The sequence below is a fragment of the Thermobia domestica genome, chromosome 3 (assembly GCF_964235325.1).
Source record: "Thermobia domestica chromosome 3, izTheDome1.hap1.1, whole genome shotgun sequence".
In the NCBI taxonomy this organism is placed as follows: domain Eukaryota; kingdom Metazoa; phylum Arthropoda; class Insecta; order Zygentoma; family Lepismatidae; genus Thermobia; species Thermobia domestica.
The window spans coordinates 39,496,489-39,640,667 of record NC_137456.1 but is presented as its reverse complement, the minus strand read 5'-3'; the positions used below and the strand labels follow the sequence as shown (position 1 = coordinate 39,640,667).

Here is a 144,179-nt window from a genome sequence, read left to right as displayed (position 1 = left end):
GATAGATTCAAGTGTGAATTTGCTTTTCCATGATTTATATATGTATAAAGTCCCTGCCAATATATAACAGAACGAACTTGGACGAGAACTTGAACCCATCACCATCCGTATGGTCAATCCATCTCTCCAATGATATTTGAGATTCTTCCTACGAAGAAAGCATATATTAGGATTCGCGCCTACGACATATGAGGATGTAAGAAATATTGGAATCTAGTTTCGCCATTAAAAAGACATAGAACTACTACAAAAATAACACTGACAATTTCAACAGCGGTATCAAAATTAACAAGTTGAGTTTAACGTCTCTCTCAGCAGCGAGGCTATATGAGACGTGGACCTACTGATTAACGTGGAATCCGAACCACATGAGCTCCCGCGGGGAGTCGAACCCGGATCTCCCATGTCAAAGGCGCGTACGCTAACCGCTTAGCCACGAAGGAGCTCTCAAAATTAACAAATCTTTAAATACAGTATTACTTAATTACTCGTTATGAGAATTCACCGTTCATATATATATAAACTACTGTGTAGTCGCTAAGGTCTAGCTACCAAACCGGATGGCCTGACTTAAATTTATCATATAGGCTGGATTCATTCTCTCGTTTTCGATCCCAGGTCGCGCCGTGTGGACGTTGTGGTGGACAAACACCGTGCTCGTGGGTTTTCTCGGGGTTCTCACGTTTCCTCCCACTTTCTTCATTCCACCATTTCACTCATCTCTCATCATCACCGTCTCCTTTAGCCTAACCGGCGTATTCGTGGGACGTAAAACTTAAAGATTTCATTTCATTTTTATTTTCATTCTCTCGTTTTACACTCGTACAAATATATTTACATAGATTCACAAAGCCTCTGCCAAGTAGGACCTGAAGGGTGAAGACGGCCGAAGCCAGGTGGACATCACATCACATAATCCATGTGTCGTAGTGATAATTTCATATTTCCCCTGAGGAAACTTCCAATGCTTGTGGGATGAAGTACTACTGCGAAAATACTGGCAACTCGTGTTATGCCTCCATGTGCCACTGGAAATAAGATACTAGAGAGATTTCTTTCCCTCCTGAAGTCATCACTGACGTGCCGACGTCATGGAAGTGTCCAGCCTCACTTCCATACCATCCATCCAGCATCACCCATTGGTATGTCCGTACCTTTCAGCTTCTCACAATTATGGGAGCTAGATATTTTATAAAGTTCTTAAGTACTACTTTCTATCTATCTAGACCTTCATCTAGAACAGAAAATCAGATTAAGTAGAATATTTCATTTAGATTAAGTACCAAACTCATATTATTTCTTCATTTTATGAATTCTTTATCTAAAAATCAGATTAAGTAGAATATTTCATTTAGATTAAGTACCAAACCCATATTATTTCTTCATTTTATGAATTCTTTATCTAAAAATAATACATTCTGTCGAACGAGCATTAATTCCAATACTCTTTTGATACTTCTTTCAGAAACATTGTCTCTGGATTGTAGTGTAAATAATCCATGAAATTCAGAATAATACAAAATATGTAGACAAACTACAAAGTATAAAAACATTTCAATCAAAATGGATGTTAAAAACAAAATGACGATTTTTTAACAGATTTAGTGGGTTTTCTAGTGGTATCCCGTGTGCAATTTAAAGGTAGTGTATTGTGGATTTGTTCCTTATAAGGTAGGGAATGAGAAAAGTGGTGGTGGACATGTCAGACCCGCGAATGGGAGGGGGTGGGGGAAAATGATGAGTTATCGTTCGTTTAGCCCCTTATAACTTTGCTCCGATTTTAAATTTCTTTTTTTAAGAAGAAAGGTCTAAGTACGTTTTACACATTATATTATTAGCACCTTTTACGTAAATGTGGCCGCTTTAGTTAAAATTAAAAAAAAAAAAAAAATATATATCCTAAGAAAATCTTTCATTTGACAAAATATTCATTTTTGTATTATCTATTTATGCCAAATAGCTAAATTTATAAAATGAACATGAAATACGAATACATTTTTATTTTCAAAATCGTTGGAAGTAGTTCAAATGATCAACAGAAGAATGTGCATGGCGTATGTGCCACCAGTTCTGAAGTAAAATCTTGGCTTTTTACTCAGCATTTTCATTTCGGCACTTAGCACGGACTTTCTAGTCAGTCTACATATAGTATTTATTTCTTCATAAAATAGTTAATGGGAACTTAAGATTGGAAGTACTATTCAGGAAATATCCGTCCTAGGTTGGCAGTTATACAGAGTGTTTTTTTTTTTTTTTTTTAATATACAGAATACCGAACTATTATTATAATCTAACAACTGATGTGGACATTTTTTCGAGCTACCGAGTGTTTGACGGATTAATTAAACGAGTTTTGACCAAATATCACCACTTTTGCACACTGTTGACTTTTTTTTTTTCTGTCAACATTTCCCTGTGTAAAATGGCAAAGTTATGCTATAGATGGGAATTTGTTTGTTCACTAAATAAATAAATGTATGTTTAATGACTCACGATTATCCGCCGAAACTAAGGAAAAACGAAATTGTGGAATGAAGACAGTACGAGGAAACGGGAGAACCCCTAAAAACCCACGCACCAAATGTTTGTCCACCACAAAGCCCACTTATCAATTCAAATTATTATGTGCAAAATTTTCTGCTCTATTTCTTAGTATACTTTAAAAAATATGTACTGAAAAATTGTATAGATGGCTTCTGAGAACTCATTACTTGGAATTCAATTATTTTAACCCTTTGTTTCCTAATGGTTACGCCATGAAACCACCTCTACAATAAGATTTGAAGCTTTCCTGGCGGCGTATATGATAAAGTTCTTCTCGGGCAATCAGCCAGGTGAAAACTGGTGGATAGGCCAACGTTTCGAGAGCTGTCATCGTTCTCATCATCAGGGCAATTATGTAGAGATCAGCGGATATAAGTAATATATACTCTGGACTGGCGAAAATGCTGGTTCCTGATTGGCTGAAAATGTTGGTTCCTGATTGGCTGATTCAATCTGAAAACTGGAGCTGTGATTGGCTGGTTATGTTCCGTAGTCCGTGGTACTGATTGGCTGAGGGTTATCTGGATGTTTGTGTCTCATTTTCTTTGCTGTGGTACTGATGACCGGATTCCACAGAGGGCTGAGTTGAAATCCAGTGTCTCTTTAACGTTGTTCGGTTCATGAACTATGGGAAGAGATTCGGCTACTATCCTGGTCCAGTAATTGGTGCTCTTGTTAATGATGGATGTGTCCTTAAATAAAATTTTATAGACAGAAGAGGTGACGTAATATACTTATGAATTTCTCAGGTGAGAATACCTTTAAGAAATCTTTCTATTCTGTCTTACAATACTTCCTATGCTCTCAGCCGCAGTAATCCTCGAATTTTGTTCCTTAAGTTTAGTTACTTAAAAAAAAAAAAATTCAGTATTTCAATGAAAGGCACAAAATTGTCTGTAAACATAAACAATCGAACAAGAAAAAAAAAAAAAAAACTGGAAGTTTAAATCCTAAATTTATTTTCTCGATATATTCTTTGTTTTTACAAATGTTAACAGTAATAATAATAATAGAAAGTATACAAATGAGCAATCCTTGTATTTCTAGGAAGTAAAACTTGGCTGTAACTAAAACAAACAATTTACAAAGAAGATAAAAACTAATAATAATAAAAAAAACCTCTCAATTGCACTCAAGAATCATCTCACTATAAAGAACTAAATTACCTATCAAACTTTGGTATTTCGTGCAATTTACATACAAAAATAGACTTCACATACTTTTTCTCTTCTTACCAATTAAGGATCAGTGTGTAAAGATGGAGATAATACTATTATAATAAACATGAACTTAAAATTCCATAGCAGCAGAAAAAATTACATGCTGATTCTGAAGTCTAAAACGAAACTATGACGATTTAGCTAGTTTGCATCACACATGGGAATGTATGATACGTACAAACGAATCCTGGAAGTCGGAAAAGCAAGATGCGTGACTACTCTTACCTCGGAACCTAACAAATACAAAAGGTAGTAATAAACTACTATATTCGAAAACTAAGCCGTGCTCATTTCAAAAAAATTCATGCTTAAAATCATCACGAAGATACACAAGACGTTTTCCTTTGATTATTTCATATTTAGGTCTTTTGTAAACAGTGAGACTATACAGAAGACCTACAGTTGAACAACTCTAGTGTATCCCAAGCTCTTCCACCGGGAGCTGAACCAGACCTCATCTACCAAGGACACGCCAACAGATCTATAAAGAGCGTTTTCTTAATAAAGTTATTACGCGAATTCCGTCTACAGAATCCCTTCCTAACGCTTCTGAAATATTTTTGAGTAAGCAGGGTATAATTTCGAGTGTTAACTTGTTAAACCGCCTTGCACAATGCTCTTCCATTCCGAAATAATAAGTAATAAATCCCCCTGTATTTATTATGGTTTCTATTTTTGTATTATGATTATTATTATTATTAGACATACACTATTCACCATTTAATTCAGACTGTATTTCGTAAACATACTGTACGTTAAACTAGCTTACGAACAACTTAGACTACAAGGTACGATAATTATTATTATTTCAATGTATTTACCTATAGGAAGACTTGTTCAAGGACTCGAAATATGCCTAAGATTTCAGTAGAAAATATCGACTTATGGCTGAAAGATATACCAGCATAAATATATGTTTAATTGACCTCTTAAACGGAAATTTCTCTACTGTTCCTTCTACGCAAACCATGTGTGTGCTCCCGAGTTCATTTTTTTTTCCTTCAGTAAGAATGAGTCACAATTTTACGACTGATTTCTTCACCACTTTATACACATTACAGCCCTTCTTATCATGTATATTAATACATATGTATCGGATATACACATTCATTGTCACAAAATCAAAATAGTACGAATTTAGTAATAATAAATTATATACAAAGAAAATAATGTTTACAAAGTAATAGACATCAAAATAGCCAAAACAAGAAAACAAACAAAATCGGAAATTTTATGGTGTCTGTACGATAGCTTTCAACACAGTTAATTTTTAGTGTTTTTAAGATTCAAAGATCCATAGTGTAGACCGCCAAACGTGCTAGAGGACGTTGGTGGATGGGATCATCTCCCCCCAACTAGCAGCACGTAAACCTGTCAGTAATAGTCAGAAAGGCATGTAAAGAAACAGTTGCACATTCATTTTTCAAAATACTGTCATCTAAAACTTTAATCCCTCCATTTACATTTCACTTCGTTTTTTAACGCAAGTTCTCTGAAAATGGTCAAGTTCTGGTTCCACTCCTTAATAATCTTTATCATATTTTGCTTAGACATCAGATTTACATTTCACAAATAATATCAATATTACTTCTTTATTTTAAAAACGAAACTTAATCATTAACATAAAACAACCATTATGTCTTACCTATAACAACTATTTTTTTCCTCCTAATTGATTTTACCGAGTGTCCCAGAAGTAGTGACTCATTTGTTGTTAGATGCGGTAGGTTAGGCTGTACGATTGATTTTTTTTTTTTTTTTTTTTTGTATAATGGTGTTTTTTCTTTTTGAGCTGTACTCATTTAATAAGGACGATCCCGATCACCGTATCGAGTTTGCTGAGTGTTACCTGCGAACGGTGGAAGGAACTCCTGACTTCGAGAACCACATAGCTTGGACGGACGAGGCAAAGTTCCATGTGTTAGGGTCAGTGAACCATCACAACTGTGTGTACTGGCCTCTTGAAAATCCAATGTGGTGACTGAACATGATCACCAGAGTCCTAGTTTGATTGTTTGGGGTGCAGAGATGCGTGCAGAAATATGCGTCTCCGGATGCAGGCATGCATCAATGTTAGGTGGACCTCCAAATGGAGAATAGGGATTAGATAGTGTAAATCACTTGATTTTTACATAATTTCTGTGTACCTATAATACAATTTTATTTCATATTATTCTTGTTTATAATAAAAATGTACTGATCACTCAAATGGTGAGTCACTACTTCTGTACACCCTGTACATACAAAATACATATTGATAGTGTATTATTTTTCTTTAAAGCCACTCACTTTGTGTATTCAAAGGCATTCTTTATTGACCTATTGCCAACCGCTATTTCATGCAAGTGCTATCATCTTAACACAGCGGCGTGAATAGCAAAATAGAAAAATAAAAACAAAATACAAAAAATTCACAATTAATTTATCTTTTGTTCAGAATAATCCAAGTTTGATATACATATATAATTGATTTTGAACTGGTTTAATAATTCAGTATTATTTGCTTCATTCATTAGTTCACACAGGAGTACTTTATTACTTTAAAATAAAATAAAATAATAATAATAATAAACTTTCTCCTCCTTGAAAGCCTGGTGGTATTATCCAGTGGCAATTACATATTTAGAGCAACGCTTTACATATCTTATTATCATTAACCAATCCACATTTACCGAGATTCACAGTACTTTTTTCACATTTATGAAAATATTACAACTGAAAAGAAAAACAAAAGAACTTTATCTATTAGAGGGGTTAGAAATAATCAGTGATACTGAGGAAATCTTCATTGCTCAGTTTGGAGGTTGTAATGTCATGGCCTTGGTAACTATAATTCAGTACTTGAGAATATGCTGAAAAGGGTGACCACCATAATACTTTATATATATAACAATGACTTAGCAGAAAATAAAATCAGATAACTAAAATGCACATTATAAGAACTTTCGCTAAATCTTTAAGAAAGAAAGAAAATGCACATCTTACTAGCATTATTATTGAAAATGCATATCTTATTTATTTTCAGCGTAGATTTTCAATGTTAGTTTTTAGCACCATGACTACGTAAGACAAGATCTACAATTTAATTGTAGAACCATCCAGACGTGCTTTTAAAATACTGAAAATACTAGGCGATATTGAAGTTATTTATTCAAGATCTGTACATGATCTAAATATAACAAAAAATTGTTGTAGATGTATTATCAATGATAAATATTATCTCCAAGCAAAAACGAACACAAAAACTTAGATTTCGTTAAAGTAATATTCGTGTTCTTGTAGCTTAATTGGTTCAACAAGCGAGAGAACAGATTTCGTGTATCCGCTGACTTTTTTTCCTGTTATTTCACTGTTGTTCTGAGATTACTAATATTTTGAATGCATATGAAATATTTAAGCAACAGCAAATTAATCCAGAATTGAAATTTTAACATTAAAAGTGAACGGTACTGGGAAGAACCGATTTGGAGGACAATATCCACTGTATTAAACTTTTTTAAGACACAAAAATTTTATCATCTAAATAACTGTCACAGAACAAACAGATAGTTCTTTTACATATAAAATGCACACACACACACACACACACACACTCAGACACACAGAAGTTGAAACTACCAGCCTAGCCAACCCTCTTCTTCATCGCCACTATAATCATCTGGCAACTTCACTTTTACATCTGACAAAAGAACACTTTTCCATCCTAGCCACGGTTCACTCGCATCTTCAGCTTCATCAGTCCACTTCTTCCACGTTCCCTTCTTAATATTTCTTTTTCTATTATTTCGTACCAGGGGTGGTGGTGGGATTGGTTTCGAGGGCCACAGTCGATCATCCATGTCTGACACGTCACTTTCATCACTAGCAGATCCTGAGCCTGCGCTGTCCAAGTTTAGACCAGTTAACGTGGAATCAATTTCCTCCATTTCATTAGCAGCCGAAATGTCCTTTTTACTTGATTCAGACGCATTATCACATACTTCTGTTCCATTTACGTCTACTTTCGACCCAACTGTTCCGTTAACACCATTCTGATTAACTTCTGCGTCAGCCAATATGGCGTTTTTGTTTGACTTACGACGCCCAGTTTTCTTCTGAAATTCAAAACAATAAAGTTAAACAAAATCTTTATCCCGACTCCTACATAAAATCACAAATAGTTCAGAAACTGATAAAATAGTTTTAGCCTTACCTCATTCACCCTCTGAAGTAGATAAATGTGGTTTCTAAGTGTCGAATAAAAATTATTGATCATAATCACAGACAGAATGAAGTTCTTTGGGAAATACTCAGAAAAAAGAATTCTAGGAAAACCAAAAATGGATCAAATTATTGCGATCACGGCCAATAATTAGGTTTTGGAAGCCACAAAATTTTTGAACGGCCTCTAAATCGAGGAGTTGTATTTTCTATGGAATAAGCACATTATTGAGTTAACTGATAGTTTGGGTTTGGCTACAATATATGTAGTTCTCCAGATATGGAGCTTACAAGAAAATTTTCGATTGAAATATATTGGATCTTTTGATCCAAAAAAGTGGACAACTTCCAGTTCAGAACCTTCGGAATAATACTGGATGTAATGCAAGACTTCAGAAAAATGTTCTGTCTATATAACCAGAATGGATTTTTTTTCTCATAAGTACAAGGTAACCAAAAGAGTTCTTGCCGTCCTGGAGCAGTAATAACAACGAGTAATACAATGAACGGTATGTACTGTAATGAGTTACATTAATTTAGGATTAAAAAAAAAAAAAAAAAAAAAAAAAAAAAAAAAAAAAAAAAAAAAAAACTTTTGTCAGCTACGCACTAGTTACTAGTAGCGCCATTAGCGGCGACCAGTACAATTATTTTGTACTTATAGCGCTTTACAGGCGATAGCGTCATAATCATTCTGAAAGCCAAACTAGGAAAAAGTCTACTGAAACTATAGGAATAGTTCATCTAATACGTCAATTTTTCAAGTTGCTTATCGAATGTACGTCGCTATAATTCCGATTGATACCAATGGTTTAGTCTGGAATATTAAAATATTAACGAAAGTTGGAAAAGATAAGTGTATTTTTCAAATAGTTTTGTTTTTTAAAAAAGTGAAGTGGTTTAAAATTTTCCGAGATATATAGTTAAAGTAGTCTGAAAAGTCTAATTGATAGTGGCATATATAGGGAAAAAGTGAGTTGTTAATATGCTATCAATATATTGGTGAGATATATTATATATTGTCGTATCCAACTATATTTGATGCTTATAGTTCGGAATCTTCAAACTGGTGAGTAGGAATTAATTCTTTATTTTGGTTATTGGACCATTTGCTTATGATTAATCAATGTAGTCTAAAGCCCTTATGGCAGTTTGTAAGGTCCAATCAGATATTCAGTTGGTTAATTGTTTCTTGTTCATAATTTTGATGCAGTTAAGATTTTTCATAAATCGTTATTTTATTATAATCATTGAGTTTCACTTCTGTATCCTAGAATATACCTATATTTTACAGATAGATGAATGCGAAGATAAGAGCCATCATAATTGCTTATTGTAGAAAATTGGGTTCGATCCCACTACTAAGGTAATATCGGAATTTTTATGCGCTACCTTCCCAATAAAACATGCCTTTATTATACTAAATAAAATGGAGGGAGAATTTTATAGCCCCTCTCCCAGTGACGACACCGAAGACTAAGTAGTTAGGTAGTAGGTTTGTTACAGTACCTTTAAGTTTCGAAGTAATCTCCAACAGCACCAGACATCTTTTCCCAAAGTTCCTGCAGCTGCACAACCCCTGGCGATAAAACTCGGCGGTCGTGAATGCAAAGAAATCCGTGAGTGCGATCTGCACGTCTCCCTAATTTGCGAAGGATTTTCCACGGAGGAGGTTGTCGAGAGAATGAAATAGGTGTGAATCTGTTGATGCAAGGTCCAGTGAATATGGTGTATGGCAATGTCTCCCAGTCAAGTTGCTGAGGGGTCTGCAGCGTCTTCTCTGCTACATGACTTGGCATTATCGTGCAGGAACAACATACCCTTGTGATTTGCCAATGTCGGCTCTTGCTGCAATGCACGGTGCACCCTTTTGCAACTGCTGAGAGTAGAGATCAGGAATGATGGTCTGACCAGGTGGAAGGAGCTAGTAATGCACCACTTGCCGACAATTCCACCTATAACCTTTCGTGGGTGCAGAAGTGGTCTTGAAGTGTAAGGAGCAGGTGGTGACAACCAATGTCTGGTGCGCTTGAGAGTATCATAGAGGACCCACTTTTCGTCACCAGTGAGCAAGCGATCAAAGATGAGTGTGTTCAGGTGCGAATGAGCAAGGATAAACAAGCTGTCACTGTAGGCTGTAGACTATGTATGGCGCACCTACTTACTTAACTTGTATGACTTCCCATTCCCACGCAGGTACAGTCTGACTGTTTCAGCGGAAACATGGAACCTTTCTGCAAGCTCATCACACGTCAGACCACTGTCCTTGATAGCTGCTTTCAGGGCTAGTCATCCAACACATGTGGTCGTCCACTGTGAGGTTCATCCAAAACGCTATCTCCCGAACGGAATTTCTGGAACCAATGCCTGGCAGCGCGTTCATTCACGACACTCTCCCTACATACTGGCATATGTGGAAACTTGATACAGCAGCTAAAACCACAGACCCATTTTGAAGTTATACAACAAATACACGCGAATCAGTTGCGTCATTTGGTTTCCTCTCTGTGAGAGCATGATTAATGGGACGTCAAAAACGACAAGATTTTTTTTTGGTTACCTTGTAAATAAAATTTAATTAGTCATATTTTCTTTCATAATACAAGTCATATACTGTTAAAAAAATGGATTAACTGGGAAGTAGAATTAGATGTAAATGACTCTCGTTTAATAGGTAAACTTCCAAACTGAACTTGAATTTACCTCTTTACCCTTGCCTAGTTTACTATTTATTTATTTAACTTTAAAAAGAAAAACTTAAATAAAAGTTTAAAAAAACTTTTGGTTGATTTAAGGTTTATCATGTCATTCAGTACCTAGGCAATATGAGACGCGGAGACAGCTTAAGAGCTCCCACCGAAATTGAACTCGAGTCTCTAGCATCAAAGGCACGTACGCTAACCATATAGCCACGAGGGAGTTCATTGGATTGGTCGGCGCGGAATTCAAATTTGAAGACAACGCTACTAACTGAACGGTAGCGCCTCTGCAGTCTTACAAGAGGGAAGCCACATCGATAATGGTGGTGACACCGACTTTGCATCCCCGCCGCTCTCAAAATCATCCCCCAGCTTTGGACCCTCAAATAATGTATTACTTTGAACTTTCTTACACTGCTGTTGCGAACACTGTTTAATCTATTTCTCCAACTGAATATCCTAGATTGATTTTGTAAAAATCATTCAGTTACACACTCATTAACATACATACATACATCAAAAGTGTAATTTGAAACGGATACACAAAACTAACTAATACTTAAAAGCTAACTAGCTTCGTTTCTCGTATATCTATATTACAAAATTGAAAGTGACTATGTTTGTGACTCAATCTCTTGAACCACTAACCAATCGCGATCAAATTTTCAACATAGATGAGGTTCAGGCCTGGGATGGTTTGCATCATTTCACTTCATTTCACTTTGATGATGCAACTTAGGGGAGGAGGAAGATATGCAAAAATCAATATATATAAAAATGAAAGTGACAATGTTCGTGACTTAATAACTCTTGAACTACTCGATCGATTTCAATCAAATTATTCACATTGATGAGGTTCGGGCCTGGGAAGTTTCTTTTATCATTTACTTTGAGGAGGGGAGGATATATATATATATAACAACTCTTGAATCACCCAACCAATCTCGATTAAACTTTCAACATAAATGCGGTTTGGGTCTGGGATGGTTTTCATCATTTCACTTTGACGATGCAATTTAGGAGAGAGAAAGAGGAGAGATATTTAAAAATAGTAAAAAATGACCGGTATTAGTGTCGACTCTATAGTTTTCGGGGTCACGGAGAAGAACAGTGACATTTCCGATGCTATTTAGATCCAAATTCAGCCCCGTAGCTTGGGGAGGGGAAAATATCTAAAAATGATCGAAAATGACCGATATTAGTGCCGAAACCATAGTTTTTGGTGTAGCTGAGATGAACGGTAACAATTCCGATGCTGATTAAATCCAAATTCAGCCCCATAACCCGCGGAAGGGGGAAGGGAATATATATAATCTGGTCGAAAATGACCGATATCAGAGAGTGTTTCAGCAATACAGCAATAGTAAAAACTGACTGACTACCGGAACATATTAATATTTTTTTCTTGTTTTAACCTAGTAAAATGGGTAATTGACGCTAGTTTATAATATTTATTAAGTTCTTATGATGAATTGAAACAAATATGCATTCAATTTCGATCGTTTCTAAAGTAAATAAGCAATTAATTCGACCATTCACTTTCAACACCAAAATATAGACCAACTGTTTAACGTTGAATCTAAATCACACATGGTCCTATCGAGAATTAAAACCCGGCATCACGGATTTCTTTTCTCCAGTCATGAAAAATGTGTAATTACATTACACTTTAAGGGCAGGCGATTGGTTGAAAGAGCAACGACAGAACACGTAATTAGACTAAAATTAAGGATTTTAACTTAAACTATGTTCCCAAATTTCGTGGGACGGCCGCAGTAGTAACTAACGCAAGAACGGGCATCTTGTCCTTTCACAATATATTTATAACGATAGTTTAATACGTATTGTAATGGTTTATCTTTGGCATTAACTTGTTATTTGGCATATATAATTATTTTTTCTTTTTCTTGCGTTCTGTTTTTACATTAAATAAAATTAACAAAAGATAGAAGATATATAGATGGATGGTAACAAACGCCAGAACAAACGCGTTGTGCCTTTTACAACAAAGGAATTTCCATAACTGATAAATTATTAGTATGTCTGATCTAGGCTACTATCTTCTCGTATCATATCGTATATTTAGACACTTGCATGCTTCGTGTGTGTACTAATGTTTGCGCTACATTGAGTTCGCCATTATAGTAAATAAACAAATTTCAACACAAACAAATATTTCGAGAGAACGGGCACGTTGCACAACACATCGTGATGCGGTCAATGTCACAATTTATTACACTTAACTTAACGGAGGAATCTGACGCTACTGTAGTAATGGATCGACGAAGGTTGCCTTGTAGAATAGGTTAAGAGGAACAACCAGCTTCCTGCTACCACTTATAAATTACAGCATAGGAAGTGTCATTGTTGTACTTTTTACAGTGCTCGAACACTAAAAGATCATACTAAACGTTGCTGTCATCATTGTGAAGACATAGTTAAAAAAATAAAAAGTTTTAGTGGAGATACGATAGGATGGAAACTAATTACATAAATCATAACTAAAATGAACTATTTAGCAGTTCTTGAGGCTTCACAGTTCACAATTCTTCAGATGCTTTTTATAACAAATTCATAACAAGATACTTTTAAGATTTTTTTTTTTATAAGAGTGCCCTTCAAGCGAATCACATTAACAATATATATATTAATAAAAACTTACGGGCGAAGATCTTAATTTCCATGGCGGTGGCGGTTGATCGTCACAACGTTTAAACGCAAATTTATGAAGGAAAATCCCTCCTTCGTCTCTAGCTCTCCAGTACCTCTCAACTGTGTACAGACCTAAGGAGGGAAAGAAGACATACAATGAAGTATTCGGATCTCTTTTTGTACAATAAATGCGACTCATCACGAAAAAAACTCATCAAAGTGAATTTAACATGCTGCCATATTTCTACATTAAGTACATAAAGTATGTTAACTTATAATTACAATATTCAAATGCTACTAATCTGTAGCCCCTCCTGGGTTAAAACAAAAGTATACATATATATACTAAACAATTAAACGAAGTGCTAATAATAAACAGAAATAGTACACGTGCATGTGTGAACGTGTTTAATTTGTGCTACAAGGTGGGTATACGATAGTATGTTCCACAACACACAAACAATTTACATACGTTCCTTGCGTGAAAGGCAGCTATGAGACTCACCTCCAGTGCACGTGAACCCTGGTTTCAGTTCCAAGGTTGATACATTACAACAGTGGTTTCTAACCTTTTCTGACTGACGATACACTTTATTGAATAGCGACATCCCGACACACTTACTTGACTTTTTATTAATAATATAAATTATAAAGCATAAGTCTATAAGTTTAGACCTTCACGTGTATCGTGATGTCCTTTATAATTCTATACTCCATAATGTCTATATTATTGCTTACACACCAAATATTGCCTATTTGTTGCAGTTTCTTCAAAATCAGGACTGTGTTAGCACAACTGCATTGATCTCTTGTTAGGCGCAGCGGTAGCTGTGGTAGAGCGCTCACTATTGTTGCGTGGAATCCCTAGTTCAATCCCAGCTCGACCCAAGTGGGCTTTGTGGTGGACAAACACTGTATGCTTGGGTTTTCTTTGTTTCCTCCCACTCTCTGCTCGACCCAAGTGGACTTTGTGGTGGACAAACACTGTATGCTTGGGTTTTCCCCGTTTCCTCCCACTCTCTGCTCGACCCAAGTGGACTTTGTGGTGGACAAACATTGTATGCTTGGGTTTTCCCCGTTTCTTCCCACTCTCCACTTCACCATTTTTTCATATGATGACCGTCTCCTTTAGACTTGATACAAAATTGTAGGATGTTCATTTTGTTTCAAATTTTGTCAGTTCCATGAAATTTAAGTATTAGAAAATCTAACTTACTGGTCAAGCTCACGGAAAATAAGCACTTGGATAAATTAATGACAATTGGACAAATATTTAGAGATGAAAATATATCAAGTGAATTTGTATTCTTGCGTGCTTTAAATTCGCTCCGAGATTATATTCTTGGAAATAGAAATATTGCTGGACGACAACCTAACAACTAAAGATTTAAAGAAATATCTTGTTAATAACCTTGTGACGGATTGCCAAAACCTATTAAATTAAAATGCACTTAACAATTCATTACTAAGTGATCATTAATTTTTTGTTGTGTGTGAAATTCTGTAAAAACTTTGGACTGCCGAGGAGTGGTAATATGCCGTAATTGTTACTTGCATGAAAAGAATTCCATAATTTATTACATGGACATTAAAAGAATTTCATACTTTTTTTCTTAAGACGATGTTCTGTACAAATGCTAAGGATATTTCCAGATTATTTAAACAGTATTCATTATCTAGATCAGTGATCGCCAAACCGTCGATCGTGAGGTTGGCTAACCTTGATTTCTCCACAAACAAATGTTAAGATTTTTTTAAAGTTGATAGTTCTTGTGGTTGGTAGCTCACAATAGGATTTAAAAACTGTACGGTAGCTCAGAAGCTTCATAAGTTTGGCGACCACTGATCCAGATTATTTAAACAGTATTCATTATTTAATTTCAGTTCTTGGATGTCATTAAACGTTACGTTCTATATTTCGAGTTTTTTTAATTATTATTTTCCACTTTTTTATTGCCTACAAAATTCGGTCTCTAATAATGAACTATGCTATTATATGAGAACACTACAGCAAGTTAAAACAATTTCAGTTTATTTATTTACCATTTTTATTTTGGTTGCTTATGTATACAAACCTCATGTCTAGCGGGCTGTCTAATGCCATCAATTCTCTGAACTTATTCGTTAAGTTATAACGTTACGTTTACTTCATAAATTAGATGGCAAATATTATTATTATTACCGTCATATCTGTAGCCAACCTCTGGAGTATATTTGTTTTTCATCTCATGTCCTCTCACAACTCGAACAGGATTTTTGGTTTTCCAACTCTCACAAAGTGCCATATTAAGTTTAGATAATGACTGGTCTTTGGATTGTAAAGTGGTGCGGAGATTCTGAAATGATACAGTAAGAATAATAAATCAGTTGGTTCCTAATACATTGTTAGGAACAGCAATAAACCTTGTTACATATATAAAGGGTACACAGATTTTTTTGAAGTATTTCATGGCCAGTCCATTATAATGAAGTGTTTGTGTATTTTATAGACTTAGTCATCCAGTCAACGAGATGAAGGGATAAAGAGAGAATATCTACTTCGCAGAAGCTGTATACATTGAGAAATGTTTTATCCCTTCCCCCTGTTCCTATCTCTGAGGAAAATTTATTCAAGTTAACGATATCTTTCTTCGTGCTTTGGAAAGGAAATTGAATCCTCAGTCGACTGAAAAATCTGTTGTTCAAGTTTAAGATTCTTTTCTGCGGCTATGTGAGGCTTGGCTATGCCTAGCATGGGATCAGAAACACATGAGCTTCCACCAGGAATAGAATCCCGATCTCCCACATCGAAGGAGCGTACACACTCTAAATGATTATGAAGATACTCATATAATAATACAGAAGTTTAATCGGATTATGTTCAACTTATTTGACAACGCTAATGTAGCACCAGAAACATGATTCTGGCGTCATTATTAGTAGTGCCTCAGCTTACAAGAGCCGGAATGTTGTGATGGTACTGTGAATGCCATCAAAAGTGGACCGTTATTTCAAATGGTACATCAATATTCATTTCCACCACAATTTTTGCCCAACTGAAAGGACGCGAGAGTGTTGGAAAAATGGTTTAACCATCTCTGGGACCACAGCTAAAAAGATATCGTGGTCAACAAACACAAATGGGGCCCATGCACAAATATTCAACTGTTCGAGGTTATCAGCGAAAGTGTGCCCTGAGATACTCCGTGGACTAGTATGCTAGAAAAACCCACAAAAGCTTATTGTGACGACCCAGAGAATAAATCTAGCCCAGTCGCACTCAGCCACGTCAGTTGCCACCACCTTGGTCTGCAGTTCGTACATATGGACCGGATTCATAACTTCTTTCTGCGTCACGTTGCTAAGCGTAAGACAAACTGTACGAAAGACATTTGGCAGGGTCAAAATGGAAGATGGCTGGCTAAAACTAAGAGGTCTGGACGAGCCTTACATTTATCTCACGCATTAACGTAATTTTCGGGCTGTTACATCTAGTTACACCTCTGGCAAGGGATTGACAGAATTTTACCCGCATACACCGTAGAATCATGATTGTCGTCAGATACACTTACGAGGGAAAAAATGAAATTAAATCTTTTAAGTTTTACGTCACACGATTATGCCGGCTAGGCTAAAGGAGACGGTGATGATGAGAAATGAATGAAATGGTGGAATGAAGAAAGTAGAGGAAACAGGAGAACCCCGAGAAAACCCACGCATACGATGTTTGTCCACCAAAAAGGCGCGAGCTGGGATCCACAATTACGAGGGGGAGTGAGGGAAACGTGAGGAATAAGACTGTGATGGTGAACGCTGCTAACTTCCAGGAATCACGATTCTAATCATTTGTACGAAGTCACCAAGAACCATGCGCATGTTCAGATGGATAAAGCTTTCTGCAATTTATGACAATGGAGCAGGAAACGATTATCTGAGTTATTCCCTTGCTGTGTTATTTCCTTGTAAAAGAAAGACCCTAATGGCAGCCCAAACGATGTCTACAACAACCTTCACTGGTTTATGGAAAATCTCCACGTAGGATGAAATTCCTTATAACTTTACTCTAACTTAGCTTATTGCAGTGAATTTTGCGATAGTCAATAATGCTGGTGATACAATGGAACACAACTATTGGCGCGACACTGCTCTTCTTCAAAAAAGTGGACTTCAAGAATCAATATGATATGTATCCCGATCAACCTTCTATAATAATGGAGAAAACACTCTCTCGTAGACAGTTAAAGAAAAAAAATCTCGCACTAGAAATTTCAATTTCTCCCCGTAGATGTCAACCGGAGATGAATGGCACGATATGTAACTTCCACTATTTTTGTTTCAATAGTAGAAAAAAGTCCCTTAAATTCATGGTTACTTGTGAAGATATTAACCGATGACTCCATTCACGAACTCGGCCGAAATAATCAATCTAGCTATCTATTATGAGAAAAGAATTCGTTTCTGTTCAAGATAGGGTGACCAGATTCTGACATGCAAAAAGTAGGATATATATATATATATATATATATATCCTACTGCGTTGGCAATACGCACGTTCTTATTTCATTTAGCAATTTGAAGGAATTCAACACAGCAAATACCTTCATGAAAGACAAATACAAGATTGATGAAAAAATTTAAAACAATTTGATGGAGTAACATGCAGGAGTCACTTTAAGTATGTTAAAGCATAAAATTTTAATGAAACATAGAAATGTGGTTTTTCTTAACGGTTATTTATCCATTACCTTATAAACTTTCCCCAAAAATGTTATTTTTTTTTCATTAATATGTGGTATCTGTTTACCAATTAAACATCAGTGCAATACTTGGTGACATATTTTTCATTTGTATGTACAGTGCGTAGTAACTTGCTGTTTTGCAAACTTATGCCCTGGAATTCACTGCAGGTACAATTATAGTTACATTCGGTTATTATTAGGAGTTTAAAAGCTTCGAACTGAGATTTCTGATTCCACAAATTATAGAAAAAATACTCCCTCAGTCGGAGCATTTGTGGCAGGGAGGCATATACTGAACTCCACAAATCACATACTTGGTAATGTACTTCAAGCTTCTTTGGACATTATCCCATTCAGTTACTGAGTTAAGTCTTGTCCAATTCAAAATGTTAAAGTCTGCGAAAACAGACCACTGTTCAATATACAATACAAGTTGAATAAAATGGACACACACATCTCTCAAAATTCGATACACATAGTACCAAGGGCGCCGACCCTGGGGGACCGAGCCCCCCCCCCCCCAAAGCTGATGTGAGCCCCCTTATTGTATTTAAAAATATACAATATTTGGGCTAATTTGAATGTAATTTGTCTTAAAATCCTCATATATGCCTTCTGCGTCTGAATGGGCCCCCCAAATTTACAGAGAAATCGGCACCCTTGCATAGTACCCCATTTTCTTCAAGATATTTTTTAGTTTTGACTTCACTACGAGAGAGAAAAAAAACACGTAGTTATATCTATCAATCAACTTTGCTTTCAGTTCAGCAACCAATGCTGAACTTTAAATAATACTGATGTTCAAGAAAATGAACAAAATCACTAAAAACTGAATAAAATAAGAGCCCTATTTCAGACATTTCAATGATTGTGGGTACTTATCCTGTGATAGAAAATACGATTTTAAGACTGGATAAAGTTTAAGTATACGTGCTATAGCTGGCAACAAAGAAAAGTGGAACTCGTGACTTATTTTGTTTACCAATTTTCGGAGCATGGGGTTATTTTAAGGAAGAAAGAAAAATTTAGACTGACGCGAGGGAACTTCTACTTAACTTGGTTTAGCATTACTGTCGTATCTTGAAATAAGAAACCTTTCTTGCCTTACCGACATCTCGACAAGGCATTCTCAGTAAAAACAATGGTTTATCATTCAGCAAAAGAGTGCATGTGATTCGAAATGTTATGAATAAAGAATGAAACATTAAAGTATTGCAAATAAGTCAGGATATTTCTCCATTTTCTAGATGTCTTTGCAACACGCAGGACAGCTCTTTGAAAAACAGTACTGTACTGCGAAAATCAGTACGTCTGGTCACCCTAGTTTAAGAGTTATCGTAACGGACAGACGGTGTAACGGACAGACGGAGACAGACTAAATTATAACTTCCCTTTGCGTGTTTTTTTATAAATCAATTTAAACAAATACGTAATTACAACAAACAAAAATGTCTACGATGAAATAAAACACGTTAATTGTCAGCAAATGCTTGTTACTATCCCTGTAGAACTTTTTATCAGAGCGATCACTGTCGAAGGACTTCAAAATCGAAATGCATAAAAAGCATAATTTTGCCTCACGCAGACAGCATGAATATGAAATTTGGGGGAGGGGCTGTACACAGACAAAGGAGAGGTGAAAACAGTCTGAATGTATAAAGTGGCAGCAAAATTCGATAAACAAATGCGGGAATGAAGAACTCAGAATATGTACTAGCCATCAGAGTGCGAATAATTAGCTCGAGATATCGAAAACTGGCGAGATTCACATAAAAGTACTTGTACAATCTATTGCCTTTATCGGAGCAGTTAGCATAGATAGGTTAGGAAATCTGAAAACAGAACAATAATTACGTTAGCTAAAATGTAAATGGTAAAAACAATACAATGAAAAAATAAAAGACCAGACCATGAATCAAACTCTGGTCTCTCGTTTACTATTAAGTGTTGGTGCGATAACTACTAAGTTATCAAATCCGTTGTCTGATTAGAATCAGCCATACAATTTCTCACTCTTGAGTCAGATGCTCGGCCGTTTAGACTAACTTAAACCACTTGAACTATACCACAACTCCTATTGTACTAGGGTAACCCAGTAGAGCAGGAGACCCGGATTCAATTGTCGAGCTAACCCTGCATTTTTAATTCTGAAAATTAGAGGCAAGTTTGAGAGGGGAAAAAAAGGTTATTTCTACATTTATATACATGTGTAACTCAACCATACAGTATAGCATGTATAACTAGTATAGAACACCGGGTTATCCTAGCACAATAGAAAGTGGCTGATCTGAGTGATTGAACACCGAAGAATAAGAAAAGGGCACTGCTGTTCGCGAAGCGAATCGGGTAGCGTTGTGGATTGCGCACCGTCACAGTAACCAGGATACCAAGTTCATTTCTTGAGCTAGTATTAAATTTTCTCACTATCAGTCTTTGAATATCACTCAACACATCAAGTGACTTCAACTTATTATACCTCATATTCCCTAACTTATTCTTTCTAAAGCATTGATGGAGACAGAATTTAAGTCACCGAAATTACCAGCTACTAATATTGGGAACGAAATACAACTTGGATGAGTTCATGAACACATGTGTTTAATTAATCATATGTTCTTTGTAAATTGAATTTATTAGTAAGAATTACTGATTTTATGTTAAGGTTATCTAGTTTATTACCAACAAAGATGACTGTTTTGTTTAAAAAAAATGATGAAATATGTATGTGCCAAGTTTTTTTTTTTTTTTTTTTTTCTCCGAACACTCACTTCTTCGCCCTCTTATCATTCACTGTAACCCGAAGAATTTTAAAAACAAGTAACAACTCAACTGTGTAATGTTCCTCTTTTCTTCCGGAGCTCGAGTTAAGATTTTCTTCTATTCAGGTCTTCGTAAGTTTTAGTAATTACTAACTAGTGGTGTGTACTAGTAGTAGTTACAAAAACTATGTGAAGACCTGCATAGAAAAAAAGTCTTAAGCCTAAGCCGTGAAGAAAAGTCCCCACTGGAAGCACTTGAAATATAGGCTAAACAACAAATGAAAGGATCATCATTCAGGTAAGTTGTTAATTATTATAATTATAATGTGTTCCATATGCTCAATAACCAATAACATTTTTAAAAAGGCCAATGTTTTAATTTCTTCTTGCAAGAAAGAAAGAACGAACGAATGAATGAATGAATCTATCTTTCTCTCTCTCTCTGTGTGTGTGTGTGTGTGTGTGTAATGTATGAGAAATATCAAAACAGGCCTATTTAGGTTACGTAAAATCGATGATATAGACTCAACCATACATAAAGACCATTTTATTTATATCAATACAATACTACTACAATTTCCTTTTGATTTCGCTGTTTTGTCCTTACTTTTACGTGATGGTCAACTCCTTTGGAATTCTTTCCTGATTCTCCAGTGTAAGTAAAGCACTCCCCTAAATCCACATCTTTTTCATTATCATCCAATAATACAATGGAATAAACGCCGTCTTTCCCAAAATGAACTGGAGCAACTGTCGATTTGTGCACGGAAGCATTTGCACATTCAATTCTGGTCTTCCAAACTGTTCCAATTTCTACATCTACAAATAATGTTTCATATAAATAGTATTTATTAGTACTTACAAGAACAAATATACGTATAAAATTAAAGCAATAAGAAATTAACTAACTGATTCCACAAGTAGTGTCAAGTAGATTAAGACTGAGGTTCGATCACTGATCGTACCATGTTCGCTATGTGGTAGAGCCTATATTGTGCACGTAATTCAGGGAATTCAATTAATTATTTAACCTAAGACACGAAATTTAGATCTAAGTCCAGTACCCAGATTAGAGAAATTGATCATTTTTTTTTTTAATTCAAAGGAAAACGAAGTAAAGACCAAATGCCTATCGCCAAACTAAAAAAGTAAATTTCGCGCCCTGATTTAATCATTTGTTTTTGTCATGATTCTGATACAACGCACGCGAGAAAAGTTAAACCAAATTGCTACAACCAAACTGAAGAAAGATTATGAACATTTACACTAAGTTACATTATTGTCAAAACACACATTTTCATGTCATTACATGAGACAAAAAGTATTTAACCTTTGATCGCCCCATAAATATCTTGTTTCTTCTTCAGCGAGGAAGAATTCATTTCTTCTAATTGAAGCTCCTGATCAATAGCAGCTTCCAAAACATCTGCAGAAGCTACGTTTGAATCCTGTGAAAGAAAATACATGTGAATATTCATTATTATCATCATCACTATCAAAATAGCTTACTCTATGGCTGAAGGACGTTAAAAGGTCCATAGTCAAACAGACAAATCTCTAAGTGAATCCTGTCATATGCATCCAAACCAATTACGATTTTTAAATTCAATTCCCTATGATCCAACTTTATATTTTCTTAAATTACCTACAAAGTCTCTTTTTCCAACTAATATTCTACGAACCTCATGCATGTTTCTCACTTTAGTGGTATATGTACCCATTTTATACGACCTGCTATAATTATCGTAGGTATCAGAAAAAACGATTTTCTTTATTTAGGCTAACAAATAATTTACGTCGTAGATAGGGAAAGTCAGGGAGTGCTCAGTCCTCAGAAACTTTGAGTCATTTGTTTCAATAAATACACAATACTCGAATAATCACGGGCGCCAAGTCGCTATGGCGACTGGAAAGACGAGACTAACTTTTTTTTTTCCTGTTATTATTTCCAATTTTTACCTGCCAGTAATTATGTTTTTGGATGGATTACACATGAAACCACGTTATAGTAAATTCATTATTAAGTTCAAATTTCCAATTCACCTTGAACTTCAACTACATTTAATTCCATTTAATAGTGGGTATTGTCTACTGTATCTCTTTACTCTATGGTGCTTGTCTGTGAATCTGCTTTATAGTTAGCAAAATTTTGCTCCTTCCAGATTTACCTTGAAACGTGTGGAATCAAATACTTTGAAGCATTTGAAGTAATCTCGATTGACGAATTATTTTAGCATGCCGGTGTGAAAGAAAGACTCGTGTTTAAGTATTGAGTAGGAACTATGCAAGCATACCGGTGAAATTTCAGAATCGGACAATGTTACTGTTCCAAATATACTATTTATACCAATAACTATAATTTAAGGGCAAAGCATGTAGGATAATGTATCGAATTGGATTTGTATTATTGAGGCACTTGAATTTCAGAACTGGTGCTTAGTTTAGGAAATTTTTTTTTCGAATTCCGTAAATTTATGTTCAAAGAATAAGCAGTCAAGAAATCCTTGTAACTTATTTCGCTGCAAGAAAACCAATAATTATGCGGTAAAATAGATAACGTAGTTTAAAATTTTAGTACTTCTGGTCTGTTTCTCCTAAAGGAGGAAAGATTTCTCTCCTTAATGGCTTGACAATGATTCCTCACAGCGCTGCGTGTAGGATGGATTTAGTAATTTCTTGTGCTAATGTGACTGATTTCTGCATACTCTGGATATTTCCATGACTTTCTTCCATGAAAGTTCCAGATTATTTTGTGTTCTGCAGGCAGGTAGCGATGTACCGATACCACTTTTTCACCGATACCGATACTTTTGGACACATTCCTTACATATTATCAGGAATTTTCAGAATAATGAAATGATCAACATTATAATAAGGTATATTAGATATAAGGCCAATTTTGATACACACGGACGTAAAGCAAAACTTTATCTTAGGTTCCACACAAAAAATATATTTCCCCTAAATTTAATCTTAAACAACGAAGATCTAAGAGATTTGATTCCCTGCTCATGAACACCTTAAAATTCTGTCTGCAAAATTGTGTAATTTGGCCAATGGCCAGTTAGTTAGTGGCCACCGGTCACTATTTGGTACCAAAATATTCAACGTTCTCGTAGGTACTGATCAACACCAATATCATCTCTATGACTTCCAATTCCCAAGATATTGGCCAAAAAAGTTCCGATTTCGGAAGATTTAAGGAACCATATCTTGGTGATCGTAAGTCATAAAGAGATGATATTGGTGTCCACAATACCTAAGAAGATGGTGAACATTTTGTTAACAAATAGTAACCGGTTTCCACTGGTTATATATTCATTTTCAATGTATATACGGTGATAAAAAGCAGTGTTGCCAACAACCTCTGAAGAAAATAGGCTAGATGGTCTTCAGAAATAAGCTTTTTACACAAAAAATCGCTAGATTTTGAACTGCTAACCTATAACACATTGTAGATTTTAGACCCCCTTTTGTGTGTAGGATTATAAGTGAGATAGTAAAATATGAAATATGGAATTTTATTCACAGAAGACTAACAAGCAACATACATGACTAAATCACAATAAAATCTCATCAACTCATCTGATTTGTGAAAATCAACATCCATATTATCAGTTTAATTGAAATAAGTCATCATCGATGACATCGCAGCTATCCGAGGCGCTGGAACTGAATGCACCATCGTTGGAATGGGGATTGGTTGTGTTTATGTGGCCTGCTATTGTCCGAATTTTCAGTAGCACTTCTTTCGGCAGGTCATAGTTCTTATAAACACTTCTTGTTTCTCCGTACATCCACATGAATCATCGTGATTGCATTGAGTTTTGAAGCTAATTAGATATCCTATTTGTTTCCTTAATAAACAAAAACAATCTTTGTAGCTTGAAGAAACGAACAGCTTACTAACTTTGTATTAGAAAACTTTCATTCTTGTAATGAAATGTGAAAATTTTTTAATCTGGGGGTGGGGAGAGAGAAGAATAAAAAAAAAATGTTTGTTGCGTAATAAAATATCCTCTGTCTAGAGAAATCAATTAATACGATGATATATAATGACAAATAGGCTATTTTGTTTTTTAAAAAAAGTTTATTTTGAAAGAAAAACAATTTCTACAATTAATTTAACGGCTAATAAAGAAGCCAAAAAGTGGCAAAAGAGTTTAAAAAAGTAACTTACATTTGAGGCTAGATTTGGTCAAAAATAGGTTAAATTGACATCATTGATAAAAAGTGACTGCTCAATATACCTAATTCAACAGATCTCCTATTACGCAGGTTCCAAATATGTAAGTGTATTATCTATTGAATTTAATCAAATACATTTAATATAAAATTTCATATAAATTTCGAAAAAATTAATTCTTTTTCAGTTCGTTCTGGCAATGCTCTTCGAGCATTCTCACTTGTCTTTTGCTATTTTCTGTTCAAAGAAAAAAGTCAGAGAAAAGAACTTTGTTGTGTCTGCTAGTGAAAAAAAAAGAGACCTTTTTCTTTCACCACCAATTTGTAACTGCGGAATATCATAAATGCTGTAGGCAAAACAAGAAAAAGGTAGAAGTTGATTCTTCTTCTTATTATTATTTTTTAAAATCAATATTCCTTACTATTAGAAAGAAGAAAAGACATTTTTAGGAACTGTCGATTTTTGTGCAATTAAAGAATAACTTGTGAACTTTTTCTCTTCTTTTGCGAAATGTTCTCTCAATTAATTTCAAAGCGGCTGACTAACATATCGAATCCTTGTAAGAAGAAATGAAATTACGCTGGAATTATTGCGCTCCAAAAGGTTAATTTTTGGACCATTTTCGTGGCAATTCATGTAGCTTTCTTAACTCCACGGGAAGGCAAATAACCAATACGCACTCACGCCACAGTAAATATCATACGGCACTATTTTTTTCTATGAATCAGTAATACGTACAAAAACTTTAAATTTCTAAATGAAACTATATACATTAAGGGGCACTTCAAAAAAGTGGGGGCAACTGCCCACCTCATCGCCACCACTCCATACATATAATGCTAATGGATACTACCGCTACCAATTCTTATTGTTTAAAAAATTATGCGTGGTGAACCAGGTGTTGCTTGCTGTGTATACCATAATAAATAATAATAATAATAATAATAATAATAAGAGGATTATTCAAGCGAAGTCGAAAACGATATTTATTACTTTAGAACTAATTGTTTTTAACCAGTAAGTAGGAAAAATAATGACAATGACAAAAAATAATGACAAAGTGAGCGTCTTCTGGGTTTCTACCATAGCATTTTCTTCTGAACTGAAACCTCTGCCTCGTTTGGGATTCAAATGATGGGTCTGCTATCCTGACCATGGGGCGCAGGAAGGAGGAGGGCAGGGTGAGGTCCGTCTCCCTGGCTCACGAAAATGTATACGTACTATAGCAAACCACGTATATTAAAAACCAGACGTAATATAGCAACCATGGAATAGGCCCTCCCCAGAAAACTTTCTTCGGGCGCCCATGATCGTGACTGAGGACCTTTGGCTTTTCTTTGCCAGTACTTTGGCATGGAGATAGTAAAAATATCAGTTGAGTACGAGTAGTGCAAATCAAAGGCGTACACATGCATAAAGAAATCTATTGTACAAATGATAATAATTTAGATCAACTTTAAGTCTAAAACAAATCGAAAATAGTTCGGCAAAAAAGTTCGATAAATATCGGTGCCCATTTGCCGATACCGATATATCGGTACATCCCTACAGGCAGGCAAACATGCCTTATATCCACTTCAAACAAAAAATATGCATTTTTTTCGTAATCAGTTTTGGGTTACACATCACATTAAACTATGCTAATTGTTAAATGCATTTCAAATTTTTCTGTTTCTATGCAGCTCATTAACTCTTCTACAAGCTTTCTATTATATATAGTTTATCTAGAGCTAAAAAAATGTTTTTCTTGTCTTAGTGTTCTGGCTACGGTCTTACCGCTTCTACTTTCATTCAATGTTGAGTTGATTTTGAGTTTAACGTCCCTTTCAGCAGCGAGGCTATATGAGACGTGGACCTACTGATTAACTTGAAATCCGAACCATATGAGCTTCCGCCGGGAATCGGATTCGGATCTCCCACGCCAAAGGCGCGTACGCTAACCGCTTAGCCAGAAACAAGCTCCACTTTCATTTAAGTAACTTCCGACTATAAATACGACGCTAAGTGAACGCCGCACTGCCACTACCATCTGGCTTTGGTAGTCATTCATTCAAATATTCGCCACAAACTGTATTCCAAAGAACAACGGAAAGATTATAATCAAAAACTATATGTAATACACACGAGGTGGTTATTGAAAAAATAAAACTTAAGTGTAATATGGCAATAAGAAACAAAACTCTCTAGGCAGTACATAATAATAATGAAAATGTATGGTACTACTTCACACAATAATCTTTCATTGTCGCGATCATTATCGAAAAAGTCCCAAAACAAAACACATACAAACATAATCTAGCCCGTTGGGAAAGTTGTATAAATGTGAAAATTCTACGTCATCTCACAGAGTGAAGATCTTAGAAAATATGGATTTGGGGAAATTATACGAGGCAAGCACCATCCTGGAGGATCGCCGTCAGGGTTTTGATGTAAAAAAGGTTTATACAATAAAATTTAAAAAATTAAAAAAAAGGCATGGTTTCTTTGGTGCCACAACTCAGATCATTTGGTTTCAAAATGGGTATTTTGTTACGAACTATTTCTTCATTTTAACGCAATAAGTACTAACCTATGTGTTGCAGCAGTGATAAGTATTATCTACTCTCAAACATTTTATCAATATTTCAGGAGTAAATCTCGATCGCCCATCCGAATGTTTGCGCTAAATTCTAACGACGTTGGTTGTGTGAACAGACAACGTCGTTAGAATTTAGCCCAAAACATTCCTATGAAAGGCGTACGAGATTTGTCTGAAATGTTGATAAGAACAGTTGATATTGTTCATCACTGCTGGAAAGTTGGTGCATGTTGTTTCATGAATAATTATTTCTATGGGATATGAATTTGCAGGTTCTGACGTTTGTATGTAATAATTTAGGGGGGCATACATCAAGAAATTAACACCCAAGAACGTACTCAGTTATTACTTAAAGTAGGAAAAGTGAAGTAAAACAACTTTATAAAGTGACACATACTTAATATGCACGAAAACTACGCTTCGTACTAAAGGAAAAACTAATTTGTGAATAATCATTTCAGGTGGTGCCCAACAACTTTACCTGTTATAAGTACACTCGTGTCCTACTAGTACGAACAAGACTAGTATAGAAAGCATTAGAATACTATTTCCACCAAGAAATGTGACTCGCACAGTCATAAGGGACTTTCCCTATACATAATCTGTACGGTACTGAATATGTGTAAAGCTACCTTGTAGAGATTAACATTCACAAGTTAGTGCGTGCTTCTTTTACCCATTAATAAAATAAGTTTTAAAAAATGTTTACGCGTATATCCACCGTTGCTATTGCGCCTGCTTTCTACAGGCACATCCTCGTGGCGACAATAACCTTCGCCTTCTCTTGAAGTGGAATGCATTCTAATCAACACTACAATACATAGTAGCGTATTGCCCATCTAGGTCATGTTGATACGGTTTTGGCAATCATAATTACTTTTATAATCTCAACTTACTAGTACATGCTATTTCTTCGCACAAATAATTGCTTTTACACAGCTTAAGTTCTTCCGTATATTATCCATCTGGGCAAGGTTCTAGAACACAGGTCCCCCTTACCATTTAGCTGTGATACACAGAAAACAACGTGCCCTGCGGAGCTCTAACACTCCTTCACTCGCTGACGCTCGCTCGGAAATACTATATGAATTAAATATTAAACTTTGGTACAAAGGATCCAACCTAGCTACTAATTTACATAGGGGGACCTGTGTTCTAGAACCTTCCCATCAATCTGTACATAATTAGTGGGCGTATGAGAAAAAAACTGGCTATGGCTACTAAACCGCCTATATTCGGCTTTGATAAAGAAACCAATCTAGCTACAAACCCACCTTCATCTATCTATCTATCTATCTATCTATCTATCTATCTATCTATCTATCTATCTATCTATCTATATATATATATATATATATATATATATATATATATATATATATATATATATATATATATATATATATATATATAAAAGTAACCGAAACCTCATGCTATTGAACACGTACTAGCCTATGTTAAGTCAAGAACTATAACGATAAAGTTGTCCAACACGTACGGGATTAAGTAACATGACGATCACAGTCCTCGATTACGGTCATAAAATCCCGTCGTCGACGGCCCTGCTCCACACAGATATGCCCTCGTGGGGATTCACGATCTTCGCTTTACTCTTATGCCATTACAAACACTTCGTATTTTCAGTGTTCACCTAGCACAGATTGGTTTATGTTTATTTGCACTTATTTTTACGACATATATCAGCATGGCACGTCATCCAGAAATACAATTTCCACTATGAGGAACATTTCTTAAGGAACTAGTAGTCGTCTTCCTGAAGGAATAAAACTATAATTCATGAATTCAATTATGGATATTAAAATAAATTCAATCTTAGAATAACACGGAAGTTATTCCTCCACTTTGATATGAACTGTTGGTTTTTGAGTTGACTTTTTAAGTCATATGGAGTACGATCCTTGAAGAAATTACACTTATATCCATTACCTCTACGTGGATTTGAAGTATGTTTACTTCTCGAATAGCATGATTATTCTTATTACCACTTATGAGGCAAAAATTTAAATAGGACCATATACGAACAGCATATCAAATTGGTACATTATCTACTTACACACAACAGAGCAGTTAACACCCTCTGATTTTCATCTCTACTATTAATGACCAAAGCTGTTGAACTTGTATCTTCTTTTACATCGTTAATTTCTTCCGATTCCATGTCGCTAATAATTAAATTTTAATTATCTCAGACACCTCAAAACACTAGCAACTCCAAATTCCCGCCAATCACAAACTACTGCATGAAACCAATTCAATCAAATCAATTCAGTATGCGAATCAAAATTTCGAATCGCAAGATTCCAAGAGTTTTTTTTAATGATTATAGAACAAGCTGGATACGTAGCTGCTCGAAGAGCGAAAGAAAAAAGGAATAAATATAGCAATCTACTCGATAACTATTACTTTGTCGGAATAGCAATTGAGTCTAGCGATTCTTGGGAAGAAGGAGGCCTCAAATTTATAAAAGAAATTGGCGGCCGTCTATCAATGAAATCAGGAGATAATCGAGCAAAAAGTTTCCTGATTCAACGCATAAGCATAGCCATTCAACGGGGGAACGTGTCGGCTATAATGGAAACGTTACCCACTAGTAAAGAGCTAGAAGTCTTTCTTCTGTAATTGCGGAGAAGGGAGGTTAGGAGTAAAAACAAACATCATTGGTGCATCAATTTATGTAGCAACCGATCAAGGAGTATGGAGAGACAGCTCACAGTCCATAAGTTTATATGAAAAATTACGGCATGAATGCTGTACCGTACGTGAAGATTGTTAAATTATCCATTTGAGATATTTTAATTGTTAATTGTTGTACACTTCATTTAATTAATGTTATAGAAACTATGATTTTCTACCAAATTTGCATAAAATTTACTGTTTCATTTATTTAAAAATACAATAATAACACAAGTATGTTTAGAGTTACGGGTTTGTTTTGTTATCATGAAAGATATAAAATATTGTGTAAGTTGAATAAGGACAATCAACAAATTCTTAAAAAGGAACCCAAATAAGAAAATTTTTGTTAATCTAGTTCCGAGAAGGATTGCAAGTTCTAGTTTTCCTGCATATTATGCAAAAATAGTTAAACTTTCTTTTTAACAAAAAAACAAGTAATTACGTAAATAATAGGAAGTTTCAAAATACTCTCATTCATTAGTACAGTCACCAGCAAAGCATCTCTCCCTAAGTGCTCTAATTCCATTACTTGTGGTCAAGATATGTTGCAGGTGTGAGAACGCCTGCACAGATGCAACCCAAATTACACGTAACTTTTGTCGGTACTGACAGCAGTTGGCAGCACTGAGTCAGTTCTTTATGCAAGTAAAATTGTGAGTAGATGACGCACAAAACATTTCTCCATTCTAAGATGAATCTCTATGGCTCGGATCACGTTGCCCAATGAACATCATATGTCATTCTCAATGTTGCTCTGTATTTAATGTATTATTATTTATACACTGTGAACCTTATGCAGAGTCGTTTTGTAACGTGATTAGTGCCATACTAAAGAGTTCGACTAACATATGTTTCCTGCAGTAGCCAGATCTTTAGAATGAAGCTAATAATACGTCAAAACGACTCTGCATAAGGCGGTGTATGTTTAGATAAGTAAAAATACTGACCACGTAGGAACCAGAAAATGCTTGAAAGTAGATAAAAATATCAAATCTAGATCAACTGCTGGAAATAAGTTTGTAAATTATTGTTTCTATTAACAGACCTTCTCCAATTCTCTTCATTCCAACATTTTTTTTTTTCTGGAGAGGAGATCTTGTTTCTCACACTGAGTGTGTATTGAAATTGAAATTGAAACATTTGAAAAAGTTTGAACTTGGCCAGGATTTGAGTCTGGGTCAGCCGAATAGAAGTTCAATGCGCTAACCACTTACCTACCGCGTCACTTCGGCTTCCAGTCAAACTACTAGCTAGTTAAACAGTAGCGGCTAATGTTAGTGTTGCAGCGTTGTGCAACGACCAAAGTATTTCAAGGAAAAAAATATTATTATCAATAGTAGTAAAGAACAGAAAAAATACTTTTTAATACTCGCATATATACACTTTAAATAACAATTTTTTACTTCTGTAAATGTCCGTTCCTTTAATACGTTTTAAAAAGCGAAAAGTAATCTGTCACAGAGTCTCTAATTTATATTGTGTTGCAGCGAGCATACAACGACCGGATTCCTTCAGCGCGGCAATTAAAGCAAATGTTAAGTCTCCTTTCCCCTATCTCAGAAGTTATGGGGCGTTTACACTTGGTCGATTTAGTCGCACGGCTAAATCGACTCGTTGCATTTGCGACTAAATCGAAGCAACTAGGCCGAATCAGATCGATGGATGTGTTCAATTGTTTCAACCGAAATTGAATGCTGCTTGTCGACTCGCTCTCCTCTGGTCGATTCGAAATCGACTGGCAATTTTAAAGATGTCCAAGCAAGCAGTAATTGGTATAAGTGAAAAAGTTTGTAAACAGAACGCTGCAGCCTAGTTGTTGCGCACCTAATCCTACATTTCCCCACTCCCTTCTCAGCGACGATGATGTTTTCCAGTGTTGCAATCTGGAGGGAGCGGAATGGTCTGAGGATTTTCTACGACATTTGAGTGTAAATGCTGTATATTGACTGCACTAAATTTTTAATGCATTTTAATATTTCTCTTTGAATATTAAATGAATTAAGCATGATTAGGGGTATTCCTTACCAACGTAATATATGAATTAAAAGGTGGAAAACTTCGCAATGAATCTTAATGAAAAATAAATAAATAAATGATAACAGAAATCACCTTCTAAATGTTTTCCATTTCTCCTTCAGTTTCACTCTCCCACTCATCTGAGTCTGTATCGGCCGATGAATCTGAGTCTGAATCGGTTTCGCCAAATCTAATTATCAGTTCATCTAAACACTCATTCATAAGTCCGTCTCTTTCAAAGTAAGAATCTTCAATTTTTTTCACGTGTTCACAACATTTTACTCATTTCTGTGGTGAATATTCATTAAATAACTTTCCCAGTAATTCTTTCTTTTCATCCAGTGAATCGGAAATGCATTGCCTTGCTTTGCTCTTGATTCCCCCCCCACACACACACACAAGTTCAACAGGATTTAAGTCTGCGTCGTAAGGTGGAAGTCTTATTATAGTGTGCCTCGCGTTTATAAATTTCTTGTCAATCGCGTATTGTTTCACATAAGGTACATTTTGAATTCTTAAGAAAAATTGTCTTCTGTTCATTCTCCACAATGTATTTACTCTATTCTCCGCTTCAATTTCGGTTTCGTTTATAGGTTTGTCTGTCGCTGATAGCCACTGTATCATGTCGCTTTTAAGTGAAGACATAGATAGTCTTTTATTGATTTAAACATTGTGATAACTGGCATTATCAACGACAACAACGCTGTTTTCGGGAAGATTAGGAAGTAGTTTTTCATCGATCCATTTTGAAAAATTTCTACTGTTCATGTCATCATAATAATCTCCACTTTTTTGCTTAGATTTGAACAATAATAGAGCATTATTAACAAACCCAAATTCCCCTCCTGCATGGACAATAATAAGACGTGGCCCTTTTCCAACAGTTTCTGTTCCACCTATTTCACTCTTACTTTGCCAACACGCCGGTACTGAATGCGATGCGTGAATGTAGGTTTCATCTCAGGCCGGGCCCGTGAATTAATAATGCGAGGCCCGACTCGAGTTAGCATTTAGGCCCGACCCAAGGGCGCCGATTTCTCTCTAAAGTTGGGGGGGCATTCAGATGCAGAAGGTATATACATGAGGATTTTAAGACAAATTGCATTCAAATTATGCCAAATAATGTATATTCATAAATACAATAGGGGGCCCACATGACCTTTGGGACCTCGAACGTATAACTAGGGTGATAATTAAATCAAATATTTTAATTGCAACTATGCCAAATATTTTGATCCGCACTTCTGGAAGAGGAACTAGCTGAAATAAAAGAAATCGTTGAACAAAGTTTTCTATACTAGTTATCAGTTGTTATAGTTTTTTTTTTTTTTTTAACACAAGTTGTATCTTCGGCCTTGGAAGTTGAATAATTATTCATTCTTACTCGGAAGGATGGGGGGCGCAAAATGTTAAACATTATAACACTTGAGACATAGTTTGTACTAACAATAGACTGAAAGCAGCTTATTTGTTGTCTTATATTGACAAAAATACTTTTGTCAACTCGTCTCATTGAAGTAAGACAGAAATATTTCCCTTTCAGAAAGATGCGCCCCCCGTTCTGTATTCGCCCCTGGTTCAGTATCGTAATGTTCTAGTAGGCTCGGCTGTCAGTTCAATCTTTAATGTGGAATCCAGAAAATTAAGCCATTTGCCTTTTGGTTTCTCTTCGTTATAAAGCTTAATAACGAACATACGCAGAATATACTACCATAGAATACGAAGAGCTACCACCGCAACGCATTTTCAAAAGCGAGATTAAATGAAATGGACCACTGATATGAGAATTACGAGTCGATACTGTAGGTATAACGCTACACGGTAATATTTCTCATTTATTTTAGCAGATGATATTTGTTGTAGCATAAGTTTGCTGAGTTAGTATCACTGGTACTTTCAAGGCCAGATCAGTGGATGGAAGAGTAGTGGGGAGGGTGGTGGAATACGAAGTGCTCCTCAGCGATCTGCGCATCTTGGTTTGAAACTTGTCGAGTTATACAATTTGCGGTGTTATAGCAGAAGAAAATAGAATGTCTTTCAATTCAGTTGCCAGTCGATTAGTCGCCTTCGATCAACAAGCGATTAAATTGAAGTCCTGTTTACACGGTCGATTAAGTTGAAAGTGACGTCAATTCAACTGAATCGAACGCAAATCGACTAAGTGTAAACGCCCCATTAAAGGGACTGGTCGTTGCAGTGAACGAGAAAGTTTTTCGCGCTAAATAAGATTTCTGAATTTTCTTTCACTAGCAATTAACAAATGGAATTTGTTTTTATGCATTCATATTTTTAAATTACGGAATAATACTGAAGCTAATCAATATAATGACAATTAAAAAAGTGATTGCAGAATTACAAAATAAGAAAATATCTAGTAGACGAGAAAACAAATGAAAGTAGACCCGCATTTACAAGTTAATTCTTATCTTATATTAATAATGAAGGCTTCTTCTACAGTAATTTGTGAATCAAATATTAATAAGTCAGTATGTAGAATAGCTCCCCCCCCCCTCTGGGATAGTATTTTAGTATAAACATATTTCTTTTATAAAATAAGTATATTTTATACTCTTGATAATTTCCACATAAAACTGTATGATGGAGAACGCCACATTGAATTTGGGACTAGTTAGCAATGCTCAGAAGCGTAGCCACGAGGGGTGGGCCACCGGGTCCGGACCTCCCAAAAATTTCGAAATTTGACTAACATTTGTAGACTTTCTTAACGAATTATACTTGTTTAACAGAGAAATGATTACAGCAGGCTAAATATTTTATTTTACGCCTCATCAGGTATTCTTTCTTTTCTTATAAAAATACGCGTTCTATCATTTTTTCTAAAAATATAGGTGACAGTAAGTAAAAATTACTTATCGTCTTTTCGGGTGCAGTATAAGACAGGTTCCATTTTATGTAGACGAATTGGGCCTCCCTCAAATACTTTGGACCCCTCCCAGTTAACATTTCTAGGTGTAGAACTTGCAGTGCTGTTTGTTTTGATGTTCTTTGATTTTTGGCTTCTGTTGCATGCTGATCTTTCATCTGGCGGGTTTCGATGTTTCCGTTCCAGAACATATCACATCAGTAACAGTTTATAACTGGCCGGTTACAATATTAACTTGCAAACTAGAGTCATGATAATGCTTCTATGATGCATTGAAATTCAAGCATGTGACCCACGTAGCGTAGTCGCTAACGCTCTCACTTTTGATGCGGATGCTCCCGTGTCTGATTCTCAGTGGGGATGCTTAGTCGGGAAGGTGTAAAGCGTTTTCAGGTAAGTCATTCTGATGGAGGTTCTCCTGGATTTTCCTTATTCACATCTAACATAAAGTTTCCTTCCTTCCCCATTTCCCCGGGTAATCTTCAAAGATCACCATCCCTCATATATGATGGGATAAAATGGCCATAGAGGCCAAAAATCCAGAAATATTATTTCTAATTCAAGTATTTTTTTATTTCGATCGTTTCTAAGTCAAATGAATAATTTATTCGACCAGTATCTGTTTTCAGCACAAAACATAGACGTGTTGTTTAATATAGAATGTGAAACACCAAGAATTTTACCCCGGGATTGGATGCCGAAGACGCCTTTGCCAACTATATATCTACAAAATAGCCAAAATATGCTTGCAGCTCCACAAATCTTTCTTGTTTGAACCTATAGGTTGGGTCGTAGATTGGGTTTCATTTCTTCTCCTGCGAGAAGCAGAACAGAAAATTTCCTTTCCAGGCTCTTCCTTCTTGTATGCAGTGAGCGACAGAGCATAGCTGAGGCTCCGCCCTATTTTTTCTCTCTGGTCTGTTGCAAAACGGTAGGAAAAGAAATTTTTTGTTATGGAAATTGTGATTTTTTGTACGTAAGGCCAGTCGTTTAAAGGACTGATCTGAGCAGCATACCTAGAAAGAACTACGTCAGAACATGTGAAAGTTGTGACATTGTGACTTAGGCTGTGTTTCCATATTTCATGAACATCAAAAGCGCTGTTAACTCAATACTAAAATAGCTTAAATTTTTATTTCGCCTTTCCTCATTCGTATAAAGAATAAATGTCCACAGGGGCCGCGGTGGTTCAGTGGTAGAGCGTCCACCTCTGGTGCTTTGGGTCCCGGGTTCGATCCCAGCCCCCGCCAAGTGAACTTTGTGGTGGACAAACACCGTGTGCGCGGGTTTTCTCGGGGTTCTCCCGTTTTTTTCCCACTTTCTTCATTCCACCATTTCATTCATTACTCATCATCACCGTCTCCTTTAGCCTAACCGGCATAACCGTGGGACATAAAACTCAAAGATTTCATTTTTTTTAAATGTTCACAATTGCTTAGATATTATCGCACGCAATCCTTTCCACCTGACAATATTTTCTTTTTAAAGTGATGTTTGTCGGGGAGGTGATTGTATAAAAAAAATGGTGAGGAAATCAGAGTGATAATGTGATATGGCAAAAGCAGTATATGATATCGAATTTCCCAACCTAAAACGTTAGGATGGCTCAAACCTAAGCGGAATGATGCCCCTGAGTCATTGGTCGTCCACTACTTTCGGTGGTATCTGAAAAATAGATGTGCTCAATTTCAATATATGGTAACATTGCTTTCCGATAGTGTATGCAACCCTGAGAATTGTGCTTTCGCCAAGTGCAGGCACCAGACGAAGGTGCATGTTAATTATAATACATTTAGTAACACTTTGCTTGATATAGCATCACTGAGTCAAAGTCATACTAAGCGATTAGAAACTGTCACGGGATACATACTAAGTCGCATCTGACGAAGTTTCATAAGAATTAGATAATAGGAAGTTAGTAATTGTCGACGTAACAGAGTTGAGAGGTGCTTAGAAATTGACAAAAGAGTTGTAAGTATATGAAACAAACAACAGTGGTTTTGTTTGAAGTGTTTTTAAGACTGTCAAATGATATTATTATTATGGTAATGTAAGGTAGTAAATATACGTATCTCCAAATAAATACAAGATGTTTCGTGCAAGCGTTCACATTTTGAATAAGGCTGCATAGATATATAAAAGAATTCATTGATTTCTTTTCTGTGTGTGTTATCGTATTTTATGAAGGTACAGTTTTGTAAAGTTTTCGGAAGAAATAAATTCCGATTTCGAAAGAGGAGTATATAAAAATTCGGAATATAAATGGACCTTAACTGTAGCAGTGTAAGACTAAAGAATATCTAATACAAAGTCTGGGAAATGTTCTAGAAGACAGGTTCCCCTATATAGATTAATAACTAGGTTGGTTCGTTTCTTTACCATTTAATAATTAATTCACATAGTACAGCCGAGCGAGCGTTAGCGAGTGTAGGCGGCGTAGAGCCCCGCAGGGCACGTTGTTTTTTGTCTATAACAGCTAAATGGGAAGGGGGACCTATGTTCTAGAACCTTGCCCGAAGTGTGCAATAGTAAGCATATGAGATCCTTCTGTTAAACATGGAAGTATCCTTAAGGTCTTAAAAAAAAAAAAAAAAGTCCAGTGAACTGTCTGAAGTGACGAACTGACGGGGTTAAGTTTAGAGTTACCTCTCCGCTTTTTATAAAAATCAGGGAAATTTACAGGAGAAATGAGGTAAGAAATGATAATTTGAAGTTTTTATTTGATGTTTAGGAATGTAAGTTCGGAGGGAGAGTTATGTTTAATACGAGAAAAGATATGTGAAAGTTAGTACTATTTGCCGGATGCGGAAGCATTGCGGATGGTTTCAGCAGCATGGTAGTTGCAAAATATGGCGAATATGGGGAACAGGTGTAACGGATGCGCAAAAATAATGAAGAAAACCTTGTAAATATTTGTGAAACACACGGAGTGCTGAAGTTAAGTGAAATGTAACAATTTTTAATACTTTAAGCACTGTTTTTTGTATGTTGCAAAGTCCAAGGGCACCTTCAGACTGGAGGGGCAACTCTAAACTTAAGCCAACTGGCGGAACTGACTGTTCAAATATCAAAGAAATTTAGGACAGTAGTTCGGATTGCGTGACGTGGGAAAGGAAGGGGATTTAAAGGAATTTCAGAACTTCAATTTCTCATATGCATATTAAATTTGGCATTTATTCCGAAGTTGGGCGTGCGCTTTCGCCATGTTTTTTCGCTGTTATCTCCTTTCCACATTTTCTGTAATTCGTTATTAGGTTCATTAAACCGTGCTCTTCACAAACTTTTAAAAGATTTTGCTCGTTATCAACGTATTGCTTCACAAATGTTAAAATTGTTACTTCATTGCCTTTGTACATTCGCCATGTTGATAACATAAATGCTCGTGCAACTGTTCGGTTACCTTGCGCCAAGTAGTTCCCTCCGCTCGCCGTATAGTGCCGTGTTTATAATCGCTTATATATAACAAATAAACAGATTTTTCGTGACTCTTATATATTATCAAGCACACAAACGATCAAATTATCCATATCATTCCTGTAAATTTTAAAAATGTTCATGGAAACGGACGCCCAACTTTGAAACTTAACCGTACATTTTCAGAAAAATGTGAGTTATTGAAACGTGATGTAATATGCCAGAAATGCAATGAGCATATGACATTACTGGTGCAAAAACTAAATTACGAAAGATTCCAGAACCAAAAAGGTGCTTTCCTTTTTAGGATATGTAGAACAATTTTTGGAATGGTTTCTGAAAAAAGAAAGAAGACAAAGCCTCGGAACTTACAACATAAACATTGTTTATAAAACCTGTTAAAGTCAAAAGCGGAAGTGTTCTTTTCAGAGAATGTATTATTGGATAGTACTGATAAGCAGTAAAAATTCAGAAGGCTACAACACGAGAAATTGTACACATTTAACGAAGAATGTCGTTTCAATCAGCAACTTCTTATATTTCAAATAAAACAAAATAACTTGAACCACTCTAGTGGTAGAGCATTTTAACATTTTGTTGAACATATGAAAATGGCGCATGAGTCGCCATCTTTAGCAGCTTCTATTTCAGTCCAGGAATATATATATATATATATTTTTTGATAAAACAAAAGATACAGCTTTCTTACTTTGTTCTGAATTTTAACTAAATTTGATAACACCTTTGTAAATTAGTGTGGACTGTGCCCTGCATTCGTAAGTAAAACCACAATATATTTCTATTACTTGTACACTGATTTGCCAACATCATATTTCATAGTCGTCTTGTAAATTAAAAGAAAACAAGAAAGATATGTGGATCCGTATTGTAGTTCATTACCAACACTTGTACTATGTAGTCAGTATATGGGAAATTTCTTTCTATTCCCAATCAGAACAGGGCAGGGTGGAAAAAATCATGTTTTTTTAAATCATTTTTATTGATTTTTTTTATTTAAATCGATTTTTTTTATTTAAATCAAATCTTTCTCCTCGTGTAATACAAGTCGCGAACTGAAGAAAAGCATTACGAATTAGTGTTAAATATTGATTATGCCATATAAGTGAAAGTATTGGCGTTTAATTTTGAAGTAATCCCCAATCGTTAACCTATTTCAATCTCAAACACTTAAGAATTAAGGAAAAAACGTACAGCAACGTTTATCAACATGACACTTTTCTATTCACGAAAGTTGCTAATATTTGGCAGGGGCATATTAAAAAAAGATCGAACTAGCGAGCAGCACGAAATACATATTAAGTTCATTCATTTCGCTTAAATTTAACTAACTCTATGGTCTATGGAACCAGGGTTTGCCCAAGTGAGCCCAGCCCGAAGAAACCCACCTGGGTTTTAGACCTGTTTGTTAGTATATTATTGGTCCAACCAAGGTGATCAGATTGAAAGTTATATTTTATCACATTCTGAACATAATTTGGGCGAATTATATTCTTTCACGTTAATGTAGACAACAACATTCAACCTAAGACCTTTATAAAATTCTGAATGCACTGAATGAATGAATGAATGAATAATAATAATAATAAAAAACCTAGCTTGAGATAATTATAAAAGAAATTAGTGTCTGGATTATGCTTATAGCCTATTTGAAGTAAAATAAGCAATTTTATATTTTAGAAAATACTTTCCGTGGACAGTGTGCTTACTGACTCGGCGCCGCCGAGTTACGTTGTCCCTCACACGTTGACGGGTTTAAGGTCATAGGTGCCGCTACTAACAGTAAATATGTAAATACATTGTTAAAACTATTAGTATTATATCTTACCTTTAATGGTAACAAAAGTATACAGTAAAATTTGGTTTTCCAACAACAACAGTTTAGTTCAGTCATTTGTTGCTACTCTTCAAATAAGCATCTGTAGAATCAACACCAGCAATAGCGTAAAATTTCTTATCAAAATTAAGAAGCTTAATGCTCGGAGCTCCCAAGACTACGTAACGCTTACTATTTTAAGTGCTGAATTCAAACTGTAGTATTAATGGAAGTTTCGATGTACAATAAAGCAAGCTGCATTTTCAGGGAAAACCCGTCGTGAAAGAAATGTTCGGGAAATTCCCGCAATTCAACCCACAAAGCATCGGATGTGAATACTTCAACAATAAAACCATTTATTTTAAGCTGGAAGATATTTAATTTCATTCAAGACATTTTGAAACATTTACTTTATAAAATATGAATTATAGGCCTATCTTTGTTAATTATTTTAAATTAATTTTCAGAAAAGAACCGTCTTGCAACAAGTGCTCGACAAATTCCCGTAATTGAACGCACAAAGCATCGAAAGTGAACTTCAACAATAAAACCATTTATTTTACGTTGAAAAATATTTATTTTATATAAGACATTTTGATGAATTATGTCTTTGTTTTATATTAGTATAGCTATTTGGTATTCGTATTTGGCGAACGTCATTGAGGCTCCTGGGACGATTCGATCTACATTTGTTCGTTTGTCTGCCTTTACCACACAGTGTTCAACGTTCGGTCTTTTAAATTTTCAGGATACAAGCTGGAGATACTCTTAAATTTTCTGTATAGATTTTGGCTGCATACCAACGTAAAATTACAAAATGGCGCCTTTTTTTTTTTTTTTCTTCAAAATAGCGGATATCCACGCTAGAAAGGACAGTTTTCGGTCTTTCAAGTTGAAATTTTCAGAGTAGAAACACGAGAGACTAAATTAGCTGTATATATTTTGGCGGCATAAAATTTCAAAAACGGCGGCCATTCAAAATAGAGGGTATCCGTCCTACAGGGTCCAATTTTCGGACTTGTTAAGTTGAAATTTTGAGGGTAGAAGCACAAGACATTCTAAATTTGCTGTATGGATTTTTTTTTGGCTATCCAATATAAAATTTCAAAATGGCGGCAATTTTTTCAAAACAGCAGTGAATAGAAAATCGTTGCAAGTTGTGACAATGACAATCTTGAAATGTAGATCATATTTTAACATTTTTACCCCAAAGACATTGAAATATTTCGAAAAAAAAGAAAAAACTCGAAAAAACCCACATGGGCCCAGGTGGGTTGGTGTTTTTTAAATACCTGGGTTTTTTCAAACCCTGTATGGAACCCGGAGGTTCAATGCCGCGTTCACGAAAACTCTCCACTCACTTCTACCCTCAGCCAACTGGATCCAGTTTCTACTTTGTATTCCTATTTCTGCGAGATCCATCTTAATATTGTCCTCCTATCTGCGCCTAGGTCTTCCTAATGGTCGTTTTCCGATTGGTCTTCCAGTCAAGACTTTGAAGGCGTTTCTACTTTCTTCCATCGTAGCTACATGACCTGCCCACCTAAGCCTCCTAGACTTGATGACCCTAACAATGTTTGGTAAACGGTATAAATTATGTAGTTCCTCGTTATGAAGTTTCCGCCATTCCCGTTCCTCGTAGGTCCGAATATTCGTCTCAGGATCTTGTTCTCAAATACTTTGTCTATACTCTTCCCTCATAGTAAGCGGCCATGTTTCATAACCATACAGAACAACAGGCATGATTGTCGTTTTATATATTTTAACCTTCAAATTCCTCGAAGCAAATCGCGACAACAAGAGATTTTAAACGAATAATAACACGAATTCTCTGCTTTTAGTCGACATTTAATTTCTTCGTAAATATCGTTTTCGTCTGTTAATATTGATCCTAGATATTTGAAAGTATTTACTTTATCAAAAAGTATTATTCGATATTTTAACGCATCCAAAATTTGCAGTATTACGATTCTCGGCGAACTTCTATGTATTTAGTATATAAATTTCACAGAAAGTTTTGAAATCGGATTTTTGTTTGTTTGTTTGTTTCGGAGAACGGATCGGACCTCTCTGAATACACCCCTCATATCTGGAAACAAACAAATAGACGTGAATACAAAAGAATTTTTGTCTTAAATGTCCATGGTGATTTCTCCGTTGGAATAGTTAATGATTTAAAAACCCTATGTTACGAAGAGAAGAAAGCAGGATTCACCAGTTACTCGTTCAAAACGGAATTTTCCCTAATCATCCTCTGCATGATACTTGTTTTCATAGTATACTGTACATTTGAGTCATTGTATTATGATTATTATCTTCTATAATCGAAATAACAGAACAGAAACGGAATTTTACTGTTTTTACTTTAAATTAATTTATTTCGGAATTTGATTTAAATCAACCATTTTTATTTAAAAAATCAAGTGATTTAAATCTTGATAAAAATCGTGATTTAAATCAATCCACCCTGGAACAGGACGATGCTTGAGAACCTTCGTGGGGTTGCATTTGCGCAGAGCGGACGCGACGAAACGCAAAAGTCTACACGAAACTTTTTCATCAGTGCGATATTTGCGGAACGTTAAAATAATGCGTATGTTTCAGGAAACGTAAAACTTTTGTTTCAGAGTCAGAAACCACGTTTATATTTTCGCGAATTTTTGCGTAATTCGGAATTACTTGGGATAAATGAAAATGAAAACGAAAAAGTGCATTTCCTCTTAATTGTTGCTAGTAATAACTAAAAAGCGCATTTCTAATATTATTTAACCTTAAAGAAAAGTTGCATTTACCAAAAAGCTCTGCGAGTTATTTGATGCAGAAACTGTTTCACTTCATAAAGAACAAACTGAACATCAATATCAACATGTTGTTTAAATCCTTGACTGTGTTTTGTGGTGAAAATGTTCATTATTTGTTAGTTGCGTACTGTGAATTTAAAAGTAAGATTCAACAGTAAGGATAAGGAATTTAATATTGTACTAGCTGAACCTGCGCTTTCTACACAGCGCATCATTCGCATATGAGCATAAATCTCCTTATCATTCCTTACAACATCTGTACATGTCCCTTTACAGACACAAGTGAAAGACGTATTGAGTGAAAAAAAAGCCAAGCGGTATCATAGAGGGGAGACTTTTTTCGATTATTTTTTCTCAATATCTCGCACCGTTTGCAAGATTTGAGCCTGCTTCCGGTTGGAGTTTCTAATTCATGTATGACCAGTGTTTTCTTTCTTCTTGCATGCAGTATGTAATAAGCAAATGCATTATACACAATTAATTATAATGTCAGTTATATATGGTGTTCATTGGGCAAAACACTCCCCCAAAAAAAGGTTCATCTTAGACTGGAGAAATTATTATCCTTCCTTTTCCATTATTATTTGGCCATGAAACAAACGCATGAGACATATACAACCCCTATATACAACAGTGTAGTGTTGGAATGTATAATGCTTAGGATGTGATGCTTTAGTTTTTTTTTAATTTCAACACTTCCAATGTACCCGTAAAAATGTAATAAAGAAATAGTGCTCATGTTTTTAAATATTCAATTAGAACTGGACAATCTACATGAAATTTGCAATCGATCAGTGAAAACGTCATCTTTCTAGAGCCTGTAGTTTCCGAGATCTCATTGTCGAAAGGATTGGACAGAAACATATAAATGTCGTTTAAAAGAGCTCCAAAGATGGCAGAACAATTCATTTGCATTTATTTCGGAGAAGGCTTATTAAAGACAAAGGCCTTTGAACAATAATTTAAAAGGATAAACTGTGTGAAAAATATTTCTTTAACTAATTTATTTAAAGTACACTCTTTTAAAAATATTTGTCTTTGTTATAAACGTGAAATCACAAATAACCGTAAATCAAAGGTTTGAAAGCCAAGGTTATAGGTTAGAGCTCGGTCACTCTTAATTGGTACTGTAGCATTTTAATAGGTAGATCATTGTTAAACAGTTTAAAAGTTAACTACAGGTCTTTTCCTGTCAGCTCGTTACGTTCAATATGGTTACCAGTCTGGAGTGTTGATGCCGAGAAATTCTTTTCCAAGTGGTGATGTCTTGCTGCATGTTACCCTTTAACTAAGAATGACGTTAGAGGAAGTGTTTAAATTTTTGCATTAATCTCTATATTTCAGTGAATACATTAGTTAGAATTTGCACTTAAACGAGGTGTATCCTCATTTTTATATTAGATTTACACCTTACTACCAAATATATACTGTATACAAGTTCCAAATATATATATATTTTTTAAGAATAAACGAGACATAAATTTGAAAATTGGGATAATTAATGCTATAAAATATGAAGATTGTTGCGAAAAAGTTTCGTCTCTAATAATGGGTATGCGAGTAAAGGAAATGAAGTACGAAAAACCTGCACTAACTTGTGCTAGCTGTTCATTACAAGCTAGGTTTGCAGTATATTTGCATAGTAATGAACTACAGTTTTTAACACTGTTATGTTTATAGATAAATTAGATATTCTCCGCCGACATGAATAAGCTTCCTAAACATTATTCTTCTTTTAATATGTTTTACTTGTAAATTGTAATAAAAAATTCTTCATATTCTCAGTCGGCACCAAATCATACGTTCAGTTATCTTAAGGATCGTAATTTATGGGCTACCTTGCATTCCTGGATGAGAGTTTTCTTTAGGAGGGCATATGCTCGATTGTTATAAATGCAGCAATTTCTCGACAAAATATAAACCAAACCACCTAAAAAAAGAAAGAAAAAAAAACTTATCTACATTTTACTAGAAACTTGTACGAGAGGGTTTATTTTTTTAAACCATGGGTTATAGGTTGCGCATGTAGGAATACTGTGTGGCGCTGCAGTAGCCAGGAGTTGGGGATATGACTCTGAAGGCGTTGGTTATTTATTTTTTTAAATTTCTTTCTTTGGTATCTACGGATTCCTCGCGTTACTACACGTATTGACGCACTTCCATCGTTCCGCATCACGAGTTAACACAATACTTTCACCTGTCCATACTCTGGGTAATTCTTTTGCACTGGCAGGATTCCATATTAAATATCCCCCCCCCCCCCTTTCATTGATTTATTGATTACAGTTATCACTCTTCAAACAATCTTTCAGTCCTGATTTACTTCTACAATCATAAAAATGAGCCCTTCCGAACCCAATGAGAGAAAACACCAGTCTGCACATTGTTTCCGTATGGTGAATTCCATTAAACAGGGCGTTCATTTTTGTAGTAGAGTTTCTGTACTATTATTTACTGTGCAGGTATATCACCTGCATATTTTAATTAGTACCCAATAACGACTAACTGAACTTTAGAACACATATTTTATTAGTACAGTGTAAAATTTAAAATATTTAGTCAATACTCTTTTCATACTAAGATATAATTTTTCCAGTTTTCCTGTTTTTTATTGTAATTAACGTTTTTTATATTACAGTTTTTCTTTATGAAATAGGTTGTACATTTCATTTGTAAAATTTACAAATAACAATGTACAATTCGTAAATTTATAAATTTACAAATTTATAACCCTACGTTCAGAATGGCACCAAGAAAAGAAACATGAAATTTATGTAAATTTGTAAGTTGTACTAACTCAGTCGATCTCTGAATAGTGGCAGAGGACACAAATTAATAGCATTACATTGAACATGGTTAAATCTGTCTACAAAATTTGCTGCATTGAACAAAGAGAAACCTAGGGGTTAAAGAGTTCCATTGTAAGCTCTGATCTATGTGGAAAAACCTTCCTTCATAAGGTTAAGAAGCTTGTTTGTACGAAGGTGGCATTCTATAATGAGTAGGGACACATTGCGTGACCTAATTTTATACTTCGGCTCACCGATGAGCTCTTGTGAAGTAATCTTTCTTTTTAGATACTGGAACAAGTGAATATGTCTGTTTCGGGGAGGAATGCCGAAAACGCTGGAAAAGCTGGAGATAGTATTCGTTGAATTACATATTTAAAATTATAGGTTGAAGAAATTGTGTAATAAATACAAAAATTAAGTACAGTTGGTTGTAAAGTATGAGCAGCTCGGGGAAAGACAAGAGTATGTCACATTTTCTAACTTTCGAGTAAACTGGAGAACAGAGTTCATCATTCCTCTTTTCCCCCTACCATCCGCAGATAAATTTCCGAAATCAAACTACCTACTGTTCTGTGGTCAGTGTCTATCAATTTCATGGAATAGTTGCCTTTGCCTTCCCCCGAGCCCGCTTACATATGAATTAAAACCGTACGTTAACGAAAGGCACAAAATGTTGAAAGGTAAATGGTTTAGTGTACCCAAAGTTGTTGTGTGTTGAAATCATAAAAGCACAGATGCATTATACGCTTACATTTACACCAGGTTTTGTTTTTTCAAAATGCATATCATTATGAACTACTAAGTTTGCGATGTTCAGAATCAATATATAGTAGAAACAAGATAGAATCAATTTCCTATAAAGGTTGGGAAAGTCGTATTTAATTGATCATTTGAATAAAATGACCTTCTTACATATTATGAGAACATTGTAATCATGGAAGGCTTAAGCAATTATGTAAAGAAAAAAAAAAAAAAACTAACAAAAAACCGTGATTCTGTATTTATAACAGAGTTTATCATTTTATTTACAGGTAAAGGTGTATTTAATGTTGCGTATGACAAAGAAAGGAAAAAGAGCGTGATGTCAAGTCGAATATATCTAAGCATTCTATCATCATCATCATAGATAGAGACGTAACTTTTTCGCAACAATTTTGACATTTTGTAGCATTATCACAATTTTCCCATTTATGTAGCATTTATTTTTTTAAATGTAGCACAAGTTTTTTTTTTTTTTTTTAATTATGTAACTTCTAAACAGTGTATTTTTGGAAGTAAGGTGTATATCTAATACAAAGGTGTATATATATCTTAATTAGGTGCACATTATAGCCAATGTATTCATTGAAATATAGAAATTAATGCAAAAATTTAAACACTTCCTCCAACATCATCCTTAGTTAAAGAATAACATGCAGCAAGACATTACCAATTCTTCTTTTAAGTTTGTTCTGTCAGTAACAATCATATTATACTTAGAAAAGAATCTCTCGGCATCAACACTCGAGACTGGCAACTATATTGAACGTAACGGGCTGACAGTAAAAGACCTGTGGTTAACTGATACAATGATACAGTGTCAACTTCCTTATCCTCACTGTTGAGAACTTCAGTAACCTTACTTTTAAATTTACTGTAAGCAACCGACAAATTATGAACATTTTCACCACAAAATACAGTCAGTGATCTGAATAACAGTTCAGTTTTGTTGATGTCTACATCTTTATGAAGTGAAACAGTTTCTGGATCAAATAACTCGTTGAGCTTTTTCGTAAATGCAACGTTTTTAAAGTTAAATAATATTGGAAATGCGCCTTTTGGTTATTAGCAAAAGAATTCCAATTATTCGTTTTCATTCGCATTTATTGCAAGTAATGCCGAATTTCGCAAAAATTCGCGATAATATAAACTTGATTTCTGGCTCTGAAGCGAAAAGTTTGAGGTTTCCTGAAACATACATACATTTTTTAAACGTTTCGCACATATCGCAAAAGTTTCGTCTCTAATCATAGATATTCTGCCATTATTGGCAGGTCACTTCTGCAGCTGAGAAGCTTCCATGCTTCACGGTTTTAAACTAACTTCTTCGTCTTCACGTACGATTTCTCTGTGTTGATATCGTCCATTAATTGTAGTTTCTTTCACCCCCTACCTCTCTTCCCTGCCATTATACTCTCTAGCACGTCTCCCTTGATACAGTTCCTTTTTAGCCAATATCCCAATCAGTTTCTATTCCTCTTGTTAATAATATCTAAAATTGTTCTTTTCTTCTCCACAATTTCTAACACGCTCTCATTCGTTTTCTGCTCGACCCGGCTAATTCTTTCCATTCGTCTTCACACCCACATTTCGAAAGCTTCCAGTCGATCATCATTTTTGCGGGGGCCGCGGTGGCTCAGTGGTAGAGCGTTCACCTCTGGTCCCGGGTTCAAGCCCTGCTCCCGTCAAGTGAACTTTGTGGTGGACAAACACCGTGTGCTTGGGTTTCCTCGGGGTTCTCCCGTTTCCTCCCACTTTCTTCATTCCTCTTCCTCACCGTCTCCTTTAGCTTAGCCGGCGTAATCGTGGGACGTAAAACTCAAAAATTTCATTTCATCATTTTTGCGTAATTTCCATGTTTCTGACCCATACAGTACAATACTCCACACGAAGCTTGTTATGAGTATTTCTCGGCTCTTTGTTTCAAGGTCCCACAAAGTAGTATTTTCTTCCTCCTAAAGGCATCTTTCGCCATTCCTATCCGTGCTTTTATTTCACGTTCACACATCAAATCATCACTAATAATACTACCCACATATATAAAACTAGTCACCTGTTCTATTTTCTCCCCTCCTACTTCTATATTTGACACAGATCTCTTCGTTCTGCGACCATGGTTTTTGTCTTTCTAACATTTATTTTCATCACATATTCTTCACAACCCTTCCTCACGTTTTCTAACATTTGATTGATTTTCTTTTCAGAATCTGCAACAAGTCCCATATAATTTGCAAACCATATACACCTGATCAATCCACCTCCTACTGAAATGCCGTCTTCATTTTGTAGACTCTTTTTCACTATCTTTTCTAGTTAGATATTAAATGATGAACAGGCGAGAGACAGCATCTCTGTCAAACTCCTCTTCCAGTTGCACTCCCCTGTCATTTCTTTCCGTAAAGCGTAAATGTTTCATTTTATGAAAAAAAAAAAAATGTAATTTATATGACATTTTGATGAGTAATTTATAAACCAAGATTTTTTTTTTTTTTACTAATTGTTTTCTCTTTTTGTAGGTAAATATATAATAATGTATCCAGGGAAAGCCGAAGAATATGACAAGCCACCACCATACTCACCATACCCACCTCCCGAACCAGGTAAGAGTTCTTGTTTTTGTACAGTCGACTAGAGAATTAACTTACGTCTTTGAAACAATAGACTTGATACAATAAGTTATTTATTGAAAGTGATTTTGTGCTAGTTTCATTTTTTGGCATACAAGATTATTATATATAAAATTTAAAATAATATCGGATTATCCAGTAAATAACGTCGTATTTTTGTACTGTGAGCAAAAGAACAATTGATTATTTGGAGCGCTAACGTGAGTCAGGAAAATAGTCTCCATCGGACTTCACACCACTCTGCCACCTGTCAATTAGTTGTTGAATCCTACGCTGAAAGAAGTCACAGATTTTAGAGGCAAAGAATTGGATTACTATTCGTTGCACGGCATCCATATTTTGCAGTGTTCTCCCGGAAAAATGGTTTTGCAGGCTGTGAAAGAGACAGTAGCAGTTCCCACCAATCTAGGAAACTTCGAAATCCTGGAAAAGACAGGGAATTTAAGTACGGATTTTTATTTCTCAGAACTCATTTCTCTTTTTGCTTTACCCGGCTATTTCGTAGGAGATATTTTATAAAATAAGTTAGTTTGTTTTTAAAAACTTTTGTATCTACATATCCACTCTATACATGTACACTCATGTCCAAAATGATTGTCGCATATCTATAACTTTCTTCTTGTAAGAATATGATTTGGTAATGATTTTGCAGGGTACTTTGAATACTGATACTATGTGTATAATCAGGAAATGTATATTTGTGGTCAATTTCATAGGAAAAGAATTATAAATACGAAAATTAGAATGAGTAAAACAAAATGTTGCTAAAAGAACAAGAAAGTTTTATTTTCGTTTTACTGTTCTTATTTACTGCTCTTTTGACATGAAATTTTTCACATACATGTCTTTGCCGATTATACACATACTAACATTGTAAGAAATACCGGGCGAATTCGTTATCAAATTATATTCCTAGAACAACATATTTATAGATATGCGACAATAATTTTGGACATGAGTATACATGATAGTAGATGAGAAACTCCTTGTCGCGAAGAATACAGTTACTTTTTTACAGTATATGTAGACCTAGAAATTTATAAATCATGATCCGGAAAACTTGGAAAGGTCAGCGAATTTATGCTCGTCAAATAAATAGAAACACCGAGAAGTCTATTGATGTAAGGTCTTTAGAAAACGCCGATTGGGGACTCAGCTATATTCCTCGATCTTATTACAGGTCCTTCTTGTATGTGGACACACCTTTGTTACCGTGGATGAGCATAATCTAGCGATGTACTAGAGCAGGACATTTCTCCAACGATGCAGTCTGTAGGCGTTCAAGCTGCTGACAATAGATATCCGCATTGATTGGTTACATAACAAGAGATCAAACAAGATATTCCTCGGATATCGCACTAAACACTCATACTTTGCAGTAGGGAGGTCCTGTTTTGGCACAATTCCTGCGGCCTCCCATTTAGATACCCATTGACGTTTAGATGTAATGTTATGGTAGAGTACCTACTTTTCATCTTCTGTCACCATTTTGTCTAGAAATGACTCACGTATGTGATAGGTAAGCAAGGAATTGCAGATCTCTTCTCACTGCTATTTTGTTGAGGACTTAACACATGGGGTACTCATTTACCGAGTTTCTACACGTATCCAAGGTCCTGTAGATGATGATGATGACCAGTCAGATGAGAGACACGGAACTAACTCACTGGGCAGTTCTTCAACAGTTTGCATTGGATTTGCCTCCACCAGTCCTCGCAAGGCATTATTGTCCTGCTGCATAAGTCTCTCTTGTCATGAATTTTCGGTGAGGCTGGTGTCCACAGACCGAAACCCTTAAAACTACTTTTGACATTTCCGCACACCGACAGTATCTTGACTATATACGGCATTGATGTTTCGTACAGCCGTGCTAGCAAAATTCATTATAGCATGACATGCTGTATGTGGTTCCACGATACTGTCATGGTCAAAGATAAGCCACAATTCCAAAATGTGTAGTAGACCGTTCTCCTTTACACACTGCTGCAGAAAGAAGTGTCAACTTTTGCACGTACTGTCTTTTTCACTAGTCTCTTATCAGATGGCGTCATTGCAGTGGTCATTGAAAACTGACGTTACTTATAGGATGAGCTGATATAATACAGTGTGTTCATAAAGTCTTGTCCCGTGAACTTTGGAGTGTTATAACTCGAGAATGAAACGTGTGACATGAATGCGTACTGCACACAAGAAAGTATGATCCTTTGGCACTTTTTCCGAGGAACTAAAACACGCTACATAAGTAAGGACACACGTGAGAAGGATAAGAATGGCGTTGGATGTAAAAGTTAAAATGACGGAAACTTATTTTGCCCGAAAACGTTCCCAAACTCCATAACATGAGAGTTTCTTCTATAGTTTCTCATGGCACGTGCTAAAATACCGAAATAAATCGGCATGTTATGTTTATAATGTATGGGTTGACAGTTTTGTGACGTCAGCTAAAAACCTAGTTTCCTGAGAAATTCTTGACTATAGCAATAATACGAGTACCAAACTGCACCAAATGATGCGTGATGCATGACTGTATTTTTTATAGGAAATAAAAGAATGAAAATCTAACTAATTTAAATTTTAATACCTAAAGCAAGAATAGCTTATGAAGTTATTTAAATTGAGTGTGTTACTTGGCAACACTGTCTCGCCAAGTCAAAGCTGAAAGTGATCCAGTTCAAATCAGAGCAGTACAAATTGGTGTAAATTGATGTGGTTGTTGCATACTACCGGAAGTGCTTCCTCCTCCCCCTCCCCAAACCGAAGCTAAGGCAAATTAAATTACAGTTATTTGTTCCTTTTATGAAAAGTACGTCCTTTAGCAAATCGTGCCATATTACATCCCCTTCACATTTTGATTCCTTATATCTTCCGTCTTCCGAACAAAATTTTCTGAAAGGAAACCTGATTGTTGTGCTGTTTTAGTGTTAATTGATCACGTGCTATTTATTTTTGTTATTGAAATGTGGTACATATTGTAAGAACGGGTTTATTGTTAGTGTCTTCTTGAGAACAAATAGTTTTGAATAGGTGCGCAAATAATTTGTGCAACTATTCTCTGGCAAGCCTATACAACATAGAAATGCAATATTACAACTTTTAGAAATTTCAGGATAATAGAACTTTCAGGAAGTGAAAGACCAACTGTCGTGACGCCTGACTTTTTGGAAGGTTTACCAAACCTTTATGTACGTTCACCTATTAGCGTAACTAGAGGGGACTAGGAAGAGACAGTCCTCCCTAGAATACCATTGAACACAGATAGATTTCTTTCAATTCCCAGAAGTAAAGGACTATGCTTCCCACTAGCAAAATAACCTTGTTATGCCAATGCATTTGCCTAGGAAGTGGTATTGTCATTTATCGTGAGAACACTATAAACGAAAGGCACTTCTTACGTTTAAATTTCAGACTTTTTATGTTCATATCATACAAGAACTGAAAGACATGCATATGAAGGAAAGAAAGTACGATTGTACTGATTGTTTCGTGAGACATTCACAGTATGAAACAGGCTTGAGAAGTATTTTTCTGATGAATCGTGTTTTAATTTATCTGGTTATGTGAACAGCCAAAGGTATAGAATGGGCAACTGAAAATCCTCATATTTGGCAGAAGAATCAGTGAAAGTAGGTGTACGTCACTATTGTTAAGGTAGTGTCTACTAGAGCCTTTTCCTCCGTCAAACTGTGATTACTGCTGTTTACATAATCATTATTTACAGACACGCACTCAGAAATTTTTGTTTTTGAGACTTAAGGCGAAGGATTGGAGGGGATCCAGAGCAAAAAAGAGTTCTATGTTTTGTAGGAGTGGAGACTCGGAGGACCCATCGTGGATGCACCTCTAATTATGTAGGCATTCGTGTTCATGTTGGAGAATGGCGATTTGTTTCTTTGGTAGATTCATTTGATTTGTTTGGTAGATTCAATGTTCCTTTTCAGCATCAAGACTTATATGAGACATGGAATTGGAACCACATTTCTAACTACCGTAATGTCTTAAATGCTCTTCCACCAGGAATCGAATTTGGGATCCTGTGCACCAAAGGCGGACAAGCTAGCTACTGGGCCAGCGGGGAGGACAAACGGATTATTGTATCAACATTTGCAAATCACCCATTACAATGAAGAAATTTGATCGTTGGTCGAGTTGTTTCGATATATTTTTAGCACGTGCCATGTCTAAAATTACAGAAGCTTTTGTGGTATTAGGTTCTGAAATAGTTTTCGAGCAAAGAAAGTTCTTATTTTTATTTTTACATCCAGCGTCATTCTTTCCTTTCTCATGTGTGTTCTTACTTATGTGACGTATTTCACTTCCTCAGAAAAATATGCCAAAGAATCACACTTTCTTCTTGTGCAATCCGCATTCATGTTACACGTTTGACTCCCGAGCTATAACAGTTCAAGACGATATTTTTACATCCAGCGTCATTCTTTCCTTTCTCATGCGTGTTCTTACTTATGTGACGTATTTCACTTCCTCAGAAAAATATGCCAAAGAATCACACTTTCTTCTTGTGCAATCCGCATTCATGTTACACGTTTGACTCCCGAGCTATAACAGTTCAAGATTCACACGACAAGACTTTGTGAACACACTGTCGTCGTAATATAACTGAGCGTCGAGAGCATTTTAAATTTCTGAGTATATAACTGTAGTACTTCAAAGTTATTTATAGATCAAATGTAACGTTTAGAAGAGTCTGTCTTGTTTGAAATAAAATCAGGAGGTTGACGATTGAATTAAATGTTATATGGTAATGAAAGAAAGGAAGAAAGAAAAAAAATATTTCTCATCTTCTATAGATGCGAATTTAATTACATTGGTTTTTATTTTATTTCACTGTATGCAATCTGCGTAACGCTATGAATTATATTAATGTATAACACGACTTTGTGTCCTGTTTATAGTCGTCCTTAAAATTTCACTGTATGGTTCAATCACTGTCAACCTGGTCTTCAGAAGTTAGCACTTTGCTATTATGGCATATTTTTATAGTTGTTTTGCAAGTACATTCACTATGGTGTGCAAAGCTTGAATTTTTTTTTTATTCGTCCATAGGTTTCATTCCAAGCACTAATACAGAAATGCCTCCAGGGTATCAGCCATATCCAGGACCTTCAGCGCAACCAGCTGGAACGTTCGTACCATCTTACGGCGCTACAACTGTAACTGTACAGCCAACGGAAATTATTCTTGTAGGAGCATGTCCTGCATGCAGGGTGAGTAGTAATTATATTTGTGTCCAAGAATCAAATTCATTTAAACTAGTTCAAACACTTTTTCAAATGGACTTTATCACCAGTAGACACAGAATATTCACGCGATAAAAGGGAGAAATTTGGACGATATTTTTATGCGTTGTTCGAACATATTGATATAAAACTCTTGAAAAAAACAGAACTGCAAACCGGAGCAATAACGCTGATCTTGTTGCTTCTTGTAAGGTTTTAGATTTTATTTTTTCATTGAATGCCATTTCTGCAACCGTAGCTGTAGCAGTTTCAAATGTTAAAGGGAGAGAGAAAGGTGTAAGTAGTTTGTCGTCATCGTTAAGTACTCTGCCACCAGTGGCACATTGCCTGCGAAATTCAGAATCTTCCATTCAGTATAATCCTCAGTTGTTTAACCTGTTATTCTCGACATCCATTTCAATACTACCCATCAATTGAAATCATCTTCATTCCATGGTACATTCTATCGCCTTATTCAGGATACAATTTCCTCAATATCCTAAATATTATACAGAGTGAAAAATACATGACTGGGCCAAGAATCAAACTCCACCGTCCCGATATGTGAACAAGTGCGCTATCGTATCATCTACCAACGGCATACTACAGTATATGTTCTGTGTGTTACCCATCTCCTCTAATGCACAACTATAGTCACCAATTAAAAAAAAAAAAAAAAAAAAAAAAAAAAGTCACCGATGAAATGTAGTCATAGGCGTGCCTTGAAGATGCCTTATACCGCGGGGTTTTTCAGCATATGGCATTTGCTTCAGATGGCCTCACAGGTAGAAATTAAGGAGTATGAGGTTAGGGGATCTGGTCGGCTGTTCCACGAGACTGCGGCGACTAATCCATTTCCTTCGGAGTTGTGCGACGAACCATTGACGCTCACTAACGTCGTAGTAGGTAGGGGGTCTATGGTATTAAAAATTAGAAGAAAAGTCAGATTCAGAGAGGGTGAAACTCTTGTTCCTGTAGGAGCCTCAGATACTGTTACGCCATTAAGATAGTGTCGATGAAAAATGGACCAATAATGTGGGTGTACCATATGCTACACCACACCATTATTTTTGCAGGACTATGTTTCTTACTCAGATCAGTTCAGTTTGAATTAGTGTTACCAGTATTGACAATGATGCCGATTGACCATTTCATTCAAACAGAAATAGGTCTCGTTACTGAACAGTATGCCACATATAAGCAAGGGATCCAATTAATGTTCGTTCGTAACTCACGTGCAGAACTCGACGCGTCGATCTGGATCATGATGATTTAGTTTATGTTGCATGTGCAGCTAATGCCAGCGATTAGTATGCAATATTCGGACAGTGGACAACTAGTTGATACCACTTTTCAGTGAGAGACATCGGGTACCGCATTTGTGACTTCACAAATGATGCTAGAACCGTCGATGTCATCTCCTCATTGGTGGCAGTTTTTGATCGCATACTACTTGCCGGTTTCTCGGAATTTGGTGATCACGTACGCTACTGTGCTATGCGATACTGGATGTCTGTCTGGGTGTCGTCTATTATAGTCCTCTGATGTGTATCTGAAACTGAATTCCCCAGATATTAGGATGATTTCTTTGCTTTGTTCCTTTATCAGGGGCATCTTAGACAATAATGTTCAATAAGTTTAACAACTAGATTTTCCAGATTTCCGTGTTCATAACGTACGAACCACACAAGAGATGAAATAATTACCACTTTGGATTCCTGAACTTATGCCGGTGTTACTCGATACGCGACATGCTCCACTTCCCATTTGAAATTTCGAACTTGCATTGAAGATGGCAGCCATGTTCAGTACAAATTGCGGCTGTTTCCCTTCCCGTTCTACTAGCATCTCCCATTAATAGGTTTCGTATGTTCCTCTCGGGTTTCAAAATAAAAGGATGTCCAAAGACTTTTGACTCACGCGTATATTATAAACGATAAATGAACATAACTGCTTGTATATTATACCAATTTCGCAGTATGTAATCTGAGTGTCTGAGAATCGACTTTGATAGTGATATAATAACTAGCTATTCGAGAACGGACTGGGTAGCATAGTGGTTAAAGTATCGAGACGGCAGGGTTCGATTCTGTCAGTCAATTCCCGGCCAAGTAAGTTTGTGGTGGACAGCATACCGTTGGTTTTCTCTAATACTCCGTTTCCTCCCACATTGTCATTCCAGCAATTTTTCCATCATCATTCACTCATCTTAATCATCCGTCTCCTTAGCCTAACGGGCACAATCGCGGGAAGTTAAACTAACAGCAAGATTCTCAGTCCAATGCTATATTTTTTATTCTGTATATCATTGAATTCGTACTTACAGACTGATAGGTGTGATCGGCTATTTCCTCCATTTATCATGTACAATGTCTGAAATAGTTTTAATTACGTCCTACATTCTGATTTTCTCTTTACTGTTTCCGCTACTTTATTAGTGTTCCGTTCAACCCTAATTTTCTGCATTCATCTACACATTAAACTTGTAGAAGTCTGACAATTTTCCAACGCTTTTGCATAGTTTGTTTTATTCTGCAAAGCATTATACTCCACAGAAACATTTGAGTAGTATTTCTTATCTCTTGACTCCAGAACACACTATTGTTTCTTTCGCGATTTCAGTTCTGTATTTCATACTAATACTACTACTTAGGCTCCGTAGTTCTCTATTGTACTTTTTTTTTTTTTTTTTTTTTTAAATCCTACTTCTGTACTTGATATAGTCCATTTTGCTGCAGTTCATGACTTTCATGGCCCATAGACAACCTGCTCGGAGGCTTGATACAGTGAGCCAAGAGCATTATTTGTATTATCTAAATGTATTATTAAGTTATATTATAACTTGTATAAATAATTATGTATTATTCTATTCTAGTTATAATGTAAGATTGTTATTACCCTGCACTTTTGGAGTTCAAAAACACAGGATAGATTATAAAGAATGATACTGTTTGTATATTTTATAATTTTTCCAGGATGTGGACCAAAATTCCAGTATATTTTCAGCATTTTCAGTATCAGTAGACACCCTGTATTACTATACTGATTGCTGGTGAGAATTGAAAATTAAATCAGTCAAAACTATAGTTTTGTAGGGAAAGGCAATAAAGTCTTGAGTACATTACGTAAGAAGAAAGCAGTTGTAAATACAAATAATTCAGAGTGTAGATAAATGACAATATAAGAGAAATACGGAAGAATCTATGAAACAAAGGAAAATAACATAGAAGATTCGAAGTAGGGACACATAATTTAGTTGTTGTAAAGACATCAATAACACTGCATTCAGGGAAAGCAAATGCACCTCTTGTAACGGACAGTGTATCGGACTTACATGCACACATGTTATATATATATATATATATATATATATATATATCATATCATCGGTTAGAATTCCTGAAATTCAATTTTTTTTTTTTTTTTTCATAAGAGAATGAAAAACTACAATTTTTATCGGATGTAATTTACCACAACTAAAAGTAAACAGGGTGACTGTCTACGTGGTATAAATGGTTACTGCGTTGGTCTACTAACTTTTGAAGTTGAGGGTTCGATTCTGTTGTAAGGTTGCTTTTCTTTTCTGGTATCTAATTTTTCAAAGCTTGTTTCTATTTCCTACTTCATCCTACTAATAAATGCGGCCAAGAACGTCTCGATACAACCCTTTATAATAGTTTCAGGCAGTAATTTTATGTTCATTTAGACTTTGGTGCTGTGTTACCACATCCAGTGACAGGTAAAAGAGTCTTGTGACGAGCTAGCGTCTTTCTTTGTTTTGAATCGAAATTGTAATGTTCTATTCTCCATTCTCTGTTTCAAGAAAGTAATTATCATAAAGAGAGGAACCGGTCTGGAACTTCAGTTTAGAGTGATTTGTCAATAGGAGGTAATATAACTTCTCAACTTTTTAAATGTGACGCCTTATATGCACTACGCAGCCAATTACCAGTGGATATGCCATGAAGTTAAATCACTTAAAATAATGAAATAGTTCCCATTGTATCAGCTGAGAGTCCCTTTGTGTAGGACTTCGCCCTACAGCTTTTCTTATTTTTACTTAAATAGTTTTCGCTTCGTGCTTGGTATCCTCTTTCAGTTAACTGTATGTCCTTAGTTGAAATATAATGCCCACCCGATATTTATAAAAATTTTAAAACGAAATTTTGAGCAGTGATGACTACTACTTGTAGACTGTAAAACTGTAAAACACTTCTTAATCGCCAAGTAATATAAAATGACCTCATAAATCTAAGGGGGGGGGGGGGATAAGATATTGGAACGTTTCCATGCCATGGTGCGTCTAGTCCCGAATTCGATTCCAAGTAGAACCAAGTAGTTCGAAACTCATTATACTGGAGGTCCCATCCTTATATAGCCTTGGTGCGGATAAAGGTCGTAAAAACAAAAAAAAAATCCAATTATATCAAAATTTAGAGACGTCGATCCGAATGTTTTGAAGAGCACACAAGAGACTAAATTAAACATTACCGTATTTGTGATCATACAAACTTAATTTTCATCCTCAACAATAATAGAATGCCTGTCTTTCTTCAGGAGATTTCTAGTGTAGCAGTTTTTATTATTATGTTAACCAGTATTCTGAGTCAGTTGAGGAATTAATTCAATTAAGAGGTAGAGAAATTCTAGATAACAGTGTCAGGAGTTGATGCGCTGACAGTTCATCACTTTAATTCATATCCTTTGATATCATCCGTAGTTGAACTATGTGCGAAATTCGATAGGAGAGAATGGAAATGTGGTGATATTAAAACTTTAGCACCGCAAAAATTATAAATTAAAAAAAAAAAAAGCTTTATCTATGGAGTCGAATTGGTTCCTTGGGATTGGTCACTTGTTGCCTTAACCATTAGGTCACGATCACTTTATCCTGAAAGCGTTGTCAGTGACGTCTCTACAGGCAATTCCAATCTGCGTCACTGCCTGTAATCTTCTACGCTGCGTTTCTTTGTTTCATAGATTTTCGTATTTCTTTATATACTGTTCTCATTCATGTCAAGTATGTATAATTTAATTTCTTTCCCTCTTCATTGTATGCATATGGTTTCCATTGCCTCTCCACACCGAAGTGCAGATTTGATTGATTAAATTGTCATATTTTCTACCAGTGGCGGCGATTGGAGGTTAAAAGTGGGGGGGCAAGACACGAATATTTGTACATCAATGTTAGTTTTCCTGGTTGTTTCTAACACTTTGTTTGATGAAAGGTTGTATAACTAATAGGATACTATCTTTTTCAGTTAAAATACCGTATATCGCATTTCATATTTTATTAAGTAAATTAACAAGAGCAACGCAAGTAGAAACCAAACTCGTATATTACACTGTAAAAACAATGGTATAGGTAGAAGTTGTTTCTTATTACTCTCTTTTTAATCATTTGGCATGGGATACCTGGGTTCGATTCCCGGTGGGAGCTCATGTGGTTTGGAGGTCCCGTTTTATATATCCTCGCTGCTGAAAGGGACGTTAAACTCAAAATCAACTCTCTTTGTAATCAATATTCCATACTATTAGAAAGAAAAGACATTTTAGGAACTATCAATTTTTGTATAATTAAAAAATAATATGAAATACTTTTTTTTCCTTCTTCGCGAAATGTTCTCTCAATTAGTTTCAAAGAGCCTGATTAACATATCGAACCTTTGTAAGAAGAAATGAAAGTACACTGGAATTGTTGCGCTCCAAACTTTTCATTTTTGGACCGTTTTCTCTGGCAATTAAATCGCAATTCCTGTAGCTTTCTTAACTCCACGGGAAGACAACCAATACGAACTCACGCAAGGGCAAATATTATATGCAACTATTTTTTCTATGAACCAGTAATACACACAAAAAATTTACATTTCCAAATGAAACTATTCATTAGTGGGTCACTTCAAAAAAGTGGGGGGGAGAAACTGCCCCCTAATCGCCGCCCATGTTTTCCACACCAGTCGGTGCAGGGATGCCAGACTCACAAAGAAGTGTAAAATTTTTTCCTTTACATATAATACTTGAACACTGTATTTCAACGATGTGTCAATTACTCTCCTTTAATAATTATTAGCTAGGAACTGTCATGGCTTCATACAGTAAGAGAAAAAATTGGAAATAAATTAACAGTCTATCCGTAGGATGTTCCTTGATTACACTTCCAAATGTATTTATGTTCATTTATTTATTTTTCAGATTGGAGTCCTAGAAGACGATTATACGTGCCTTGGTATCTTTTGTGCAATATTCTTCTTTCCTCTTGGAATTCTTTGTTGTCTGGCACTGAAAAATAGAAGGTGTTCCAATTGTGGTGCGTATTTTGGATAATTTTAAGAAAAAAAGAAAAAAATGGAATATCCGCTGAAACTTTACAATCATGACACTTTTGTGTTCGTAATTTTGTAAAGCACCTGAAGACAGCAGTGGCAAATTCTACGCCGTCGTAACATAACTACAACTCTTAAAAGTAATTTTTAAGAGTATTGTATTGTGATATGCTATACTATGTATAGTTCCTGTATTGTGTCTTGTAAACTTTGTGATTAACACACATTGAAAACCTATATCAGTGAATTTCCAAAGCTTTACTTATTTTAAATTTATTAAAGTTGTTATACATATTAATATATACGTATGTAGAAAAAAGAATTATTTACATCTATATAAAGTTTTATATATATTAAAATAAATGTGTAATTGTTTTGTAAAATAAGGGTTCCAATGCTTTTAGCTGATAATTTCCATTACTATTAGTACGCGAGTTTTGTACATGAGTGAATAGTAATTAAAAAAAAAAAAAAAAAAATGCCATGAAAGTAGTTGCGTCTGGGAATGCAAAATGCATTTTATTGCTTCACAAACCACACATTCCTCTCCATATATGATGCTATTTTTCTACAATTGCCATCGTATAGTGCACTTTTCCCTTTTTTATTTTCCACACTTTTATATCCCAAAGCAAGTTTCAAGTTGGGTGCTAAATGAGAAATGCACTAACTCCAAAAGTACACAGGCTATAATAACCAAGACTAGTAACTTTTCATGGAGACCACAGCAGTTGATAAGTGAGACATGTTAGACCGTGTTCAATGTTGCAGATAGTGTACTTGTATTTGTGCCTTAACACCCAACCAAAATTTTGCATATGTTTTGTCTTGGAACAGTAAACCTGACTGCATTAAAAATAATGACAATATGGAGAAATAAAATCATATATGAACATGTAAATGTGGTTTGAATTTCAATAAAATGTAAGTTGCCCACCTTTTTTTGAATAGCCCTTCTAAAGTCAGTGATGATAATCAAATTAAAACTAATGCGGTGTGTATAATTCATAAGGTTGTATGTATACAATGTAAAAAAGAAAAAGAAAAAATGTGGAAAAAATACATAACTGCCACGTTTTGTACAAATGGTCTTAATACTTCATGGCTTACGTAAGAAAATTTAGATATATGCTTTTGTATAAAGTAACTGAAGAAAATTGACAAATAGGAATATATATACTTAAAGAGAATCCACGTTGTTACCCATATATTTGGTATTCGTAATGTTAAGCCGCATAATGTCGGCTCCACTGACCTAACCTGCACCCACGATTTGACCAACAACAGTTTATATTTGAAACAATTTGCGAGTAACGTACATTATTATGACTTTCAGTTAAAGGTGTATTATCTTCTATATTTTAAACATTCGTTCGAATACATTTCCCAAACTACAAAAACTTCCCATACACAGTGACCAATTCATTATTTTAAATAATATTCTTATAGCTGTTGGAGAACCAATATTTTTTTTCTTGCTCCTTACAAACTTCGTATTGTGTAACGAAAAGTGGAATAATGTATAGATTAATACGTAGCTTGTAAAGATCAAATTCGGATTTTAAAAAAATGAAAAAAGAAAAAGTCCCAAATTGCCAATTTTTTTGTTAGCTACAGTTTCCTATGTAAAGTTGACTGACTCCTTTTTCGTATGGGAGAACAAGAATATGTCCATCATGAATATTTCGAGTGGTGACGAAGTTGCTCAAAGGAGCACAAATTCAGGTGCACTCACTGTGGATAACTGAAAATTGGCGAATTGGAACTTGTTTCCATTTTCCCAAGGGTGAATCAAACCGTAGGCAAAATGTGGTATTTTGTAATAAATTCCAAGCTTTATCTACAACAAAGTAACTATCCTAGAATTACACAAATCTTTATACGTGTATACCAGCTTCTTTCATTGTAAAATGTTGTGTGCTTTTGAGCAAATTGGCAGGTGAGACAGCCCAAAGAGCACCGTACTATTGTTGCTACTGTTTATCGTAAGTTTTATTTTTTTATTATTATATATTTAAATCAACAGAATTTTGGACCAGTACTACTGTGATACATGATTCTAATTTGTTTAATTATATATCGGGTAATGCTGCTAGTTCTTGAAGTAGTAATTATGATCTATTATTAGTGATTTTTAAAATGAACATATTGTATTATATAATCCTATTTTTGTGAAATAAATTTGTATAAAAAACGTTGCAGTTTTTTAAAAGCGGGTTATCTCTTTCTATGAAAAAAGTCGATCTTTTTTATTATTATTACATTTTAACGTCATGGCCCGAAGCTGAGGAAAACTGATGATAATGAAAAAAGTGGGAGGAAACTCATGCACACGATGTTTGTTTCACTACAAAGCCCACTTAACGGGAGCTAGGATCGAATCAGGTACCCCACGCTCCAGAGGTGAGTGCTCTACTACTTAGTCACCACAGCCTGGGTTTCGAATGCACAATAGCCCGTCTTTTCATGATATTCCGCAGTTAATGACTATTAGTGGGCTTTACATTTGGCATAATCCATATTAATTCAGGCAGGGGCAGGGTTTGAAAAAACCCGGATTTTTCTGAAAAAGCCCAACCCACCTGGCTCCATATGGGTTTTTCCGGGTTTAATTGGGTTTTATCAAAATATTTCATGTCTTTGGGGTAAAAGTGCTAAAATAAGATTTATATTATAAGATTATCATTGTGTCAACTTGCAACTATTCATTGCTATTTTGAAAAAATGACAGCCATTTTGAAATTTTCCGTTGGATCATCGCCAAAATATATACAGCTAATTTAGAGTATCTCGTGCTTCTACTCTAAAAATTTCGACTTAAAAGACCGAAAATTGCGCTTTGTAGCGTGCATACCCGCTATTTTGAAAAAGAAAAAAAAAAATATGTCACCATTTTGAAATTTTACGTTGGTATGCCGCCAAAATCTATACAGGAAATTTTGTGTGTCTCGTGCTTGTTCTCTGAAAATTTACATTTAAAAGACTGGAAGTGATCGCCCCCCACACACTGTCTTTGCTCGGCCTACAGCCTCGCATCTCTTGAACCCACAATTCTATCATTTCTTTTCCTATTTCAACTATTTAAAAGATAAAGTTTTTTGTATCCCAAGAAAACGCCCGTTTAAATATCAAGGAAATTTCTTCATCACCCTTTAGTATGTGTGGTACAAGCAGACGAACGAACAAATGCAGATTTAATCATCCCAAAAGCCTCAGTGACGTTTGCCAAATATGAACACCAAATATATTAATTTAACAGCGTAAGATAAATGTTTTTTTATTATTGAAGTTCACTTTCGATACCTGGTGCGTACAATTAGGGGAATTTCCCGAGCACTTGTTGCAAGAGGGATCTTTCAGAAAATTAATTTAAGACCATTAAGAAAGATATAATTCATATTTTATAAAATAAAACAGCTTTTGGCTAGCTGGGGGCTCTGCCCCCAGACCCCCGAGTTTCCTCGGCCTACGGCCTCGCATTTCTTATCAAACGCCCTTTGCATCAACAGTGAATTTCATGAACTTGCTCTTCATATTTCCTGAATCTGCCCACCCGGGGACATCGCCCCCCACACACTGTCTTTGCTCGGCCTACAGCCTCGCATCTCTTGAACCCACAATTCTATCATTTTTTTCCTATTTCAACTATTTAAAAGATAAAGTTTTTTGTATCCCAAGAAAACGCCCGTTTAAATATCAAGGAAATTTCTTCATCACCCTTTAGACCCCTAAAAATATTCAAAATATTTACTTGTGGCTATTTTCCTGTCGGTGAATATGCTATAATGATGCCAAATTTCATCATTCTAATCATGCCGGAAGGGCCTAAACATTTTGGGGTGTAGAAGACGTCCCATATAAATAACGGGAAAGATTTTTCAGTTCCCCATAAAACCACTCTACGGTTGGAAATTTTTATTTCTGATGTTTCACTTAGGTAACGCTTACGAAAACGTACAAGCATACCGAATTTCAAGATTTTATTCCAATTCTAAGTACCTAAAACATGAGATCATAAGTTTTAAAAAAAGGCCCATTTAAATAACATGGGAAAATTCATCCAATCTTTAAACTCCCTCTAAAAATTAAAAATATTCACTTTTGGCAATTTTCCTGTGGGTTTGTCCCGAAAAGCTACAATGATGTCAAATTTAACCATTGTAGCCCTACAGGAAGTGCTCAATAATTTGGGGGTGTAAAAGGTGTTCCATATAAATAACATGGGAAAGATTTTTCAGTTCCCTATAAAACCCTTCTAAAGTTGGATTTTTAAATTTTTACTGATTTACTTAGATACTGCTAAGAAAACGTACAATAATACCGAATTTTATGTTTTCATTCCAATTCTAAGTACCTAAAACATGAGATTATAGGTCCAAAAAAGGCCAATTTAAATAACATGGGGAATTATTTTCATCCCCTCTTTAGACCCCCTAAAAATTAAAAATATTCACTTTTGGCAATTTTTCTGTCGGTTAGTCCCGGAAAGCTACCATCATGCCAAATTTAATCATTGTAGCCCTACAGGAAGTGTTTAATAATTTATGTCAGCTCATGTAGTTTTAAATATAGTTAGGATGTTTCAGAATGTCTTAAATGAAATTAAATATCTTCCAGCATAAAATAAATAGTTTTATTGTTGAAGTATTCAGTTCCGATGCTTTGTGCTTTCAATTGGGGGAGTTTCCCGAGAACTTCTTTCGGGACGTTTTTTTTTTTTTTTTTCCTCCTCCCTCGAAAATGCAGCTCCCTTTACATCGATATTTCCACTAGTACGAAAGTTCGAATTCAGCACTTGAAATAGTAAGCGGTACGTAGTTTGGAACTCTGAGCATCGAATTTCTTAAATTTGACGAGTTTTTACGCTTTTGTTGGTGTTGATTCTACAGAATGCTTATTTGAAGAGTACCTACAAATAACTGCACTAAACTGTATTTGTTCAAAAACTAAATTTTACTGAAGAATACTTGTGTTACCATCAAAGAAATAATACTAATAGTTTTAGTAATGCACTACATGTTTACTGGTAGTACCAGCATCTATGGCTTTAAACGCGTCAAACGTATGAGGGGACAACGTTCCTCGGCGTCGCCGAGTGGGCGAGCACACTATTCACGGAAAGTATTTTCTAAAATATAAAATTGCATTTTTTTCCTTCAAATAGGCTATAAGCATAATCCATACATTAATTTGTTACTTAATTATCTCAAGCTAAGGTAAGTTCTTTTTTTAAATTCATTCAATGCATTCAGAACTTCATGAAGGTCTTATGTTGAATGTTGTATACCTTAACAGGAAAGCATTCAATTCGCCCAAGGAAAGTCCGAAATCTGATAAAAATCACTTTCAATGTGATTACCTTGGTTGTATCAATAATATATTAACAAAAAGCTGAAAAATCCATGTGGGTTTTAAGGTGGGTCCAACCCGAAAAAACCCGGTGGTTTTTTTCGGGCTGGGCCCACTTGGGCAAACCCTGGGCAGGGGACTTACCCTGATAGACTTAATGTTAAAATTTAGGACCAAGAAACCCGTAGAGATACAGGGCACTATTTTTAATGTCCAGTTTTCGGTAAAGTGTTAAAATGCTCTCTGAAAATCCTCTGGAATGGTTCAAGGTATTCTGTTGCTGTTTTAATTGAAAGATGATAATTTACTGATTCAAATGATCGTCCATCTGGAAATAGGTATCCAATTTCTCGTGCTTAGTTTGAACAGGTTTTATAAACGTTGATAACTCCATGGCTAATGTCTTGATTGCAGTTTTTTTTTTCTTTCTTTTCTTTTCTTTCTCAGAAACACTTATCCCAAAAATTCTGAAAATTGTGCGAGAGCTGTACCTCTAAGGATACTGCATATCCTAATAATAATAAAAAGAAAAACCGCCATTTCGGTTCTGGAATATTCCGTAATTGTGTAGGATGAAACTGGTGAAATGCTTTTATTCTCCTGGAACAATGTGGAACCATCCTGATTATTCCAGAACATAACAACATCCTCAAACCATCCAAATAATGCTGTTTGTTTGACCTAGTATATAAAATGGAGGACATATGAATTCACAGTTTAGTTGTCAACAGGCAAACAAAAATGTTTGTGATCCACCCACTTATCTTTCTGATTGCTGAAAACTTTTGAGAGTATTTTGCTGATTGATTGAGTTGTAGGGGACTGTGTTTGAAATGTCTTCTGATTGGGGCCGCAGGAGACTGGTGTGCGCAAACTATTTGCATAACAGAGTGATATATAAGACAAGCAAAAACTTCAAGTTGGGAATAAGAGTGCTCATTTCAAAGCTTTTCAAATTCAAGATGTTTCCAGTGATGATTTTCTGTGTTTTAATGTTTTAATAGTGTAACAATGATTAGATATCTAGTGTGAAAACAATTTCTGGTTCAGTTAATTTTCGAACCGCCAAAACTGGAAAGACACGTAACATCTTAATACTTAAACTTCTATGACTACTGTTTGGCGTGGAGTTCGTGCCATATATTCGTCGATTTGGAGAAAGCTTAGCCCCCACATCATAGGCTTTTTTAAAAAAATATTATTTTATGAATGATGCTGTCACTGCTGTGTGAGCATGGTTTCTCACACCTAGTTCAATGAATGCCATCCCGAAAGATAAACCAGTGCTCATCACCTTGCGGAAGGGAATTAAGATTACTTGGGCCTATTTCTCAAACGCACTAAGACTAGTAATACCTGTTTATACATTTGTGACACTAGTATAAACATACGAGTGTGTATTTCTCGAACCCATAGGAATAACACTGGCTAGAAGTCTGATAGTCGCGCGCTCTTGTAATACTGGTCCAGTCATTTTGTTTCAGAAAATACTAGTGTGGCACAGTTAACTTGTAATTTACTACAGAATAACGTTCAAACAATTTAACATTTTCATTTCTCAACATTGAATTTACGTTTGGACTTACTTTCTCTCGCCGACGTATGTATGCGTTTTATTGCGGTTTACTGTATGTTCTTTGATGTGGCGAAGTAATTGAAGTTCAATCTAAGATGATTAGTTAAAATAATGTACATTATTCCTTATTTGCATGCTAGGCTACATTACTGTGTATAATATGTACCAGATGATAGTATTAATCTTCATTAATGTGGTTTACTTTTGTAGGTTAAATATGTCCCAAACATATGAATAATCTTTGTGTTTCAACGAGTTCATGAGCCTGACACGCCTGCAATATTTTTACCCATTCCTTTGCTTTATCTTTCTGTGTCAGATTACTAGCAAACTATAAATATTCCCTTACCACATTCAAAAAAATTCAATTCTGCTGACATTTTCGAATGAATTAATTACCATTACACAAATAAACAGACATCATTTAATAGTGCTTTGTTTTCTATGTATTGTCAGCTAACTTGTAGATTTGATACGTCACTAGAAAAAAAATGTCCACAAGTTCTTTTAAAACTTTTGAGAAACAGAAATTACAAGAACTAGTGGAATTCAGACTCATAACTTGTGAAGTATTAGACTAAGTTTTGAGAAAACCAGGTTTCAGGGCTTTCGGCAACTACGGCCATGTCAGCCTATTACGTATGAAGTCCCTCGGCGATCACATTACCTGGGGAAGGAAGGAAGCGGCCTAGGACCATTATCTTAGGTACCATCCCAACATTTGCCTGGTGTGGAGGAGGAAAATATCTCTGAATGACTTACCGTAGATGCGGGCTACATGGGCCCAATTTTGCAATAAATTCGTTCTTTCGGTCTGTTTTCATCCATGAAAACTCGAAAGTTATTGTCATAACCCATATTAAGTGGAACTACCGGCTTTATTGTACATATCGAGGACAGATTTAGTTACATATATTCAAAACAAAGCACAGGCGATTATTGTAAAAAATGGGTCTAAGTAAGACTCGCGTTCGGGCTACTTGAACCCACTCCATATTTTCCTACAGAAAACCATTGAAATCTGCTCTGAGACTAAGTAGGACGAGGGTGTTCCAAGAACTACACTTCTTATTTACTGCAAACCACAGAGAACATGTTAAGAGGTACTATCAAATATAATGACTGTACGTTTTCTTCTACAGCTGCACGAGCCCTATCTATATTAGCAGCGAATCTAGTCGTTGACTGGAGGTGCAGTTTCTAAAATAACTTCACCCAGTCTCGACTGGGAAGATTGTCTTAGAAAGCAATGACAGTTCTCCCATGCATGGCTAAATAGGACTTCACAATAAATCTGAAATCAAGTTAATTAACGAGGAATCCGAAATCACAAATTTTATCAAGATGACTAGTGAAGGCTAATTCTTCTTCAGTGAACACTTTCAGATGGCCCGGATTCTGCCTTGACCTGTTTTTTAATCTTGTTTCTATGGTGGAACGACTTATCTTGAAGTGAGCTTCTGTTTCTTTTCGCGACACTTTCCCTGACTGAATTGCTGGTAAACATTCTTCAAGCTGTTATGAAAAATCAGCATATTTTCGACCTGCAGGCAATCTTTTATATTGATGTACAATTTTATACAGATATCCTTAAGGAAACAATGAAAAGTCCTTACTTCTGTGACACGTGACAACAGACTTTTATTTTTCATTGATAAAGATAACAAAAGATGTGGGGCAAAATATCCACGTTTTCCAGGTCATATGTACACACTTCATATATAATGCAATTACGCACACATCTTATTGTATATGAGAAAGTTTACCATGTCAGTTTCATTAACCTATATGTAACTACTTATGTGTTTACTTAGCATTGGTTCCACTTCCTTGCAAATAGTGTCCACACACAAAAGTTTGGCGCTCAATAAATACAACTCTTTTCGTCAACGACCTTTCTCACCAATGCTGCTCAATCGTAGCCTACCACAGAACTAGTTTCAATGTGTGTACGCCTGCATTATGATCCCATCTAACGGATCTAACTCTGAACTCACTCATTATTGCATTGCATATGGGACTTTAAACAGGTTTTTGTTTTTGGGCCCAAGTAGCCCGCAATTACGGTACCTCAAAAAGCTCGACCGAGTGTTCCCATCAATAACTTCCAATTCCACTTACAAACATGTGTGGAATTCAGTGAATGGTATATCGAACAAATATTTTGATATTTGCCTATGGTGTGCGACTTTTCGAACACCCTGTATTGAAACAGCTATACGATTCTTGGTGGCCACATTGCTGAATCCATATGCAACTTTTTGAACGAAAATTACCGTCAGTGCCAGTTCTACACTTTCACAGCAGTTTCTACGTGAAAATGATATCCCTAAGGCAGAAGTTCTCAACCTTTTCCACTGGTATACCACCAAAGCATATTTTAATACCTCTTTAAGTTATACGTATCATCAAGGCTCGCGTACCACAGGTTGAGAGACCCTGCCCTCGCGCAATGCTCTTATCACGCCATTTGCTGGCATCAAGAACAGCGTTCTGTTTCAGATTTACACTCCTGTCTGATATGCTGTTATGTTAACAATCATTCTATTGTCGGTCCAGACACTGCACACTCCTCCAGATGACCGGTTTTAGTTGAACACTAGCATCAATTACCCGCTTCTGGGTCAAATTAAGAAAAAAATAGTAATACGTTTTTAGTCAGTCACTTTTTACTATTGCTAAAGGGCTCCTTGATATTGGCCATTTTCGATGATTTTTATATATCCCCTCTCCTCCCCATGTTGCGGGCCATGGCTTGGGAAGTGTCATTGGTCATCTCAGCGACCCCGAAAAGTATGAATTCGACACTGATATTGGTCATTTTGATCATTTTGATATATATCCCCCTCCCACAATTTTTCCGGGATTGAATTTGGATTTAAATGTCATCAGAAGTGTCACTGTTCATCTCGGCGACCTCAAAAACTATAGATTCGACACTAATATCGGTCATTTTCGATCATTTGTAAATGTCTTTCCCCTCCTTTAAGTTACATCGTCCAAGTGATACGACAAAAATCATCTCATGTTCGAACTTCGTCTAGGTTGAAAATTTGATCGAGATCGATCCGGTGGTTCAAGAGCTATTAAGTTTTATTTACTTTTATATCTCCCCCTCTTATCTCCTTCCCTAAGTTCTATCGTCAAAGTGAATAGATAAATACCACCCCAGGCCCGAACCTAATCTATATTGAAAATTTGATCGAGATCGGTCAGGTGGTTCAAGAGTGAAGTCACATAGACAGTCACTTTCATTTATATATATATATATATATATCCGTCTCCTTCTCCCCTACGTTGCACCGTCAAAGTTAAAATGATAAAAATTATCCCAAGCCCAAAGGTCATCTATTTTGAAAATTTGATCGAGATCGGTTGGGTGGTTCAAGAGTTGTTTTATTTATTTTTATATATATCTGCCCCCCCCCCGCCCCTTCGAAGTTCTACCGTTAAAGTGATATAATAAAAACCATCCTAGGTCCGAACTTCATCCATACTGAAAATTTTATTAAGATCGGTCCTGTGACTAAAGCATGATGAAGTCATAAAGACAGTCACTTTTATTTTATTCTTTTTACATATATATCCCCCCCCTCCCCTAGGTTGCATCATAAAAGTGAAATAATGAAAACATCCCTGGACTGAACCTTATCTATGTTGAAAGTTTGATCGAGATCGGTCGGGTGGTTCAAGGGTTAATGATTTAAAAAAAAAAAAAAAAAAAATTCCAGGTTTGAACTTCATATATGCTGAAAATTTGATTGAGATCGACGAACACAGTCACTTATTTTTATATTTATTGATTTTTGTATATCTTCCCCTGCACCCCCTCCCTACGTTGCCTCGTCAAAGTGAAATGATAAAAATCATCCCAGTCCCAAACCTCATCTACATGAAAATTTGATCAAGATCTGTCGGGTGGTTCAAGAGTTATTGTTTTATTTATTTTTTCTGTCCCCCCCTCCCCTAAGTTTTACCGTCCAAGTAAATAGACAAAAACACACTCAGGCCAGAACTGCATCTACGCTGAAAATTTGATCGAGATTGGTCGGGCGGTTTAAGAAATTAAGTCACAAACATAGTCACTTTCAATTTTATAATATAGATTTTGGACGCCTTAAAAATGTTTATATATATAGGTGTAAACGTAGTTAAGAATACGCAGAAATGATTACTAGATCTGGCAAAATTGTTATACAAGAACGTATGGTAGCGATTCCACAACTGCACTCATGGGACATACCGACCATGTTATATATTGTTAAAAAAAATATACAGTACTTATGAAATCTTTGAGTTTACCTCCCACGGTTATGCCGGCTAGGCTAAGAGCCCTTTTTCATTTGGCGGCGGCGGGGAAATGCCGCGCAGGGTAGAAAGACATTGCAAGCAATGGAGCTTTTCATATATGCGCGGCGGCCGCCGCAAATTTACGCGACAAGGAAAAACAGCTACTTCTCCCTGCTAGAAAGCGGCGCGGCAGATTGCCGCGTATAGTCAAGCGAGACATTGCAAGCAATGGAGCTCTTTACATACAGGCGGCGATCTGCCGCGTGGGTATTGGGGGGGGGGGGGGGCGGAGCAAGTGTTGCCAGGATACAGTAGAGAGTGGTTGCGATAATATGGATGTGTGTGTGTGTTTTATGTTCTAGCTTAGGACACCTGGAGTGCTTTTAACCAAACTTGTTACATACAATATATGGAAAAAGGTGACGTAAAAATAATCAAAAACGATCGATACTACCGAAGTGTCGAATCCAAAGGTTTTTGATTAAAAAGAGTCCCAATCAATACAAATTATTTTTTTCTATGTAATAGAAGATTATGATAAATGTGCGGGCAGCGCTGGGCAAACGAGCTTCTAACTCTATAAATTTCTGGTACCCCAAAATTGAAATATATACTATCAAATATTTTAACAATATTACATATTTTACGGTCTTTTGCTCTCTCTCTCTCTCTCTCTCTCTCTATATATATATATATATATATATATATATATATATATATATATATAAAGTGAACCCATATGTCTCTTACTGTTTTATTTCTCTGTCTTAACAAGGCGAGTAGAAGACACTTTTTGCGTCTGTCCATTGCAACCACCACAACACGATAAGAGTCACAAGGTTCTGTTTCTTCAGTTGCACAGCAACCCTGTTCGCATATTTTTCATTCGCGGAAAAACGCCGCGTAATATGAAAGGGTACACTTCTCACGCGGCAAACTGCCGCGAGCGGCGACGGCAAATCGCCGCCTCAATGTGAAAGAAGCGTAAAGGAGACTGTGATGATGAGAAATGGTGGAATGAAGAACGGGAGAACCCCGAGGAAACCCACGCACACGGTGTTTGTCCACCACGACGTTCACTTGGCGCAAGCTGGGATCGAACCAGGGACCACATGCATCAGAGGTGAACGCTCTACCACTGACCCACCGCAGTCCCTACACACAGTACTTATATTCATAGTAGTGTAACCATGTCGAACAGTTGGCAATCAGATTCGATTTCCGGTCCAAATATTCTACGTTAACCTGTAGGTCTCTCATACTCTCTGATGAAAGTAACAACTCCAAATCAACCAATTGGACACATGATGTATGTGTCTGGAGTATGGTATCGCTGCTAATCTTGGTCTAGCTCGGCGACGGTCAATTGTCGTCCCGCACGTGCTCAATAGAGCATAGGTTCGGAGACCTACTAGGTCGAGGTAGAAGGCGTAGAACACGATGAATTAACTTATGAAATGGCGACGCACGTTACCGTATTGGAAGGTGGCATTCACCAGTGTTCATATCGATGGGTTAGTCACATTTTCTTTTTATCCAGAACATTTATTACACGAAAGGTGCTATAATAAATTCATGAATAAAACAGTTGTTTTCTAAATTACTAGAATTTCTAGTTGCACCTGTTGACAGTTTTCAATTTCTTTTTGGAAAGTGACTTACACCACTGTAACTTCTCCAAATAAGGTCGAAGTCAGCACGACTGGCAACATCACAAATGTAAGAAACACAAACACTCTCCTATCAAGGGGCGAGCGGGATATGTAGCTAACTGCCCACCATCCAGAATGCCAAGTGTAAATCTTGTATAGTGCGAACACACGCTAATTCTCCCATTTACATGTCTACGGACGTTGCTGTACCAGACAAATTACTTATCGTTGAATACCATCGCTTTTCATTCTTCTCACACTCCAGTCTAACCCGACACCACAGGTGTTTTTGGCGATAATCTTGTATCAGGAGTTATCTTGCGCTCTCATTAAAGACCAGTAGGGTCCATAAGAGGGTTCTCCCTTGAGCAAGATTCACTTCACTAGCAGACGCTGTCCGTGGGACTTTCTGTCCAGGAGCTCTCCGGTGCGTCACAGACAAGTCTGCTATGGGTGGGAACCCTCTGCGTCCTAAATATTATGGACATGATCGATGGACCACTGATGCCAACGCAAGCAGCAATTCTGAGAAATTACCACTCAACAATTCCACTGTACATCCACGCTTGAAGTTACTTATTTATACAATAAATGTTCAATTGCATCATCCTGGACACTTTTTAATAAAAAGGGGGGAAAATATTGTGGTGCGCAGATCAGTTCTAATCGAACGGTATGTTCTTAAATACGTTCCCATCATTGTCGGTTCTACAGAGATTCAGTTGCCTATTTGCCATCTTCAGACTTATTTTCCTACTTACTGATAATATCTCTCTTATGATCGTAGATTAAATGTCCTCCGCATCAGTTCTTGATGATTTTGAGCTGTGTAAAATGGGTTGATATTTATTTTTCTCAATATTACTAGACTGTCAGAAAAGTCATCACGTTTTCGTATTAGATGCTCTACAAGAACGCCAGTGTTGATGATGGCTCAAATTTCGTGCTGTTAATTTTGATTTCGACGCTCCTCGACCAATGAGGTTCGCCACGGATAATAATGACAAAAAAAGCACTGATCGAGTCAAACTCACGTTATACGATACGAAAGATTGCAGAAACATTGAACATCAATCATTCAAGTGCTTACGAACACCTGAAAAGGCTGGGATAAGCAAGCAAGCTCGCGTTCACCATCTTTGTTCTTTACCACTGAAGAACAAGGAAATGTACGTAATGATTTCTCGGACAACCTTCTAAAATTGTTTCTGGGATGTTACAAATAATCAATTTTAACAACTTTTTTTAAAAGATATTTTATTATCCGTAGGACACTATAATCACTATTTACATATTTACACGATTAAAAAAAATATGTTCAATTTTTTAAGAACAGCGCTTAAATCACTTCGTTTGTTACGTAATTTCATCATCATAATTACACCTTGATACAAGGTACTTGTACGGTCTTAACACAAATTCTTTCGGTCTTCACTTTATAACTGTTCCAGCAAAGACAGTAGAGTGAGCTGCAGTTCAATGCGCTGTAGCCTTTTCGTTACCTGTTGTTATACCAAACTAATATAAACAAGAAAAAAGCATTATTCTTGCTTCCTTATAGCATTATTAAAAAAAACAAGAATGTAACAGCCAATTTGATATGAATTATATAATCGAAATAACTATGTTTTGGTGGATTCGTGTTTGCAGCACTAATAAACAAAATAATTATTTTCCAAAAAGTATTTCATTCACTCAGTGTTCACTGAGATACAAAGAATATACTAATATATTTGCCACCAAGCACTAAATTATTTTATTAGTACTGAATTTCATGCATAAACTTTATCCTCCTCCTCCTCCCCTGCCACAAAAATGCAAAAGGTACTATAGAACGCGTTACAAATTTTAAATTTAAAAATCCTCCGATATGGTAGTTATAAGAGAGCTGATACAACAAAACAAACATTTGGATCTAATTATTTTAATTTACTTTTAATCGCCTATGAATATGCCCTGTAGGCTATACACTGGATAGATAATAAAAACTGAATAGTGGAAGAATTGGTGGAACGAAGAGTCCTCACAGACAAAATATTGGCTGTCAAGATTTAGGATTGAATCCTGTCGCTTAAATTTATAAAACAGATTAATAATAAAGGTTTTAGTTAAGTCTGACCGAAAGGCACTTTTGAAGGGTTTCAGACTCTATGAAATATCACTTTAAAGACACAAATGTTTCAAGTACCTGTACGTTTTAAGTGTTTCACGAATCCCAATTATCCTCTGCACTCCGACGTGAAAACTATTTCCCTCCAAAATTTCACAAAAATATGAGCTTGCAGGCTTAAAAACAGAAACTAACGAAAACTACGTTAATCATTATGGTCATATGTCAGATTTTTTAAATCGTAAATGCGTTATTAAAAGCTGTAAATACGAGACGTTGGAAACACGCACTTTAATACTGTGTAAAAGGATTGAGAATCTCTTGGGAAACTAATTTAATTCATTGCAGGACGCAATTATCAAAAACTTACTACTAATGGTTACGACATCGTTTAATAATTCCAATCTTAAGCATATTACGTTATGACTGGCTTAGCATTTCACATTAGTATGGGTATATATGAAACTATTTCCGTATTCTCCAGTAATCAATTTATACTGTATTTCACTCGTTAGTGCTGCAATAAATAGATGACACACACACACACACACACACACACACACACACACACACACACACACACACACACACACACACACACACACACACACACACACACACACACACACACACACACACACACACACACACACACACACACACACACACACACACACACACACACACACACACACACACACACACACACACACACACACACACACACACACACACACACACACACACACACACTAAAAATGATAGTTTATATTCCCGTACAATCACACCATCACAGAAAATAGTGAATCTTTATGATAAGCTGTTACATCCTTGTTTAACCCTGTAAATGAGTCGTTGAAATTACAATTTCAAATGATTTCAAGATCTCTTAAGAGGGCCTTAAGTTAAGCTTTGTAAAATCTATACAATTTTACTTCAATAAATAATGCTATATACATAATGAAATTATATTACAATACCTAAGAACTCTAATTCAGCAATTAACTAAGAAGCATGAGATTTACTTAACAGTAATTTATTAAAAATTCTATTTATTGAAAAGCTGATTGGAAGACCTAATGAATTATGGAATAAAATTAACCCTTTACAAGTGATGTATAAAGTAATGTAGAGGAAAGAGAATACACAATGACAAACACTAATGAAATAATTATATGTATTTACACCTGAAACCATGTTTACTTGAATCCTGTCGAATTTCAAGGTGATATTTACTAAAACCAACAGCAAATCACCGACGTCTTGCCAACTGATGACCTGTATTCAATGCATTCCTTTTCCAATACATCTGGCAAATTGTACACGGAATCCTTAACTATTCATCAGGAAGATCATATTCAGACTATTTACATTTCTGAAGTACTTATATCATCACTTGGTGGTATAAGAAGCTGTCCTGCAACTCCTGATTCGTTTAAATATCAAGTCCCACCAATTCGTTTGTACTATTACATCAAAGTAAACGAAATTAAAAGATGGATATGCGGCCCTTTCACAGTTTAAAAAAATGCTGGATGGTTAAAAACAACACGTTTTTATAAATTTACGTATTTTAAATATTGAAATTACGTCGATATGCGTCTATTCCGATAAACATTTTTATGTATGAATTATCAAATGAAGACTGAAGACAAATCACATCATCCAGCCAAATTCATAACACATTACTTAAATACTTCTTGTATTGCCTTCAGTGATACATGTCTATGCTGAAAGTGTAACTGAAAAAGACATATATACATATTCATATATTTAAAAGATATACTTTTGAGAAGCAACATGGACAATTTACATGGTATGTATCACTGATATAACTAGTTTGTCATAAATGTAAGCATAAATCAAATTTGAACCTGAATTTAAACATTATAACTATAAGGAACATCTAATCCATACAAACATCAAAATATAGTTTTAAAAAAGAGGGGATAGAAAATTAATCAAGAACTTGCGCATTATTCATAATGTGACAGAAACTTAAATATATATATATATTTATATATTTTCCACGATTTTCCTGTCTCTGTGTGGGTTATGCCAAACAACTTTCTTCCTGATAGGTTTTGACTTTACGTAATAGAAAAATCTGTTCCGCAACAACTCTCTGTAAGCACCTCCCATTGATTAACACAAACTCTGCCATCACAGTTTGTACCTCTCAGTTAAGACGTAGATTTATACTCTTTAGATTCAAGTAAGCATTTTTTCAGATTTGATGTAGCATAAGTAGTTTCATTACATTACATTTACGCTAAGAAATAAATTAATGTATCGAAAATGATATACGTACATGTGCATACGTATTCAATGCAAATATTAAAGATCTCCATGACCTCTCAAATTGAGATCGGCATACAAAATTTCCCCTCAAATAGTTTTCTTCTAATGGGAAGAAGTTTGGTATATTGAAGACATCAACCAACCCAACCCTCTCAAATGATGTGAAAACTCATAACGGATAATTCTAAATGTTAACCAAATAATATATTTCAACGAATATATTACTACGATACTTACCGTGTCTACCCAAAACATGAAATCTTTAATTACTGTTACAACTTACTAATTTCCAAATATATAACAATATTTTATTATATTAATGATAACACTTTCCTAATATATTGGGAAGTTCAATTCGAAAACAAATTGTTAACAATAACAACAATTAACTTAAGGCCCAAAAACAAAGTTTAAGTGAATTATCTTATAAATTAAGGAGAGCTGTGTTTCACGACCCAACAGCCCTTAGGTATTTCAAAATACTCAAAATTTGATAATTATCACAAAATTGGAATGGCAACGGATTTAAAATAAATAATTGTTAACATTATTTAATAAACATCCCACCCTTTCCAGAATCCTGAAAAAGAACTTGTTTCAGCGAAAAGTGAAAATATTAGGAAAGTGATGCTGCAGGAATCTTGTTCTGGCGATACATTCTAGCGTCACCTCGAAGTACGATGGGGTGTTCTGCACATCCTTTGGTAACAACCTCACACCTTGGCTGCCTGCTCTCGCCGTTAGAATCTCCGATGGCTGAACCAAGCACCCCCGATGCTCCTCATCTTTAGGCACTGCAAATTACTGTAAAAATTCTTGCGGATGTTTTAATTACCTGTGTACAAAAGTAGCTACACAAACTTACAAGACAACTGGAAGGTTCCTGTATTTTTGATAAATAAAAGATGATTCTATAACGACCTTAGAATTTTTTGTTCTTCAATAAGAACAAAACCCAAAAGAGCTGTACGAACAGTAAGGAGTTAGCGTAATACGAGAATAATGTATGTACAAAGAGGAAGAAAAATTTGATAGGAAGAACTGTACAACCTATAAACAAAATAAAATGATTAACGCAAACTTTCGTATCTCCAAATTTATGCTGATTTCCACTGGAGTTTACGTGAATTCCTTTAATTTCTTCTGGACTGTGATTCAATAGCAATCGGGAACAATATATGATTTTTGATTAGGAAATACTGCTTATTGAAGAGATTTTTACCAGTTGTAAAATGAAGTATGGGAAAGAAATTATTTTTTATGAAGAAACGAAAAAGGAAAGCTCGAAAATAAATTGTAAGGTTCTTCTTCACTCCTTCGATTTCACTCTTCACTTTCTTGGAAATGTGTTGTTAATTGATTCACCAAATGAGTTCATTTTATACGACCATACGATATTTATTTTTCAGTTCGATTAAATTATGATCTCGTAACTACGAAATAAATTTCTTAAATCTGCTTCCATTACAAGCTGTCCAAATATTTCACTTTACAAATCTGAAAGTTCATCACTACCAACACTTCACTGTAAGAATCTTCTTGTACATTGTAGCAAACTGTTGAATATAAAGAATAATCTTCAAAATTTTCATATCTTCAGAAAGAAGAAATCAGCCATCAAAGAATATCTTACTCCTGAAGTCAATCACTGGTAATTCGAAAGAGTAACATGAATTTATAGCTTTAACTTTCTCAAACTCTGTTGTATTACTCAGCTGACAAATTTTATCTTCATGGCGATTAATTCAATCTTCAATCCTCCTGGAATTAAGCCGCGGGTGATTCCTGTCCTGTAGTTTCGGAAGTGGTACACGAATGACTCAACGATCTGGTACTCTCGAAGCCAATTAGGTCTCACGTCGTTGTTTTTCCTTTGATCCTATTCAATACTTGAACTAAATTTTAATTTCTCATCTGAAATTCTTCTGTATAATTTTACAACATATGAAATATAATCAGTTACTTCCATATACTGATACATATTCTAGATGATCTATCATGCTTCTGTTCCTTTCATACTTCTCTTACCATTTTCTGCTTTACGCTTCTTACTTTCAGAAAAATTCTATTTTTCGTTTCTCATGCTCAATCAGGACTTATGGTTAGTAATTCCAACATGATTTCCAATGTACTTTTTCTTCCTCGAGTAACAATTCGCGACGCAGCCTTGGGAATTGATCACAGAAATTTAACTTACAGCATTTTGTACTACCATCTCCACTTCTTCGAGATCTGCACTTCATTTCAATAAAAAATGTCTTTTTGAATTCGTCAACACTACAAAAAGTTCACTTTTCTCACAGTTCTTCACTGACGACACTCGCGCATTATTTACAGTAGCGGAATATTCTGAGATGAAGTGCTTTCTATAGGGAAATTTTATTTCTTCATTGTATACCAATATATAAAACCCATTAACACAATCGGTGTTATTTTTTTTCTTGATGAATTAGCAACCTTTTAAATGGAACCTTCCATTTTATATACAACGAGCATATTGTGATTGATTTGAAGTTACAGAACGAAATTCTCTGTAAACCTCTGTCATGACACAAACGATGACAATAATTACAAAAAATCCCTGAGAAGAAACGATTTTAAGGATTATTTTATTCCATCATCTATTATATAATGGTGAGAATAGAAAGACTAGCTTTGCAATCGATCTTGGTCTTCTGGGAATCTGTATAGACGATTTCAAACGAACTAGAAAATTTGAACCATTCCTCTAAAGATTCAAAGGCCAATTCCTCTACGATGAAACTGACGGGTAAAAACTGACGGTAGCTACATTAAAATAAAGAAAAAGCACGTTAATGGTTGTCATGGCGTAAAATAAAAATACTAAAAAAATTAAAATATAACATTTTAAAAATTATCAGTTATTGAAATATATATAAAGCAATGAACTTAGTTAATAAATTAATATATTACTGTGGTTAAGTGTTTAACTTTTCTGCAGATTTTAGTAAGTGTTATACTGGTGAAATGTGTTTAATAATTCTTCTCAAACTTGAACACAAGAGAAATGCTTATACCCAAGGCGATGGATTCAAAAAGTGTAGGACTTATACGTAATTATTTGTTTTCTTTCCATAATATATTCTTAACATTCACAACTAAAAACTTAAATCATTTACGATATAGTTTCAGATCTATATGATGACAAAAGAACATTAAGTACTATTTGATATATATCAACCAATTGCACAAGGTCACATGGGTTCTATTGTTTCTATAATTTTGTGTGCTTTACATGGATTTGAACTCACTGATGCTGAAACTAGCATTAATTCTCTCACATCATGCAAAAATTTCTTATAATTCACGATTTGTATGTATGGGTTGCAGTATGCATGTTTCAGTTTAATTCAAGTGTTTGTCCACACATGTCACTAGTATGTAATGTTACGAAACTATGCAACCATTGCTAAAGGCTAAATGAGCTTTAAACGTAGGGAAGGGGAGTTTTATTTAATGTTTTTTGCGTAACTACTTATAATAATACTATGTGACACATTGTAATTCGTTTGAAATTTTAGATTCCATTCTCACATGTCTTAATGTATTTCAATGGTATGTATAAGGTTGGTAAAAAATTAAATTAAATTAAGAAAAAAATTAAAAATGTTGTATAGTGTGGTGGATTACTGTGGTGTGGTCATGGGGTTTCGTAGTTGTCAGAATAATCCAGATGCATTCTGTTACATATGCAACGACTTCGTTCCTTGAAGACAGAAAATTACAATCTCGTAAGACCATATAAAGCATACTTTCATATGAAACTCACAGATCAAGATAAATCGCGGTCTCCACAGAATGTATGTCGCTCCTGTGTGAAATCGTTACGAAACTGCAACACCGAAAACGGTTATCTATGGCATTTGCAATACCCAAGGTATGAAGAGAGTCTAAAAATCGTAGTGATGACTGCTACTTCTGTAGTCCAAACTTGCCTTTTCCGATACCTCTATCAAGTCTTGACTGTGTAAGTGATCTCAGTACAGTGATTCAGTACAAGAAAGTGAAATGGCAGATGATGTTTATAATCCTCGTAGTGGATCTTGTACCCATATTCCGTTCACACGAAGTGAGCTCAACGGTACACCTGAATTTATCTATTGAATTTAGACTTCATGAAAAGAACCAGCTGCCCTCTGGAACAACATTTTCCTGGTACAGACACCGGGAAAACAGTCTGTTTCTTATTTCTCGAAATAAGATTCTCTCCTGTCTTGTGTGAAATGTCTTGTCTGCCACCCACCTTAGATCTTCCTTGCCTTTCAACTGATTGGAGGCTATTTACTCGAATGAAAGAAGTTTAAATTTGTTCCGTTACATAATGGAAATAAATTCCCCCCAAATACTGTACCTCATTCTCCGTCACTAGAAAAATATTATGAGAATAAATGCAATTGGGATACTAGGGCATGAAATTGTCACTGAGAAAGAAAACATTTGTGACTAATTCACTGAACACTGCAAAACACTGAATTCGAGTTCAAAAAACATGGCACAATAAAATATAGTCAGTCCTGAGAAAGTTGTACCCCTGAATTAGAATTAATTAAACAATTTGTAATGGCATTTGACAATGAGGGCATGGTTTCAAGTTCATATGCAACGGCAAAGTGAATTAAGGTGTCCTTGTTTGGCCAGACATTAGGAAATTAGTGACGGACAGACTTCGAGGCAATAATGACTGAAGGTGAAGTAGGTGCTTGGGGCGCATTTAAAAGTATGGTTAAGTAATTTCTTGAAGAACCAACGAAGTCCTGATTAGAGACGTTGTTGAGAATACGTTACTTTAAATTTCAAGAATTTGGTTATAATATGAATCTAAAATATCATTTTTTATATTCACGCCTTGAGTAAACTCCCAATATTTTGGAAAAATACGGAGGATAAAGGCGGAAGGTTCCATCGACATGAGAGATAGGTGTCAGGGATATTAGGATGTCAGTATGATGGCTGAATATTGAGAAACTTCACAAAAAAAGAACAAGAACGTTAGGATAGCTTAGAGATGAAAGCATGCCAAAAAAACTTCGTTGATTTCCATTATATATATACACGTAAGCTATGTGTAGTAGTCTGTTTGTATAGGGAGCCTATATACTCAATGTATGTCTAGATTCACATTAAATCAAACATGTTGGTGTATTTAGAGTGACAAGCTCTTTAGTCTAACTGGATATAAGAAATAATATAATAAAACACAATACAATATAGGAGAAGAAGCAAATTTTCAAACCTGATTTGTAAGAAAATTTTGCGCCGTGATAGGGAAAAACGAATTTAATATTCGTGATCAGAATGACACAAATAATGAAGTTCACCTAATAAACAAGAAACAACTTAACATTGATATTAATTTGCAGCCCTGTATTATCGTTCAGGCTGTTTAGTGACGGTAAGGAAATCTTCGGTTAATAACAATGGCCAGGAACTAGAGTATAGCTAATTACTTGAATCAAATTGCTACTCTTCTTAGATCAATAACTTAGGTATTCATCAACATAAAAACTATTCATATCAATTCAAACAATATACTTTCAATTCCGCAGATGAAAATAAAATATTAACTACAGCTTATATTTGTTTCATAGCTCCGTAACCTATATAATAATTTGATTAAGTTAACGTTACAAAAAGAGAAGACGTTGTAAGTACAGAAATAAATGAACTCCACTAGCAATAACAAGAAAGCAAAAATGGATAAGACGAAAGGCTACGAAAAAATCTATTAAGCAGAAGGAAGAAAAGTGAGAAAAAAAAAACACCGTTCACACTGCGGATCGAATGGTGTTAGAAAGCTAAGACTGAAGTAACCACCAACAAACAAAGCACTTACTTACCATTAGTATCTACTCATCAACTTCACGTAGTTGATACTATTACTTGTAATTACTGAGTTATAGTTAATATCTTTGAAACTAATTTACACTTTACAAAGTATTTTAATATAAAGCATTTCAATTTCCTAGTTTTATAAAAAGACCACATATCACAAAAGTTATAATTAATTAATTAAAAAAAAAGTGATCCTACTAAATTTTTAATGCCAAGTAAATGTCAACAAACTTCAATCAGAAATTATCTATCATTTATATTGCTAATTTACATTTACGATTATTATTATTGTAATTATGTGCAGTTGCATTCAAAGAACTTATATACTCCGTGAACAGGCATCAAGGATATGACTTTAAAACGGAAATATCTATCTGGTCGTTCAATTCGTTGTTGAGGAAAATAATATGAAATGACTCTATCAACTTAGGAGAAATTCAGAACATAGCTGATCACCATATTTTAGCATTGAACAATTTGGCGCCTTTATTCTTTATTTTCGCACTTTCTGAAGCATACTAGAAACTTCATGCTTACTTTGTATCATTTAACATCTTCAGGGCGTGAGTATTTCATTTATAAGCTGTTGTACCCTCCACCCTTTTTATTTGACTAGTTTATTTGAAATTATTCACAATTAAAGGTGGTTCGTTCACTATTTTGACTACTGCGGTGCTAAAGTTATCTTAATGTTTATGTAACTACTGCACCAAATTTGTAATGACTAACTAATTTTTTTTGTATGTAATTGCTGACATATCATGAAAGAAAGAAAAAGGAAGGAATAGCAGTAAAATGAATAACATAATTAATTATTAATTAATATTTTGACTCAGATATTTACCGTAGAATTTATAAATTTCTATCAATTTTTCATTATTTATTTAAACTAACCAAAACTTAACTCTAGCTAAAACGCTCGAAGAAAGTGGCAGTGATCGCACAGAAATCTGCAATCGCATGAAAAATAATAAATAAAGTAAATAAATAAAAAAGGAAAAGGTATCTCCTAATCTTAATACGAACATGTTCTCTATATAATATTACAGATATCAGCAAATTTAAACGAAGCTCTGGAAATGTCTTTTTTGATAACTCTAAATATTCTGAATAATGTACGTGAAAAGTGCTTCAGGATTGTTAAACGCTTACACATTATGTATGATAAACAAACAAGAACGTATAATGCTCTATGTTCTACTACAAGTATAAATACATACGCTTTGATCATTGATTTTAAAGCAGCCTTTCTTTCTCTCTCAATAAACCAATTGACAAGATATCCTGTCATCCGTGGGGCATCCCTGTAAATTTTAAAAAAGTTGTGATAATTTCTCACCCACCAGGCAGCCCGCAGAGCAAGTGCGAAGCTAACACATGGATCTTTCTTGTCAGACGCCGACAACAACGCCAAAACTGTTGTAAGATCTGAAACAAAAAGGAGAAATATTATATACACACTGAGCTACATTCCTGTTCTCTGAACTCCAATAGGGCGTCACATTGAACTTTTATTTTTACTTTTCCCATTTCCTACTTTTCCCCCCTTCCTCTGATAATTTATTTAGTAAAAGAATTGTGAAGAGTTACACTTTCTTTTAATTGTACTGTGAGATATTGTTTTACTATTTCTAGAACTAAACAAATTACTACTAAACTTTAGTGAAGACTACCAAAAATATAATCAAGAGGACTGTGACGTAAGCACTTTCAAAACGCATCTTGAAGTACGGAGGTAAGAAATATCAAAGAAAAAAAGCCGCTCTGTTACTTTCTTCATGTAGTTTTGTAGGTTTATATAACTACTGACAACGCTGATTTATGTTCTTTATAGTCATGTTGTTTAATGAAGGATTTATTCTAAATTCAAGGGTCATACACTGAGTACAGCGAATTAAAATACAGTTATGCAGTTTTGTATTGAGGGCTGGCAGCAGTGCAGACCACACGCCAAGGACCACATTATGTAAATGTAGACCTTGAAAGTTCGCTCCTATTAATATACTTTTGTTATATTGGATTTTTACTATTTTACTTATACTATAAGTTACACGAGTTACTAGTGGCTCCATCTTTAACATTTTAAGTGCCCAAAAAAGTCCTGCCGGATTTACACGGTATACAGAGAAGGTAGATAATCACCAACTACAGTACGTCAGCCCCCAGTCCTTCAGCATTCGGGTAGTGATACAACTCAGCAAAAACGAGAAAGAATACGTCGTGCAATGTGTGGGTCAGCAAGTCAAGCGTAGAGTTCGGAAACGTCCACGCAGACAGTTTATCTAAGGAATGGAACAAATCTTAACAATATGTGATTTTGCATTGTCCTGAAGTAGAATCACATACCGCTACTCGTAAGTAACGGTGCATTTTTTCTAACTTTTCATGCATACGTTCCAGTTGCTGCAATTACATTGTTACATTAATTGTCTGGCTAGGTGGTAGAGGTTCACGATGCACAATATAACTTTCTATCGACACAGTGATTGTTTTGGTTGGGAGTGAGTTATATCACGCCAAACAATGATAATGACACCGTGAAGAACCCACTTGGCATTACCTTGAGCACAAAAGGATCCTCGTTGAAAACACTGGTATTTGCTTCTAACGCTTTCTAAGCCATAATCAACTTGCACGGGAATTTATACCATTTTCCAAGCTGGTGAAGGTGTTACAAATTGTTTCTGCTCTATAACTGAACGCTTGTCCCAATAACTCATATACAATGAAACCTTCCTTAACGGCCATCTCCATAATGCGGTTTTTTTTTTTTTCTTCCGAAAAAATACGTATTATTACGAGGTAGAACGCTCTCTTTTAGAAACACACCCAGATACAAACACAGTTTTATTATTATTACTTCCAACGTTTTAGTAACCTTTTCAATTCGGACAGGAATTATTCTCAGGCCGTATTTATTTTAAACAGAAAATATTTTGTGCAATCTGAAAATCAATTTTCAAATGAGTCAACTGGTAAAACAATTACAAGCTAATTCCCATCAGAAACTAATGTCTGCAGGATCATACTGCAGACTTTTTCCCCAAGAAATTCATAAACCATAAAAATTGATTAGTTCTCTCTTCTTTTCAACTGGTTACTTTTAATACAGTCACTGAGCGAACTAAAGGACTTCTATAGAGATATGAACTTGTGCCTGAGAAGAAAATGATTACAAGAATACTGCAGTACACGTCCATACACCCTGTTTCAAAAAGAATAATATTACGAAGAATTATTTTGTCCAAACTATCGATCGCTGCGCCTCGGCTCGGCTATTGGAGAAACGAATACATAGTCTAGTTTATATTAATAGCCGCTAGATGTCAGTTGTCTTCTGTTTTGCTTGGTAACCGTCATATGTTCAAAATGGCTACTCCGGAGCAGAAATCATTTTGTGTTCTCGAGTTTGCGAAGTGCAATTCCGTGATTACAGTGCAAAGACGTTTCAGGTTAAGGTACCAAATTGATCCTCCGAATGGGTGAAATATTCGCAGATGGTATCGACAATTTGTAGATACAGGATGTGTATGTAAAGGAAAGAGTCCTGGCCGCCCTCATGTTCCTTAAGAAAATGTTGCACGAATTCAAACTGCTTTCCAACGTAGTCCTTCAAAATCAAATCGTCGTGCCAGTCAGAGTTACAAGTGCCGACAACAATAATTTGGCGTGTTTTGAGACGTCAGTTGGTTATGAAGCCGTACAAGTTACAGCTGTTACAAGCTCTGCGTCCTGATAACAAACGCAAACGTGTGGCATTTTCTAACGAGATTCTGGATGCTATTGACAATGATAACACTTTTGCACAACGCATCGTGTTCAGTGATGAAGCAACTTTCCGTATTGGTGGTCAGGTAAACAAACAAAACGTTCGAATTTGGGTCCTACAGAACCCACATGCAGTCATTAAACATGTACGAGATTCGCCCAAAGTCAATGTGTTTTGTGCGATATCCCGATCATCTGTTTACGGCCCATTCTTCTTTAATGGAAACACGGTTAACAGTCAGCAGTATCTCGCTATGTTACAAAACTGGTTGTTTCCGAGGCTGCACGAAGACAACTTCATTTTTCAACAAGACGGGGCACCCCTCACTGGAGTCGCCAAGTGAATATCTGAATGAAACTCTATCGAACCGTTGGATTGGTCAAGGAGCTGGCGACTTAGCATGTCTCAGCTGGCCTTCACGGTCACCGGATTTGCCACCCTGTGACTTCTTCCTGTGGGGTTTCGTTAAAGACAACGTTCATGTACCACAACTCCCACAGAACCTGGAGGAGTTGAAGAACCGGATCCGTACTGCCACAACATCAGTGACGCAGGACATGCTTGCCCGAGTATGGGAGGAATTTGAGTATCGATGTGATATTGCTCGTGTCGCTGATGGAGGACATATTAAACATCTGTAATTTGAACTTGAGAGGTTCGTAAATATGTGTGTAAAATTTCATATTTGTATGTCTTAAAGTTTAATAAATATATGCATTCGAAATACGTATATTCTTTTTGAAACAGGGTGTATAAACATATTCCCCAGGGATACTCTTGCTTCTTTAGAGGGGATTTCTCCTTCATTTCCCCAGTAATTCGAACTCTTTGAGTACAGGATTTCGATATCAGTCTATATTTACATTTGTAACTAATGTATTTACATTTATAACTGCATATAATTAATTACTACATGAGTTGTGAGTAATCTAATCATGTATAACCTCTCTACAATAGACACTTCTCACTTATGGACAAGTAATAATGTACCATCGGCGTCTGTTATTGAGCGGTTTCACTGTATTTAATCACTATCGGCCTCAGCAGCCTTTGTTTGATATATTCTCAACAAGTGACAAGCAACGGACTAGACTACAAATGATGCCATTCTTTGTACCGGTTTTGTTCTACTAGCTGCCAATTTTCTTGTTTGGGGTTTTTGGTTTAAATTTTCATTCATTACTATACACGTGTAGTTTTATTTTTTTTAAAAATCTTTCTTTGAAAGCCCTGCAATCTTACCTACAGTTGGAATTAAATAGTAAAACTTATTAATAGCACTTATAATAGTGAAACTTATTAATAGTAAATCTTTAATAGCACCCTATTAAATAGTAAAACTTACCTAGCGTATTTTTTGTAAACATGTAATACAATATCCTATAGGCTAGAAATTCCAATTTGTTCACGCCGCCGACTTCAGAGTATAACATTTTAAGCTGTGTTTGGCACTGGTTATATTCTTCATGGTCTCCTTTCTCTAATGCTATCCGTGCATGCGTTTCGTATACATGGACTGTAAAATCATCCCTTATTCCTTGTACCTATAAAACAAGTCATTATATTGACAATACAACGCAAAGTGCACGTTTTACAAGACACACACAAATACACATACATACATACAAGGACAGTGAGGAGACATAATCTGTCATATTAATATGTTTGACAGTTCAGAATAATGCTACTCACTACATTTTATTATCGGACCTTACAAACGAGTACATTATAGCTTTCTATGAGGACCGACCGACCTTTGATATGGGGACACTGTTCCCACATATATGACCCTTACGCTGTGTGTGTGTGTGAGAGAGAGAGAGAGAGAGAGAGAGAAATGACCGTCACCTAAAGTTACTAGAAATAAGTAATCGAACAGCATCTCCTGATTATTTATTAACTTGTTAAGTCTCGAAGAGTCATATGCATATATTTTATGCAAATTTGATCTATTACTAGAAATTAAATGCCGACTGAAAGTAGGGAATGAATTCGTATCATTATATAATCCAATATACTTCGTCCTCGCGAGTTCTGTAGAAGTTGAAGCTTAAAATATATAAAACAATAATTATGCCTGTTGTGTTGTATGGTTGCTACGCATGCTCGCTTACTTCGAGAGAAACCAGCAGATTGAAAGAATTTGTAAAAAAATCCTGAGGCGAATTTTCGAACCAAAGGGGATAATAATAAGGAATGGAGGAAAGTTCCTAATGAGGTACAAAATAATTATACTGTTTACATAACACTGTTAGGGTCATTAAGTTTGAGAGGCTCAGATGGGCAGGTCATGTAGCCAGAATGGAAGAAACTAAGGATGCTTTCAAAATTTTAAAATCTTAACTGGAAATCCAAAAATATCACAAAAATATCTAGACACAGTCGGTAAGAAGAAATCTCAGAAATAGGAATACAAAATAGGAACTGAATCCAGTTAACTAACTGAAGACGAAAGTCAATGGAGAGCTCTAGGTTCCATCTATCTATTAAAATGCTACAAAAGCAATTAAAAGCGCCTGAGCACCAACCTATAACTTTAGCATTCAAATCTTTCATTTACGTGTGATTTCACGTTTAACAGAGACAAACATTTTAAGTATTTGTACTTTAAATAGTGTAAATTAGTTAACTATATTTTTTTCATAAAGTTTATGATATAAAATTATTGTTCAAAGCCTTTGTATTTTAATAAGCCTTCTCTAAAATCAATGCATGTGAGTTGTGGTTCCATCTTTCGAGTTCTTTTAAACTACGTTTATATGTTTGTGGTCAATCCTTTCGACAATGAGATCTCGGAAACTACAGGCTCTAAAAAGATGACATTTTCACTGATTGATTGGAAATTTTGCGTAGATTGTCCAGTTCTAATTTAATATTTAAAAAACATGGCAATTATTTCTTTATTACATCTTTTTAGGGTACGCTGGAAGCGTTGAAATTAAAAACTAAAGCAACATATCCTATGTATTATACATTCCAACACCACAATGTTGTATATTAGGGTTGTATATGTCTCAGGCGTTTGTTCCATGGCCAAATAATTGTGAAAAAGGAAGGATAAATCCCGAGTCTTAAGTTGTTTTTGTGTGTGTGTGTGTGTGTGTGTTTTGCCCAATGAACACCATATAGGCCTATAACTGACATTATAATTAAATGTATATGTAATGTATTTGCTTATTACATACTGCATGCAAGAAGAAAGAAAAAAACCTGGTCATACATGAATTAGAAACTCCAACCGGAAGTAGGCTCAAATCTTGCAAACGGTTCGAGATACTGAGAAAAAATAATCGAAAAAATCTCCCCTTTATGATACCCCTTGCCGATTTTTTTAAAAATCAAGACGTCTTTCACTTGTGTCTGTAAAGGGACATGCACATATGTTGTGAGGAATGAGAAGGAGATTTATGCTCATATGTGAATGATGCGCTGTGTAGAGAGCGCAGGTTCAGCTAGTTGGATATAGAATTAGTTAAGTATTTTGGGGAATTTCTTTACTGGGAGCCATGTGTATATATGTTACGTACATGTTAGTATTCTTCAGGAACCAAGTGATTGCTGCTGAGCCCAGAATAAAACATCTGAATTTGGGACTTGGCGTTTTGGGTGTTCAGATTCGTTAGACCAAACCAAACTAGCAAAAAGGAAGCACATATATCAAATATTACAAAATGATGTATAAAATTTGTGAACCAAAGAACGAAAAATGTACTCATTCATAATATCAACCACACTTCCACTAAATGAGAATAATTACAAATATAATACATAAATCCTACCAATACGAAAATTACTGTTTTTTCTAACACAGTCATTAAGCTTTGCCGATTTACCCGACTCCATTTATACAATAAGCATAAATCGTTTAGGAAAAAATATTTATCATTCTTTCAATATATAAAGTAAAAAATCTTTCTCCCTTACTGCGTCTTTCTTCACCTTTCGGATCTTTGTTTTCTTAATAAATCTGTTACTGAGGTGAGATGGAAGACTTAGCAAGTGATTCGGGACAAAAGTTTAACACAAAATGGAATTAAATTTGATCCTGGGAAAACGAATGCAACGTTTATGTAACTCTTTATCCTCAGAAAAGTAGAAAAGATCTCGATTCTTCTCGTGACTATGTGGCAGCATATCTGGGTTCGATTCCCAGTGGAAATTCGCTGGTTCTTTTCCCATGTTAAGCTGGGTTCACGTCTCGTTTCGCCTCCGTGACGTCAGAACGGACGTTTAATTCCAGATCAATCAACCATTTACAGGCATACCTCCTTTTAACTGCTCCATCATTACCATACACTGTAGAAATGTTAACACGTCAAAAACTTCATCCCTTAGTGGAATGATGCTCCTGGTAGTTGGTAGGATGTCAGCACTAGCAGCCAGATTACTAAGGCATGGCCTTTCTTGAAAGAGCTACGGTTTTTTAAGCATAGAAATCTGCAAATTACCTACTTGTCTACAGGGGGTGGAGGGTGAGTACTAGATTAGAGTCAAAAGATACCGATAAGAGAGGTCAGAGAAATGTGCACCTACGACTTACACCTCTTCTACTAAACATCGGAGAACACAATATATTTTCCTTCTTTCTGGGCTATCTTGAATAAGGTTTCAGCAAAGCCTCATCTGTATCTACGAATAACCGTCCAATAAATGGAACCTATCAATTTTTTCTTTTAGTGTTAATTTTTATAGCCAAGGTGTCTTCCTCTAAGCTTTTACCTCAAAAACCAGATTTTTCCATGTCACTGACCAAGACATTTCTAATTAATAGCGCCTTCATGGAATGGTGGCATACCCTTACACAAATTAATCTGCTTATCATTGAAATTTGTGTTTAAAAAAAAATAATATTCACTAGGGAGCACAATCATTAAGTTCTAAATAATTACGCTAATGCCACAAATGCTCTAGCAAATAGAAAGGTACGTTTATACAACGCCTTCTAGCGACGCAAACAGGAACTGTCTGAAAGTTTACTAGTGAATAGTTACCCATTACATTTTAAGTACATACGCTAGATGGTGAAGTGTATTGGCATCCAAAGGGAAGACCACCTTTTAAGAATTTTAATATGCATACATTTCTCCTGTAATACATTTAAGTACGCAACTAACTGTTTCAACACCTCTGACGTTTGAAGTAGATCCAGTTAATAATGCATATAAATATTAATATATCTTACCGTTAGGTCCTGTCGTATAGATTTTAACTGATCACACGCGTAATGATAATCTTGGTTCTTGATCCAATGATCTTTTACAGTTTGTAACGATTTCTGTAACACTTCCACGGGACGTATTTGAGCACAATCTGGAGCCTAAAAAATAATAATAAAAAAAAATATTTAAAAAAATTTAAAACGATAGGGGAAGAATGTCAGAAGTTTATCTGTTACAAATAATTTATGTGTTCAATAAGTTTCCAACTTACCACTCATATATTCAAAATCTATTCACATATCCTGAACGAGCTATATACAATTATTAATAATCTTAATTACAAAAATACATGGTAATTTATTAAAACCAAATTTATTCTTAGAATTTTGTGTTTTTATTAACTTTCAATTCTCAAGTATGTACTTTCCGACTGACCAACAAAACTTGTTAATACTACTATGCAGTCATCAAAACTGCCCAAGTATATCTTCATTGAAATATTTCAAAATTAGTGATATCAAACTCTAATTTGAATAACTCTTATACACTATTGCACAATACAAAATACAATAACTACTGAAAATAAACTCCAGCCAAACATCAGTAACAGAAAGAACCTCCTCTTCGTACAAGAGACTGGCAAAACTAGAATTATTTTGAAATTACTATCAAACTCATGAACAAAAGACTGAAATTTAGAACCTATTATCATCAGCAGATTTCTAATTTTTCTTCAATAATTATCAGTTTACTTCTAGTCCACCGATGAAGATAGTGTTTGCTCCAAGGAAAAATTAATGCAGAGGAAAGTAAAAATCCGTTACAATTCGTAATATTCCTGTCACTGTGTGCAGTAACATATTCGTATTATCAGTTCAAACCAATCTTAAATTGTTCAGCAACTGATGACATAATTTAATACCAATATTCCCAATGTGACGCAGTAACTCATCTCGAGGTTCCCCGACAACTTTCTGAAAAACTCACAAGCAATTTATCTTACTTCTTCGCATTATTTTGGTTAACTACTTATTAAATTGTGTAAATGTTTAGATTTTGAGTAATTCCACAAAAACATATTAAAAAAAAAAAAAAAAAAAAAAGTGCCTGTTAGAAGCAAGCAAAATTGTTAGAAACTAGAACACAATGAGAAGTCTTTATTGTTTTTCACAACAAAGACATGCGAAAACGGATTCAAATGCAAGGAATTTACATATCATATTTTCAAGCGTATGATTTCACAATTGTTTACCAAGCAAACGAAATAGTGCAAGAAAAAATTTAAATGAGCTGCATGTGACATGACCAGATCTACTGAGGAAGGTATTAAGGGACACCAAAATAGTACGTTTATATAATACTGCCGTGCTAAGCAAGAGTGCCGTATCTACACTAAACCTGAAAAAAAAAAAAAAAAAAAAAAAAAAAAAAAAAAAAAATCAAAGTTTTTGCTCTTAACGCTTGAAGTCTCTAAAAAAAATTCATGAAACACTCTACTAAAAATATATTAAAAATCTTCTGACTCATAAGATTTTCAATTCATTTTTTAGTAGTGCTACATGATTTTTTAAGAGTTTTGCATACCTGAAGCGTAAAGAGCAAAAACTGATGGTCGTTTTCTCAATTGCAGGTTTAGTGTAGACAAGGCACTCTTGCTTAGCACGGCAGTATAGTATATTACATACTGAAAAAGTAAATTTTCAAATTATTGTTAAGAGGAGTCACTTCGTATCATTAATCAAAATGTAAGAAAAGATCTATATGATGTAATCACAAGCAACTGACCGGTTATTCTGACTTGTGAGTACAACTACCCGATTTAGCATCCACCGAGGAAATGAAATATTGTAGTGAAAAACATAATTCAATGCTTTAAAGCTAGACTATTTTATTAATTCAAACTTGGTAGTATATTAAAATTAAAATTATATGGGCGCATGAGAGGATGATTCAAATCAACAAAAAATTGGCTACTTATCAATGGCTATTCAAGGGAGGATTCATTGGTTAAGTAGCTTTTTTATATATATTTATTTATTTTGTAGTATATGTTTACTTTTGATTTCTTAGTAAAAGATACTTACTGAAGTAAGACGAAGGTATGCTTTCTCAATATCCTGACACGTGCCCACAATGTGAAATTTGGACCAATCGATCTCCGATGCATCATCTTGTACGTAATTATTTATTGTCATTACTAAATTTAAAGGTTTTTTCCTTTTCTGGGTTGGGGTACTGTCTCCAGCAAAACGAGCAGCTCTCTGCTGCAGGCGCTCGGTCGTGCAAACTTCATCATCCAATCGTCCAAATTCTGAGAAATAGTGACTCTTATTCCTGTGAACAAGAAACATTTAAATGCATTAATATTTTATATACACATCCTCTACAAGTACTGAAACAATTAAAGAATGAAAAATGTGAGACTGAGTAGGGAAAATCAAATATGCCACGTGTCTATATTGAGAATTAGTATCTGTCTAATGATATACAACTTGACGCATTCTGCATTTTGCAATCTGACTTGAAACCACAGAGATCTTTAGTGATGTCAGCGTTTGCCGGAAGTCCGGTTTTGCAAGAGAAAAATTGGTGTCGTCCTTTGTATACCATACCTGTTTTGTCCTCGTTTTATGGTTTAAAATTAATTCTTGTTAAAAGCTGAGAATCTTAACACAGATAAATTCTATAAAGAATATTGCTTACTTTCGTCTTACATCTTTTCCACATCTGACTGAATGAGATTTTTTTTTTTTTTTTTTTTTTTTTTAAATAAAATCTCAATGGACAGACATCAGAAATGGACTTAATCTTGATACACTGAAAGGAAAACTTTAAATTTGTATACATTATACACAAAATGAAAACAGTGAATCTGGAATATGTTTGTGCTAAACTGTATAGCAAATTTTTACCCCCCGCCCCCCCCCCCCAAAAAAAAATGTGACAAAGAAGTACCACTGAACCTGCTTTCGTTTGGTGAATCACAAGTACACAAATTTCTCTTTATATTACCTTCATTATTATTTTTTAAAGTTCTTTTATATAATGAAATACGGTTACTATAAATAAATAGGTCAATCGTGGAAGATTTTAGTGGTAAAGGGACAAAGTGCCCTTTTTGATTTAGAAATCTGTCAATCCTCATGTCAATAACAATTACTGTGAACTGGTAATCTATTTAGTTGAAATTAAAAAGTAATGAATGCTTCATCAGAATTTCACTAATATCTAATACTAGAGCTTTTCTATTTCAGTTGTGCCCTTGCTGGCGCTGCTGTCGATGTACTTTTCGTCTTTCCCTCAAAAGAGGAACAAGTTGCTGTGGCCGAGATTCTTCAATAGTCCGATGCGGACATTAGAATTATTTCACGAGTTTCGCTGCACATTCTCTTGTTAGTCGTTCTAAGTAGACTACGATCTTCACTTGCCGAGACCAAACGACTGAATGACAAATTGACAATATAGCCGAGGTCATTCACTTTTTTCTCCAAAGCAAAGGGAAGGTTTCCTGCGTAAGAGAGCGGCGGGGATGAGGCCCAAATGTGTGTCAAGTATCTTGAAATAGAAAGGCTCTAACAGAAAACGCCAAAATCTTTTATTATTAAAACAATATGTATCAGTATTTACGAATATTCAAAACTTTGTTAAGCCAAACCAAAATCCTCAACGGATAAAGTATAATGACAAAATGCAACTAAATAATTAAATAATCGGTTGAGCACCTCAATACAAGTAACAGAAGCACTAACACAAAAACTTACGAATTTATTCGTCAACGGCAAAAATTGAATGAAGTGGTAAAAGACTTTCGAAATTGGGCAATGGAGTTAAGCTCTAACACACTGAGTCACTGTGCTCATGTTTACCTGCATTCATGTTAAAATATCGTGTTGATTTTTCATTTAAATCTATGTAAAATTACAATATTTCAATGCCATAAATTAAATATTCAGTGCTTTAAAACATAAAATCACGAATTACTATTACATCCTTAATACGTAAGAAAGAAAAATATTTTTCACTTACCCCTTGTTATTGCTATTCTGTTTCCCTCTATTTCTCATCCGATTTCTATTTTTGCTTTCTGACCTATCTGGAGTTCGGTTTCTTCCTCTGCCACGTCCTTTTCCTCCTCGAAAGCGAAAACTATCTTCGCTGCTCGATGTGCTATTACTTCAAGAAAGAAAACAAAGTACGATCACTTTAACTTTTTCAGTTATAGAAAGTACTACACATTACTTACAATTTCATTAATTATTCATTTTATTCTATCAGTGTAAACATTGCATACTAAACTAAATACTAAATACTGTAAAAAATGAATTCTGTAGAAGTACTTAAATATATTAATGGAGATAAGTACATGGTGGCAAGTCCAAACAATATCAATTCGCATCACTGAACTAACAACAATGTAGCGAAAGTAAATTAAATACCTAACGAATACTAAAAGTAAACACCAATAAATGTACGTTAATATTATGTACAAAATCCGTTATCATCACAAATAATATAGATCAAAAATATACAGAAGTATGATATCATTTAGGATTATGACGCCAACAACATAAATTTCGTTCAATTATGTACTAAACATGTGATGAGTTTCATTCATTTTTCCCCCTGCTTGGTCCACCACACGGAAGCAATAGCAGATCAACTCCTACTGACTGTTACTCCAATTAACAATTAACAAAAGTAACAGCAACGGTAGGCTTACGCGCTGTCCAAATATCACCCACTATAAAAGCAGCCTGGCAGGTAACATCTTTTCACTAACACACAAAGAGTGAAAAAGAGACTGACTGGATCGGGACCTCCAGGATACCATGTCGATGCGTTAACCACTATGCCAACCAGTCCGCTTCCCATATGCATCGGCACGTATTCCGGAGGTACCGGGTTCGAGCTCCGGTCTAGTCAGTCACATTTTCAGTCTTTTGTGTATTACAGAATTCGCACCTATAGATGATTCCGGCGTGTTAAAAAATCGGTTGTTTCCTCCTTTCACTTAGCTTCAAAGCGAAGTGGTTAACTTTAGCTAACATACAATCACACAATGCAGATAGATTCCTAATTAACGGTTTGCAAACAAGGTTTCGTAGCAACTGCTTAACTTAGTAAGAACCAAATTAAGTTCACAGGTCAATACTGTCTTCTCTTAAAGTTCTTGTTGTTCATACTCAAGTGGTCATAATTTAACCGAGAGCAGTAATTACAGCTACAAGTCTATGGTAATAACGTGAACAAACAAGATTAATTATTGTTTTACTATTATTCCCATAATAATCTTATATTTAAAAAATAACCTAAAATTTATAATGTGTCCATGATTTGCTATGCACTAACAAAACTCATAGTAACGTTTTATGTAACAAAATTTCAATACATAAGTGTTTGTATACGTTTTTTAACAGAGTTTGATAATTACAGATTTTTAACAGAATCTGATTTGATTTTAACGTTCATTTTAGCAGCGAGGCTATATGAGACGGGACCTACTGATTAACGTGGAATCCGAACCACATGAGCTCCCGCCGAGAACCGAACTTAAAATAATTTGAGTCCCGTCACATTATGTAAAATTACACATTCGCTGGTCAACAACGTCAGCAACTATTATGTTCCACACACTTTGTATGAATTGTCTTTGGCATGATTTTGTTTGTATTTGTAAACGTAGTATGGAGTCCTTTCTGAATTTGATCTTAACATGAAATCCGAGTCGTATGTGCTCACTCTCAAAATGAAATCCCACATATGCTATACCAAAGGAGGAACAATAATTTAGCAAGATTTAATTTTGCACTGAAGATGAAAATATAAGAACTGCTTGTTAGTCACTCTGGTAGACCTCCTACTTCGTCTACCAATCAGGATGAGATAATTGATTTTGGGTTTAATGTCCTTTTTCAACAACCAGGCTAAGGAGTATATTCTAACCATATAGGCATACAGGATCTCTCAAACAGGATGCAATAACAGTAATAATAATAAAGAAAGATAGAATTTTAGGAAAGAACGGGACCCGAATGATGCCACTTTGCATGTAAAAATCTAGGTATCAACTTATTTCTTCTTTCAGTATCTTTACTTTGCGACAAAATTTATGGAAATTATAGAGAATAACGAATTAACTTGGTGATAATAAGATACGGTGGATTTGGTATATCAGCAGTTGTTTGTGTTGTCTGCAAAGTGATTATTTATTTAGGTGCCTGTAAAATTAATAATTTTTATTTATAAATTGGTAGCTGAGAACACTACCAAATTTTCAAGTCTATTCTATGGAGTTCTTTACGTTTATTTTCTTCTTTGTTTTCATATTTACTTATTTTTCCCCAAGTTTGATAGAATATGTATTTTACTAAGGATTTTGCATTAATACAAAACGAAAGCAAAAATAAAAATACGTAAAATTCGCAACACTTGCTGCTAGAAAATAAGTCCTATTAGCTTTGAAATATTGTAGATGATTATTCACATTTGTCCTCACGAAACATGGAGGTGATAAATAGAGGGCGGATTTTAGGATGCAGCACCTTTTTAAAAACTTGCTATTTTCATACCCAGTCCGAAGCGAAATGGGGACAAATTTTTTACACATTTTTCTTGAGATTTATACATTTTCCCCTTTTTTTCACTTCTTAATTCTTCAGCACTTTTATCTTTCCGTTTTCCTTTTTCTTTTTTAACGGAAATAAATTATTTTCACTCCATTTGAGCAGTTGCGTTAAATTTCAAGCCTTATTTTGTAACAAGACCTATAAAGTGATAATATTTAGTCGCAACATTAGGCGATAGACCTTGAGGTTTGAAATTACAACAATGAAAAATGATAGAGAAATTGGGCGACGAACTTTAGTATTACTCATTGAGCTCTGCCTACCAGAATTCGCTGACAATCAGGAGGAGTACCTGAATAAGATGTGCACTTTCCTTGTGCGAAAACTTCGACAAAATTAAAGGATTCATTCGCGCGCTCTAGATTCAACGGGACGCAGACAAGGTTGGACGACGACAAGCCTGGACACTTAATTTTGGTCGCTCCCGACAAGGTTGGACGACGACAAGCTTGGACACTTCTCAACTTATTCTCTTGCGCCAGACTCGAACGAATTCCTGAGGTGTCCAAGCATGTCGTGGTCGATCCCGACAAGCCTGGATACATTCCTGGGGTGTCCAAGCTTGTCGTGGTCGATCCCGACAAACCTGGACACATCTAATTTTGGGTCGCTCACGACAAGGTTGGCCAACGACAAGCCTGGACACATTCCAATGGGCCGATTTGGTGCATTCAAAGCACGTAGATCTGACAAATTCAACTGTTTATTCATTTGTACGGGTGTACAAGGGCAGTTAGTGTTATCACTGTACAAGGGCAACTGTTGTCTCTGATTATACTTCAGTGTTATTTTTATACCACCGTGATATTCATAACAATCGTAAGAAGTACCACAGACATGAGGGTTCAAACCTATTCAAGCCATCAGGCTTTGGGGCCGCTACGTTTCGACGACACCGTATCGGCGCTAGGTCAGTTCGGTGAAAATTTTATGTACAATGGCACACATCCCAATTATTTAAGTAAAACGAAAATTTTGTAAATAATAATAATCTCTTTTAATAAAAGATAAATAAATTTAAAATAATTCGAAAATCCTCTAGTAGAGGGCAGTAGCTGACTGGCGAGAATCAGCCAATAGCGATATAGATGCGAGCCATGCAACTGGAAACGCCTTAACTGATAGAGTTTGTTGGAACAGACATTTCAAATTGGGTCGTTGACGACAAGCCTGGACACATTCCTGGGGTGTACAGTTTGTCGCGGTCGATCCCGACAAGCCTGGACACATTCCTGAAGGTGTCCAGGCTTGTCGGGATCGACCCCGAGATGCTTTTACATATCTCATTTTGGGTCGCTGACGACAAGGATGGACAACGACAAGCCTGGACACAAAAAGTGTCCAGGCTTGTCGTCGTCCAACCTTGGCGCGGTCCCGATTCAACACATGCACCAGCCATCAATTATACCCAACAAGTGCTCAGCGACGAAGGCCTACGTTGGAACTTCTCACACAGTGCATCGTTACAAGTATTTGCCTAATGTACAGTAACTCAGAATTTGGAAGAAGTAACAATGGAAGATGCTGACAAGTGTAAGGGAAACGCTGACGGATTTTTCACCGGAGTTTCTCCCCATACAAGGGTCCAGAAGTCCAAGCAACAGAACTTGACGTTACGGAATATTAAATGTCCAAAGGCACATAGCCGAACACAAATTTCCTGAAACGCAGTACTATACCTTTGCTTCTGTAAGGTTAGTTTTCGCTAATGTGAATAAAGAATATTAATATTAATGTTTTGCACCTGAATAAATCCACTTTATCAATTTTTTCACCTTTCTTTTCCCCTTCCTGACTATATTTGCACCTTAAAATCCGGTCTTTAGTGATAAATAAAGCGATTTCACACAGCATAGAAACTACATCTGTAGGAGGGGTAATCTTCAAATATACCTACCTTCTCGCTCTTCTTCTTCTGGCTGGGCTTCGAGAATGTGACCTTGACCTCGCTCGAGACTTTTGCGGACTCCTTGACCTTGAACGAGACCGTGATTTACTCCTAGACCTTCTGAAACGATTGCGTCCCGAGCCTCTAAACGGAGTAGACTTTTTTGCGGAATTGGCAGAGGATTTCACAGTTACTGTTACATTTCCCTCTGAACTGGTGGTTTGTGGGAGTTTAATAGCGTTAAGTAAATCACTACCTGTTATGCTGGAAACAAGGAAAGAGTGTTTATTTTATATGAATGCACATGAAGCATTTAACATTTATTTACTTAAACCATAATCTACAATTGTGATGTTTACAATGAAAAATATGAGTCTCACTCCTAAAAATTTGCAATTCGAAAACGGATGATATATAAAGCATGTCCTGTCTTTCTCGTTACAGGAAAGGTCCTATCTAACTGTAATCAGAAGAGAGGTTCAGCCACAACTGCGTTATTTCAAATGTTAGAATGTAACTATTACGAGAAGCTTTTTTTAAGCCATGATTTTCCACGATTTCCGTGTTGGTTTGAACGACGAAGACTGCCATAAGAAGTTAAAAAGTACCCTTCGGTGAAGACATTTTACTGTATACGACAGCTTTTAGACGATACATGTCAACGGGACCGTATATCTTCGAAAGATGAGTCCCATGTAAGACCACGTTTGACGATATTGATGCTGTGCAATAAATGATTGAAAACAGTCAAGGTTCTATATGGAATTACGTAAAATTTTAATCACCTTTACCAACTAAATCTTTATTGAATTCAAAGCATCATAATTTCCTACGTACAACTGGGAGAATGTGCCTTTTTAAAGTGGACAGCCATTCTTTTTTTAACCTAGACAGACAGCCTATGCGATGACAGAAGCAACCCTAGATACTAGTTCGTTGCTCGCGTACACACATGTACTTGAACGAATTTTAGGAAGGTGGTTTCGCGTTATGTACATGCAATTGTTAATTTCTAAAAATCAGATTTAGGATTTAGATTTCTGGGTTGTCCGCATCGAAGGTCATTTAGCCCGTTACGTTTGAGGGCTGACGTCCCTCGGCGAGCACAGTATCCGGGGGATCCATGAATATAACCCAACACGAACAACCAGGAAAAATTTATTAAAAATAATTGAGTTGATTTTGAGTTTAACGTCCCGTTCAGCAGCGAAGCTATATGAGACGTGGACCTACTGATTAACGTGGAATCCGAACCACTTGAGCTCCCGCTGGGAATCGAACCCGGGTCTTATTAAAAATAAGCACTGAAGTAAGTCATATACGATGTGTACTGTAACATGGTCTAGTTGGAGCTAACAAAGAGGTTAACCACCAGCAGTATGTCTGCCAATATCTCTTACATTCTTGAAAATTTAAGATTACTTTTTCAATATGACAATCCTTCTCATACCGCAAAGCTAAGCCAATTATATCGAACCAATTTATGATACTCCAATATGCACCTGATTTGGCTGTGTGTGACTAAACTGTTTTATCTTTAGCTTTCATCAGTAAACAATACTGCAATAATGCGATTTTTTATATAACATTGCACCGCGTTTTTGACTCGTGGCAAAACTTCTCATGGCTGTGGATAGTGCAAGCGTCTTTGGCGCGGGAGATCAAGATTCTATTACCGGCGGAAACTCACATGGTTAGGATCTTACGTTAATCAGTAGATCCACGTTTCATACAGTCTCACTGCTAAAAAGAACGCTAAACCGAAATTGAATCAAATAAAACTGACTCATTGCAAGAAACACCATATTAAGTGCAATGCTCCTTACGACAATTACCGTGAACGCTTCGATTCCCGGCGGGAGCTCACGTGGTTCGGATTCCACGTTAATCAGTAGGTCCACGTCTCATATAGCCTCGCTGCTGACCGAGATGTTAAACTAAAATCAACTCAACTCAACTTATGAAAGAATTCATTAAGTAACACATTCCATCCGCATTTATTTCAATTACGTTTCAAAAGCACTTACTGCGTTCATCTTTAGAGTAGTACTAATTAAGGCAATTGTACAATTATTGTGGTATAATTTTAACTGTTACAAATTACAGCTTGATTCAAATTTATATTAATAGTTTTCTTAATGTTATTACTGCTTTCGTTTTTCTTTCTTTCTTTTTTATGGTAGTAACATATTCCAAATTACACTTAATTTGAAAACTACTACTCTGTTCAATGTGTTATTATGTAATTTTATTTCCATTACTTATCTTAATAACATTCACATCCGTAAGTCGACTCGTGAAAGATTTAAAAAAAAAAAAAAAAAAAAAAAAAAGATATCTCAGGTATTTACTTAATCCCATATTAATATAGTTTAACGTACATTGTATAAATGAATGTACAATTAAAACTAGACGTGAGAACATGTACGATATATATACGATTAAATAAACTAGAGAAGTCAGCTTTAATGTAACATGCAACAGAAGCATAAAATGTTATTTGAAAAGAAACGAAATCTTTTGAGTTTAACGTCCCACGATTATGCCTGTTAGGCTAAGGGAGATGATGATTAATGCAAGTGAATGATGGAAGGAGAAAGTGAGAGGAAACGGGAGTAACCCGAGAAAACCCACGGACATGATGTTATCAACCACAAACTTAACTGATCGGGATCGAACCAGGGACCCACGCACAAGGGGTAAGCACTCTACCACTGAGTCACCGTCTACCCAAAATTTTGTTTGAAACTGCGTCGGTGATATACAGATCCACTCATAGGTATAAAAAATTATTAAGAGAAGCAAATAAAATTAACACGATAACACACTGAACAGAGAGGATTTGATATTAAGTGAAATTTGGAATATGTTATTACCATAAGAAAAAAGCAAAAGCAGCAATAATAATAATAATAAGAAGAAGAAGAAGAAGAAACTTAATATAAATTTGAATCAATCTGTAATTTGTAACAATATTTAATTGTTAAATATATAAATCTAAATTTATAACAATGCAACAATTAAAATTACATCACAATAATTGTACAACAATTGCCTGAATTACTACCACTCTGAAGATAAACGCAGTCAATGCGTTTGAAAAATCAGCCAAATAATATAAACATGGACGGAACAACGTAAATCTTATTGAATTACAAAACCTTCGTAAAATTATGTGGAATATATTTATGAAAGAAGTTCTGAAAAGAATCATTGTTTGTATTGCAAAACTTTTGGAATGACCATTGTAGGAATAAGATTACTACAATTATCTTTTACCATAACACAAAGTGTAAATATTCTTACAATAAATTTAGTTTCTAAGTGTTGATTATGCATTACTAGTGTTTGTATATCATAAGGAACATCAATACTACCAAAATTAGCATCCGTGTTATGAAAATTTTCATAAATAAACTCAGTAACAAGATTATTTTAATAAACTAATAATGTGAATTACATATAAAGTGATTCAGTAATAGTGTTGTGGTAAATTCAATGATAATCTTTAAGACAATTTCTTTATCTTACTAAAATGTACTGTTCCACAACTTCCCTATTGACATTGGAGAAAAATTCGAACAGCTCATTGTTTAGTCCTAACAACAACTCCTTTCAGCTCAAAAATATTATCACTCACATTAACGTATCACCACATACTGAAAGGGCAAGGACAAGATACTCATTCCAACTACACTACTCTACCTACAATTTGATTTTGGAAAACGTCCACTAAAAGCTCAGAGATCTTATTTTTAAAAATAATTACTACAGATCCACTAATAACAAATAAAATGTAATTGAAGGTTTAAAGGTCGGAATGTGGTTGTGTTCCGTTGATACTATGCCAACATACAGTTACTAATACTATTAACGATATGGTATACGCGTATTGTTTTCGAAGTTGAATTTAGTATAATGTTTCCTCAACAGATGTCAGTACTCTCGTGACCGTTTACATGACGTATGATCGTCGAACAAAATGGCCGATACACGCTTGATATTTGAGGAATGCAAGTCAATTTTAAAGTGGTATTTTAAGGTTAAATATGTTGCTGAAGTTCACTGGCAATGGAAGTGAGAGTTTAAAACAGAACTCCCTACACGCTTGACATTTACATCGCTTTATGAAAAGTTAAACACGCATGTACACTTTCATTTGTGATGCACGCAAGGGACGATTCGAAAGACTTCGTACAGCTTTAAGTTCTGTTTCTTCGGCAAGGGTTTAGAAAAGTCTGGCATCAACCATTTTGAGCAACTGCAGTAACTGTAGAGTTCCAGGAAATTTGCACTGTGCTTTATTGAAATATTTATTAAACTTGTGATATGTAATTAAATGCATACAATTTTCTAATGTGGCAGTGTTGAAGAAGCAAAATTATTTTATTTCCGTAAGTTTGATCAAGTTAACCTTAAATTGAGAATACTAATTAAAGAAACTATCACATTATGTTATTATGAAACTATCACAGACTAAAAAAGCATCCAGATGATAGGCAATCGATAATGTTACCTGAAATATCAATGAAAATTTGAAATATATATGTATTTTGACAGCAACACATCCCAATCAGTATTATTTTATTTTCTATTGTGATGCACAATTAAGTTTAGCATTAATACAACACAGACAGATTTTTAACTGACTCTAATATGTTCATTGCTATGTACTTCAACTCTTTCGTGTGATTTAGAATTAATCTGTAGTCATTCGATTGGCCCTCTACTAATAAAGAAACTGCTGAAACTGATTTCTCATAAAATAAAATAAATAAATAAACTAGCTCCTCTTTGCTCGCAAACAGCCCACTTATTGTAAACTTACCTGGGTAGAGGTTCGTTGTCCCAATCCTTCGTCCACAACGTCCTATCTTTGGCTGCCATAGTTATCTTTCCTTTCAATATTATTTCTACTCTATCTTTGTCAACAGGTGTAACACATTTACTGTAACACCTGTTCACATAATTCCTAAAATATAATGACAAAATAAATAGCATATTTCAAGTCTAGCAAAGTCCAGTCTACAAAACATTAACTTGCGAACTCGTTACAAATTCTTTTATCCTTCACTGGATCACTGAAAAACTATAGCAGTTTTCTGTAAGCAATCAAAGAAAACTCCTAAAGCAGGAAAGAGTATGTTTAATAGGAAGACATGAATGAGGGAAACCTGCGAAAACTGTTATATTTTGGAGAAGCGAAAAGTTCACTGCTATCAGGTACGAGAAGGTTACGGGCATGTAACTTAAGAATATTAAGTGAAATGCCAGGGTGCTGTAAGAAGAATTACGCACAATTCATCCAAATTCTACACATCATCAATAAGGTACTGAAAACTTATTAATATCTCGTAATATTAATGAAAGAATACCAACCTTAGGACAGATATACTTCGAACTGACCTCATTTAGTACATATACATTTCGTAGTAACACTGATTTCACTTATGAAAATACAATACTTCCCCACTCATACTTGATACAATACAATGACTTCTACTAATTACCGATATGAAAACATTACCATATTTAATTCTTATTTACTACTATAGGCATTCCATGAGTTTTAACTCACTGAAACAAGTGCCTCAATGAAACACAAAGAAAATGTTTACTGTAAAATTTGTCTACAAAGTTTGTTCGATTAATATATAACGGAACATCATACAAAACAGGATGAACCAAAAATACGGAATTTCGTCCGGAAGCACGCATTAATAATCGCTAATTAGTTTTGTGCTATTCATCTTTATGAAGTAAAAGATAGAGCAAACTAGGACTAAAATGGGAAATTCTTATTTTCTGAATCCACAGATCTCTTTCGGATCGTCGAAAAACAAAAATGGCTTCACTTCGAAATAAATCTCATGGAATTTCGAGAAACTTCGGTGCACTTGGGTTAACAGAGGCTACTAGAAAGTCTACATCAGTTTTAAAGCAAATTTCATACTATATCTATCAATGCTATCTTTGTAGTTTCTGCCTAAAGTTTTTAATATTTTTATTAATTAATAAAATAAAATACTGTTAATTTTGCCGATCTCAGAGGTCGCTAATTTTCATTGAGCGATCCATAAATTTTAAAATATTTTATTTCTAAATATTCATTTCGCGTTCTTTCAAAGTTACAGTTTCCCTGTGCAAGGTGAAACAATTATTCCCAGGCTTTTAACTCCTACAGTCCGCAATCCAGAAGTCACCAAATTTCAATTCACGTCTGTGTAATTTAAAAAAGAGAGACAGAGAGAGAATGTAGATGAATTTATTGCAATATGTAACAATCCATAAATGGATTTTAACATCACAGGCTGTGCTCTAGCTAAAGACATACTAAATGAAAATGTATGATGTGGAAGAAAAAAGGTTCTACAAAAATCCCACGGTTACAATGTTGCTTACAACCAACTCATATGATCTGCAATCGAACCACGGTCAGTGTCAATTCATTTCACGTCTTTTCATCAAACCATTAATATCGCACCATCAAGAGAAATTCTGGTTATATGATATTTAAGATAATTTTAACATATTTCAAGTTTACGTCTACGATAGGGCTCAATATTTTAAGTTAAATAAATGCATGGATTATTTTATCTGAGAAAAATATTCCAGTAACAGGGTGCCTACTAAAATTCCAAAATGAAATTTCGTGACCTTTTCCTTCCCAAATCATAAAATTTAGTACCATTCTCAAGAGTGAATTTGGGTGCGAATTGGGCCGAATTCTCATGGATGCGATAGAAGCGTGCTTTGCTTGCGATTTGGTAGCGTCTAAGCCAACCATAGACATTTTTGGTGGTAAATTTTGACGTTTTATAGAACAAACTTTTCCAGTCTAAACTTATATTTGTAGAGATCTAAGAAAATCATGACCCAAAAGCTAAATTTCTTGACTTTCATGACCGTTTTCTGATTTCGCGACTTCATGACTTTCGTGATCGATAGACACCCTGATTAAGCTTACATTTAAATTTACTTATTTATTTTAAAAGGTTAAATAAAATACACACTTCGACGTAAATAGCACATTAGAGCTGTTTAAGTATTGACCTAATTTTTGTTTACGAACAATTCAGGTAAGAAAATTTCTTCTGTTCCTTACGATGTATTAGTAATTTAGCACAATCTAATTTATTCATTCGTGCCAAATTATTTCTTTTGCCTTTATGCGCAGATTTTCCATAAATAATGGAAACTATTTATACATGCTTCCTATCTGAAATATTTGGTTCATTCTACTGTAAAGTAAATACCCTGAGAAAAATCTCAATTGAAACTAATCTCTCCACCCTAAAAGCATTCTATTTTCTACTCTATGATACAATAGAATAATAAACTAAGGAAAGCACTTAAATTAATTAGTTTCACATTCTACTATTCTCATAGTACTTATACATTACCTTTGAAGTATTTAAAACAAAATCCAATTAATTAATCAACACTATTTTCAGACCAAGTTGTGCCGAACTTGCTATGTACAGTATATTCCTTAACAATAATGTGATGAAATGTCTCTCTTAAAAGTCATCTACTACACACGATTTCGTTCGAGTTTTGACATTAAAATAAAAATTTCCATGTAATTTCCTCAAATGAAGATCCTTGATGAGCAACAGAAATCCTTTTGCCGTAATTCTACTTACTACAGGAAGAATTTAGAAGTAATCTTCCTTTATTTTCAGTTCTTTATAGGACTGAACTTTTAAAGAATCACGAACTCATATCTGTCATGTATTTTAAAAGTCAACTTAACTATAGGCACATTTACATTATGAATAAAATGATAACGCGGATTTTTCATTGTCTTTCAAGAACTCACGACTAAAAGCCCCATCTAACCAAGCGCAGAACTGTAAACAAAGAAACATGCGTGCTGTGTTTCTGTGCAAAAAAAATTGTAGTAATTAAAAAAATCTAATGCAGTTTCCATTCGAAGAACTTTTTTACTAGCAGCAGTAAGCAGCACATTTTAATACAAACATGCTATTAAAAAAAAGACCAAGCGTATGCTATTCTGTTAGTTGAAATGATACCTAGAGTGTAAGTTTGAGTTCCTGACTTTTTTTTTAATATCTTATTTTGAAACTGAAAAGAAATATTATAATCAACTTAGATAATAAAACTACTGATTTAAAAAATATATATATGATAGTAAATACACCACTAACAATAACAATAAAATTTTGAGAAAAATCAGTGCTGTCTGCATTTCTCAAGATCGATTCATGTATCGTCTATATGACAAAGAAAAATTTACTTACTTTAAGCTATCAGGCCAGTCAGTGAATTTATTAGGGCTCTCTTGTACTCCATTCTGCTGCGAATTCTCTGTGTTTGGAACCGTTGGTTTGTTTTCACTAACGTTTTCATTTGCAGCAGCCACTTTATTTGGTTCGGGTACAGGCCCAATCACCTGCACTTCATCTTCCTCTTGAGGTTTGTTGAAATGCATTACTGTGTTCATACCAAATTGGTTGTTCTTTTTGTTGTTCTTGTACATTTGATTCCCCATATTGTTAAACATATTATTAAACTGGTTATTCTTATTCCTCTTCTTTTTCTTCTTTTTACCACCAGGTTGACCGCCAGAAAACTGGTTGCCACCAAATCCATGGTTATTTGTTTGTCCTTGGTTAACATTCGGTTGGTTCATAGGCGTATTGTTCTCATTCATTTGTGGTGGGATTTGACCATTTGCCACCTGTCCTCCTTGATGCTGCATTGGCACTGAAACCAAACCCATTCTTCCTCCGCGTTTTCCACCAATATTAAATTTCACACGAGACTTATTAGCCTCTGAAAATAAAAATGAAAAATTTTCAGTTCTGAAATTACGCATCACAGAATACACTTCGAAAGATTATACCATTTTCAACTATTGCTAGTACATCTATTATATAAAAATGTAAAAGCTTTCGTTTGTAATCGCTTCATAGGAAAACAGCTAAACCGTTTGAAATGAATTGTTTGATGTATTTTTGTAATATGATAAAACATCAACTGTTTTTTTATCACATTACATTGATAAAAATGCATATCTTAATTACTTGATATTCAAATACATCACGCAGTCATAGTAAAAGCCGGGAAGTTCACAAATACTCCACCCCACAAAAAAAAAAAAAAAAAATCAACTGCATTAAATAATCAATTACAGAATTTTAATTTTAAAAAGTAATTCAAGCAAATGAATTGTGATTTTTTGAACTCTGCTTCCAAAATTATCAGTCTTGTCATAATATTAGTAGAATTTAATGTTAGGTACCACCCCAGCATTTGCCTGGTGTGAATGAGAAAAAACCCAGGAAAACCTCATTCAGAATGGCTGGCCTGAAAAAGCTTTTTACACTTTTTCAACCGAGTGCCCCCACCGGAAATCGACCCCGGAGGTGAGAGCATTATAATATTAGTATTCAATAGTATGAGTAGAATATTTATGTTCATGAAACTTAGTAGCTAATAATGATTATCTTTATGAAATAGGCCTCCAGAATGGTCATATGAAGTTTCTGATGAGTCCAACCGCTCTAATGTGCTTTCAATGTTCTTTAAAGATGAACTTAATCCTTAGTACGAACTACTAGTTCACCATCGTCTGATAAACCCGACAAATTCATATAAATAAAAATGTACTTAAGCTTGTAACTCATCAATACCTGATAAGGCATAAATTTATACTAACTTCGCAAGATATAATACTAATAGCATAGACATATATACTGAAAGAGAGAAAGTAAACTTGCTTACGGTCATTATGGTAATCCCCAGGCGGACTTCCAGGCGGTGGAGGTGGCTGATAATTCCCACTTCCAGGAGGTGGCGGAGGTGGACCCGGTGGCAAAGGAGGAAGTTCGTTTCTTTCCATTTCCACGTTGTCTTGCTGAGATGAATTTGACATATTCTGTTGATATGCTAGAAAAGGAACATTAAATATAGTATACATACAGGATGTTTCTAAAAAGAAAAGGCATTTTTTTTAATACGAACTGTATAAAACAAACACATTTAACACATTACTGAAGACAGGGAAGTCCATATTTTGGTCTATGGTCCTTTGGGTTGCATTAACTCAAAATGGGCAGCCCATGTAAGGTAAATGTTAAAATGGTAGTTCATTTCTTGCATACGAGTTAACTGATCCCTAGTTACTGAATTTCCGGCTTCCACAATTCGATTTCGCAAATTTGAAGATTAACAGGCATAAGTGAAACATCCATATATAAAAATCGCAGGAGTTAGATTTGGAGACGTGGAAGGCCATAAATGATTAACACAATCTTGTTGTCTAGAGTTGCATCATTCAACTCAATAATGTCTTTTGACGTGCGTGGACAACCAGCGCTTTTACATTTGCATATGCATCCTTCTATGATTTTTTATGTCATTCGTAGACGAGCCTGCTGTTTGTTGAACTGTAGGTGGAAAGGCAGTTTCATTTGAATAATACTCACACTTAGTAATTTGCAGAATACGAAATGACTTATTCTGTGATACTGTTGCCATTTTATTAAAGACAACAGTAGTTGGTGGTAATGAAGAGTATTTTAAACTTTGGACTTCCTTGTATCCAGTGATATGCAAAATGTTTTTTTGTCTTACACAATTCGCATACAACGGTATAGAAGGAAGAAAAATACATTTTAATAATTCTACACCTGATATGCAAGGAAAAACAGCAACAAGGAAAGAATCATGAAGCAGCTATGAAGTGTTCTGAGTTGGAATTCAGAGTCAGGTGTTAGTTAGCAAGTTGCAAGTGAAAGAAGTTTAAGTAGAGAAAAATGAACTAATGGAACATGCATTCTAATGAAAAGAGGAAACTTTTTTTTTTTTTTTTTTTTTTTAAATTTTATACATTAAATCCTCTATAGGAGCGAATTCTAACACGAGTGAAAAAGTGATTGACTGGACCGGGACACGAACCTGGGACCTCCGGCATACCGTGCCGATGCGTTAACCACTACGCTACCCAGTCCGCTTTCAAGAACAGCCACTCACACTCTCATTCTCTAGTACGGGCACGAACAATGCGAAATTGTAGATCTCGTTAACTGGATACCTATGGAAGTGGCAAGAGTACGTCGACGAACTAGGACAGCCTCACAGATTTATCTGTCAACCATGTTATTCGGTTTTCATTGTTAATCTTCTACATAAGTTAAAATAAATGTGTTCACCTCTGATGTGAGAGACCCCTGGTTCGACCCCAGACTATGAACTTGTGATGGAAAATATCGATCTGTGGGTTTACCCGTTTCCTCCCACATTATCATGCTACCAATTCTTTCAATTTTTCCGTCTTCTTTAGTCTATAGAACATAACGGTGAGACGTTAAAGATCTCATTTAATTAAAAAAAAATACAAAATAGATACCCTCCCAATGTTGAAGCTCACTCTCTCGTATATTGCATCTCAATACTTCTTGAAGAATATCCAGAATACTCAAACCTCAGAGAACGTTTAGAGTTATCTAAAAAAATTAATTAGTTTTTAGTAGATAATGTGGTCTCTGCTGGCTAGCATTCTTACTTTGTTCGTGAGACTGGAATAGTTAGAAGCTCTGAGGGTTACTTTTTAACATTTTCCTGCAATGTGTCACTATTTTTGGTATTTTGTTTTACTTATTTTCCAATTATCTATCTTATATTTTGTTACGTATTATTTAAGCCGTTTCACGTCCCCTGTTGTTTGAATTTCAGACTATTTTGCTTTGTTTTGTATTAATGCCTTATTTTGACGAATCACTTTTTTCTATGAGTTTTGTTTTGAATTTTTAATGTACAAAATATATATCGGCCATTGCCTTTATCGCGACAGGTTCAAACAGCCTCGCTGTTGACGTCTCTATTAAAAACACAGTAATCAGTCAGTCATATGACCCGGAATCGAATCAGGGACTTCTTGCTTTAGAGGTACGATTTTAGTGAACCACCGTAGTGTCCTTGGGTTTGGTTCACTGTTTGTATCAACACTTTCAATTAAAAATTAAGGAAGTACTAATGTTAAAACTAAAATCTAAAATAACAAAACTTATATCAATCACTGCATTGTTACAGAAAATATACACATAATATACTGAACCAAACCTCTTTAGCTACTCTAAAACCAATATACAACTGTGCTTTTAATGCTCACTTTTCACTTTTAGGTCATTTAGTTTACACTATTCATTTCCGGCTGTAATTATACTTATTTTCACTCAATACTCTACTTACAGATACTGCGAAGTTATTTTCCAGATACTTTGTTAATTAGTTGTTTCTTTTTTGTTAGAAGTATCCGACCTTCATTACATCACTGCTTCAGAATATTTGCAAGGTTGTGCGACAAAATTTCTATTTGCTCGTATCTGTTATCTTGAGCACAAAATTATTGTGGTTCAAGGTGTATATTGACATGAAATGAATATGTAACATGGTATTTACTATACTTATTTAATGTAAATTACAAAGAGCCTTTTAAAATAAAAGCTATCTTCCTGTCTTGTCGGATGTTTCTTTTGTTCTTTTCGAACTACATGCACGATTACACTAATGAACAAAAATGACCAAGTTATAATGAGCGGCAATTTTAAATATTTACTTTCCACTTACATTGTGCATACGCATTTCCAACCATTCCATGGTTCATAGGAGCGATATGCTGACCCTGATGATTATGCTGGCCTTGATGATATCCCATATTCTGTAAATAATAAACATCGTACTTTTTATTCTTTGGCATTAGTACGTAGTAAGCTCTTACACAAGAATATAGGGTTTATTTTAATTAACTAACATAGTAAGGAGAAAAAACATATTTAATGATCTCTCATCACGAATTCCTATTATCACTAGCAATCATTCACACACTATGGCTCTTAACGAATCTCTTCGCCTCCATTTTCTTTCAAACTTAATTTTCTGCCATATTACATCAAATATTCATCAAAAGCAAATTTTCGATTACAAGTGTTAACGGGTAACTTCAGATACACAATCTGAAAGTGCGTTACGTGTACATGCTAACACACTGGAGAATTAATCAGAAGCTACAAAGAATAGTTAAAATACGGTCAGAATAAACGCCATCTGATTTCCTTGAATACAAACAAGAATTTCTACCTTCTAAAGTGGCAATTCGTAGTAGCTACATCTTTTAATGTAGTTTACAATCGTAAAATAAAAAGATAATCTAACAAGTAATTTCGGAACTGACCAACACGTGATTCCTTTTTCATAATCGTTATTGTATCGGATAATCACCACACTCCAAGCAAGCATAGTGACGCAAAATTCCGGAGCAGTCATTTTATTTCCATAGCAGTTGGCAGAATCTTCGTCAAATTATAGATGTAGGTAATGAACAGGAATTCCTACCTGTAGCAATATACGGTCAACTTAAAAGCGACCAATTACTGTATTCCTGAAACGGTCCTTTTTGAAATTGATATTAACTCATTACCCTCTTCTTAATATGGAAGTGGCCTTCTTTCAAGACGGTAGTCAAGCAAGCACATCTACCCCATACCGATAAGCAACGATCTCTATCAAACATTCATATCTATCAATTTGATTAGCATGCTAGTAACTGTTTTGAAAACCCAGTGGAATTTTGTAATTTACATCATTGTAATAACCAATTCAGGCTAAGAAAAAAAAATACATAAATGTAAAGTAAAATCGATATAAGGAAATGTATCTCTACACCATTCAGCCATTTTTAGGTCTAGGCTGAAGCTGAGAGATCAGCATCTCCACCATTTTATCTATACTCAAAATGGAAGTTTTGAGACCGGTTACCATAGAGATAGGGAACCAGTTCTCTACTTTACGAAGATGTGGCCAGGAGAATACGCAGAGTGAAAAACTTATGTGCTTCTCCACTGACCCGCGGTGAAACTCTCACGCCTCCTCTGATCCTTGGACGGCTAGTTCGATGATGAGCTCTCTAACAGAGGTAGAGCGATCGTCATCCAGAACCGCAAGCAGCGATGGTTACCAACAGCGTCTGTCCAAAAGATAGTCAACGAAAAGTAACAGATACTAGCAAAAGTCCGTTTGACGAATGATCATCGAAGGTTAACCACAAAGGATGACCCCTTGACAGCTGTGACTTCAGTATTTAAGAGACGATTCTGTGGGTGTCACGATGGCGTGACGTAGATCGCTCCTCCCAGACGAAGTATCAGACCACGTTGACAGTGCGAAATTTGGAATCGGATTACGTGATGACTCATAGAAAAGTGGTGGTTGTTATTTTGACGGCAGTGGATAGAAAAGTAAAATTTCTGCAGATTTCATTATATTTCAATCCAATCACTTAAGCTTATATAATGTGAATTCTCCAACTAAATGGAATGATTTATGTAACTGATGAGTCGTTGAAGCTTCCTCTTTGGCTACCGGAGGCGATGTCATGCAGTTCGATAACCCGGCACCATTAAGAACAAATTTCGGATAAAACTCTACTCTTTTATTGGACCGATGCATAAGTTCTTGTGGTTTTCTTTTGGGTGGCAACAATGCGGCGTGAAGCGATTGTTTACCGTTATTCCGTTGTTTTACCATAGTTTGGAGTTTGTGTGTTGTCAAACATCAGTTTTCTTGATTGTGAACGTATTATTGTGTATATTTCAGACAAACTAATACGGGATGTCAAGTTGAGAAAAGTGATTATTTCCGTTACATTTTACTCTTCGAGTTTAAACGATGATCCAGTGCAGCAGAAGCTGCGAGAACAATTTGTGCAGTGTACAGCAATGAAGCAATTGCTGAAAGGACAGCACAGAAAAGCTTCTCTTGACCAATCGCTAACAAATTTCTTCCAGTCAAAACCAAACAGTTCTACAGACGAGGCACTAAATTGCTACCTGAACGTTTGAAGGTGGTCATAGATAGTGGAGGTGAATACATCACTGAGTAATTGTGAGTTAATGTGAGTGACAGTAAAATGTATGCAATGTATTGTTACACTTGTAGAATATGTTAATGTTACTTCTATGTTGTATTGGTATTTGAATTAACAGAACAGCAGAATAAAAATAAAATATAAAATGTAAGAACTGCACGAACTTATGCATCGACCCAATATACTGAAATTCTATCATAAAATCCCTTTTTCATTTACAGTTTTGACCTGGATGGCGATCCTACTTTATACAGAATATATGGCATCACAACGTACTCACTAACGTTTTGACATGTATGATATGCACAACTTTTAACAGCTGAATTGTCCTGTGCTTTTTGAGTTCCATAATTCAACAGGAGTTACGGTAAAACAGTATGAACTTTTCCCTCAAAGAACAAATTTTTGTAAAATCAAGTGTATTTCCACAGATCTCAACAAATTCTTGAAATATTATTATTTTGAATTTCACACCAGTTTAAACTTTGCTTTTCCTCCGTTTGTCGAAGGAAAACACATCGTTCCTGATAACATTAAAAAATTATCAAAATTAACAATACCTTAATTAATAATGAATTAATAAGACTCACTGACACATGAGGTCAGCCCGGAAAATTTGCGAACTATTTCAATTACATCAACCCAGGGCGCAAAATTTCAATGTCAGACGCACTGGCCAATCCAAAAATGATGGTCGCCAGTACTTTTCACGTACAAATTATGAGGCAAACCATTTCGATTGAGGGTGGGATAGGAGGGGGGGAATTACAACGTCGTGAAGACTTCACTTTCCATGCCCGTTATGAAGACTTCGAATTCCGTGTTTTCTCTCACTCAGTGACAATTATTTTCATGCGAAACAGAAACAGCGGAGCCCTATGAGTTTAGGCAGAAACCATTCCTACTGAGCATTGGTCGCCAGTTCTAAATTTCTGCTTGGCGACCTGACAACCGGAAATTTTGCGCCCTGCATCAACCGAAATCTGAATGTACCTTGCACAGAGTTTTAGTGTCAGGTTTTGTAACGGAGTTTGATTTCTTTTTAGATTTTTATTCTTATTATTAACGTTCATTTGTATGAACACATGTTCGTTGCAGTTTGCGGTTTTCTCTGCAGACCGAAATGAAGAACTCGGAAGAGCAACGAATTTATGCAGGACTCAAAATTTTTACAGACATATCAGACATTAAAAACAGTATTTGGAGACTCAGCGAAGACTGAAATACATATATAGCAGAAATGTCTTTAAACAAACATTTGTTTTCGTTGAATATTATGCCAACCAGAAAGACTACTTACGCCAACAACTCATTCAAAAGCAGAGAAAATTAGGGTGCAAAAGAATTGTTTTTTATTATTATTATTATTATTATTATTATTATTATTATTATTATTTAAATCGATATTTTCATTTAAATCAAATCTTTCTCCTCGTATAATACAAGTCTCGAACTGAAGAAAAAACATGAATTAGTATTAAACGATAATTATGCCATTTAAGTGAAAGTATTGGGACTGAATTTTGAATCAATCCCCAATCGTTAACCTACTTCAATCCCAAACAATGTTTCTTACGCATTAAGGAAAAAATATCGCAACGTTTATCAAATGACACTTTTTTATAAAATCGAAACTAGCTTGCGGCACGAAATACATAAATTTCGCTTAAAGTTATAAAATCTTAAAAACGGAGATCGGATCCCTCTAAATACGCCCCTATTATCTGGGAACAAACGAACACATGCGCACGCAAAACAAGTTTTGTCTTAAATGTCCATGGTGATTTCCCCATTGGAATAGTTAACCATTTAACAACCCTATGTTACGAAGAGAAGAAAGCAGGATTCCCCCGTTACGTTCAAAACGGGATTTTCCCTGATCATCCTCTGCTTGATACTCGTTTTCATACTGTGTTGTACGTACATTTGAGTCTTATGGTGTTATAATTATTATCTTTCATGATGGAAATAACAGAAACGAGGTTTTACTTATTTTCACTTTAAATTAATGTATTTCGGAATTCGATCTAAATCGTGATCTAAATCAGACTGTTTTAAATCAATCCACCCTGGAGAAAATTAATGAAATGATTCGTTCCAAATGAAGTCTGCCAATTCGTGAAATAGCTCAAGAGGTTAACATCTCAAAATCCGTGCGAAAGATTTTTTCCCCCAACATTTTGGGAATATGCCGCACTGCGGCAGAATTCATCACGAATAATGTCAGAGGATCAAAAGTAAACATGACAACACGCGTACCAAAGCTACTGGGACGGGCTAAGTCGAATGTCAATTCACGAAAAACACAATACTGTAGGTATCGGTATAAACGTAAACGATCACAATGATTGGATAATCTTCACCACGACCTAAAAAGGCGTCACAAGTTCCCATGAATTTCTTCCAGAAGGGAAGACAGTCAAAAGAAATACTATCTCAAGGTGATCAAATGTCTGTGAAGTAGTGAGAAAACTGGATGCTCCACCATGACAATACGCCCTTCCACACAACATTACTGATAAAGTTTTTAGCCAGAATACGATATACTTGTTCCCAATCTCCGAATTGAATGGACTTCTTTTGGATTTCTTTTCATTCCCCAAATTAAAACAGCTTTCTTGAACGTTGTCGCTTTGTATCCATTGACGACACTATGGAAAATCAGCTACTGAAGTTGTGTAGTATTCTTAAAGAAGCGGCCCATTCATACCACAACTGCTGAGTTTTCTTCGGTACACAAGCTCAAGAAAGGACTACTTCGAAGGCGAAAAACCCTACTACCTTGTACGTAAGCGCAAACAATTCAAATTTGCAAAGTTCGCGAACTTTTCTGGCGTACGTAATAAAATACTGACACTCAATTCTATATTCTGACTATAAAAAAGAGCAGATCTTATGTACTTACCGGATCATAAGGATGTTGGTAATAGTATGGGCTTCCGTAGCCTGCATTTGCATACGGGCTGAAAAAAATAGAACACACTTTCAAAAAGATATTAAAACAAACAAGATACTATTATTCTTACTCAAACTGCTGCTTTCTTACCAACAATAATTGTTCTAGATAAAAATTTTAGATATGCACTTCGCTTCTACCCAAACACAAAGATTACGTAATTGTTCTCTGTGGTCTTAGGCAAGATCGACGGTATTAAGGGCAGATTTGCATACTAGGTTTGTATAACAAACACACGGTAGAAAACAGTGGCTGCCATTCTCATTGAGAATTTTTCGATCATCTTTTTTCTTACTTTTCGAATCAAATCAGTAGTATAGAGCTATAACCAGAAATCAAAATCTCTAAATATTTTTTAAATTTAAGTTTTAAATCTATCTATTTATCTAGATCTATGTAGATAAAAACAGGTTATAGTCTACTTATGAAGTAATTCTACGCTCAACCCTTACAATTTACCTGAACTCACGCTTTCTCAAAATCGAGAAAATTTTAGGGATCTCCTAAATTTAATGCACTCCTATTTTCTTCTGGTATATACGTAAGTACTATGCTTTGTTAAGATGGATTAACCAGCACTCGACTCAAATCCTCTACAACTGAATTTGACTAGATTCAACAGAAAACAAGAATGAGAGCATGTGATACTTACTTATACTGATAAACTCCAAATGGCGGAAACTGATGTTGCTGCCACGGATGGGGAAGAGATTGACTTGGACTATTTTCAGACATCTTTCACTGGTTGAAATTTCTTTCACAAACTCTAAAAAGAAAAATGTATCTTACATTTAGAAATCTAAGATACATTACATATAATGATTAAGGGTATTACCAGATATTATCAGATGAAACATTTATCTTATAAGACAAGCGCGTGTACTTTTGGTGCACGTAATCCCAGGTTCGATTCCTGGTGGGAGAACACGAAAAGTTTTATTTTACAATTATTCACTTTCATTAATCATCTATCTCCTTTAGCCTAAAGGAAATAATTGTGGGACGTTAAACTGATTTTTTAATTTCATTTTTTATTTTTCAAGAAAAATCCGATTTTTGTGTACTAGCACATGATGTAAATTTATGGAGACAAGTGTTAAGTTCCGAAGCTGATTGATTATACAGTACATCTTCTGAAACAGGATTACTTCCCAACTGTAAAACTGATTTAGAAAATCTAAAAGCAAATTTTGTAGATCTGTTGAAGGAATGCATCTTATGCAAAGTTGCTTCTGCCAATGGACATTAATAACGAAGTCATGGAGCAAGAGAGTTTGCGAATCGTGAATCTAGGGATCGGTATTTTAAAAATATGCGAATCGTGAATCCAGATAACAATATTTTAAAAAATATAAATATGCACGTAGGCAAAATCAAGAAGGAAATTTATTGAGATAGTAGGTACACACTATATAAATCTGCTGCAAGTGTTATCATGAATGTCCAGTATAATACAGTGTTGACAAATATAGTTATAATGCTACTTCGTAATATGTTCGCTACCGTTTTACTACACAATATAAACACTTGTGTTCTGTAAATGCAGTAAATTTCAGTTCGTTTATGGATTAGATTGAGTTTAACGCCCTTCTTTAACACCGACATTATATAATAATAATAATAATAATAATAAAGTTAAAGAAGGATCCGAACTATTATTCAGGTTTTCATCTGAGGAGACTATATCCACCAGAATTAACCTGGGACAACGTACGGTAGCCACACATATTGAAAAACTTGCAGTTATTACTATTATTATCCAAATGTCACTGCGTCTAGTTATTAAATATTCAGAATACCTATTTAACGGCGAACAAAATTACGTAACTTACGTGAAGCAACACGGCAAACTTTGGAGAGCAAATGTATTGCTCAAACTCTGATCTATAGATTAAAATACATGAGAAAAATTAGTTAACCATGATGGAAGTTTGTAGTTCCATAAGGATCAAGATCACCCTAACCTCACTAACGCAAATCATTTATGCACGATTCCACGATACGAATATTATTCACTTATTTGATTTTTTAAGTCGAAACAAATATAACATAACTAGGTGTCAGCATTTATGTGGACATGTCTGCATTTTGAGTAAAATATTTCATCTGCATCTTGCCGAAAAACAATGATTTTTCCGCATTTTCTAAACTCAAGTGTATTGTCAACTAAATTTTAGACAATTTATATGTGCAGTACGTTTAGCTATTAAAGAAAGAAGTAACAGCGTTTCTATTTATTTGGCAAGCACGAACGAATTCCCTGACTTCCAAGTTTCTCCACGTCACGATTTACAAGATATGTATAATGAGAAAAAAGCAACTACATTTTTCCCTAGCAGGGGAGATATATATATATATATATATATATATATATATATATATATATAGAGAGAGAGAGAGAGAGAGAGAGAGAGAGAGAGAAAAGTCCAAAAGTAGGTATACAGTCCCGTACTGATCAGTCATGACATTTTATATCATTTATTTATTGTTATCCAAACCGGTATTGACTTAGTTTCTTTCTTATCTGTTCTTAATTTATTTTCACTTATACTCCCGTCTCGTATAGCCTCGCTGCTGAAAAGGGACGTTAAACTGAAAATTAACTCAACTTTTCACATATACCTTAAGCTCGGAACAAACCAAAATAAATAAATTCATTATATTAATAAATTAAGATATCATACTTGATCGATGCTGGTCTGTATACCTACTTTTGCTCCACCGTGTATGTAGAAGGAGAGAGAGAGGGGGGGTTGCAAAATAAACTATATTCCCTATCAAATTGCTCGGCAAGGCCAAAAGAGGAATGAGCCCTGAGAAGTAGGAATCTGTACTTAAAATTCCCCTACTTTTCTAAGTCGGTGGGAATCCTGTGTAAGTATTTTTGTTTAATAAGTTTTCACACATTTCAATCTATTTTTCAAAGTGTTTTAAAAGCAAAATAAATAAAAAAACTTTTATTCTTGTATCGAAAGTTAGTATTTATATAACGAATTAGCTAAACGAAAATGCTTCCGCATTCTGTGCATGTAACAAACTGACGTAGTGCCATATGATAATCAACTACCTTTCATCAAGTTGGTAATGTAACAACACTTCTGGCATTGCTTGTGGATAGCCTGTATGCTATTATGATACTTAGGCTCTCTTATTGATGGCGTATAAGCTACCTGGGTTTATCTTTCTAAATTAGCAAAACTCGTTGCGCCATAACTTACAATGTGTCTGATGGTGGCAATGATAATACTGCCGAAATTGTATCCCAGATTAGTATGTGTTTGTTTTTGTCAGATTTTTAAGAAGCGAATTAAAAAAAAAAAAAAAAAACTATTGCCTTCTATCGCTTGTCATTTATGTCAGTGATACAAAATTCGAAATGGCGGAAATAGTGCAGGCACACCGTTGAGTATCCTATTATTATGTGCAACGTAGTCTACTATTATCTGCATTAAGAATTTCTGCCAATGTCTATACTTGGTAATTTATATTTTGTTGCGGGACCCCTATTGTATTGTTTATCTAACCTAACTCATTTGCCGTCATTTTTGATATTTTGAGATTTCCGTGATTGGTGTCCAATCGAGTGGAATCTCTATACTATAGGAAATAAAGTAGTGAACAAGTCTCCTATATACTTTATTGTCTTCTCCCTTTAAACTGTTCACACTAATTTTCATCAAATTTCGAAGGAAAGAGAAAACTGCACCATGTTGGACACGCAGGATTCAAGGTAAGTTAAAATTTGCGAAAACTGGAAAAAAATATTCTCACCTGAGGAAACTTACAAATTTTATATTAACTAACTCTATGGCCTATGGAACCCGGAAGTTCAACGCCGCGTTCACAAAGCTCTCCACTGACTTCTATCCTTAGCTAACTGCATCCAGTTTCTACTTTGTATTCCTATTTCTGCGAGATTCATCTTAATATTGTCCTTCCATCTGTGCCAAGGTCTTCCTAATGGTTGTTTTCCGATTGGTCTTCCAGTCAAGACTTTGAAAGCGTTTCTACTTTCTTACACTCTAGCTACATGACCCGTCCACCTAAGCCTCCTCGACTTGACGACTCTAACAATGTTGGGTAAACCGTATAAATTATGTATTTCCTCGTTATAAAGTTTCCGCCATTCCCGTTCCTCTTAGGTCCGAATATTCGTCTCAGGATCTTGTTCTCAAATACTTTCAGTCTATGTTCTTCTCTCAGTGTAAGCGACCATGTTTCGCATCCATATAGAACAACAGGCATGATTATCGATTTATATATTTCAAGCTTCAAATTCCTCGACAGAATCCGCGACAACAAGAGATTTTGAACCGAATAGTAACACGAATTCCCTGTTTTTAGTCGACAGTTAATTTCTTCGTGGATATGACTTTCCTCTGTTAATATTGATCCTACATATTTGAAACTATCCACTTTATCAGAAGTATTATTTAATATTTTAACGCATCTATAATTTGCTGTATTACGATCCCGGCGCACTTCCAAGTATTTAGTTTTCTCCTCATTTACTTCTAAACCCATGTCCCTGCAAGCGTTTTATATTACAAGATGACATTTCGCACAAGCATGTCTGTACAGCCACGAACATAAATAGAGGTTGCAGCCATAAGAAACAAAAACTCTTACAGCTCTACTTATTTATGTTCATGGCTTTACATTATGGGCTTGTCGCTGCGAACTATCGTTACCATAGCAATGAGAGCTGATAAGTTATCAACGATTCTGTGATATGTTGTAGGCACACCGTTGATTAGCTATTGAAAATGCATTGTTGTTATTGTGTTTTTACGTGGAGTATTATACAGTAGATTTTCTGACTTCATTATTGTTAACTGTGACTGTTGCAACCTTTACATGTATTGAATCGGTTATCATCATGCCAACGAAGGCACACCGCTGATTAGCTTTTTGCTAATGCAAATTATCGTATTGTTATGTGAAGTATTATACAGAGAAATTTCTGGTTATCTCAAATGATGATGTTGAGGACTTTAAAGGTATTGTTTCCATGCTTGCCATGGAATGAGAGTTGGTGAGCTATCAACGAGATTCTGAATGATAGGTAATTCAATATATAATTCACTCCTTATATACATGGAAGTAGATTTCTAGATTTATACTATTTCATCCTGCTTGAAGTTTGGGGTAGCTTTTAGTTTCTCCCCTAATCTAGCACATATAAGATTTTTAGTATTACTTACTTCACGAGCGAGCGAAGGGGATTAGAAGCCCCGCAGGGCTCGTCGGCTTCCGGCTTCTACCTTCACCACAATTTAGGCAAAAACAAGGTACTCGGTTCAAGGGCCAAGAAATGATTGGGGGAACGTCTAAATGCCATCCGGTTTGCATAATTTACGATGATTAGGGTAAAAGAGGGTAATTGGGCGGAAAACTTTTTAAAATTTATATTTTGCATCTCAGTATATTTTTACAGAGTTTCAGGTTTGTGTCGCAATAAATTGAGCCAGCCAGCCTTAAAACATCATAAGGATGGTGCCGTGAGGACCAGCCATCTTGAATCCTCACTGTGAAGCAGTTAAAATTTTGTTAAAATTTGTACCTCCCAATTACCTCCACGGGGTAGTTGGGCGCATGATGAGGGGGTAAATGGGTGTAATATCTTTGCTTAAATTTATTTGAATGTTGTGCTATCTTTGTCTTTTGTGCTGTACACTTTTGTTTCACAGTGCAGGATTTAGATTTCTGGGCTTTCGGCATCTGAGTCCATTAACCCCGTCACGTATGAGGGTTGACGTCCCTCAGCGAGCACACTATCCGGGGAAGGGAAAGAAGCGGCTCGGGACTTGTACGTTGGGTAAAACCCCGGCATCTGCCTGGTTTGAATGAGGAAAATCCCATTCAGAATGGCTAGCCTGATTAGCTTTTTACACTTTTTCAACCGAGTGTCCCCACCGGGAATCGAACCCGGGACAGCTCGCACTGAAAGCGTGAGTTTAGCTATTTTATTCAACTTAGGCCTCCAGTGGCCGTTACGTATGCTAATAGTGCTGATGCTGTAAATACGACCTGCCTATCAATCCAGAGTTCCAACACATGTTCTACTGTAATAATTTATAGTTATTTAGCGTTAGTCTTATTACCTTCTCCTATGTTTGTTTGAATATCAGGGCCTTTATGTTTTTTTTGTTTTTGTTTTTCGATCAGTTTTGACCGCTTATAGTTTTTTTCATATGTGATATACTTTGGATTAAGTGCATAGAACAATATACTGTGCTATAAACAATAACTGACAGACATGAAAGAGCATTCAAATATATTTGAAATTTATAAATATATTACTCCTTATTTTGCATAGTTCTTTAAAAATACAAATTACATACACCAAATGAAACCCTGTTTTCTTCATTTAGACCTAATCACTCTCACGGGTTTATGTGCACCGGCAATGGCTTTAATCATCTTCCATCCAATTATCCCTAGAGGTAATTGGGTGGAAATCAGATCCCAAAAATAAAAATGTTGCAGCACCAAAAGTAAAAATGCCGAAAGCTTACCACTACCAAAGTAGGTGCAGAACAACCTGCGACACACAATCAGTTCTTAAAAACTAGAAATACACGGCCGTAACCTGTGAGGAAAAAAATGTTGACAAAAACATACCTCCCAATTCCCCCCTTCTACCCTACGAACTGAGTTAGAATAAAATGTTCTTAATAATGGACTACGCAGATATATTCTTTAATTTATTCCAACAAAGTTACTTTGCGATTTATTATACCTTGCCACCAGTGAAGTTAAAGGGTAAACTTTAAAATACACACTCCCGCTATGAATCCAAAATTAGGATCACCTTAAAAGGGTATGGTAATTGTTTAGAAATGGGAGGCCAAACCTAGTGAAAAACAGGGTGATTTACAGAAGAAGTGAGTTTATAGTAGTGAGAAAATATCGTACACAATTTTTTAAAGGCAGTAGGGGACCTATACAAACAGTAAAGGTACGTGGAAGTGACATACGTCAGAAAAGAAAGTCAACGCTTTGTAACGAAGACAGAAGACAACGTGCCCCGCGGGATTTAACCCGCCTTCACTCGCCAACGTTCGCTCGGCAATTAATTATACATACAATCTGAATTAAATGTTGGTGACCTAATTTTACCTAACAAAACCTAAAACGAACGTCGAATCGGAATATGTCGCAAAAAAGTAGGTAAAAAACTGGCGCCTCATCGCTAAAAAAATATTCAGGGGTATACCTGACTATGGTAGGGAAAGCAAAATAGAGTAAGGTCGGGTTAGCTTAGGGTCTGGGAAGTGTGGACCCATTTTGGTAAAATTAATCAGGTTTAATTTCTTGTGTCTGAGTAAGGAAACCAGCTGGAGCGGGCATTGTAAAATTCACTCCAATTAAAATCAAATTTAGTGGTTTTTTAGTGGAATTTAGTGGAGTGTAACAATAGGTGAAAGTTCATGATTGTGATTTTGTGGGTAATTTCGTTAACAAGCTATGTCTCGTTCAATTAGAAATACACAGCACCAACTCTTAACTACGTACATTTAATTTATCTCTATGATGCAACAAAAGGTACCACTTAGAAAACTTCTAAATATATCTATTTGTCTTAAAATTTCAAAAGCAAGACTAAACGTTATACCGGAATGATCTTCAAAATAAATTTCATTTGCAAATTTGATGTCTTTTAAACGTGATATATCAACAAAAACACACAATAAATGTCACTGCTTGATACAATGAAAGATATGTTCCAATATTTTAAAATAAGCTGAAGCAGAAATTACCTTTTAATTTAAATTGAAATCCAGTATTAGCTGCAATCCACACAAAATGGTTCCACCACCATCTGCATTATTTCTTTTGGCGCAGTGTTACCACACCCTAAGAACTACTCTGTTACTTCTAAATATAAACATAAAATGACGGTTTTAGCTATTATATATTTTTTCAATATTGTGCAACATAATTTCATAATATATTGTATTTTTATCTATTATGTTTTCTTATTTTAAGGAGGCAGTCAAAAATATTCTTCTGGTAATACTGTCTGTTAGTGCTCTCTCTTGGGAAAAAAAAATGTGACGTTTTCAAGCTCAATCAATGGACGTTCGATTAATTTATTTCATTGTTATTTACTTGAGAGCAACACTTTTCACCTAATTCGCGGATAATTATTTCTTTTTTCAAAACCACAAAAGTAAAACAGAGTAGGCCTACCAGCAAGCTGATTCGATAGGTAGAGAGAATTTGAGCCAAAATGCCCAACGTGGTAGCGTGGCCGAGCGGTCTAAGGCGCTGGTTTAAGGCACCAGTCTCTTCGGAGGCGTGGGTTCGAATCCCACCGCTGCCAGTAATTTTTCTATGACGTATGTTCATTTTTTAAAAATACAATTAATACTTTTCATTTCAGCTTTCTCATTTCTTTCATCATTTTTCATGAATAACTTAAAATAAATAAATATCAAAAATTTAAAAAGTGAGCAAGTGCTATACCTGTCTGAAGCTACTAAATGTACTATTAGCAGGGGCGCCGGAACCGGGGGGGCAAGGGGGCAGTTGCCTCTCCTGAAATTTTCAGAGGGGCCAAGATTCTCGTTTTGCCCCCTCACTTTCAGACTGTAAAAACATCACACAACAGTAACTAAATTTTGCTTTTTTTATGGTAATGTGAAAGAATTCTTTATTCCAGATTCATCTTTCTCTTTGAAACAAGGGCCCGGCGCTTTTTCTGCCCCAATGTTATACAGAAAGAGTTATGATAAAGAATTGAAAATTCTCTTTATTTCCATTGGTGTACATTCTCAGAACACTGTAAATTCTTTAAAAATTGTTGTTTAAGTAATCTTAAGTCTGTAATATGAAACGAGTCGTCGAGCGAGATTTTAAAGTTTGAAAAATATAACAGTTTAAATGAGTAACAGGACATTTAGGGCCTAAATACATTTTCCATAAAGTTAAATTAATGTTCTTACAAACAATATGCAGAATCCAGTTAGTTTTATAGTGAGGAGGAAAAGTGTATAAGGTAGGATTAATAATTCAAAGCACATGATAAATGCGAACTCCATTGTCGTTCACTTTTACTACCATTATTTTTTTTTCGGAATGAGAAACATTAATATATGGCTATTATAAGTTGTTTTCATATATATATATATATATATATATAGGCCTATATATAAATTTTCCGCCGTTTCGTCTTTCGAGGTGGGAAGGGTGGGATATTATGTATCCCACTGATATTTTTACGTGGGACCTATATGTCCCAGTTGTAGTGACATGAATGATCATCTTGTATTTTCAATTATGATACGTATGTTGTCAGAAAAACAATTGGATAGTATTTATGATTACAAATATTTTACATTTCGGCATCCTTTTCCAAATGACAGTACATGCAACCACTGCTTTATCACTAGCACATTGTTCCTCACTTTCATTGTTCTCGTTCACTTCCACTACTGCCTATTTGATAACGTTCATAAGAACTTTGTGAACCATTAGCAGGCTTCTCTTTACTAGTGGAACATCGATTCATGGCAATAACATGCCGTAAATTACCACGGGTCTTCTGAGAATGTATCGTGGGACACATATGTCCCAGTGGTAGTGAAAGGGTTAAGATATGAGTGCAGAAACAGAACACCTGTTTCAGCTCTTCTTTCAGACCAAGTTCGTAAACAAGAACAAGGAAGACAGTCGCTACTTGTAATAATCAGTAGTCTTAGATATTTAGCTCGCAGTGGTCAAGCAATCAGTGAACATTTCCATAGTACGGATAATTTGATGTCACTCCTGGCTGAAAGAAAAATGGATATGCCTGTTCTCAATCAATGGATTAATCGACAGGACAACTGGCTTAGTGCTAATTAAAAGAATGAAATTTTAAAGATTATGGGACATGCAATATAGAGAGACTTGGTAGCAGAAGTTAAAGAGTCTTCATTTTATGCAATCATAGCCGACTCCACGACTGATATTTCAAAGAAAGAACAGTTGTCTCCGATTGCGCTGTACTAACTCTGATTCATCAAACCCAACAAAATATTTATGGAAGTGATCACCCCACATGGCACAAAATCGAAAACAGAATTCACGATCAAAGATATTCTAACGAAACTTAACCTGAATGCAGAAAATATACGCGAATAGTGTCATGATGGTGCAGCTATTATGTCAGGACAAGTAAATGGTGTGTAGAAGATAATTTCGACTCAACATCCGAAAGCTGTATACATTCATTGCAATAATCATGCATTAGATCTTTCATTGCAGGAAGTGGCACGAAAATGCGAGTCTTTGTGTGATGTATGGGCCATAGTGAAAGACGTTTCAAACATCAACCTGGATTCTGCAAAACGATAGACAACATACGCCGACATTGTTCTTGAGTCCTGTAAAACTATCAACGAAAGAAATCCTAAACATTTGCTGCCTTTTTGTCCTACTCACTGGTGTGTTAGGCGAAAATCTCTAATCAGATTTCAATCTACTACAAACGAATTCAAATCACGTTGGAAAAGAATCATCAGTAATACAAGTGGTCCAAATAATAATCAAAAAGTAATTCTAAAAGGGTATTTGAAAAGAATGAACAAATTCGGAATTATATTTTTTCTGATAGTTATAAAAAAAAAAGCACGGCCAACAAGAGATGGTCTCTAACGTTTCTTACCACATGCGGTGGGGCATTGCAGCCCCTACTTCGATACCAGTGTTATCAACCACGATCACTCTGTCTTATACCATTAATTAAATTGCCACTACAGTTGCACCGAAAAAACCTTGACACGCGAGTAGTGGCAATGTCACTGCGAGCTGTCAGAGACGTTCTCTTACTGGACGCACTATAGTAGACGTGCTTTTGTACTTTGCGGACAACTGGCGAAAGTGCTTCAGAATTCAGAAGCTTCTCTTCTGGAGCTAAAAGAGCAGCAGTAATTCTATCTAGAGGATACTCTGAGAAACCTACGAACGGACAGTGCATTTGAAAACATCTATAAGGAAGCAAAGGAAAATGCAGACAGACTAAACTTAAAATTTCCCACTTCATCAAGATCAAAAAGAATATCAATTAGGTTGGAGCAGAGCAGCTACCCTAGAACATGTATTAGATCTTCCAAAAATGTACTTCGAAATCATTGACTATTTGCTGAATGAAGTGCAGCGTCGTTTCAATCAGCCAGGCCTCAAACAACTCATAAAACTCTAGAAGATATTTTGTGAAGGAGCTATATGTGCTGGTGGGCTTCTCTCAAGAGATTATTTGAAGCCGGAATTGGGAGTTCACGAGTCGGATTTTAACCTGGATAGATTATGAACTCAGCTCAGGCTGCTTCCACCTACTTTAATGACGACTGAGTCGCTGACGACCACCCCCAACTGTTCGCAGCCTTCTCGACCAAGTTGTTCGTCTAGGGACTTTCGTTCTCTCTATGCCAGCTTCTTGAGCATTTGCGAAAGATCATTCAGCTATTTGTGTCGTCTAAAGACATATTTGAGGACGTCCATGACGCAGAAAAGATTGGCTCATTTGCTATTGTTGCATATGTGTAGCGACCAGACTTAGATCTAAACACCATTGCAAGAGAATTCATATCAAAGACAAGCGAAAGAAAATATACTTTTGGTCAATTTTGAAAAGAAATAAATGTAGAATTACGTAAGTGAAAATGTTATGCGTTATATAGCCAAATATTTAAATTACAAACTAGCATTTAAAATTCAATATAAACTTGAATTATTCCTTATTAATTGTGTAGTGCTTTATTAGTGTGAAGTGAAGTGAATATAATGGAATTAGGAAGAGAGGTGAATGTAATAACAAACTGAATATACTGAAGTAATTGTTCTAAAAAATACAAATAACTTTGGATAATTAGTGTAATTGAATTTTCTATATAAATTTTATGAAGTCTTTAGTGAAAATTCCATTTTTCCATTTCTGGCACGAAGTCAAGTAGATAGAAGAAATATATTTTCTTATTTTTTACTTGATTATGTAGCCTGTTTTATAATGTTCAAGTTACTTTCTACTACAAAGTGCTACAAAGTTTGTAGTTCTAAATAGCAATTTCTAATATTACAGTGTACTGCAACACTAGAACTGGATTTTTAAAAATATAATTTTAATATCCTCGTTTCCAAGTGATTTAAGTAGCTTTAAGATTCTTTAATAGTGTCCGTGTGACCACGTCCAATACAGTTAAAAAATATGTACCAGTATATAAAATGGTAAAAATTGTACTTACAAATAGTCATTGTAAACAGTACAAATTTTACAATTTTATATGTTTTTAATTCTGATTTCAGTGATTGAAAATTTCTGCACCAGACCAAAATCCAGCATAAAACTGACACGGGATTAATTAATCTAAAGATGTAAACTAAGATGCTTCTCATCGATGGAAATTTCACTCTCACGAAACTGTTTACAGCTTCATTATATTATTATTATTATTATTATTATTATTATTATTATTATTATTATTATTATTATTATTATTATTATTATTAACCAATCAAATTATTGTTACATTACAAACATATTTGTAATATATTATTACTTGACCAGCGAACGAGTGCGGGCGGCAGGTTTTGGAACTAAAATACAAACAACAGTGTTTCTAACCGAATTACTTGTAATTAATCTATCACAGTTACTTTTGTCCAGTTCGTAATAAACCACTTCAAGCATATGTTCAAGTTAAGAGAAACACAGTTTCAAAATTTATAGAAGTTATTTCCAGAACACTTTAAGGGACTGAAAAAAAAAAGTACATACACCCTCCATATTAATTTGGCAATAACTTGCGAATAAACTAACCTCAGTGTTGTACAGAGAAACACTAAGAACTTCGTAGCATTTGAGCGTATCATATCTTCAATTATCTTAAATGAAAAGTCTAAAGATCAATTTTTCTGGGGAAGAAAGAATATTAAGTTTAGGAGGGTTCTGCTCAAGTTCTAGGGGGAGGGATAGGCAATGCCTCCCCTTTTTTAAACTTTTGTAGCATCTAGTTGTTTAGACATCAAAATATAAGAAATATGGACAATGACCTTGAGATATATGGCTTTTTAATTTTTTTTTTCTTTTTAAACTCAGCACCACGTTGATTGTAATTGAAAGGGAAATAAAAAGGTCACAGTTCTATCGAACATTTTATCACGGGATATGAGCGCGCTGTTTGTCCCTTGAGTTAATTGCTTTCTATGATTGCTGGCAATTTCTGAGAAAGAAATCCGAGAAGACATGCCGAGTTAAAAAAAAAAAGAAAAAAAAAAGAAAGAAAGAAAGAAAAATGATAGTGGGTCAAGGCGAGAGCTGAAGCAATGTTCGTGCTGTGAACACAGGAAGGATTTCATTCTCCCCCCACTCCTTTTGACGCAGACACTTTTTACTTTTAATGATTCAGAAGGAAAGAAATTGGAGTAAAAATTGTTTTTCTATCGTTAATATTACTTCCAATTTTATGTAGATATTGGCACAATCAAAACAAACATTACTTAATCTAAGTATACATAGTTGCTTCGATACTAAGAAAAGTAATTATGTTTCAGGTTATCAGTCAGTCTGTTGTTTATTCAGAATCCTTTCACTCAAAGTTCATTGAGATTCTATATGCAATATGATTGGCGTATCGTTATAGCAGGTTGCATAACTTCCTGTTAATTGTATAAGTTATTTGGAAATTATGCAGGCACTGCAACTTCGAAAGAAAGCCTATCAGCTCATCAGCCATTAAGTTGGTGCCGATATCTGCTTTGACGTGCGGTGGGAAACTCATCCCTGCAACACAATACTAGGATGGACTAAGGCTACATCTCTAACGACATAAACTCATTTCACGTCCAGTAAACTGGGTGAAGTGCCCAAACAGTCACGAAGTGGTGCGTTGTTGGACATAGACGCACGAAAGTCAGTGGCGGCCAAGGGCGACCATGTTGTGGTTTCCAAGTGGGGGGTGGCAAGTATAAGCAACGTTTCAAATATAGTTTCAAATTTTGCTGTAACTAATGTAAAAATTCTATTGGGTTTTCGATATTCCCAAGTATAATTTCCTCTTAGGGGGGCAAGTGCCCCACCTTGCCCCCCTGATGGGCGCCTTTGGTGGCAGCTTTAACAGGTAGACCGAGTAGGCACGGGCCTACCCGAAAATTTTGAAAAATATATAAACGCTAAAAAATACAATAAAGAGTAAATATATTTTCCACTGTTTATATTAATGGTAGATAATTATTTAACAAATAGAATCAACCACTACTGTAAAAGTAATTTCTTACCATTAATCAACCAAATGTGTACACGTATCCATAAGCGAGGGAGCGGACCTATCCAAAATTAAAATCCTAAAGCCGCCCTTGACGAAAGTGCACCATGCAGAACACACAATTATGAGAGTTTTTTTTTCTCTCTTAAAGAATTCAAACTGGGACATTGTGCACAGTAACCTTCCCCTCCCCTAAAAAGAAAAAAGCATTGACAGTGCATTTGCGCAAGAACGGCGAATAAACGCTCCATTCGCAGTTGGTTTGTCAAATCTCGTTTCCCTTAAACAGTACTGCAAAATGAGTTCCGATCACTGCGGATGACAATGCTAAACACCATGGAATGCACTGCAACTTTGCCCTCACGTATGCAGAACTGTTTAAAAGATATGGCATCCCCAGGTTACGCGCCAATGCACGCACAATTGTCTCCCAAAGACGTTGAACACCCTCCATGAGTTGCAGTATAAAACCCTTCCTCATCCACTGTATTCTTCTGAAATCTCTTCCACTGACTATTTACTCTTCAGGTAATCTTGAATCTTCTCTGACGATCGGGCAGTGCAACGCGCGGTTGAAGACTTGTTTGCATGGAACACTCCAGATTTCTTTCGTCAGGAAAAGCCAATCGTAGGCTGAATGTTAGCAAAAGTGTGTGGTTCCAGATGGCGACTATTTTGATTAACCATAGGTATTGCAGAACGACATTGAAACTAGAAGATGAAATGGATTTCTATCACTTCCAATTTTAGTAGAAAATTTAGGATGAAGATGAAATGTTTTTAAGACGGTTAATCGATCTCAGGAAACCATTTCTCGCTATCTATTACCGTTTTGGATCTCTACTGATCAACGTTGAAACCAGAAATGGTTGATTTTTACTACTTCTAGTGAACGGATCATCTCCATCAACGGTCTCGATCCTAAATTTTGATCCTCTACAACCTGATGGTGATTCAACAAAAAATAGCTCTTTTTGTATCTTCCGGACGGAGACAGGACAGAGTGAATATATAAAGGAGCTCTTGGTTTACTCCTTAAAATCTTGTGGGGCTGGGGAGTGTATCCAACTACCTCTTATTATTATTATTATTATTATTATTATTATTATTATTATTATTATTATTATTATTATTATTATTATTATTATTATTATTATTATTATTATTATTATTATAACAATAAGAGGTAGTTGGATAATTGGTAGTTATTATTATTATTTGGTTGTAGTTGGTAGTTATTATTATTATCCCTGTCACGTGGGTTCCTATCACCACGGCATGGCGCGTCCTCAGGTTGCGGATCGAGGAGAAAACCTCTAGATATAGAGGTTAGCTGCGAATATACTGAATAAGCAGTCGCGGACAGCCGACTAGGAGTGGTCCTCCAGCTTGGGGATTTGGGTAGGGCTAACAACCTCATCCTGTAAAAAAAAAAAAAAAAAAATTGTTCAGAAATATTCACAAAAGCCTCGGACAAGGACTGATAACTTGGCACGACCTCAGCAAAAGAAAATGGACATGAGATTTGGAACATGGAATATTAGGAGTCTTTATAGGGCAGGCGCGTTAAAATCCGTAACGAGTGAACGCTTTCAAAGTCTTCACTGGAAGACCAATCGGAAAACGACCATTAGGAAGACCTAGGCGCAGATAGGAGGACAATATTAAGATGGATCTCGCAGAGATTGGAATAGAAAGTAGAAACTGGATGCAGTTAGCTAAGGATAGAAGTCAGTGGAGAGCTTTTGTGAACGCGGCATTGAACCTCCGGGTTCCGTAGGCCATAGAGTTAGTTAGTTAGTTATTATTATTATTATTATTATTATTAAGTATGCTGCCTTTAGCCAGGTCCTGCGACTAGTGAGTATTTTCTTAATTTTTAGTTTGGATCTGGAAATGTTTCTCCCGCGTTTCTCGATCTTCAGCTTCATCTTTTAACTCCCAGTATTTCCTTCCATTTTTCAAATCATCGATCAGTTGTGTTTTTCTTCCCATTCCTCGCTTTCCTTTCCACCTTTCCTTCTATGACGGTATGAAGAAGACAATTTCTTAGCAAGATGTATCCAATCCAATTGGCCTTTCTACGAAAAGCGTTCTATTATCTCCTATTCGTTTTGAAACATATTTGTTTGTTACTCTCTCTGTCCATTTCATCTTCTTAATCTTCCTCCAACATCACACTTCGAAGCTCTCTTAATATTTCTTCTCTAACTTCCGTAACATCCAAGTCTCTGAACCATAAAGTGCAATACTCAATACAGAAAGGACTTGGCCATCTTCTTCCTGCGTCCAATATTAAGCCTGGTAGTTAAGAGTGATCTTTTCTTGTCGAATATTTCATTGATTATGGCCATATATATACAAAATTAGTGTGTCAAACGGTAAATTGAAGATGTCAATAGACTTAAGCACGCAGTGACATTACAGGGATATGAAACAATGTAACACAACGTACTGTAGCAAGAACAGAATTGAATATTCAAAAGTCATACAAACGAAAGGCTGTATCGATACCTGTTACTGATCCATGAGGTACAACCATGTCCATAGAGGTGCATTGAATCCAGATGTTCCTGGTGACCCTGTACATCCGCTAGTAGAGAATGTGGTCTCCTGGAACTGTAATATACGCCGCACAATGGTTACCCGTCTGTTTATGAGGGTATAGAGGATTTATTGAGGTAAAGCATTCCACTCCAGCAGAACAGTTCTGAGATCTAGAAGAGTTTTGGGAGAGAGTGATGAGCTGGAAACGTTCTTCTCGAGACGCTACTTACATGTGTTTAATGGTGTTTAAGTCTGGAGAACGTGTGAACCCCAAACTTCACTGAACATCCTCTCCTTCCAGACATTTAGCCACCAGCTCTGAACGATGAGGACATGTCTTATTATCCACACGCCGGTTCGACGACTCTTCGAAAATCTACACAGTGTGTTCAAGGATTTCGTCTCGTATGTCTGGATGATCAGAATGCCTAGCTCCAGCATATACAAGGGCCTCTGCCTACAGATCATGGTTCCAACGTACACCATGATGCCACCGACTTGGAAGTGATCTATTTCTCAATGTTGGGAAGATCACAACGGGTCCCAGCTTTCTTCCACAAGTACATACGCTGATAGTCACTGTGCAGACTGAATAGCGTTTTATCACTAAACAGTACCACTCAGGCCGGTAGAAAGCCCAAAAATTTATAGGGGGCCCGGCTGAAGTTAAGGAGGGCCCGATCCAACCATATTAAGTTCATCACCATATTATAGTTCCTTTGCAAGCCTACCGTGAAAATTTTAGGGGGCTATAAAAAATTTAGGGTGGCCCGGCTCCCCTAGACCCCCTGGATACGGGCATGGTACCACTCCCCTTGTTCTGGGTTCCTTTGTGCATGGTCTCTGCACAACTTGTATCGCTTTTATCTGTGATAGAGAAGAGGGAGAACTACATAACACTAACTTTTCGCATACGAGTCGTGCTCCACTGAAGTGTCAATACACCGTTTGAGCGAAATTGAGTTACCAGTAGCAGCATGGAAGTTCTTGGCGATCTGGACGCATATATTTTAATCACGCTTGACTCTAGCCATAGGAGCTAAATACACGGTTCTGATTGGTTGAAGTTATCCGTTTCTCGCCACGTAGCATACACATAGCACAAATCAAACACCTGCTGCTGTCTGTTTTCGTGGCTGAGCGTTCTAGTGAACGGGTTAGTAATGAAAATCGCTTTTAGTGTGGGTTCAAATCCGGCTCAAGGGAAGTTTTTTTTTTATTTTTAAAAAATTCATAACAATTTTATCAATAAAATAAGATGAAAAATAATACTTATTTGCCCTTGTACGTAATATTTAATGTATAAAAAGTGATTTGCTTACGTTATGAAACATAGCTGAGTGAGCATAAGCGAGCGAAATGGGTTAGAAATCCCGAAGAGCTCGTTTTGTTCCACCTTTACCCCCATGATAATACCGTGTGACATTACGTCACACTCGGGTGGTCCAACTTCGAACCTCACTCACTTCCTTGCGACCAAAATGCATTTTTTCTTTTAGGGTAACGCGTGAAAAAAATATACCTCATGTTCTTACGAAATGTAACCCAAACATAATTATCCTTTTACTTTTATTAACACACAAAGTGACAATTTCCTTATATTACTATAATACACAATGCATACACCAGTTTGGACAATCGTAAACTAAAACCAATCAGAAACGTGTATTAGGTCCTATTGCTAGGATCGAGCCTGAAAAAAAAAAAATGCAACCTGGACCTGGACACATTTTGCACCACACGACAAGAATACGTACAGACAAGCAACTTCTCATACGCACGATTGAAATCAGCTTGGATCATCTGCACGACGAAAGAGCCAATCAACGGTAGGTGGGTTGGATATTTTGTCGTGAAGGTAATGACGCTGCCATCTGTTTTTGAACGTGATGTCATGGGTTGCCATTGTAAAGAGCACATTCTTTTCGTCTATTTCGCATCTCAGTGTTAGATGCAGTGCAGAAAGATCAGATTAGCAATTATTCGTACTAAATAACTATTCCCGACATGACATGAGTCATGTTCAGGAAAAATTCAAAACTCTGGAGCCAGCACTTCTGAATCGCAAAGGGGTCCTCCTGTTACATTACAACGCTAAGCTCCACATGGCTAGGATGACACGAGATACCATTCTACGCCTTGCATGGGAAACACTATTACATCCGCCATACTCCCCGTGCATTGCACGATTCGATTATCACCTATTGTAATCCTTGGACAATCGCCTTAGAGGACGCCAGATCAAATCCCTATAGAAGTGCAACATGCACTTGATACCTTCTTCGCTTCATGGCCCACCAAGTTCTACCGCGATGGAATCCATGGCCTTCCAGAACGTTGGCAGAAAATCAGTAGATGCTGATGGGGACTATCTTTGATCTGCCAAGTACGTCTTAGGTGACATGTTGATGTTCGAAATAGGTGGATGAAAAGCGACAGAATTTTCTTGGTTACCTTTATAACTTGAAGAAGTAGGAAGAAAAAGTGACTTTGCACGAAAACAGCGCTTGTCATGGCAAAAATTCAGTAGCGTGGCTTCTGCGATCAAAAAAAAAAAAAAAAAAAAAAAGGACGTATCAACAGTGAATTGCAGCATATGATAAAAACAGAGAATGATTAAATTATTGACAAGAAATGCTTCGGCGCGCGATAGAAGTCGTTAAATATTCGGCAATAAGAGGACTTGCTTTTCGGGGTGATAACGAAAATTTTGGATCTCCAAATAATGGTAACTACTTAGGTATCCTTGAACTAATAGCTCATTTTGACCCAACAGCATATCCAAGAGCATGGCTGAAAGGTCATGGCCATCCGTCGTGTTTGTCCAAGACTATTTGTGGAAAGATTATTGGCCTTATGGGAAACAAGATATTAAATAAAATAATTGGCGAAGATTCAACGATAGATACAGCACATGAAAATCAGCTAACTGATGTAGTAAGGTGTTGTTTCGAAGAAAGAGTTCACGAGATTTTCTGTTTCGTTCCCATACAGAGTCATACGAGAGAAAGTCTTAGGAAGGTTATCCTAGATCTCTCTGGAAAACACAATATTAGGATAGAAGATTGTCGTTCGCAATCCTATAACAATGCCAGTAATATGAGTGGGAAATATTTAAGTGCAAAGGTAAAGGAACTGAATTCATTGGTATTTTATGTGCCCTGTGTTGCGCACTCGTTAAACCTCGTGGCCCAAAACAGTGTAGAGGAATCCTTAAAATCGGTTGAATTTTTGCAACGGCTGTATGACTTTTTCGTAGCTTCTAAGGATCGTTGGCACATTCTCGTGAAGAATACTGGACTTAAAACATTGTCCGATATTAGATGGTCGTGCCGTGAGGAACCAATATCAGATGTTCGACAATTTCAATGCCGTTTATGTGTCACTTGAAGAAACTGTCAAAGGTAGAGACTATAAATGAGGCAGAATGACTTCAGAAGAAGTTTAAAAAAAAAAAAAAAAAAAAAAAAAAAACTGGAGACAGCTATATTGGTTATTTTCTGGGATAATGTGTTGTATCGAATGGCCAGAACTAAGAAATATTTGCAATAATCTGGACTGGACTTAATTAGCGGGTATCAAGCGTTGCAATCATTAATTCCGTTTCTCAACCGTGTTAGGGAAAATTTTGATGCATATGAAACCTAATATAAAAGCTTAAGTGAGCATGAGTATCAAGAATTTAGCGAAGAAGATTAATTGATGTAGAGAATTCAGAAGAATTGAGTGGACGTGATTTTCGTGTTTCAGAAATTTGAAGCAAGAAGCTAAAGAACTCTTAACGGAAACGTCAAAACCAGCGTTGCCGGACTCACAGCTCGGAATTATTCCAAAACCTGATCGAAATTATGCTAAATTTGATCAAATTATGCTAGATCCTCATAATTACTAATTCAGGAGTTTTAGAAGAAAAAAATAACTACGTTGAGATACGATAACGTAACTTAAAATACGCAGAGCGCAAGAATGCGTGGATAGAACTCAATACTTCACGCACCAAAGCTTTAACTCAACTAAACTAGTGCAGTCGTGGCGCAGGGGTGTAGCCACGGGGGGGCCCATCGGGGCCAGGCCCCCCAAATGAGTTCTTGGCCCCCCAAATGACCAGCTTATAAAACATCATCGTAAGATTACCTCGCTTCAGTCATTTAAAAATAACAAAGTTTACATATAATTAATAATTTACGGTAAAATAGTATGGAAAATACTATTTTAACATACCAATAGAAAAATAGTGTAGTATCCAGGGGCGTCGTTAAGAGGGTAAGTGTGGAGCTTTCCCCCCGAAAGTTCCTAATTTCTTAACAAGTTGGCAAATTAAAATACCTAGTTGGTAATTTGAAAAATGCCGTTTTGTTCGTGCTGCAAATCATTATCAGTTCTTTTATAGACTTGGCATAAATTTTGTGTAGTTTCCTATCTTGAAATAAATTGATATATTCGTTGAAAGCTTCTTTACTTGTTGTAAGTAATCAGTGCCGAATTTACGTATAAGCTAAACAAGCTATAGTTTAGGGCCCCACTGTTTTAGGGGCCCGAAAACCTGAAAGAAAACTGGATATCAATTTTCAATGTATAAGAAAATCAATCAATAAAATAAAATTTACATATACGTAGGACGTAGCAACAGTGGGCCTGTTGTATAGGCTATATCCTGACCAGCGAACGAGTGCGGGCGGCTGGTTTTGGAACTAAAATACAAACAACAGTGTTTCTAACCGAATTACTTGTAATTAATCTATCACAGTTGTTTTTGCCCTGTTCATAACAAACCACTTCACGCATATGTTCAAGTTAAGACAAACACAATTTCAAAAGTTATGTAAGTTATTTTCAGAACATTTTAGGGACTGCAAAAAAAAAGTACATACACCCTCCATATCAATTTGGCAATAACTTGCGAATAAACTTACCTCAGTGTTGTACAAAGGAACACTGAGAACTTCGTAGCATTAGAGCGTAAGGAATTCCTACTTCATCTGTTAACAAAACCTCGAAGTTCATCTTCGTGAATCAAAGTTATCTTTGGCAACTGTGCTTTCATTGTTTAAAGCAAGTTTTATTGTGTAGTTTTGAGATAAGGCGTTTTCGAAATTGCTACCAATTTCGACCATGTGATCGATCGATTGACAGTACCTTCAGTAAGAAATTTACATTGAGATCATTTTCGGATGTGCTGCAAAAGACTGGTGACAGAGAAACTGATAATCTAACCGCCTCCGAAGGAGATTTGGATCCGCCCCTAATTAAGATGGTAGATAAAGATAACTTTCTCTGATATCTAACCTGTCATTATTTAGCATGGTTTGGTAATTTAAAAATCCAGTATTTCTACCATATTTTGAAAAATTTATTTAAAAAAAAATAAACCCAATGTTACATTCGGGGCGGTAGGGGAGAGATTAAAATTTAAAGTGGGAGCCTGACAATTGATTTCTTATAGCTCCAGTGAAATTCAGAAAAAAATGAATTTCATATTAAAAAAGAAATACAAAATACATTTTCATCAGTGGTGCCCACCCCCCTTATGCCCATGACGCCCCCCCCATTGTCTATCCGTAGGTGTTCTTCCATGAAAAAAATCTTTTTGATTAATTTTTACACCCCCTCAAACATATTTGTATAGATTTTTACCCCCCCAAATATTTCAATGACGCAGTTTGCGTCATAGCCCCCCTTTGTGGGCACCCCTGTTTTCATGGTAACTCTTACATTCATTATGTTATTATAAAGTTAATGGTACTTTTGAAATTGATTAGAGTGAATAGATATGTATTTAAGTAACAAAACCACTTGCGTAAGTTTTTCAAAATATCAAGTTAGAAGAACGAAGTTTATCTTCCACTGCCATCTCATTGCTCAAAAATACCGGCGATGAAACAATTGGCCGGAAATCAAGCGGCCGCTTCTTACATCAAATCATGAAGAAGAAATGAGTGCCAATGTTAGGTACGTAAGTTTTTTTTTTTTTTTTTTTTTTTTTTTTTTTTTTTTTTTTTTTTTTTTTTTTAAGGATCCGCTCTTGGAACTATACGTAGCACATTTCAGTACTTACACTTGAAATAAAAACACAGCTGTTTAAAGACGATTGATTGCCTTTGTCTTTGAATTTCATATGTGCACACAGGATTTGTTAAACAAGACCGTACATCTGATATGTTTGAACTATATGCAACTTACACAGGCTAAACTCAGTCTTCTGAAGTAAATCGACAAATGATTATGTATTACGGACACAAAGACAACACTAGGAACCCAAGTTTCAAAATTATATTGTGTATGAAAACAGATAGTAGAATTAATTCTTTGTCACAAGAGACCTAGGGTCTGAAAGAAATTCAGAGGAAGTTCAAAGGGAATTTCTATACTCATAAATAAAAGTTGTGAATTTATTGCGTATTGAACCAATGATATTTATGCTTACATTACCCATACGCTGATGTTTTATCGATACTTTTATTTCACATTTACCAAAAGGCTGGATTACGATAATAATCCTAAAAGAAAGATGCATTGTAATCAGGTTTTACAAGGCAATCCCGAAAGACAAGCTATCCAATCCCGTAGCCCTTTAAAAAATTAAGGAAAATTTCTTCTTCACTTCCTTTTCCCCCAAAGGGTTCACATTCATCGAAAAAATGTAATGAAATTTCTTTAGTTTAACGCCCCATGATTATGCTCTTTATGCTAGAGAAGACAGATGATTAATGAAAGTGAAAGATTGTAAAATTAATTGTTGGGCTCTCACAGAACCACGTACAACAAAGACACATGCGCTAGCCAATAGACCAACGAAGAGAACTTCCACAGTTCTCGAGTGGAAACGTAACGGAATTCTTTCTTGCTACAACTTAAGAAAATAATTTAGTTGTCAATCGATAGACCTACATTAAAACAAATACAAGCATCGCGAGCCTTAACTTGATTTAAACTTACAGTTACAAGATATTGCGCAAGTATCTAAGCTACCAGCCCATAATTAATCTTTTAGTCATAAACATCTTATTACTGAGTTTTACAGGTTTCTACTGTTTTATAATGGAATCAAATAAAAGGTAATCATTTTTTAAGTATATAATTTGCTTAATACACGGTAAAAATTCACTTGTTTGCTATCTTGTTCTTAAATTGTTAATTTCCATGCATATGCCATTATCCACAATACATCTGCATTACTGCAGGAATAACAATTACTGCATTCAATAACAACTATATAATTTATGGAGTTCTTTATTAAGCGAAACAGATTAGGCTACTTATAACATGTAAACAGCAACTTTTGAAAATCGTTGGATACACTGCAGAGTGACGCTCTCCGATCCCCTGTCCCACCGCGCTTACCTAGAAACTGATGTAAACACAACACTAGCGCCCTCCACGAAAAACCGCACTAATATCCTGGTCAGGTAATACTATGATGTAAGTAATTGTGCCCCTTCTGCTAGTCTGCTTCCTAAAATATCATTAGTTTATCCATTTCTGTATATAGGGTGCCTACGTTCACCGGGACACATAAAGGGCCCCATTACCTTCAACAGTTTAGGGCCCCACTAAACCTAAATCCGACTCTGCAAGTTATCACACTTCACTTTTGTTCATTTGATATTCCTATACATTTTGAAGAATCTTTAATGAAAAATCGGGAAATTGTACCACTGGCAAAAGCTGAATACAGTGGGCGTGCAAAATTAAAACAAAGACAGAAGAAGCGTTTCGGTTGCAGGTAGAGTATTGGACGCAAAAGAATTTGATAGAAAAGCGTATACAAGACAACACGCAGATTCTGGAGATTAATAAGAATTAATAGGCCTTTTAATAAAATAAGAACAAGGCAGTGACTGGTTAGTATAAACTTTTTACTATGTATAGTATGTAAATTTGACAAATTTAAGAGTGTTTTCCCAATAGTAAAATATCAAAGGGAAGTAGAATTTGATACCAGAGTGAATATATTGTGTAACCGTATCTGCTTTGTGTGTGAATAGACCTTTGCCTTTGAACAAAAAGTGATCATATTATATGAA

At 35.5% G+C, this 144,179-nt stretch overlaps 4 protein-coding genes and 1 non-coding gene across 8 annotated transcripts; 3 read left to right on the top strand and 2 right to left on the bottom strand.

Annotated features, from left to right (window-relative positions):
• Nucleotides 1-3,480: 3,480 nt before the first annotated feature.
• On the bottom strand, nt 3,481-29,834 carry LOC145680314 (uncharacterized). 3 transcript variants are annotated; one of them, XM_081750684.1, is made up of 6 exons: nt 29,631-29,834; nt 22,123-22,240; nt 21,400-21,611; nt 15,498-15,651; nt 13,326-13,447; nt 3,481-7,858 (listed from the first exon to the last, which is right to left on the bottom strand). In XM_081750684.1, the coding sequence occupies exons 1-6, from the start codon at nt 29,733-29,735 to the stop codon at nt 7,379-7,381; spliced, it is 1,191 nt and encodes a 396-aa protein (XP_081606810.1). In that variant the 5' UTR covers nt 29,736-29,834; the 3' UTR covers nt 3,481-7,378. The 3 variants fall into 3 exon arrangements, with proteins under 3 accessions (XP_081606810.1, XP_081606813.1, XP_081606811.1); XM_081750687.1 differs by lacking the exon at nt 29,631-29,834 and adding an exon at nt 29,504-29,620; XM_081750685.1 differs by lacking the exon at nt 29,631-29,834 and adding an exon at nt 29,055-29,411.
• A 7,103-nt stretch (nt 29,835-36,937) lies between these two features.
• LOC145680315 (membrane protein BRI3) lies at nt 36,938-61,470 on the top strand. The gene is made up of 4 exons (XM_081750688.1): nt 36,938-37,124; nt 49,270-49,353; nt 54,442-54,602; nt 60,807-61,470. The coding sequence occupies exons 2-4, from the start codon at nt 49,284-49,286 to the stop codon at nt 60,936-60,938; spliced, it is 363 nt and encodes a 120-aa protein (XP_081606814.1). The 5' UTR covers nt 36,938-37,124; nt 49,270-49,283; the 3' UTR covers nt 60,939-61,470.
• Nucleotides 61,471-76,042: 14,572 nt separating this feature from the next.
• LOC145680313 (leukocyte receptor cluster member 8 homolog) lies at nt 76,043-127,271 on the bottom strand. 2 transcript variants are annotated; one of them, XM_081750683.1, is made up of 14 exons: nt 127,123-127,271; nt 120,012-120,125; nt 119,309-119,366; nt 114,108-114,198; nt 111,261-111,425; nt 109,775-110,309; nt 106,339-106,482; nt 101,520-101,774; nt 97,023-97,169; nt 95,081-95,330; nt 93,020-93,154; nt 89,183-89,381; nt 85,289-85,496; nt 76,043-81,002 (listed from the first exon to the last, which is right to left on the bottom strand). In XM_081750683.1, exons 2-14 carry the CDS (start codon nt 120,092-120,094, stop codon nt 80,840-80,842), a joined length of 2,433 nt encoding a protein of 810 aa, XP_081606809.1. In that variant the 5' UTR covers nt 120,095-120,125; nt 127,123-127,271; the 3' UTR covers nt 76,043-80,839. The 2 variants fall into 2 exon arrangements, with proteins under 2 accessions (XP_081606809.1, XP_081606808.1); XM_081750682.1 differs by having other exon boundaries at nt 80,774-85,496.
• Nucleotides 127,272-127,606: 335 nt separating this feature from the next.
• Nucleotides 127,607-127,688, top strand: TRNAL-AAG (transfer RNA leucine (anticodon AAG)). The gene has a single exon. It is a non-coding gene; the product is annotated as a tRNA-Leu (tRNA).
• Nucleotides 127,689-138,789: 11,101 nt separating this feature from the next.
• LOC145681752 (zinc finger MYM-type protein 1-like) lies at nt 138,790-139,545 on the top strand. The gene has a single exon (XM_081753361.1). The coding sequence runs from the start codon at nt 138,790-138,792 to the stop codon at nt 139,543-139,545; it is 756 nt and encodes a 251-aa protein (XP_081609487.1).
• Nucleotides 139,546-144,179: the final 4,634 nt, after the last annotated feature.

Excerpts from the sequence above, each read along its gene's own strand:
- LOC145681752 (XM_081753361.1), top strand. The coding sequence starts at position 138,790 with ATGCTTCGGCGCGCGATAGAAGTCGTTAAATATTCGGCAATAAGAGGA.
- LOC145680315 (XM_081750688.1), top strand. The coding sequence starts at position 49,284 with ATGTATCCAGGGAAAGCCGAAGAATATGACAAGCCACCACCATACTCA. Across the intron at positions 49,354-54,441 it reads ATACCCACCTCCCGAACCAG|GTTTCATTCCAAGCACTAAT; the intron begins GTAAGAGTTCTT and ends ATTCGTCCATAG. Across the intron at positions 54,603-60,806 it reads GAGCATGTCCTGCATGCAGG|ATTGGAGTCCTAGAAGACGA; the intron begins GTGAGTAGTAAT and ends TTTATTTTTCAG.
- LOC145680314 (XM_081750684.1), bottom strand. The coding sequence starts at position 29,735 with ATGGAATCGGAAGAAATTAACGATGTAAAAGAAGATACAAGTTCAACA. Across the intron at positions 22,241-29,630 it reads TGTTAACTGCTCTGTTGTGT|GATTCAAACGTAGCTTCTGC; the intron begins GTAAGTAGATAA and ends TTTCTTTCACAG. Across the intron at positions 15,652-21,399 it reads GAGTTGACCATCACGTAAAA|AATCTCCGCACCACTTTACA; the intron begins GTAAGGACAAAA and ends GTATCATTTCAG.
- LOC145680313 (XM_081750682.1), bottom strand. The coding sequence starts at position 120,094 with ATGTCTGAAAATAGTCCAAGTCAATCTCTTCCCCATCCGTGGCAGCAA. Across the intron at positions 97,170-101,519 it reads AGAAGAAGAAGAGCGAGAAG|TAATAGCACATCGAGCAGCG; the intron begins GTAGGTATATTT and ends TCTTTCTTGAAG. Across the intron at positions 85,497-89,182 it reads GTTTACAAAAAATACGCTAG|ATCTTACAACAGTTTTGGCG; the intron begins GTAAGTTTTACT and ends TTTTTGTTTCAG.